This window comes from Narcine bancroftii, chromosome 9 (genome assembly GCF_036971445.1).
Source record: "Narcine bancroftii isolate sNarBan1 chromosome 9, sNarBan1.hap1, whole genome shotgun sequence".
NCBI classification, from domain to species: Eukaryota; Metazoa; Chordata; class Chondrichthyes; order Torpediniformes; family Narcinidae; genus Narcine; species Narcine bancroftii.
In genome coordinates, this window is record NC_091477.1 from 12,883,556 (window position 1) to 13,027,734 (window position 144,179).

The following is a 144,179-nucleotide window of genomic DNA, read 5'->3' on the forward strand; positions in this document are numbered from 1 at the left end:
TCATCTAACATTGGATATAAATTATTTTTGCAAAAACTTTCATTGAAGATTTACCCTGGATGGCGTTGCTTGACTGTAGGATATGTTGCAAATTTACTTGGCAATTACAAGCAAATGAATAACCTTTAACATTCAAGAAACAATCCCAACACTATGGAACTAAATTAAACATAAACTAACAGACTGCGTATTTATGTATGGTAATTGGTCAGAAGATGATCCCATCATAAATTGTAATAAAATTAGTGTTTTCCTATGTTATCTCATGTGCTGATCACAATTTGGATATTAATTTCCTCTAGAAACTTCTATTTTTTTCTGAGATAAAACCTTTTTTAGATTTTTGAAAATAGACTCATTTTTGAGACAAATAAAAATAACAAAAGCCTGTTAACCATACCCATTATATCAATAAACACTGAAGACAAAGGCACAAAACCACATTGGATGCAGATCTCAGGAGTGCATTACCTACAACAAAACCAATGATGTGGAAACTGGTGAAGAAACATCAGGAAGAGGGGCCCTCATTAAAGTGGCTTGAGCTTTGATTTTAATTGGGAGTTTCTTTTGCTCAGTGTATGCTTGTAGTATTTTTTGTTCTTTAAAAAATATTAAATAAAATATTTTAAATTAGGTAAAGATGTGTTTCTTACGGAGCTTCCTTTGACTTGAAAATATTGCTCAGTCATTGCCACTAGTGGGCCGTGGCACATTAGGCCGGAAGCCGATGAAGGTCGAGAACCACTGTCCTAAGCCGTCTGCTATCATGTTTTTAATGATAGCCGCTGATGTTTGATGCTATTTTTATCCATACAGTGAAAACTATAGATTCCTCTCGACTTTCACTTCCAGTGAAAACTCTCTTTTTCTCTTTCCTACTTCTGATGAAGCGTCTTCATGCTGAAACATTAATTCTGTTTCACTTTCCACAGACACGGTCTATCCCTGCTGAGTTTCTTGCATGTTTGTTTTTAAATTAAATTTTAAATTTAAATTTAGACATACAGCACAGAAACAGGCCATTTCAGCCCACAAGTCTGTGCCGCCAAATTTACACCCAATTAACCTATCCCTAGTGCATTTCGGTAAAATTCTAACTTTCTCTTTTCTGGTTGTATCTAAAATGATCTCTCGCTGCTCTATTCACATCATGAATCTCAGCCAGAATGGAGCTGATTAGATAGCTCCCTGTTCAATCATATCTGGTGTTGGTACGGCTGATAGTGACCAAGGCAAGTGATACACACATAATCCACTTGAAAATATCCTTCACTTGCCACAATTTATGAGGAGAGTGCTTCAGTTGTGTTCAAGGGATTCATGCTGTTTGTGGTGACTGTGTATTTATGTATGGTAATTGGTCAGAAGATGATCCCATCATAAATTGTAATAAAATTAGTGTTTTCCTACATTATCCTTCAATGAGGACAGTCTGCTTGCTGTAATCTGTATTTTCTGCAAGTCAATTACATCAATACTCTCTTTAATAAATTTGCCTACCAAAAATATGCAAAAGGTATGGACCTTTTGTGTAGCACATACAGAGAAATATTGAAAATAGGACCAAAACAAAGACATCAGCCCTTCGAGCCAGTCCTATCATTTACCAAAATTATGTCTGATCATATGTCTTCCTGCTTTCTTTCAATTCCTCTTGATCCTTTTAGCCAACTGGGTTACATCAAACTCCCTACCTCTGGCAGGGAGTTCCACAAATTCTCAACTCTCTGACATCTGGAACTTTCTTCCTTTATCTCACCTGTCTGGTCCTGTCAGAATTTTATATCTCTCTTAATGAGATCCCCGCTCATTCTTCTAAGTTCCAATGAGCATAACCCTCGTCTATCCAGTCACTTTGTGCATCAGTCCTGCCTTCTCAAGAATTAGTCTGAAGAATCTTCGTTGAATCCCTTTAATAGCAAATTAAATGTTAAAGACAGTGCAACAAATCATGCAATTCAAATTGCATGCCGGTGCTACTCATTGACAAGAAGAAGTGATTCTGTCACTTAATTGTGCAAATCGTCAAGATCAAGCACTCATCACCTTCTCAGAGGTAATTAAAAAATAGCAAGAAATGCTTCTGTTGTGAACATCACATGGCTGAATAAAATGAAGAAACCATCAATTGTTTTTATATCCTAATGGAAAATTGCAAGGTCAACTAAACATGATGACCCCTTGTAGCAAAACAAGAAAGTGTGCGGATACTGTGATTGAAGTAAAAACACAATGCTGGAGAAACTCAGCAGGTGAAACAGTGTACTTTAGGTAGCCAAGATGAAGATACAAAACCAATGGTTCGGGCTTGAGCCCTTCATCAAGGTATGAGAAAATGTAGGCAGGTGCCTGAACAAAATGGTGGGGGAGGGGGTGGGGGAGGGGAAGGGGAGGAGCATAAGGCCACAGTGGATAAGATAGGGAGCAGAGGGAGGAGGGAGAGGAGGGATGATTCTGTGAATGGAGAGGGAAGGGGGTGGAGACCTGAGAAAAGAAAACAAAGGGAATGGGGAGGGAGAATGAAGAGTAGGCCAGCAGAAACCGGAATAGAGGATGTTACAGCCGTCCAGTTGGAGAGTGGCCAGACCGAAAATTAGGTGTTGCTCCTCCAATTTACAGTTATCAGTCATGATGTAGCATTCATTATTAAAAAAAAAAATAGCTGTTATTCCAGTTTAAATTGTGCATTAAGGTGTTCATTGCCTGTTAACCTGAATCTGCAAATATGATATGTTTCCGATTTGGTGTGGAGTTATTGATGATGGTTTATTGTGAAGCATCAGCTGTAACTGTTGTGCTCAGAATCCCTGATGGTCCAAGCTGATCTGTAGAGACAGAAAATTGAGTCCTTGGGAATTGTGTAATGAACTAATTCTCAGTCATGGCAACAGAACAATTTAATACTAATGACAATTGAGATGAGATCTATTGAATGAATTATTTTGCTTACGTGTCCTCTCTGGATCTGTGCCAAGCAATTCTTCACGCTGTGGGTAGCTTTGCAATCAATTCTACACATATATATATATATATATATATATATATATATATGTAAAAAGACATTGAAGATGTGTGCGGTGCAACAGGAAATCAAAGCAAAAGCGTCTGACAGTAGACGGAAGGCACTAAGAATGATAATATTTAATAGATAGGAGAAAAGGGAGTGTGGCATGATTCAGAAGAGTGAAGACAGGATGTGATATTTCAGGAATCTAACAGAACAAAACAAAGGAATAGCTTAATGAGGGAGATGATGTGGAAAAGAGTACTGGTAGGAAGGGTGTGGGGCAGATAACTAGAGTTAAATACAGCTGGAAGAATAAAGGGAGAAGGGAATACTTTTAAGGGGTTTGACATTATTTTTGAACAGTAATAAGAGAAATACTCCAGCTGCTATTTAATTTCATGAACAGTGATGTGACTGCTACATGCAACAACAACAGTAGTCCAGCCCTCTGTAACATTGAACACCTACCATCTATCCTGGCCTTACCCCCCAACAATTCTAGATGGAATTTTGTGCCCCTATATCTAGACAAATTACAATCCATGTTAATAACAAGACATGTTTGTTGTGTGCTTGGCCGCATGAGATGACTGGTAAGGAACTTGATAATAATTGTAGGGAATGTGACAGGTTGGTAGGAGAAATAAAGGATGCATAAAGGATTAAAAAAAACAAGGATGATGTATACCTGTCTGCATGAAGCTTCCGGGAGCCCAATTATTTCATCAACCGTATTTTGTCTAACTACCTGTTAATTTTGAAGTAGTTCAATATTTTAAAGTCAGTTCTGTGAATAAAAACAGGAGTCTGTATTCTTGAACCAAATCACAATTTATTTCAGTTATCCACACCTACACATACATATAAGGTTTCTGTCTAAATTAATTTATTTTGTTAGGTACCCATTTCAGCCACTGATTAATAACTGAAATACTAAAGAGATGAGCAGAGCATTTCACGCTGTGCAGTGGAATGCTTTGGGAATTCAAGCAAGTGATCTCACCACACCTTCTGTTGCCTTGAGAGCCAATAAATATTTAACCTCAATCAGTGTTTCAGTTTAAATAGCTTCGGAGAGTTCTGTTCCAGCAACATAACCAGGCATGTCTTTATGTCCCGCTCATTGGTAGCCACTGAATAATTTAAACCAGTCGACCGGTGCCAGTTTAAACTAGATATTCAAGCTGACTGGGTCATATCAGGTTAAGAGGAAGCCAAAAAAGGCTGGGGGCAATCTTCAGGTTAGGCAGCATGAATGGAGAGAAATGAACAGCTAGCTGATGTTTCAATTTGGGACCTTTTTCAAGACAGAAGATTACCTAAGCTATGAAAGCAATGATGTTACACCTTAATCCATTTTAACATAGAAATAGAAAACCTACAGCACAATACAAGCTCTTCAGCCCACAAAGTTGTGCTGAAAAATGTCCCTACATTAGAAATGACTAGGTTTACCCATAGCCTTCTCATTTTCTAACCATGGACCTATCCAAAAGTTTCTTAAAAGACCCTATCGATCCAGTTCCATCACCGTTGCTGGCAGCCCATTCCACGTACTCACCACTCTGCGTAAAAAACTTACCCCTGACATCTCAGCACCTTAAACCTGTGTCCTCTTGTGGTGACCATTTCAGCCCTGGGTAAATACCTCTGACTATCAATGCCTTTCATCATCTTATACACCTCTAATCAGGTCATCTCTCATCCTCCATTGCTCCAAGGAGAAATGGCCAAGTTCACTCTGTGGTGCGCTATCGAACAGAAACAAACATAAAGTCTGTTCAACAGGCTTTATTCGACATAAACTTTCACAGAGCCAGCTGTGAAGAGTGCTGTTGTAAGTTCTGAGAGTGTCTTCAAAGGGCCGGCTTTGGCTTATATCCTGGAGGGTGATTGACAGCTGGCCAAGTGTTGTCTTGTTCCCGTGCTCTTCTGCAGGTACAGAGGTTGCCCCCTGCAGAAGGCCATTGGTGTACCACCACACACTCAACCTGTTTTCATAAGGCATGCTCCCTAATCCAGGCAATATCCTTGTAAATTGCCTCTGCACCTTTTCTATGGCTTCTACATCCTTCTGGCACAGTATTCCAAGTGGGGTCTGACCATGGTTCTATACAGCTGCAACATTACCTCTGAGGCTCCTAAATTCAATTCCACGATTAATGAAGGCCAATACACTATATGCCTTCTTAACCATGGAATCAACCTGCTTGGCTACTTTGAGCATCCTGTCGACTCGGACTCCAAGGTCCCTCTGATCTTCCACGCTGTCAAGAGTCTTACCATCAATACCATATTCTGCCATCATATTTGACCAACCAAATTGAACCACTTCGCACTTATCTGGGTTGAACTCCATCTGCACTTCTCAGCACAGTTTAAAAAAAAATTGTTCTTTTTTTTTAGAAAGATACAAAAGTAAAAATAAAAGAAAAAAAAGAAGAGAAAAAACATACTAATCTAACCCCTCCCACTAATGGTCACCAGCACATAAATTGTAAAAAATTGAGCATTGGACTCAGACATCAGATAGAAAACCCCCAAAGCACTCCTGCCTAAGTAATCAAATTATAATCATCGTCCATGAATGAGCCCCATATCTTGTCAAATTCAACCTTGATCTCTTTAGCATTAGATGTAATTTTCTCCAAACTAAAGCAAATCGTAACATCCTGTAACCATTGCAGATAAGTTGGTGCTCTGTAGTCGTTAATTCTTATTAAAAAAATGCTCATCTGGCTATCAATGAAATAAAAGCTACTGTTCTTTTTTGAGTTGAATTCAAGGAAAATCCTCTCTTCTAGGGAATAACCGAACAAAGCAAGAAATTGACACAGTTCTAATTTAATCCTAACAGCCTAGATTTGCATTTTATGAATTTCCCACTGTAACCTCTGACAGCCCTCCACACTGTCCACAAGACCCCCAACTTTTGTGACATCAACATACTTACTAACCCATCCATCCACTTCATCATCCAAGTCATTTTTAAAAATTATGATGAATAAGGGTCCCAGAACAGATCCTTGAGGCACACCACTGGCCACCAGTCTCCATGCAGAATATGACCCATCTACAACCACTCTTTGTCTTCTCTGGGCAAGCCAGTTCTGGATCCACAAAGCAATGTCCCCTTGGGTCCCATGTCTGCTTACTTTCTCAATAAGCCTTTCATGGAGTACCTTATCAAATGCCTTGCTGAAATCCAGATACACTACATCTACTGCTCTTCCTTCATCAATGTGTTTAGTCACATCCTCAAACAATTCAATCAGGCTCATAAGGCACGACCTGCCCGTGACAAACCCATGCTGACTATTCCTAATCATACCTCTCTGAACAGTTGATGTTTCAGTTTGGAACCATTTTTCAAGACAGAAGCTATGGAAGCAATCATCTTACAACACAATCCACTTTATGTCAGCTCGAGGTTGATGTTCAATGTAAACTCATGTTTATTGTTATCTGATTGTACAAGGATGACTCAACAAAACAGTGTTCTCTGCTCAGTACAAATGGAGAAACCTTTCATTGAAACTACACTTTTCAAAGTGGGACGAATGGTGATCTATGAAGCTGGGATGCTTCTGAGTTTGATTTACATCTCCAGCCCTGAGAGAATATATACTTTGATTTTTAGTGGGCAGGCCTCAATTAAATATGAAGGGTTGAATTTACATTTAGTTATTCATAAAAAAATAGATTTACGACATGGTAAGAGGCCCTTTCAGCCCACAAGCTTGTGTCGCCCAATTACACCCAATTGACCTATGGCCCAGGTATACTTTTGAACAATGGGAGGAAACCAGAGCACCTTTGAATAGTGGGAGGAAACTGGAGCACCTGGAAGAAACCCATGCAGACATGGGGAGAATGTAAAAACTCCTTACAGACTGTGCTGGATTCTCACCCTGGTTGCTAGCGTTGTAACAGCGTTGCACTAACTGCTACCCCTCCCTATGTCCTGGCTGTGGATATGGATTAAATCTCAAAATATAATGAGCTGGAGTAAAGTTGTCATTCTCCTTCTGCTGGCTCTCCTTGACAATAACCATGGTGCTCTACAAATGATTGCCTCTTCATTCTTGATTGCAATGCTGATTGCCAAAGGCAAAAACAGGACAGTGGATGTGAATGTCAGCTGATTGTCAGTTCAATATTCCTTTATTAGCCCCTCATTTGTTACTAGTGTGAATATAAGACTCGTAAAGTAATGTCTGCCCAAAATTGTATTGGCAAGACCTCAGTTTATGTCCTTTGTCCTTTTGTTAATTTCTTCACGCACATGAGTATAAATGGAACAGTAGCATAGAGATCCTGCCCCTTATCTCTGAGGGGTAAGGTCACTTAACTAGAAAATATGCAACAATTTCACACATCTTCTCCAACATCTTTAGACTATACGTTATGCTTTTTTCCCCTTAAAATCAAATTGCTGAAAGTAAATTAAGCAATCTAGTAGAATGTAGTGCAATAATAATGTAACTTGAAGTTCTTAATAACAAGAATGACCTTCTTAACACAGTAAATGGATGTGACATAACCATATCCTCTAATAAGTGTAGAAAATAGTGTGTAAAGTTATATTGCATGAGCCATGTTTCAACTTTATAGTTTAGTTGAAACATGAATTGAAAGGTGAAATAATACTGCAATAGAAAGCCCACGATGCCTGTACATGGACTGGTGTCTCATCATCTGGTCCTACTTCCTCTCATAAATTTAGCTCACAAAAATTGTGGCTTTAGGCTTTGCCATCATAAAACCGATAAAGTGTTTCTGCCCTGACAACCTATTGTCTTACATGGATGCTGCCTGACATGCGGAGTTTCTTCAGAATTTTGTGTGTCACTGCTTTTTCTGACCACGTTATTTTGCTTTTTTCTCCCCCATTTCTAGTGTGCGCACAGACCCTCTTTGTAAATTAGACATTTTTTTTTCTTCGGATGCAGGGCGAGGCAAAATGTAACACACCCTGAAGATCTCTTCCATGAAAATTATTTCTGGTATATTTATTCCTTCTTCCAGTGACAATTCAACAAATAGTATCACTGATTACAGATATGCCTACCAGGCACTAGATCTCATAAAATGTTGCTGAAGTCTTCAGTAGTGAAAAGGCTGACCAAAGTCAGAGACAATTCATGAGATTCTTTGGTCTTAAATCCATAGCATTGGGATTTTGCTACTTAGTTTTTTATAAGGCACCCAGCCTATTAGGAATTTGGAGGTTCCTCAGGCATGTGTAAAGGTGTTACAAATAAGCACACCCATGTTCTGACCCTGCGAGAGACCCATAGAACAAGAACACATCTCAATGCAGTAGATTTGAGAAGCTGTAAAAGCAGCTGGCCACATTTTTCCTTTAATGTACAAAGAAGGTCTTCTTATTAAAAAATTGCCATGTCAAAACATTTTTTCATCATTTCCCTAGCTTGCTCCCATTTCCTTGAATATGAGAAATTTGTAACACTTCAAATGTTTATTATCGTTAGATTGAAGAGTCTGAAATGCAATGCTGTCCTATTATTTCAACACTGCTTTTGATACGCTTTTTATCCTGTGAGATTTCTTCTGCTGAAATATGCATGTGTTTTATGCTAGCTTATTCACCAAAACTCTCGTAAATGCTACAATTTTCATTTTCATCTTATTTGTCTCAGTCCTCTCAAATTATCTATGCTATGCTGTCTAATCATTTCAGGTAGCTTATCCAAGTTGCAAATTGCTTTGAGATTTTAAAATCCTTCTGTGATTGCGCCCCAACTCATTCTGATGAATCTTAACAGTTACATAAATTACAATATTCTTGAAGGTAGTGAAAAATGTATGACAGATTTTGTGGCCAAACATTTTTCTAAAAGACTTTATGAAGATGGAGGGTTATGGGCATTGTGCAGGGAGGTGGGACTAGAGAGGGGTGTTTGGTTCGGTGCGGACTAGAAGGGCCTAATGGCCTGTTTCCGTGCTGTAATTGTTATGTTGTGTTATATTAGACTAAATTATGATGTGAAGTTCTTAAATAAATTATGATGAAATGTTGGCTTAGTTTAGTTGGGTCCACAATTTTATACTTACGTTAATTAATACTTGAGCCATCCATATATCAAGTCTAGATTTTGGAAGCATTTCATTCAACAATGAATATAGTTCCATGTGAACTTTAGTCATCATTAGAAATCAGTTGAGCACTGCCCATATACTGTGGAAATTTACACATCCTTTCACAAGGTGGCAGTTAAGCATAGGAGTTTCCAATCCCAGCCACAACCTAAAGATTTTTATTGTTGGAAGGCTTGGTCAAATGAAGAAAATTAAGACTTGCTTTTCAAATCTCAGCTCTCCCAAAGTGTCTTATAGTCAAGTCTCATTTGAAATATATGATCAGGAGGGAAATCCTGCAGGCCATGTTATGATTTCATGAATAGTGATAAGAAAATGGACTCAAAATGCCATGGGAATAGCAAGCTACTTGTAGACTTTGGGAAAAGAAAATCAGAGGTGTACGATCCAGTAATCACTGGGGGAGTGGGTGAGCAAATTTAAATTCCTAGGAATCACTATTTTAGAGGACCTTTCCTGGATCCCACATACTAAGAAAGCACATCAGCACCTCTACTCCAGGAGTTTGTGGAGGTTCGTTATGACATTGGAAACCTTGGCAAACGTCTACAGATGTGTCATGGAAAGTGTAGCATGAGGGACACCAGTACCTCTGAGCAGAATCCCCTGCAAAAGATAGTGGACATGGCCCAGTACATCACAGGAAAACTCTCCCCACCATTGAGGAAATCAACCTGTAATGCTGCTGTTGGAGAAAAGCAACAATCATCAAGGAGTTGCACCACCCAGCACACGCTCTGTTCTCTCTACTGCTATAAGGAAAGAGGTATCGGTGCCACAAGACTCACACCACCAGGTACAGGAACATTTGCAACCACTTCACCATCAGCCTGTCAATCAGGGACTCACTTAAGGACTCTTACTTTGCATCTTATTTATTACTTAATTTTTTTTCTCTGTATTTGCTCAGTCAATTTGTTTACATTTCTATTTGCTTTCATTTCTTTCTTTTGTATACATTTCTTTTTCTCGCGTACAGTTTACATGACCAATAAGTAGAAATTCTGCCTGGCCCATGGGAAAAAAAAGTCTCAGGCAAGTATGTAATGTCATGTATTAACTCCGACAATAAAATTTGAACTTTGAACTTGTACCCACCAGCTGGACTTGGACTTATCTTAGGTGACCATCCTTACCCTCAGGGATGTCGTAGAACAGAACATAAACCTGAAATGCAGAAAAATCTTTGACAATTTGTCCAGCCACATTACCAGAGTGAAACACGAATGTCTGCAGTTGCTGCGATTGTAGTAAAAAAGACTGTAGTAAAAAAAAGTGCCTAGTGGCCACCCATTTCTATCCCCATCCCATTCACTTGCTAACATTTCTCATTGACTGCCAGACTGACATCACCGGCAAATTGGAGCAATAAAACCTCATCTTTCATCCGGGCACCCTTTAATTGGATGGTATTAACAATGACATCTCTGTATTTCATTTGACAATCCCCTCACCCCATTTCTTCCCCTGTCGCCTTCCTCCAGCTCTGTCTCTCTCCCTTTTCCCCTCTGTCTCCTTTCACACAGACAAAATCAATTCTCACCTCTCCCCTCATCATATCTAATGAACACCGTTTTGTTGGTCTGGACTCCTCTCCCAGGCAGCGCTGTCTCAATCCTGAGATTTCGTGTTTTTTGCTTATTCTGCTTTTTCCTTGAAGAAGGGCTCAGGCCTGAAAGGTCAGCGACATATTTTTGTCTCCTCAACAAAATATCATAAGGAAAGCATTTTGTAATCAATGGCAACACAAATTGCCCGCGTTCTATGTGAAAATGCTAGTAATTCATTGCAGAAGTGTCAGGAAAGGTCGTTTTCTGCAAAACTTTCATGTCTCATGCATTTAGGACAGTGGTTCTCAAACTTTTTTTTTCTACTCACGTTTCACCTTAAGAAATCCCTTACTAACCACAGAGCACCTATGTCATTGCAGCTCTGTGGTTAGTAAGGGATTACTTAAGGTGGCATGTGAATGGGGGAAAAAAAGGTTGAGAAGCATTGATTTAGGACATGAATGCAAAAGTTCTAAATGTCATCACAAGTGTTCCCTTTTTAAATGTTGAGATTTCTTGCAGGCACTTTAAACCATGGAAACTGCAAACTTATTCATGGATTCCATCAGTCAAATCTGTGGTTTTGCACTTCTGTTGGATCTTAGATTCCATTACCTTCTTTGTGACTGCTGGCTAAGATGCAAAAATATGTTCCACCTTTTTAAATTACTTTTTTAGAGTTAAATATTTTTTAAACATTTACATTTTGCTAGAATTTTAGGGTGCTTAGATCCAATGCTACATTTCAATTTTTGGAAACAATTATTTTTAAAAAATGATTCATATTTAATTCATTTATTGCCTCTGAATATTTCAGCAACATGGTGAAGATTAAGAATTAAGAACTTAGTTGGAGAATAGAAAGGAAGAAACCAATATTCTACCTTGTTGAAACATTGATCCAGGATTCATGTAAAATTTACAATGCTACCTGAACCCCTTCCTCTGGGTCTCAGCCAAATGGTTCCCTTTGCTGAGAGACTCAAAGTAAGGAAAGGTGCAGATGCAGAAATATTGCAATATTCTAACATTCCAGCAGACGAGTTCTTATCAGAAGCAATTTTAGTGCTTTAGCAAGCAAGGAGACCCTCTTAGGGAACATCATTAAGAGGCTGAAGAAATAATGAAATTTATTGGTCGTGAATTCACTTTAATGGCTGAAACATAAAGCTTAATTGCTCAAATAAATGTGCCTGCACTAGCTGTTCTGCAGAATCTTCACATTCTTACAGTTCCTGCTCTCCTTCTCAATTTGTAGTCTTTCTCTTAATATTTTTACTCTGTACTCCTGGAATTCTGCATCCTTATGGATAGAAGAACAAATGAGCAGTGAAGGATCAGGGCATTTGCACCATTCACACACTTGTTTAAACACACTGAAAAACTAATCTGGACTGATGATTTAAAGATGTTTTGAGAAGGGTAAAATTCTATGAAAAAGATAAAATACTGGATGGGTGGATACATTTTCACACTGAGCAACGTGCAGTGATAAATCTGAACATCAGGAGGAGAAAAGCAGAAGTGTAGATTCCAGTGTTCATTTTGAGATCAGAGGTGGAGATCAGCAAATTTAAATTCCTTGGTGTCATTATCTCGGAGGACCTTTTTGGACCCAACACAGGAATGTGATCTTTTCTTTCTCAGGAGTTTGCGGAGGTTTGGTATGACCAAAAAAACTTCTATAGGTGTGTAATGGAAACTGTGATGACCAACTGCTTCATGGCCTGGTATGGGGACACCTATATCTTTGAGTGGAAAGCCCTGCAAATGGTAGTGGACACAGCCCAGTGCATCAGCGCAAGACTCTCTGTACCATCGAGAAAATCTGCATGGAACTTGGAGAGCAGCAGCAATCATCAAGGATCTACCCCACATGGACATGCATTTTTCTTGCTGCTGCCGATAGGAAAGAGGCATAGGTGCCACAACACTTGTATCTCCAGGTTCATTGGCAGTTGCTATCCCTCCACCATCAGACTCCGAAACAATAAACTCAATTAGAGACTCATTTAAAGACTCTTAATTGTATATTATTACTGAATGCTTAATTTCTGTATTGCACAGTTTATTTGCATTTTCTTCTTGTGTACTTTTCTCTCTTTTGTCAAGATATCTTTCCCTGGGTACAGTTTTTTTTTGCACTACCGCCAAGTAGAAATTCTGCCTGGCCTGCAAGAAAGAAAATCTCCTTATTGTATGTGATGTCATGTATGCACTCTGACAATAATTCTGAACTTTGAATTTTGAACTTTGAACACCCAGGTTTCCTCCTACCTTTCAATATAGTACAGGAATTGTAGGTTAATTGGGGTAATTGGGCAGCAAGGGGTTGTTGGTCGGAAAGGCCAGTTACTGTGCAGTAGGCCTAAATATTAAAAAAAAACAAGGATCTAGTTACAGAAGGACAAACAGTGTCTCTGAACCCAGAGCACAATTATTAGTTTTGCCGTTATGATAGTGGGAAACTCTGACCAATGAAGAACAACCAGATTCAGGTGTTCTTGTGGTCCAGGTAACCTAATCTGTATAAAGTATGCTGTTTGGCCTGCTGAGTTTCTCCAGCATTGTTTTTACACCATCAAGTACCCAGAGAATTGAGGTAGGTTCACATTTTTTCTGAGACAGGAGTGGTATGCTCCGTAACCAACCTTAAAAGCACTTCATCACAGCATTCATTGACACAAGTATGATGGGTGTCCTTTTGAAGCAGGTGGGGACTTTAACAGTTAAAGTGAAAGGTTGGTCTAACGGAACATGGCCAGGTGTACCATATGGGCTGGATGCTTTCTTGGATTCACCCTTCTGACAGTTCTTTTCATGTCAACCTCAGAGCACAAGAATCACCCGGGGCCGTGGGAGCTCGTAAAGGAACGTCATTGATTTTCATTTTGAATGAACAGAAAAGGCATTGAGCTCTCTTAGAAGACATATTTTTGCATTAAATGATACTATCTTGTTAGGCATTATAAGCTGTGATGGCGTGAAAGCTGTAACACACCTGCTGAACATATTTCTGAGGCTTCAGTTCAGTCTGCAATTGTCCTTTTGCATCATTAATGGACTTCTGGGGGTTGCACCTGGACCTCTGTATGCCCCTGAATTGCCTGATCTGAACACCACAGATCTGTCCTTCAACATATTGTACATCTCTTGATCCATCCATGGCTTCTGATTAGGCTACCCTCTGATAGTCTTAGTGGAAACACAACCATCCATGTATAAGTTGGTAATATACATTCAGGTCCATCTCTGGGTACTTGATGGTGTAAAAACAATGCTGGAGAAACTCAGCAGGCCAAACAGCATACTTTATACAGAAAAGGTAAAGACAGACAATCAAAGGTATGAAAAAAAATGTAGGCAGGCAACTGGACCAAATGGTGAAGGGAGGTTGGGAGGGACGGGATGAGCACGGTCTCACAGGCAGGAGTTAATAGGGGGATAAGGTAGGGAGGGCCCACAAGCATACAAGGGGAGGGGGAATGTTCTATGAATGAAGAGGGAAGGGGGTGGAGAGCTGGAAGAAAGAAGATTGAGGGAGAACAGGGAATAGGCCAGCAGAAACTGGAGAAGTTGATTTAATGCCATCCAGTTGGAGAAAGCGCAGACAGAAAATTAGGTGTTGCTCCTCCATTTTATGAATGGCCTTGGTTTGGCGATACTTGAAGCTGTGGACAGATGCATCAGCTTGGGAGTGGGTCGCAGAATTGAAATCACTGATGTGGACAGAGTGAAAGTGCTCAGCAAAGCCATCTTCCAGTCTGCGTACAGTCCCTCCGATGGAGAGAACTTCCAGTCTACTGACTCCAGATAGTCACATCACTGCTCCTTTGTCAGCTCTGACAAAGTCAGAGTCATTTCTGTATTTCCCACATCTCAAATTGAGTGCGTACCATCATTTGTCACTTAACGTTCACAATACATTCTGTGAAATAGGACATTATGCGATTTGGACATTGTACGAACACCATATTATAGTGACATAGGCATTTATTATTATTATCATAACATATGTACTGACCATTATATGCCTGGCAGCGCCATCACTTTATATACTAGAGACATGAGATGCATGTGTTGCCTGCGAGAAGCCGCTACGTCCTGTTCCCTGGTTGGGATTTCTGAACTCTATTTTACATTATGGGACCACGGATGTATGTGTAGTCGGACATTGCCTGAACGGGTATTATGTGGTGCATGACTGTAGTTAAATCTATGGATAGTGGATGGGAGCGTGGAGAGTATGAAATGGGTTTAGGTAACATTAGTGTAAAAATAGGTGATGATGGTTGGGGCCACTTCAGTAGAGTGAAGGTTAATTGGGGTAATTGGGCGGCAGGGGCTTGTGGGTCGGAAGGGCCAGTTACTGTGCAATAGGCCTAAATATTAAAAAAAAAACCAAGGATCCAGTTACAGAAGGACAAACAGTATCTATCCGATTATATGAATAACAAAATCTTTATCCAGTCAGGAATTCTAGCTCCATAATAGTCACCTGAACCCTTGAAATTAACAGGTTCGAAAAACTTGTTGATTCCTTGAATGGAATGAGTGTGTTCTTTATATTTAACTGGTTTGTATGAGAGCAGTAGGAGCTGTGTCACCAGGGTGTGATGATATTCACTCAGTTCAATAACAATTTGGTCTTCATTACAGGAAGTAATTTGCACTTCATTAACAGGAAAATTATACCATCGGCTTGCCTTATAATTGAACGAAATGAAACAATGCAAAGCCTTGTTATAACAGCAAAATCTACACACTCCTTTTGCGCTTCAAGCTCTTAACTTGCTTTATAGAGGGACTTTGGGAAGAAAATAAACCACTTAAATTAAATATATTTTGTTTATAGTTCAACCTCAAAGTGCAAATTTTCATGGAAAATGCTCCCATAAACAACAGCTGAGTTACAAGTAATTACAAGCAAATAGATGTTATTAAGATATTACGTTGCCTCATGGGAAGTTTCATGCAAATCGCAGCCCAGGAGTATAACTTAGTGATTGAACAAGTAAAGGCCTTACAATCCTGTCTTTTTGAACATTAGGGGGGTGTTGGGGGGGGGGGGGGGCGGTGGGGGGAGGTGGTGGAGGGGGAGGGGTGATGGAAACAAATGCTAAATTAATCCATATTAATTGACCCATGAGCTAGTCCTCCTTTTATGGATGCTCAGTATTCCTGGGTTGTTCTATTTTGTAAATTCATTCTTTAATAAATACTGTAGAACTTAAGTTATCAACAGTTATTAGCTGTTTAGGGTCACAGAGAGAAAATGTCTATCGGCAGAGAAAAGAAGAATCTCATAGTTCATGGAGTAAAGCTGTAAATAGTCCTAATTAGGGTCAGGTTTATGTTTTACTTCAGAAAACAATTACTTTTACAATTTTAAACTTTTATTTAAATATTTATTCATTTATCTTTCAATCTATTTATTTATTTCCTAATTTTGTTTTCACTGGTGCTTGAGGTTGCTGGTTGCTTCGATACCAGATAATGGGGATTTTATTGTATTTAGAACTCTCAATTGCATGCTATAAACAGAAAGGCTTCAATACTGAATTAAATCAATATTTTTCAAGACTGAAATTAATAATTTCTTTATTTGATAAAATGTAGGATATAGAACAAATGTTGGCCAATAGGTGTATTGAACTACAATTGAATCAAAGCATGAAATGGTTACAATGTGCAGAGAATTGAGGAAGAATGATCCTTTTTTTAACCTTTTTGATCCCTCGCTTATCTGTTTTCAATTATCACCTACTTTCTTATCAGATTTCATAATATGCAATCCTTTGTGAATAATAATGTTCTGCATAGAACTTACATTATTTTTCCATTCTGAAGTGTCTCCCTACCTTCCGGGAATGGCCCTTCACACAGGAAGGACCAAAACTCCAAATGTCCGTATCGCATCGTGAATTTAGACAGACTGCCTGGTGCAGTATTTAAGGAGGCTGGACGATCTATGCATTAGCCTGTGGTTCACGGATCGCCTGCAGTTTAGACCGCAGGTGATCCATGAAAATAACAGGGGTCGAGGAGGTAAAATGTGGGAATGGGAATGAGTCCTTATTCCTGCTCCGATCTTTTTACACAGACTGCTTTCTGGTAAATTGCGAATAAGTTCGTGGAACGCAGTGGATATGTAAAAAAAACCATAATTGTTTCACCTTCCATCCACTGTCATTATCTCCACACTTCCCTCCTCGAACTGACTCCATTTACCCATCAACTCCTCTTCTGCATTGACCTACTGGCTGCCAATTCCTGTCTACCCTTCCCCCTTCCCCCTCTCACTTCTTCATTCTGAATCACTCTCCTTTACACCCTCAGTTCTTTATACTAAGTTTTGACTGAAAATCTTACTATCTCTTAAATGCTACCTGATTCGTTACATTCCTCCAGCAGTTAAGTTTCTTCACACCAGAAACTGATTGACTTATGATAGTTACCAAAATATTCAGTGATTGGAGGGAGGGATTGGCTGTGACCTTCTGCCTAAACATACTGCTGTGAAATATGGAATTTTCTTTCTTATTGATTGCATCACATATGGGAACTAACAACCAATTCTTTTATGTAATCAACTGATATTCAAAAGTATTAAAAATAATCTATTGTTTAGGAATGCGATTTATCAGCTTCTCTGCTCTTCCTATTCTTTCCAGTCCTGAAATGACAAGTAATTTATCTGAACTCCTGATCATTTATCTATCTTCTATTCTGTGTTAGTAATTCTGCATGCCTTGCACAATTTCCAAGACCAAAGCAGTTCAGGAACAATTAAGGTTAACACAGAGTTCAATCATCTGTCTGAATTTGTTCTCATAATTTCAGTCCCCCTTCCCTCCCCCTTTTTAAAATTTTAACATTGAAAATAAGTTGCATTGTTCTAAGTGAAGTATCTGCCTTTCCTTTTGTAATATCGGATTACAGCTCTGTCAGTGCTCATTTCAAGTCCACTTGGTATTAAGTGAAAAGGGTTCAGGAAACAATGCCCGAAGAAATGCAAAAGGTCTGAGCACTAGATTAGGATCAGAATTTATTGTCATGAACATGCCACAAAATTATTTGTCTTGGAGCAGCATCACAGGGAAAACATTCATATAAACCGCCTCACAAAATAAATAGAAATTGTGCATGAAAAGGAAAAGGTCAAAGTAAGGCAGTGACTGTGGTTCATTGTTCACTCAGAAATCTGATGGCAGAGGGGAAGAAAACTGTCCCTGTGCTCGTCTTCAGGCTCCTGTATCTTTTTCCTGATGGTAGCAGAGTGAAGTGGGCATGGACTGGGTGGCGGAAGTCCTTGAGGATAGAGGATTGAGGAATGGTGTCCATGATGTCACGGGCCGAGTTAACAATCCTCTGGAGATTCTCTTTTCCTTCCTGAGCATTGGTCCCTCCGTACCAGGCAGTGATGCAACTGGGCAGAATGCTTTTCGAGAGTCTTCGGTGACATACCAAATCTCCTCAAACTCCTCATGAAGTTTAGCCATTGGTGAGCCTTCTTCATGATTGCATCGACCTGGAGGCCCCAGGTCAGGGGTCCTGGGGTCCAAGAACTATGATCTGTAATGCAAATAACACAATGAATAATATAGCGTGGCCCAGATTCTTAAACGGCACCTGGTTTATATGTAGTACTGGGATAAATAAACACATCTTGGACAAATGAGCATTAGCAAGTCCATTCTCCATCACTTTTCAAAATTAAGTCAATTTAAAATAAACTATCCTGAAGCAATTTAGATATGCATTGAGCCTAAGGGAATTCAGCCTACCACTTTGCAGTAGTTTAGTCTCTGAGATGTAAGTTTGCATAGAGTCAATGTAGCATGGAATTGAATTTCGTAGTTTAATACACTTTATATTGATTCTTACTTGCCGATACATTATGCAATTGGCAATTGATATTCTTTGAGAAGCCAAGTCATTTTCAGTGGTAATTAAAATGAGAAAATAAAATTTGTTAGTGCATTTACCTTAACTACACAAGGAATCGGTGTTAAGACCTACTCCACTTCTCTCTGTGTAAAATGTTTAAACATTTATAAAAAGTGTATGAATAACTAAAAGGTATAATTTCCATTTTTGTGGCTTTCCTGCACCTACAGATATCTGATTTATTTTCTTCTTCTTGAAAAAAATGTCAACTTGCCACAGAGTAAATTGCCTCATCATTCAGTATTCTGAACAAGGTACATGTTTTCTTCAATAAAACCATAAAGATTATTCTAAAAGCAAAATAATTCTGATCCTGGAAATTGGTAAACAAAATGCGAGAAACTCTCAGTAGGGTTAGGCAATGGCTGTAGAGAAGAATCAGGTTGAGAGTATTCCGTGAGCCTGGTGTTCATTAGGGCTTGTGATGCAAAAGATAAAATATTTGATCAGTCATTTAGACCTTATAGTAAGATGATAACGAGTTACCAAATTGGATCCAAGGATGAGGGATTTCAGGTACTATATCAGACTGAGAAGCCCCGGTTTTTCTGCTAACATCAATAGAAGGTTGAGAGTGGACTCAGACTGAGACGACAGAGTTGAGAAGTACAGGCAGTCCCAAGGTTACAGAAAGTTTCCTGAAAACTCTTCAGAAGTCCATTTTTTTTCATGTCAGAAGTGCATAATGACAGTATGCTGGAGGGGACCATAGAAAGAGCTATGATGGGATAGCATCCAGGAATGAGCAGAATGACTACCAGCTGGCCTCACGGATTCGGCTCAGCAATCCCATCAGCCTGAACCATCCCCCCCACTGTTGCAGTTTGTGTGGGTGGGGAGAAAGGCTCTGTTCCTGTGTGGCAGAGATATCTGCAGCCCCAAGGAAGATGACAAATCCATCCCCATCCTGACATTCAAAGCTCCGGCATAGCGATTCTCACCAAAAGTATCACCTCCTCCTTGGCAGCATACATCTACACAGTTGGGTTTCAAAAGCACAAACTCCAAATCACCAGAGACTCACCTATGGAGCTCTGGGACTAAGTTAGGCTTATGTCAATAAAATGTTCAAAAATTTATTGGAAGATATTGGTAAATGGGACATTTGTAAATCAGAACCTTTGTAATTCAAGGACTGCCTGCATACAACACTACAGCCTATTTAGATGGGGTCAATCTAGTTAAGCTGTTTATATTAGTGAATGATTTGAGGACCAGGGAAAGCAGATTCTAAGTGATGGGCTGATGACATAAGTAATGTGTGGAATAACATTTGTCGACAAGCAATTGACATGATCGATTGATTTGGTACATCAACAAAGACTCTCTCAAATGTCTACAGGTGTACCATGGAGAGCATTCCAACTGGTTGCATCACTGTCTAGTATGGAGGTGCCAATGCACAGGTCAGGAAAAAACTTGGCCAGAGAAATACCAGGCATCAGTCTTCACTCCATCAAGGACACATGCAAGAGGCTATGTTGTAAGAAAGAAGCCTCTATCTTCAAGGACCCTCATCACCCAGGCCATGCCTTCTTCACCCTGCTACCATCAGAAAGGAGGTACAGGAGCCTAAAGATAAGCATCCAATGGCACAAGGACAGCTACTTTCCCTCTGCCACCAGATTTCAGAATGGACAATGAACCACAGGCACAACCTGACTTTCTCCTTTTTTCTTTTGCACTATTTATTTATTTTGAAATATAATTATAGCAATGTTTGAACTGTAATGCTGTTACAACACATCAAATTCTGTGACATGTTCATGACCATAAATGCAGATTCTGAATCTGATGATTTGACTCATTGACTGTATGGGAACAGTTTTAATATTTGAAGCATAAAAAATGTGAGCAACACAGGGCACACACTTTTCTAATACTACATTTCAATTACAGTATTTTTTAATTAAAACAACTTGAAAGGTTTACAGACTGTTAAGCTGCAGTTGATGAGGAGTCTTTGCTGTCTTTCTGAGATTTTCAGATGAGTTTGGTGGGCAAGGCTGGCTCTGGAATGTCCATTTCATCGATCCCATAATGGATTGAGCCTTAACCCTCAGCAATTATCTATCCCTACAAGCCTGGCCATCTGTAGCCCAGGAACATGACTTCAAGGATCAGGAGGTGTCGAGTTGTACTTCTCTCAGGAGAATCCACCACAACTTTTCTCGCCATCCTTGTCTCTTGAAGGTCAGCAAAACCTCTCTGGTGGCTTTCCCAAGGACATTTTTAAAATTTTGTCAAGGCTGAAGTTAACTATGCTCCTCAACTTTTGCCTTTTATGCCATGGAATATCAATTTAATTTCCTTGGAATATTAATTAAAGTGTAGCTAATCCCCAATGCGAAAAGTAGCCTGAAACATCTATTCATCTTCAAGGTTTGGATTTGATTCCTCCTTTGGGAGTAGGTGTCCCATATTTTTCATTCTTTTACTTTTTGTTGTCATTTCATTGGTATGGACTTCATGAGGGCTTAGGCTTGTTATCATTGTCTTTCTTACCTTGCTTTAAGAACAAAGAAAATCTCCTTTCAACCACCATGCCTTGTTTTGCAGATTGTCAAGCATCAACAAAATTCCTTCCCATCAGGAAAAATCCTGAGATGGCTGCACAAATGCTTGCATCTTTTTTTCCCAAAATATATTTATTGAGCATCAAAACATCTTTGTTCACATTAAACTGATATACATTATGCCCTCCTTTTTTTTTCATGGAGAAACCAACACAATATGCATAGATATTCACATATACCCTTAGATACACACCCACTCATTGACCATCTTGGTGCCTTAGTTGGCAGTATCATATATATATCTATACATATAGATATATATATAGATATATATATATAGATATATATATATCTATATATTTACATGATTATCCTTATGCACACATGGTGGAGTAAAACAATCACAACATAACCATTCATAATTCAGAGATTTAACACTTGCATCTTTAAACCTTTTGTGAAAATTTTCAGTCGATTTATTTCTTTCTCTGACTTAACTTGGATCTAAAACTGTGATTAGTTTTGATGTTATTAGTTCAGGTGCAGAATTATTTGTGCTGTGTAATGAGTTGCAATCACGCTAAAGGACTTTTTACAGCTTTGCTCCAATGCACAGCCACATTCGTCATACCTCTTCCTTTCCAATATTTACTGATGAGATTTAAATAGATTACTGAAGTGGCAAAACTGTGGGAAATGGCTGCATAGGCACTCAAGTCGTCATGGACTTTCCACTTAGAAAATGTTGTGAAAAGAGAATTTGATGGATAGTGAAGAGAGAGAAATACTGAAGGTTAAAAATGATTGTACCTGACACAGGACAGAGAGATGGTGGATGGAGATTGTTGGGAGAAATGAACTCAGAAAGGCGTGGTGCTTTGTGTGGCAAATGCTATGTAAACAAGATCCATTAAAAGAATGGAAGGTACAACAAGTAATTAAGGAATCCAGTGATTTGCTGTTGTTTGTATGGGACAGACTGGTGCAAAAGAGGAAAGAAGTTACGGTTTGCATTAATAAAACCCTATTTGGAGCATGCCTGGAGTACCATGAGTAGACCATCGAAGTACAACATTGATTTAACAGAGTCGTAAATGATAAGAAGTAATTGTATGATCAGAGATGAGAAGCTTCAAAAGATTAAGGAGGTTTTGGTGATTTGATATTAAATAATTTTTCGAGATACATCATGGTGACAGGCCCTTCTGGCCTCCAAATAGACCAAGTAACCTACAATTTCCACATACATTTTTGAAAGGTGGGAGTAAACCAGAGTGCCTGGTGGAAATCCATGCAGATATGAGAGAAATCCTTGCAGACAGCACTGGATGTGAACCCAGGTCTTTGGTGCTGTCATAGCATTACACTAACTGTGGCATTAACTGTGCTGCCCCTACTAGTTGCAGGTGAAATAGAAAGGCAGGTAGGTTAGGAAGGAAGGGGAAAAAAATCCTTCCACTGCTGAGAATAAGAGCCATGCTTTTTAGGAATAAAGCAAGGAAACAAATCCACATTCAGAGGATAGTCATGATGTGGTACCCTTCTCCACAGCTAGAATTGATTTCAGCTATGGCTAGGAATGATTTATTTTTGTTTCCTAATGCATATGTGGAGCCTAGCACCATTGGATGGTGGAACAGACTCAATGGCTAAATAGTTTTCCCTTGTTCCCCACCAATAAGATTATCTACAGAGAACGCTGCAGTCGGAGAACAGCAGCAATCATCAAGGATCCAGACCACCTAGCGCATGCTCTGTTCTCACTGCTCCTATCAGGAAACAGGTGCCACAAGACTCACACCACCATGGTCAGGAACAGCTGCTACCCCTCCACCATCAGACTCCTCAATGTCAAACTCAATCAGGGACTTATACTTTTGCACTTTATTGATTTTTTTTCTCTATTTCTGTATTGCAGTCAGTTTGTTTACATTTTCTTATTTGTTAACATGTTCATTGAGTCAGTTTGTTTTTGCGTGACCAATAAGTGGTAATTCTACCTTGCCTGCAGGAAAAAAAATCTCAGGGTTGTATGTGATGTCATGTGTGTACCCTGATAATAAATCTGAAATCTATTCCATGAGCAAACACATGCATGAAGACCATGCCATAATTTGAATATATTAAATGATCTCAGGAAGCTCAGTGCTGTCCAGATCAACACAGCCTGCTTGATTGGCCCTACATGTTACTCTAAATATTCATTCCTTAGATAACCAGTGCAATATGTATGCCATCTAAAATATAGTTTTACTTATACAGGTCTACTTCAACATCATCTTTCATGTCCATGACCTCCATCCATTAAGGCAAGGGTATCAGGTGTATTAGAACATCAACTGCTACAAGGTGTCCTCAACTGACCCTGTGTTTGTGCCATCATTGTTGCTCAGTTTTTACCTGGGACTCCGTGCCCAGTTGCAGTGTTGGAGTTCTTTCACTAAATGGAATGCAGCAAATAGAGAAGGCATCTCATCATCATCTTTCACGGGTAGCGAGGATCAGGCAACGTAAGCTGGCTTGCCAACAACACCTATAGTCTTGGAGATATATTTTATACGATATGTTACCACTCTCACAGTCAAAGACGGCCCCATTGCTCATTTAGTAAATATTGCTTTGTTCATTAGTCTATCTGAATGCTGGGAGCACGATTTTCAAAGCTTCCTAACTAGGTTAGTTAGAAGAGTGGGTAGAAAGATGGAAGATAGAAGTTAAAAATACCAATGAGTGTGAGGTACTACATTTTGCTAGGACTAATCAGCAAATGTCATACATGTTAAATGGTAGACAATTGACAAGTACAGTAGAACAAAGTATTTTGGAATTCTGGTACAAAATTCCCTGAAAGTGGAGTCACATGTAGATAGGGTGGTGAAGAAAGCTTTTGGTATGTTGGCCTTCATAAATCAGAGTATTGAGCACAGGAGTTAGAAAGTTATATTGAAGTTATATAAGGCACTGGTATGTCCAAATTTGGTATATTGTTTGCAGTTTTGGTCGCCGAATTATAGGAAGGATATCAACAAAATAGAGAGAGTGCAGAAAATATTTACAAGAATATTGTCTGAGTTTCAGGGTTTGAGTTACAGGGAAAGGTTAAATAGGCTTGGACTTTATTTCCTGGAGCATAGAACATTGAGGGGTGATTTGATAGAGGTATATATAATTGAGTGGCCAGAGAGAGTAAATGTGGATAGGTTTCTTTCCATTGAGAGTGGGGGAGATTCAAACAAGAGGATGGATTGAGATTGAAGAGGAAAAAGTATAGGGGAAACATGAGGGGGAATTTTCTTCACTCAGAGGGTGGTGGGAGTGTGGAATGAGCTTTCAGCTAAAGTGGTAGATATGGGCTCAATTTTAATATTTAAGGGAAAAGTTGGACGAGAGAAGTTGGGAAGGTTATGGGCTGGGTGCAGGTCAATTGGACTAGGTGGGAGAAGGTGTTCAGCATGGACTAGAAGGGTTGAACTGGTCTGTTTCTGTGTTGTAATTGATATCTGGTTATAAGGGACTCCAGTATTTGGCGACACAGTCAGCATTGCGGTTTGCACATAGCTGTAACAGTGCCAGTGATTGCAACTGGGGTTCAAATCCAGCGCTGTCTCTAAGGAGTTTGTATGTTCTCCCCATGTTGGCATGGGTTTCCTCCCACCCTTCAAAATGTACCGGGGTCCTCGGACATTTGGGTGTAATTGGGCAGCACTGGCTTGAGGGCTGGAAAGGCCGGTTTCCACTGTATGTGTATGTCTACATTTAAATTAAAAATTTGGTAACTGTGGTATACTACTCATTATTAAGGATTCCTGGTGCTTTGATATGTTGCTTAAATATACCATTGAAATGTAAATACTGTACTAGAGGACCTGGAACGCTTTTAAAATAGCCCATGGGTGGTGGAATTTATTGCAAAGGATGAAGGAGCCTTGGAGATATTGCCAGGAAGACATGATAGGTTGCAATCGAGAAATACCTAGAGAGGGCTACTGCTTGTTTTATTTTAACAATGAATGATCAGTTTAATATTTAAAATATCAAATCTGTCAAATTAGTAATTATTAATAAAATAACTTTTTGCAAACTATTGTGTCTTTATAACTGTAACTCAAATATCAACATTATGTTTAATTTTAATGAAACAAGTTTCATGCAAGAGGTTGTTGGAAATGTTTTAGGTTATCAATCTGGCTTTTTTGCAAAAAAAAGAGCACTACTGCCATAGGTGAATAACTAAAAGATTCTGCTTCTGATTTACTGTTGTCACACTTTGAGCATTCACTTCAGTGTGCAAACTTACATCATAAAATTCTATTGTTTCATCATTTCCTTGGACGCAATTGTTGTGAATTTAGTGTTCAAAGATTCATTAGTTTTCCCAGCATAGAATTATTCCATCATTGTGAATGCCTCATCAGTGTCACTTCTGTCTTCATCTATCTTAAACTAAGATCCATCAAGTATGCTGAGTGCTGTTCTGCCAATAGGTACTGCAATTTTGATTTTGTTTGTATGCTTAATGAGACATGATTCAATCTCATTGCTCTTTTATATACTCAACTGAAGGTTTTCCAGGGGCTTTCTGGGTCATGTGCTGTTTTTGATGTCTGCAAAATCTGCATATTTTGAATGCTGGGCTCTGAGATGATGCAGTAAAATTAAGAATAAAATAGTTTTTTTTTTGGTTTTGGATAGTGCAATGCAAACACAAGAAGACAAAATGAAATTAGTGAAATGAAACGAATGATTTGGCTGAGGAATGCATCTAAATTTATAACAAAAATGTATTTTGCTCTCAAGAGTGTAAGTGCAGAGCCTGGTCTGCAGAGGTCAAGAGAGAGATGGGTGTTGGTCTTAGGTGTCGTAATATCAGAAAGATGTGGGCCTGATTGGTGTTTGGATAATATGACATCAATTATAAATGGAAGACATGGATTAGCTCAGTATAACTTCCTACACCAATTATATCTTACACCACAAAGGCTACATAGGTCAAAATCTGAAATTTTGGAGATGTGTTTTAGATGTGGGATTGAAACAGGAACATTTTTACATGCATGTGGTCGTGTATGAAGGTGAGACCTTTTTGGCAGGATATCGCTGAAACATTCACAAGGATAACAGGGGTTGTCTTCGCGGATGACTAAGAGCTTTATCTTTTGGGTTATTTTATTTAAATAAGTAATAAATTAACCAAATTCCAAATTTCTATTGTCAAATTAGCTTTAGCAGTGGCTAAGAAGTGTATTACAACTTCTTGGAAGTCCGACACTCCCTTACTCATCACACGTTGGACTGCAGAGACGAAGAGTTGCAGACCTGTGCTGAAAATTACATACAATCTAAGAAATAAGTATGATAAAAATTATAAGTAAGAAATAAATATGGCAGCCATATTTGGTCAATAGAGGGGCCCAATCATAATATTGAAAATAACAGATGCTGTTACAATATGAATAGATGTGACTTCCCCATATAGATCTTTTATAGATTTTTCATGGATAGCATAAGTGTGAGTTCTGAAGTGTGTGGTTTTATATTTTGTGGGGGGGGGGGGGGGGGCTTCTTTGTTATTTTTGTATGAAAAAAATTTATATATTGTGATAATGAAGATTTTACTATGTCCATTTATAAAAAAGATGAAAAATTAATTATTCAAAATGAAAAGACAAAAAAGGTTGAAGTTCAAAAGAATCAGAACTGATCACTATGGTGTATAACTTTTAATTGAATTAAAGCATCAACTGGCTTCAAACATAGATGTGATGCTCTGTGGGAAATCTGAAATAAAGTCAGAAAATACAAGAAACATTCAACTAGTTGTACAGTATCAAGGGAGGGAGAGGGGTTGCTATTTCAGGTTAATCTTTACAAAACATATTTAAATGATACAATAAATCCCTGGTATCTGACACCTGTGGGGATTGGTAGATGACAGTTAAGTGTATTTTCTGGTTGCTTGAGATTTACTCTTACAATGCCTAACTCATACACCCGCATTAAGAATAAACAGTAGAAAAGACAAAAGACTAAAATACTTCACTGTACAAACTTCACTTGCATGAATATATAAACCTTACAGCATTTTATTTTATTTTTAGTCACATTCTTTGAAAACATTTTACTGTCACTGCATCTTCAGGTTCCTTCCTGCCTGAAAGACGAACAATAACGTTATAGATAATTAACCTCTCCACCCCACCCCTCAAAGTTTGCAGATGAAGTCTCTGACCAAGGGTGATTCTTACTAAGAAGGGATAAGGCAACATTTTAAGAGAGTCACCCCCAACAGTGAGCAGCATCAGCCAGCTCTTCATACAACTTTAATCAAGCGGCTGCTACGAGCAAAGCACGACCAAGGCACTCTACTGGCTGAATATTTGCTCCCTTCTTCACCAAATGCTTACATGCTACTTTAGAGAACATTTACTTTTACAATTTTAAACTTCTGTATTTTTAGCCTATTATTTTATTCTTGCATTTTAAAAAAATAATTTTTTGCCAGTTGCTTGAATTCTGGATACCAGGGTTTTTATTGTATAAATAAATTAAAATTATTAAGCCAATGTTTCTTGACCTATGCTCATCAAGCATAAGCAATTTCTAAGAGGTCAACTGGTGAGGGCCATGAGTTATTCCTGGTTGTCAATTATTTGGTCCTTTAACTCTGGAAAGAATATCTTGTACATAATGTTTGAGGTTAGGAAGGCTCTACCTTACAATAATGAATTGATTATTTTTTTCATTATTTATCCCTAATATTTACAACAATTTTCCTGCTGCACAAACAGTTAAGAACGTCAAATTAATTCTGGGAATCATTCTCTATTACTCATGCTATCACTTTGTGAAATATCCAGTTTTTGTGTGATTAATTTCAACAATTATTTAACTACATTTAACAATGTGAACTAATTCATTGAGGTGGTAATGTCACACAGAAATAGCACCTTGTGGGCTCCAAAGCCCCTTGTTTGCTTATACCTAAATAGTAGGTCATTTTACAGAAAGAAAGTTAATGTTTCTTTATTCTTTTCAGACACAGTTAACAAGCTGGCATGGAAGAAAGCCTTATATATTTTCTATCCAAATGCCTGTTTAGTTGAGTGTGCAGTATGTTAATTGCATCTGGATTCATTCTAACTGCCTGTGACTGACAGGACACTGTTGTACTGAATAAATTAATCACTTAATGAGCCATTATCAGAATGAACAGATGGTCATTTGAACAGAAGAAAAGCAATGCTCATGCTGTAAGTGTTAGTTGAGTTTATAATGCGATGCACTGCAAAAAGACAAGCCTTGTGTATAATGCAAAGTGAGAGAGAGAGAATATTTTTTAAATTAATTTAAGTTTCTTTCAGAATATTTGGCTGGGTAGTTCCGGGGAATCATGAAGTTGTATTCCAATTGATGTATTTCTGACTGAGAATTATCATTAGAGTGAGAGATCTGATGCACAAGTCAACATCTCAACTTACAATGGTTCCCATTGTCCAAGTTTTTCTTTAAAAGTCTTCATATTGTTGGCTCGAGTCCTCTGAGGTTTATGTGCGGGTTTTCAGGCTGAGTCTAAGAAGACAACGGGAGGGGGGAGCTTCTACAAGGTGCCACACAATGCTGCTGTACAGAAAATTAATGCATCAATGTACATATATGGATGTGAAACAAAGGGTGGGAAAAGACTTTGAATGTTTTTCATTTTGTAAATAATTTATTGTGAATAAAGTCTATTTTTGGTTTTAATAAAATTAGTTACAGCGACAATGCTTCTGCAGTAACAAGCATCGAGGAAAACCTTAAAATGACATGCTGTGCCAAGTCAATGCACAAATTTGTGTATTGCACTTGATCCCAGCATCTGCAGATTTTTTTTTTGTTTAAGAAAGGCCGTCAAGAATTCTTCTGATATTTTCAGCAAGTCTCTTCTATGTTGGCACTCACACAGCACAGATCTGCCTCCACTGACATTTCACAGCCTGTCTGCTTCTGTGTGTCCTCTGTGATTGTCCTCTTTTTGTTTAACCACCTGACTTGAGGCCCTGTGGATAAATTGTGCCAATCATGGTCATCAATGGGAAATGTAAAATTAAGCAAATATTTCACTGACTGAAATTTCACTCAAGATGCAGAATAGTGAGAATTTCTTTGATACATAACAGAATTTTGAAATAATATGTCTTTATGAGTCCTGCTTAAATTTTCTTCTTTTGACTTCCAGTCTTGCCTTTCTGAGAAATAATGGCTAGGCAGAGAAAAATATCAAACATTTTTGAGTGACAGAATCTTTAAAGCAATGAGATTAAACAACAAAATTGATGAATGACAATAAATTAAGAAAATCCTTTGAATGTTGGTGTTAATATTGATGAAGGCCTTTCACCCTGGATGATTTAAAATTTCCAAGATATCTGCCTGCTATCTTCTCATTTCAGGTTTATCCTTCACTTGAATAAGCAATGTTTGATGTCTCATCCAAAGACTGATACTTCTAACAATGCAGGACTTCCTTAATACTTCATTGGACCTCAGCTCATATCACATATTGAAGTCTTTGTGCAAAGATGAAAAGTCCCTGCTAATTAAGCTTACTTTCTGATCTATGTTCCAGTAACCCCATCTGTCCACAGAACATTTTTAAATATAATTACCTCAAAAGCCAGTATAAATATTGCATCAGTGTATAAGTCACTCCTCGCTTATGAGGACTGCACTTTTAGGAAAATGCATTTCAAATTTCAGATTTATTGTCAGAGTATATACTTCTTTGGCTTGGCTTCACGGACGAAGATTTATGGAGGGGTAAATGTCCACGTCAGCTGCAGGCTCGTTTGTGGCTGACAAGTCCGATGCGGGACAGGCAGACACGGTTGCAGCGGTTGCAGGGGAAAATTTGTTGGTTGGGGTTGGGTGTTGGGTTTTTCCTCCTTTGTCTTTTGTCAGTGAGGTGGGCTCTGCGGTCTTCTTTTTCCCAGAATTTCCACATTAGTGGTGAAACGTACACATATAAACAAATAAAGAACTGTAAACAGATAATGAAATGTAAGTAAACTTAACTGTTGATGGAGGGGTAGCAGCTGTTCATAAACCTGGTCATGTGAATCTTGTGGCACCTATACCTTTTTCCTGATGCTGGCAGCAAGAACGGAGCATGTGCTGGATGGTGTGGATCCTTGATGATTGCTGCTGCTCTTTGATGTCAGCGTTCCCAATGGTGGAGAGGGTTTTGACTGTGATGTCCTGGCCTGTGTCCACTACCTTTAGTATTTCTTTACATTTTTTACATTGATAATGAGAATAAAATATTGTTTAGAAATTTCTCTGTAGTCTGACCACACCCCTCTTCAATCTTGTGATTCTGTCCTATTACCTTATAACTGTGGCATGGTTGGCATAGCGATTAGCACAACGCTGTTACAGCACCAGTGATCGGGACTGGGGTTCAAATCCCATGCTGTCTGTAAGTAGTTTGTCCATTCTCCTCATGTGTGAGTTTTCCTCGGGGGCTCCGGTTTCCTTCCATCATTTGAAATGTAATGGGGGTGTAGGTTAGTTGGGTGTAATTGGATGCACAGGCTTGTGGGCCGAACTGGCCTGTTACTGTGCTGTATGTCTAAATTTAAATTTACATTTAAAATTTAAACCCTCTATGATCTATTGTAATTTTTGCTTATTTTACTTACTCCAACGTTGGAAGATGTGCCTTTGGTTTCCAGGGTTGTAAGATTGAAATGCACTACTATATCCCATCTACCTCTCCATTTCTCTTGCCCTTTGAAAAAATATTGACCATTTGCTCTCAAATCTCCTTTTGCATCCCAGCGTCAAAGTTTTGTTTATTATCATGTTGTGAATTACCTTGCTGACTTGAAAGTGCTGTGATGAATACAATACAAACCTATAGAACAGAAAAAATGATAATATGAACCAAACAGAAATATTATGAGTTGTGTGAAAGGGCACATAAGGTACTTCCTTGGCAATTGAAGGCAGAACAGATTACAAGAACAATTAATGGAGTGGAAACAGAGACAAATTTTGTTAGTTATAATCCTCAAGAAATTAATGAAACTTTAATAGGATTTTATACCAAGTTATATCAATTAGAATCCCACAAAGATGTTAACAGATATGAAAACGTTTTGCCACATATAACATTACCAACATTAGATTTAACTGAACAAGCTGAGTTAAATGCTCTCCTTACCTTAAGAGAGGTGGAGGAAGCATTAAGTTCTTAACAAAGTAACAAATCTCCTGGAGAAGATATATTTCCACCTGCATTTTATGAAAAGTTTAAAGATTTACTGATACCTTTGTTTATGGATGTTTTAAATCAGGTGTTGCAATCCCATACTCTCCCTGAATTATTCTAAACAACAATAATTACAGTGATACCCAAAAAGGATAGAGGTCTATTAAAGCCATCATCCTATAGACCTATATCTTTATTACATTCAGATTATAAAGTCATTGTCAAAGTTCTCACAAATAGATTAACAAAATATCTACCTAAATTGATAAGTATGGATGTAATGGGCTTTGTGAAAAAGAGATAGTCAGCTGATTATAGAATTAGATTATTGAGTATAATTCATTTAGCTCAAAAAGGAACTGATTTAAGTGTAGCAGTATTACTAGATGCAGAAAATGTATTTGATAGATTAGAATGGGATTTTTTAATTTAAAGAATTGTAAAAATTTGGATTTGGACAAATTTTTATAAACTGGATAAAAGCTTTGTACAATGAACCCAAAACTAAACTGGTAATAAATGATCTAATTTCTGCCCCACTTAGATAAACAAGATCTATTAGACAAGCATGCCTATTATCATTGGCATTATTTATGTTAGCTATAGAGCCTTTAGCAGAAGCAATCCATAGGGATCTAGACATTAAGGGTTTTAGAATTAACCAAGAGGAACACAAGATTAGCTTATTTGTTGACGATGTGCTGATATATCTGACAGAGCCAGTAAATTTGTTACAACACTCAGTTTAAATGGCTGACAAATGGGATATTTAGAAGTTTGTTCAGATAATAAATTAAAATTTATATAAATTGAACTATTTTCCACTACTTAAAAACATTGAAAAAGATTGAAATAGATGGGCAATATTGCCTAAAACATTAGTAGGAAGAGTTAATTATATAAAAGTGTATACATTTCATATATTAATACCTCAAAAATTCTTTCAAGTATTAAGTAAATATATTAAAAATTACTTATGGAAAGGAAAGTCTCTATAGAAAAATTATTATGGAAATATGATCTCGGAGGATTACAGCTCCTTAATTTTAAATATTACTATAGAGCAGCTCAAATGAAATTTCTTACCTCTTTTTTTGAAGAGGGGGAAAATCTGCTTGGATAAAAATAGAATTAGGTAAAATAAGAGAGAGAAAAGCAGAAGATTTTATATATAAATGGGATGCAAATTTTATGACTGCTGAAAGAGATACTCTTTTATTGATGCATTTGATTCAAATTTGGCATAATGCGAATATAGAAATTAGAATAAAGAATAATTTATCTCTTAAAACTCCTTTGACACATAACAGATTTAGTTGTATATTAGATAACCAAATTTTTGAAATTTGGTCACATAAATGGATCAGATATACTGAACACTTTCATGAGCAAGGGCAATTGATGTCGTATGAACAACTTAAGAATAAATATGGTATTCTTAATAATACAATATTTTGTTATTTTCAAATTGGAACATACCTAATTGATAAATATCTATCAAAGTGTAGTGATATAGAGATTCTATTAAGAAAGGGAAATAAAAATAAATTTATTTTAGCAATTTATCATTTACTTCAAGTAGGGACCCTTAAACCAGGGATTCATAAATCTGGACAAAGATAGCAGACAGATTTAAATGTGAAATTGATGAGAAAAAAATGGGCTGATTTATGCCAAGATTATATGACTAACACAATAAATGTAAGATATAGATTGGTGCAATATAATATTTTACATCAGTTAAACCTCATGCCACAGTAATTAAATAAATTGAAATCAGATTTATCAGATCAGTGTTTTAGATGTGGCAAAAGAGGTGGGAACTTTTTTACATTCAGCATGGTCTTGTGATAAAGTAAAAACAGTTGGCTAGGATTAGGAAAATTTTTTAGAACACATTACAGGAGCCCAATTTCCACAATTTATTCAGAAACGTTATAGGAATAAGATCTAACTTGAAATTAACTAGATATTAGATAGCATTTGTTAAAATTGCATTAGCAGTGGCCAAAAAGTGTATTGCAGTTGCTTGGAAATCTGAATCTTACTAAGTTTGGAATGATAGAACTGGGAAATGTATAGTTGTATTCCTCCCGAGAAAATTACGTATAATTTAAGGAAAAAAAAATGATATATTTTAACAAATTTGGTGCACGTTTCTAAAGGTTCTTCTTCACCTCTAAGACCTGTGTGGAATCCCATTAATGATGAAATAGATATGAATTTTAGATTAGAACTTTCACCAGTCTATCCTTATTCTTGTTCTTACATTTTTCTTTCTCTTTTTTTTTTTCCTTTCTATTCTAACATCTTACTATGAATTCTCTTTTTTTCTTTGTTTCCCTTGGTATTGTAGGGGGAGGGGGTGTTGGGGTATTATCATCATGTATTTGATACTCAATATATTGTTATATTTTGAAATATATTTGAGTGCATGTATGGTTAAAATTTTTAAATAAAATATTCAAAATGCTGTGACGTAAATGGCTGTTGTTATTCATTACTTTTTATAATTAGCCAAATATAGGCTGTAGAGTTTCAAGTGAGTGCACATTGTTGCATTCACATCATCTTGCTCTCAAACACACAAACAAGACATTTAAGAAGTTACTTGCCAGTGTTCATTTGGAGTTAGAGTTCTACCATAAAGCATGGAACAGGCCCATTGGCCCAACTCATCTATGCTGACCATCTTGGCATTCAGGGCTAGTCCCATTTGCCTGCATTTGGCCTAAATAATTCAAGATTCAAGATCCCTTTATTGTCATGTAATAAAGACAGTGTATTGTTACACGGAATTTGTTTTCTTCTCCCATAAGGCAGTCAGATTTGCCATCACATCAACAGAAATTGCCTGAAGTGTTAGAAAGAGAAGCAAAAGAGAGTCCCCTCAGAGTCAATGATATTCCGTGGATTTGCCTCAAGTAGCCACACAGAGTCCAGTCCAAACCATCAGCAGCCTGAGCTTCGGATCCAAACCTCTGATATGAGCAGGAACACTTCAGTGTCCTTGGCACCCTCTCGCATCCCAGTTCCAATACCTGGTACTCCTTCAGCCAGTTTCCAGCAGTGCACAATTGCCAGTAGTCCACAGCCTAAATGGGTTCCTCACCTCGTTTCAATGCAGAAGCCCTCACTAGTCCGCCACCACGGTCACTGTCCTGTGGATTGTTTCCTCTGCGTCTCCTTCTCGAATGTGTGGTCATCCTGTGTTCTGGTGCCCTGCACCAGTCCTCTGCTTCCCTGGAAACTGTACTCCCTTGTGGCTGCTGTGGATCATTAACCCCACTCATTCATATTTTGGTCCAAATGTCTTCTGTATGTCAAAATCATATTTATCCCTATAGTTTCCTTTGGCAGCTCATTTCAGATAAAAACTACCTTTGCAGTGAAAAAGTTGTCCGTCAGGTCCCTTGTGAATCTTAGTCTCACCTTCTATTTCTAGAATGATCTTCTATGGGGAAGGAGGAAAACGTGAGACAATTCAGCTTATCCATGCCACTCATGATTTTATAAACCTTTATAAGCTTTACCCTCAGGCTCTATAAATTTGCTGATAACACCATAGTTGTCGGCAGAATCACATAAAGTGTGTAGGAGCGATATAGATCAACTGGTTGAGTGATGTCACAACAGCGCTCGCTGTCAGGAATGGATTGTAAAATTCAGGTAGGGGAAGCCAGGAAAACACAAACTAGTCCTCATCGAGGGGCCATCAGTGAAAAAGGTAAGAAACTTCAAATTCTTGATGTCAACATCTCTAAAGATCTATCCTAGGGCCTCTATGTTAATGCAATCATGAAGAAGGCTTGTCAGTGGCTTTATTTCTTGAGGAATTTGAGGAGATCTGGTATGTCATCAAAGCCTCTTGCAAATTTCTACAGGACAGCATTCTGACTGGTTGCATCACTGTCTGGTATGGAGGTGCTAATGCAGTGAATGGGAACAGGTTACAGAAGGTTGTAAACTCAGCCAGTGCAATCATGGGGATTAGTCTTCACTCCATTAAGGCAGAGATTGATAAGTTCTTGATTTGCCAGGTTATGGAGAGAAGGCCAGGCAGTGGGGATGAGTGGGAAAATGGATCAGCTCATGATTAAATGGCAGGGCAGACTCAATGGGCTGAATAGATTATTTCTGATCCTATGTTTTATGGTCTAATCTTTAAGAGGCAGGGTCTCAAGAAAGCAGCTTCTGTTGAGAATGTAAGTTTTAAAGTTGGAACCAAAAATAATATAGCAGAGAACATTCCATGGTATGTTTTGATAACATTGGACAAAAACATATTTTTCAAAATTCTGCTTCCTGAAAATAAATTGGTGATTATAATAGACAACTTCAAGCTAAATATAAAGATAATTTCAGATTGAAATTGGAGAAACATTAAATTATTTTTTTTTATTGAATTTATTATGTTTAATTGCATAATGATGCTGAAACATTGTGTTAGTTCCACTGATCTAAAAATATATTTTGATGATTTTTGTTGTACTGATGCCTCTCATGTCAATTTTTGACAATAGTCGGCCACCATTGATGGATTTCAGTTGACCTGATAGTGCTTTCACCATGTTTGTCACTGACTGCAGCAAGATTAGTAGGGAAAGAGTCCAAGTGCAAATGCAGAAAATGAATTTTCAATGACATGTTGATTTCATAGTTTTATATGCTTAAAGTAGATCAACCTCCTTTGAAGAAGACTGCAGAGCCCACCTCACTGACAAAAGACAAAGGAGGAAAAACCCAACACCCAACCCCAACCAACCAATTTTCCCCTGCAGCCGCTGCAACCGTGTCTGCCTGTCCCGCATCGGACTTGTCAGCCACAATCGAGCCTGCAGCTGACGTGGACTTTTACCCCCTCCATAAATCTTCGTCCGCGAAGCCAAGCCAAAGAAAGAAAGACTTAAAATATGTCAGGAAATCACATAAATGGTTCACATCTAAAAACAGTATGAGATAGGAAAATTTTAAATTGATTTTCATAATCAACAGGCCAAAATCTATAAAACACAACCAAAACTGTTCGGGGAGCTAAATCTTCATTATCCAGTGTGATTCAAGCTGATTATGAAGAACAACTCCATATTTGGATAAGACAGTAAAATACTATTAACTATTGGGAAAGGGACTTAACTAATCCCAAGAAACATCTTGAGAACTGTACTTGTATGGAAAAGTCCGAATGTTCTGGAAAACTGATTTTTATCTGTAGAATTATGAAACTTGTGAGCCACGAGGCAGACTCTCTTGGGGTGAGACGAGCTGGTCGTGGCTGTGCTTCTGGTTGTTATGGAGTTCTCAAGCTTTGCAAAGTGAATTTAAAAAGTTTTTGCAGTTGCATTTGTGTGTGTTTATCAAGCAACCGAAGGTCAACATCATCAAGGGCCTTCACCACCCAGGCCATGCCCTTTTCTTACTGCTACCATCAGGAAGGAGGCACATGAGCCTGAAGACACACACTCAATGTTTCAAAAATATCTTCTTCCCCACCACCTCAGACTTCAGAATGGACAATGAACCTATGGACATTACCTCACATTTTCTCTTTTTTGCACATTTTAAAAAAAATATAACTTATATTTACAGAATTATAATTTATCATAATTTTCCACCTTGTAATGTTCAATACTGCGGCTCCAAAACCACAAATTTCTTGAGATATGTTTATGACAATAACCTGATTCTGACTACGTTCCAGGGAATAAAGACACAGCTTCTTAACGTAAGGTCTCAAGTCTCAGTCATCTTCTGGAGAATCTCTTGTGCACCCTTTACAATTTACTGACATCTTTCTTGGAGTGGGTGATTTGGTCTACCTTTGAGGTAAAGGAGACAAGTACTTCTTTCAAAATCTGAAAAACTTGATGTAGGAGACAAGGTAAAACAAAATCTTGCAACTAAGTGGTAGGTACTTAAGAATCCCATTAATTAGAGCTGTTGAAATGAAGTGAGTTGGGGGAATTCCTTCCAACTGTGGAATGGACATTTAGTCATATGTGATGTCAAAGTTATCAGGTGAAACATTGATCCCCAGAAATGCAGTGTTTGCCTTCAGTCACCAACAGATGATGAATGAAATTGGAAATATAATGGAATATGTTGGAAACACAATCAATCAGGCAACAGCTGTGGAAAAAAAGGAACAGTTAATGTTTCAGGTTGAAAATGCTTCATCTGATCAAGAAAAGAGGAAGAAAATGTTTTTGATGGAACAGAATTTGTTTGAAATCTCTAAGAGGGTTTCTAGAAAAAAAATGTAGTTAGTCCAACCAAGGAATGGGCCTCACTCAACCTTCTATTGGGAAATGAGCCTTGCTAGACAATCGGAGTTTCCTTGGGAGAGCATTTTGGGAACAATGACAACTTATTAAGATAATTATGGATCATGGTAAGTTTGGGCCTTGGGGAAAGTGCAAAAAGTAGGAGAAAGTTAAATCACAATATTATTAGGCAATGGCAGGAGAGAGTAAATTTGAAACAGTTGTTATTAGGTAAACAATCGATATGTGGAATCATGATGTCTACATGGATTTTATTAAAGCAATAGACTGATCTAGAAGATAAGTATCAATGGAGTTGTGGATAGTGAAGAATATTGTCAAAGGAGACATAGAATATAGATCAGTTGGAGACAGGGGCAGAAAAATGGCAGATGGAATTTAATCTGGACAAGAGTAAGGTGATGTACTTTGCAAGAAAACAGGAACATGTGAAGGCAAAGACATGTAGGTCAGAGCTGCAAGAAATGCTCAGCACTCTGGCAGTGTCAGTGAAGTGTAGAAGTGAACCTGAGAATATATCATTGGTGAATAATTCAAAGCATACTGGTTCTGATGCACACAGAGAAAGCAGGTTACCTGAAACTGTTGAAATCAATACTGAGCCCTGAAGTCTGCAACAAACCCAAATGAATGGTTTTCCCTCATCTTGTATTGTGCCTTGTTTGGATCAATGCAAGAAGCTAGGGAGAGGTAGGTCAGAGTGGGACTGAAGTGGGAAATGAAGGGTCAGGCAACTGGAAGTTCAGGATTGCCGCTGCAGACTAATCAAAGCTGCTCTGCAAAGCTTTGTGTCCCTGGATAGTGAAAATAGATGAGGTAAAAAAAAGACATTGAACCTCCTGCTGTACTGAATTTATGATTTTCCATTTCTACACAGTCATTTCACTCAGCAAGCTGGAACCTTACTGATACAACAACAATTCATCTCAAAGGCTGTCTAAGCTCTAATGGTTCACTTTTGGAATTCTATGCATATTTAAAGCACCTGACAAATGGATGCTAACAATATCTAGTCATTGGCACTTTGCCTGCATTCTTTAGTGCTTTTGCACTTACGCACTCAGTTGCATTGAGCTCACACTGTCCTTGAACACTTCTTGTTTCTTACAAAATATAAACTAGACAAAGGAACTTTACAGTAGAGTATAGGCCCTCAACGCTGTGCCCATCGTTATAAATTTACTCATCGACAATGTAATTCTTCCCTATCTCAGAGCTCTCTATGCTTACATCCATGAGTCTGTTTGTCTTTTAAACGTCACTTTTGCAATTCTTTCCACTATTACATTCCAGACATCCACCATTCTATGAGTAAAAACTCTTACCCCTGACATCTTCCCAAAATTTCATCCACTCACCTTAAACAGATGTCTACTGATGATATTATTGCCCCAGAAAAGAAGGGCTCTCATAATCATATATATTTCTATTAAGTCACCTCTCAACTTTTGTTACTCCAAAGAAAAAAGCCCTTGTTCAGTCACCCTTGTTTCATAAGGCAGTTCTCCAACATATTGGTAAATCTCTGCATCCCCTCTAAAGCTTCTACATACTTCCTGTAATGAGGCAATCGGAACTGGACACAATACTCCAAGTATGGTCAAACCAGAGGATATAGAGTCAACCACTATCTCACAGTTTTTGAACTCATTCCCTCACTAATGAAGACCAGCACACTATATGCCTTCTTAACCATCCTATCAACTTCTGCAGAAACTTTGAAGGATTTATGGACTTGGAACTCAAGTTCCCTTTGTTGACAATTCTGCCTTTAACCATGTATTTCTTTAAGTTTGACCTTCCAAAGTGTATCATTTTATACATACCTCAACTGAAATCCATCTGTCACTTCCCCTCCCTACACTGCTTTATGCCTACATCCTCTTTTAACCTACAACAACATTCTACATTATGCATAACATCTCATGCCATCTGCAAACATACAGACCCATCCCACCACTTTTTTTATCCAAGTCAATCATTAAAAACACATAAAAAAGCAGGGATTCCAGGATAGATTCTTGCAGTATGTCGCTAGTCAATGACTTACAGGGAGATTACGTTCCATCTACTACCACCCTCTGCCTTCTGCAGGCAAGCCAATTGTGAATCCACACAGCCAAGTTTCTGTAATGGACACATCACAATTCCTTGTACTGATGCATGCTCTAAATTAGTGACTTTCAAACTGCTCCCCTCCACCTTAAGCCATCCCTATGCCATAAGTGCTTTGTGATTGGTAAGGGATGGCTTACAGTGGTAGATGAGTGGGAAGGGAAAGTTGAAAACCACTGCTCTAGACCCAATTGCTACTGAAATATTTTGCTTGAGAAAAATTGTAATTTCCTTTGAAGTTATGAAACCACACACATAATGAGTCAAATAATGACCTTAAGCAATCCCTCTTACTAGAGAGGCAGCATACCATCCAAGAATCACAATCTTTTCCATAGAATCTCCAATCTGTTTCCCTAACCAATAAATCTCCTATCACCATCATTCTACCCCTCCACATGTGCCCATTTCACATCAACTGAGTATATGTTAAGGCTTATGTATAAATATGCCTCCTGAAACCTCTCCATGTAGAAATAGCAGGCATTTCCACATTTTGCTTGAATATTCTGAACAAATTAAATAAAAATATGAGTGCTTTTTAACAATAAATGGAGGATCAGACGTTGCTGTTACAGAATTTTGTTCAGCTAATGCATCTGCGTCAGATTGCAATGTCGGCTGTAAATTTTTATTCAGGAAATACAGTTCCTTCAATTTCACACTCTTCTGTTTGCTTTACACAGGTGGAATACTAGAGAACATCATAAATTGTTCCCCATAATGCATTTCCTTCGGTGAGCTGAACATTGTGCTACATTTAAAGAACTCATTAATAGATTCTCTGTGGGTCTACCTGCTTCCAGTTCAGCTGGGACTGTGGAAATGTCATCTGTGGAAAAGCATCTGGTCAGGGTTGAGCAATGTAAATTGTGACATTCGATTGATATCCTTGGAGTTTTTGCTTGATTACCTTTGAGGGTCAAGGAGAAAATTTAGCTGTGGATATTCTACTCCCTGAGGAGATTAAGTAGCTCAGGGAGGACTGTGATAGCGCAAATTGTACATGGTCTGTCGCAAATTAGCTTTACTCGTTCCACAGATTTATTCTGCTTTCTGTGCTGTGGAAACTTTGCCATGGTGAATGGCACTGGACTTCACACAGACATGTTTCCAGCCACTTTCTTTGTCTAGTGAACCTCACCAAATTTAATTATGTTCCTTTTCGCTTTAAGCTAAGCTCACAGCATGTGAGTTAAATGGGATCACTGTTTAACATAGGTTGAACAGATTTAATGGAATTTTTACACAACGATTGTTTTAATGAATCTCATTAAATTAAAAAAAAATGTATTTCCCCACACTGGGATGAGAAATTTACTGTACAATGTGACAATATGGGCATTGTCCCTGACAACTGCTGTCAATTGACTTTATTACTGGCCTTATGTAAAGCTGAAGGAAAAAGGGGAGCCTTTTGCCTGGGACCTTGAATTTATGGATAGCTTTGAACTGTTTGATTTTGTACAAAGTCCACAGGAAATGACAATTCATAGTACTCCTTGACTAATTGCATAAATTTATCAAAAAGTTTTAGGTTTTAATCGGAAAGTTAACACTCCTTCAGAATTTGGGTTGAGCAAATAACAAGAAAATATTCCCTTCGGCAAGAAGATCGGTAATTGGTAAAAAAAATGAAGTGTGATATTTTGTTTTAATGAAGTGAGTTGTTATGACCTGAAATATACTGTCTGAAAGGATGATAAAAGCAAATTCACTCATAATTCTCCCGATATAATGCATGCGTATATGCCTGCATGAAAGAACAAAACTACAACATTATGGTATATGAGCAGGGTGTATAACACTCACCAGATTGCTATTTAAACAGCTTTCCGAGGCATCTTGGACTGCATAGCCTCTATTGGTACAGCATGTTTCGATGTGTTAAATTTGTTCCACAACAGAGAAGAGGTTCTGCATCAGTGATGTGGAACAGTTGATTACAGTTACAAACTCGTGTTAGCCAGAGATACAATAAAGAGTATCACTAAACCGATCCAGTTCCTGAAGTTGTGTGGTTCAGATTTTCAAGGCCATGCCAAGTTAGTATCTTGCTTTGTGCACTGAGGAAATGGCTACATTCTCTCATTATTCTTCCATTTCTTTCTCCAAATAAAAGCCGTTCATATTTTTAAATTCTATATCATGCATATCCAGAAATATGACACCTCCCCACTGGATACTGAATGCTACAAACGCATACAGAAACAAAAAAAAAAGTAAGAACGAAGTTTGAGGAATTGTCCTAAACATCTTGCTTCAGATCCTTCAAGTGGGCATCATAGACTTCATGTCAATAAACAGAGTACCCTCTCCATCCTTCACATTCATTTATTTTAGACATATCAATGTCTGATGGAAATACCGGCATAAACCACAGAGAAATTACATTCAAATTGAAATAAAATCATCAAGGATCTCTTGATTATAATTACCAATTCAAAGCATGAATGTAAAACTGGATGTAGCGTTAAATGAGGGTAAAACATATTTATCTTTGATCACTGATTAGGTAAAGCTGATTGAAATTTGTATTCTTTTACTTTTCCTAATGAAGTCACTAACGAGTGGTCCATTGCAGCAAGAATGAAAGTAAATTTAGGCATAAAGCACAGCAACAGGCCCTTCCAGCCCATGAGCTCATGCCACCCAAATAACCCAATTAATGTACAACCCCCGTATGCTTTGAAAGGTGGGAAGAAACTGGAGCATGCAGAAGAAACCCAAGCAAATGTGCAAACTCCTTACAGACAGCACTGGATTCAAACACGGGTCATTGGCGCTGTCATAGTGCTGCACTAACCATTAACGGTGCCACCTTTGTTTTAAGGAATAGCCAGTTTATCCCTAAGTATACAGATGAATGTTTCACCAATCTACTTTTTCATTGGTATTACTTGCAGGAGGAATGCACCGAAGAGGAAAGACACATGCCCATTTCGCTTTTGAATGGTGGCATTTCATCTTTTACCTCTTGAAGAGCATCCAGAGAGAATGCAAATACAATGCATTTTACAACAGTGTACAAATGGTCTTTACTCTCTTGGTTTGGAGTTAGAGGTCAAGAAGTCCTTTTGGTAAAGACTTTATAACCTTCTGCTTCCTGGCCATGTGTGCTACCATCTGAGTCAAGTTTGCATATGAAATGATAGAGGTGATAATTTCACAGAAGAAAATTGAAGGAATGCAGCATAAATTTAAATTTTCTATTTTCAAAATAATCTAGCCACCTGACAACTCCATGCAATATCATCTATCCCCTTTCAGGATGTTATCAAAGAATTAATTTGGTTTTGCATATTTATTTACTCCTTTGACTTATGTTGCGAACTGGCAATTATCATAAATTTATAAGAAATGTTTCTTGTTTATTTTTCGTCATCACCTAATGCAGAAAACACAATCACAGAAATTCTGATGTCACACTAAAAGGCAATTGGAAAGCAATAAAGCAAATGACACTAGCAGGTGTATGCTAGCTAGTACAGGGAGAATCTAAAACAATATTCACATAATCTGAGTTTTAACTCAAAGTTTCCCAGTTTGCGTTGATTATTCAAATGATGTCATATAATGCTAAATCGCCCTGATTGCCCCTAATTTTCCCAAAGCATTCCAGAGCACCAAAGATGGTCAATAGTCATAGAGATTCTAGTATGTATAAAAGAGATTCACCTGAGATCCTTTAATCTAGGCACTGGGTAACTATCATTGAATAACAACCTGAGTCTCAATGTGGACAAGATGAAGGAGAAGATCATGGACCTCAGGAGGACCGGAAACATCTACCCTCCACTATACATCAATAACTCGATAGTGGAGAAAGTAAGAAGCACCAAGTTTTTTAGAGTTCACTTAACAAATGACCTATCGTGGACACACAACATCTCCTTACTTCTCAGGAAAGGACAACAGTGAATGCACTTCTTGAGAAGACTGAAGCGGGGAAGGCTACCAGCCACCATCATGTCAACCTTCTACAAAAGCTCTATCTTTCAGCTACTCCCATCAGGAAAGAGATAGAAGAGTATGAGAGCCAGCACCACCAGACTGAGAGATAATTTCTTACCACGGGCAAGGAACTGCTCGCACTAAGCTTCTGAGACTCCATAATATTCTCTAAATAAAATTTATTATATATATACATATATGCATATTTTTCCTGTGTCCGCAAGTATCTTATATCTGGTTGTGGGCCTGCATGTTTTACATCGAGGACCAGAGAACGCTGTTTCATCGGGTTGCCCTTGTGAAATCGGATGACAATAAACTTCAACTTGAACTTGAACATGATAAGAGGAATAAAGCAATTATAGGTCTTGGAAAATTTAAATGAGATCAAGTGAAAAGGCATGGTATATGATGCAAGAACAATGAAAGCATAGTTTTAATGTAAGAGAGAGATTTGTGAGCTGGCTGAGGGGCAACCAGTTCACTCATAGGGTGGTAAGTATCCGGAACCAGCTGCCAGAAGCAGCTATAGAAGTGGGTACAACTACAAGGTTTGAAAGACATTTGGACTCGTATATGGATAGGAAGGATTCAACAGGATATGGGCCAAATGCAGCGATATGGGGCGAGCTCAGAATAACAGCTAAGTCCGAATGAACAAGTTGTGCTGAATCGCTCTGTATGGCACTGAGTCAATAAAAGTCAGCTGTTTTGATTTTAACAGCATTTAAACATCAATGTAATTTTCAGCTGGTGCAGATACCAACTCGTACAAGGGAATACTGCTGTAAACTGCAACACTGTGGCACTAGCTACCATAACCATATAACCATTTACGGAGCGGAAACAAGCCATGTTGGCCTTTCGAGTCCACACCGGTTCACTGATTTTGTGCGCCCTCTTCAGGCATTGGTGATTTTAAGTGTAGTGTATCTTTGAGAATTTTAACATCTCATATTAAAATATTCAAAAACATTGGCTTTGTGGGAGAAGCCAGTGAGTGGCCGTGGACAATAGCTTCTCAGACTGGAGGCCTGTGACTAGTGGTGTGCTGCAGGGATCGGTGCTGGGACCAGTGTAGCTTGTCATCTAGATCCACAATCTGGACAACAATGTGGTGATTGGATCAGCTTGTGGACCCTTGCATGGAATTCAACACAGCATGAATTCTCAATATTTAATGCATGGTTCATGCATTATGAAGCAATGTATTTAGTTAATCAAGCTGATGCTCTGAGAATAATAATAAAGTGTAAATAAAAGAAAAAAAATTACATTACTTTTGTAACATTAAAATTCTCCTGTTCTTGACCGTTCTTGCCTTCATCCAGCTAATACTTTTCTGGAATCCTCAGAAATCTGGCCTCTGACTTAAATTCAAAAGTTGGTGAAAATCTCAGACATGCACATTCATTATTACAACAAATCCCCTGGTATCTGACACCTAATGCTAGATGCCAGATAAGTGCACTTTCTGGTTGCTTAAGATTTACTCTTACAATGCCTAACTAATACACCTGCATTAAGAATAAACAGTTTAAAAGACAAAATATCAACTTTAATTCATTTTACTTGTTTTATCAGTCACATTCTTTGAAATGCCACTGCATCTGCAAGTTCCTCCCCTTCCTCAAAGCTGACTGAAAGATGAACAATAACATTATAAGTAATTAACCCTCCTCCCCCAAGTTTACAGATAAACCCTCTGACAGGAGTGACTCTTACTAAGCAGGGATAAGGATACCCTTTAAGAGAGTCACCCCAACGGAGTGCAGCATCAACCAGCTCTTTATCCTGGATGATGCCATTGCTGTTTCAAACATCTTTGTTCAAACAGCTGCTATGAGGAAAGCACGGCAATGCACTCCGCTGACTGAATATTTGCTCCCATCTTCACCAAAGGTTTTTGTGTTGATTCAGAGAGCATTTACTTTTACAATTCTAAACTTGCGTATTTTACCTATTATTTCATTCTTATTTATTTTAATTTTTAAAATTTATTTTACTCATTTTTTTACCAGTTGCTTGAATTCCAGATACCAGGCATTTTACCATATATTTAACTTATGACTTTATGTTGTACAGTATGTTTTTACCCAAACCCCGAACCCACTCCCATTAAAGCAGGAGCAATGCACATTAAAAGCCTTTTTATTACAAGATAATTTTAATTACCCTGCTGTCATCAGGATGGCATAGATATTTTATACAGGGAATTGTGGTCTTTGCCTTTGAAAAACGTATCCAAAGAAATGGAACAGTACCAGATTAACATTCCAAACTTCTGCTGCCAAACCAGGGGAGTGCAGCAAAGGGATATGTGATATGGATTCAGACCATACAGCCTGTATACAAACAGCATCTTAAGTGGCTACTAAATAAGAGTGAGCTTGAAATCACTGAAATCGGCAGAATCCACGGGCATCTGACCAATTACGGTGCAGCAGTTTTGGAAAGATGGTGCTTACTCCTGTTGCCAGTAGAGTAAACACTAACTCAATAATTATATTATCCTGATCTCCTGCTGAAGTGTGCAGGCTGATTTGTGGTACTCGCAAAGTATCTAATTTAGGTTCTCCTCTTCTCCCAGCTCTTGCCTTTGCTTTTCAGAGTATCTTGGATGGCTAAGGCTTTAATCTTGCACATTCTAAACAGAAAACGCTTGCTTGTAAACTCTGCAACCCTATTTTTAATTGGGAAGTTTTCGACCCTTTGTCTTTTAAAGCCTGCCATTTCTCCTGTTTGATTTTATTCCCTTTTAAATTCAGCAAGAAAGACATCCATCCTTTGTATTTATATTTTTATTGTGGACTGCATGTTGATGTAATAATTGTGCCACATTGCCTCAATTTGTATCACAAGTTTGCAAAGTTAATTTTGCTCGCTGTGTATCATCTATTTGAGAGATTTTTGATTTAAGTAGGACCCATCAAAGCCTATATCCTATCAATTTTCTAACAGGCTATGTATTTGAACATGGTTTCTCTAACAGTTTCAGGATGGTGCTAGGTTGTGTCTGCTAAACAGGACAACGAAGACTTTGCTTCCTGAAGACTGTTGGGTGTTTTTTTAATGTACGCTGATCACGAAAATCACCTTAAAAACTTACTATCACATACCATTTTTAAGATATAACCTACGTTTGAGATTTCCTATCATATTTTAAATCTACTTCAAGAATACAAAACCATAAAGTGCAACATGTGGTGCTGTCACTAGGACATTGCGACAATGGAAAACTGATATCAGGGCAACTGGAATCTATCAACACTGGCCGATTATTGTTGGACACTGACACGAGAGGCATCAGATGCTGAGTACAAATGAATATCAGTGGCAAAACATTTTTAGGTCAGTTGAACTAATGTAATGTGTCAGTATTATTATGCAATTAAACAGGCTAAATTCAATAAAAGTTAATTTAATGTTTCTCCAACTTTCTACATAATGGAGCCAATCTGAAATTATCTTTGTATTCAGCTTGAAGTTGTTCATCATGATCGCAAATATTCTTTTGGGAAGCAAAACCTTTGAAAAATATTGTTGTCCAGTGTTGATACTTTTGCCAACTTTGACTTCTAATTCTTATTCTTTGCAATGGTTTTTGGGCAGGAATAACATATTTTCTGATGAGTTTCAAAAGCAAAAAGCATCTCCATCTTGGTCAGAATGACTTACAGCACATTTGTATCAGCATATGTATTCTGCAGATTTCCTGAACAAATTCCCATGAAAAAAAATAAGGCATTTCCAAAATATGGTTATCGCACAATTGGAGTATTATAACTTCTTCACAGAACTCCAGGCTCCACCCTGTATTATTAAATAAGAACTACATTTCCCAGCATGCAATGCACACATTTGGGCAGAAACTGGAAGTGACATATGAGGGGAGTGGTCGCTGGAGGATGGTTGAAGCAGCTCAATGAAAATAAAGTTAGTTGAGTGTTGAACTCATTTTTCTTGTAAGAACAGGCATAACATGATGTCAGAAGTGTCTGAGTGAGTAAGAGAAGACAATAGTTTGTAAGCATGGATAAGTTAAGTCCTCCCACAATAATTGAAAATGCATCAAAGAGTGATTCAACATTTATTTAGAAGCTGGTGGAATGGGAGAGACCGATGGTGAATAGAAAGGATCTATGTTTCTGCACGCAATGGATGAAGATGATTTGAGCATCTATAGCATTTTTCAAATTGATGAGACAGCTTTTAATTCAGACACCTTGATGATAAAATTTGAGGAGTATTTTGATCCGAGTAAAAATGTCATGTTTGAGAAATTTAAGTTTTTCTTCTGTGACAAGGTATGAGCTTTGACCAATACTTAGCCGAGCTTCACACCCTGAGTAATCCTATGAATCTGGAGATTTGAAAAATTTACTCATTAAAGACAGCTTAGTTTGCAGAATCCCAGATAATGGACTTAGAGAAAGAATGATGCATGAAAAAGATTTGACTGGAGAAGGCTGTGAACATGTGTAGGGCAGCAAAGTCCACACGAGTACAAGCTAAAGAGTTGCACAGGACAGACACAAAAAAATGCATTTGATGAAAACAAATAAGCAGAGCACCAGGAGTTTCCCAAAGCAACAACAAAGAGGTAGGCTCAAACAGCAAATGCAGCAGGTGTGGAGGTAGATATATTCCAAAGATGTGTCTTGCCTATGGAAAGCCCTGCTGTAAATGTGGAAAGAAGAACCATTTTGCAAAATGCTGCAAAGCAATAGATACCAAGAGAAAGGTGTACACAGTAGACGAAGAAATGGAGGAATTCTACATGGATTCACTACAGTCGGCTGCTTGCAAAAAGAAATGGATTATTCTAGAGCCAGCAAATGAGACAGTCGTTCAATTTAAGCTTGACACCAGATCCCAGGTGCATCTATTATCTATGGACAATTCCAAAACCTTCACCAAAAAGAGCAAGATTTATCCTGTGAAGTTAGAAGTGACAGGCTACACTGGAGAGAAAATTCCAGTAAAAGGGGGATGTATAGTGACCTTCAAACACAAAGGGTGGCATCTAAAATCACAGCTACTGATTGTAGAAAGGAGAGTGCAACCAATATTAGGAATGCGATTATGCGAAGAGCTTGACATGGTGAAAAGAGTTTTCATACTGGCTTCACAGACTGAAGATAAGCACACAACACTCATGGAAGAAGAACAACTACATTGGAGAAGCAATAGCTGAATCAAACTCATTACATGATGTGAATGACAAACTGGAAAATGAGTTGGAAATTAAGGATGCTTTCTTATGCCACCTAGAAGACAAAAATAGACAGTTATAGGAAGGTCTGGAACTTGCCGAACAGAAACTCCAACAAACAATGAAGCGAGCAGAAATGCTACCAGAAGTAAGTGGTAAAATTGCCAGTGAAAGGCTGAAGAGTAGCATGGCAACATAGAAGAACATTGGAGACACTTAGAGACTCAGCTTGAAGAAAAGAATCAGGAATTGAATGATGGCTCCAGAAAGCATAAAGAAAATGGTATGAAGAAAACCTTCGGTTTGTGGCTGTTACGGGAGGGTGTGAAACTACATCCGGCAATAATTCCAGTTCAGATGAAAGCTCATCTTCTGAATCAGAGGAGGAGTTCGAAGATAAAGAGAATTCTAAAGACAAAGTCAAGGCTAATTGTGATGTGTGGCCAGATCGACCTAATGGGTTAAGATGGAAACTGCAAGCATATCAAATCAAGAGCTTGACAAGGTGAAGAGAAATGAAGAAGAAATTGGCAAAGTGGAAATAAGAGAGAGGTATAAAATAAGTGAAAAGGTGTTGTCAGCATGCAAAGTACCGAAAAAAACAGCTAAATGATCAAAGGCAATGGATAAGAAGTAAAGAAGTAAAGAAGTGAGACTCTGTGTCTCTGCCTTAAACAACATCCAGCATGAATGTTTCCGTGTGTCCAATCCGAAAATGGCAGTTCCCATCATGGCGAAGGATTACCTGAGTGGATTTAGAGAGATTTCACCAAAAGTCCTGCAACAAGTGGTCAACATGGCTGATGGAACTGGCAATACTGCCCTTCACTACAGCGTGTCGCACTCATATTTTGAAATTGTGAAGCTGCTGCGTGATACATATGTGCGCAATGTTAATCAGGAGAACAAAGCTGGCTACACTGTTGGCTGCTCTTGCTGCAGTGGAAAATGAGAAAGACATGAAAAGTATGGATGAATTATTTAGCCAAGGAGGTGTGAATGCTCAAGCCAGTCAGCTTGGTCAGAGAGTGCTGATACTTGCAGTGGGACATGGTCGGATGGACATGGTGAAAGCTTTTCTTCTCTGAGTTGCTGATGGCAAAATCCAGGATGATGAGGTGAATAAGCATGCTCAACAGGGAGAATCAGAGATACCAGATGCAAGTGTCATATCTTTCACAGCCGAATAGGGCCCTTTTGATGGAACTAGAAAATGCATGAAATCATATTTTACGTGAAGATTAAGTTAGTTCTGCTGACATAAGTAGTTCCTTGGGAGTGATCTCTCAACATCCGGTGACCCATCGTGATGTTGACGAACTGCAACAGCAAAATCAACAGCTACTGGTGACTGTTTGTGAACTTGCTGATAAACAGGAACCTCTTCACGGATCTTTGAACTTCAGCTGAATCTTGTGGGTGCCCTGAATGAACTCAAACAACTTTATGAAGCCCAAAGTCATCAGATGCAACTGGTGGAAAGATACTGGCCATGGAATGTAGATATTTTTGTTATGTAGATAATATTGTGTTTGTGTTTTTGTTTTTTTTATATAAAGGGGGAAGATATGTTACTATGTGTGTAAATAAGAACTAGATTTCTCAGCATGCAGTGCACATGGTTGGATGGAAACTGGAAGTGACATATGACGGGGGTGGTCGCTGGAAGTTGGTTGAGGCAGCTAGAGGAAAATAAAGTTGGTTAGGTATTAAACCCATGTAAAACTGTTCTTCTTGAAAGCCCCACAACCCCCACATATCATCGATTCATTGGCATGACTTTAAAATTGGAAATTTCATGAACTGACCACCACGCCAAATTCCCAAATTTGATCTAACTTCACATTTCCTTCTACTCAGTTTTCTCTGCAATAGATCCCATTTTTGTTTGTCTTTATAAGCCACAGAGTATTTGAGTTTTATATGGCATCATTTCTGTATATAGTGATGTGTTAATTTCCTTCCTGCCATCCCCTCCATGTAATAGAGTCACAATCATGGCCATCCTGGAAAGCTTCATTTCACGAGCAACAAAACTACAGTAAATCTCTGTTATCTGGAATTCAAGCATCACCAGCCTCAACCAACTGGCAAAAAAAATTGCGAAAAATATATAGTTTAAAGTGGGCTCCCCGCCCTCGCAATCAGTTCACAAATCAAGCAACAAGCAATCTCAAGCAACCATAAAATTCACTCATTCTGCATCTACCAATCCCCAATTGATGCCGAATATTGGTGGTTTTTACTCTATTTGCATTTCTTTATCCGGAAATCTATGCCATCTAATTTTCTGTCTTAGATTAAGTTCAGTATTTAAGTGGCACTCCAATCCAAGATATTACACGTGAATTGCAAGTTTTGTGTTATTTACTTGTTCTGTGGTTCCTCCAATTCCAAAGGCAATATTTTAAACTGGCATATGACACCTAATTTCGAGTAATTCTTGATTAACACTGTATTTGTATCAGATTTTACAACCCAAGCCCAACATTCTTCCCAAATATGTTGTGCTGGCATTAATTGTGACTTGTCATTTTTTTCCCTCTTTAACATTTCTATCCTTTTTACCCCTCATATGTTTGTTTCCCTTTAGAATAAGAATCAGAATTTATTGTCATGAACATGTCACATGTTGATTTGCAGCAGTAGTGCGAATATTCCTAGAAAACACCTTACAAAATAATTCAAAATGCAGTGTTGAAAAATTCAAAGTAAGGCAGTGCCTGTGATTAATTGTGCATACAGGAATCTGATGGAGTGGGGAAGAAGCAGTCCTTGTGCCGTTGAGTGCTCGTCTTCAGGCTCCTGTATCTTTTTCCCGATCGTAGCGGAGTGAAGATGGCATGGCCTGGGTGGTGGGGATTCTTGAGGATAGAGGCTGCTTTCTTAAGACACCACCTCATGTGCATGTCCTTGATGGAGTGAAGAACATCCCAGTGAAGTCACAGGCTGAGCTAACAACCCTCTGGAGATTTTCTTGTCCTGAATGTTGACACCTCCATACCAGAGAGTGATGCAACCAGCCAGAATGCATCACCACCTGTAGGAGTTTTTGAGTTATGTGATGATTTCCATTTCTCAAGTTTACATATTTCTCTTGCATTCACTTTATATCTTTCATTTATAACTATGGATTTCCTATTTATTAGATTCCAAACTGCCTGTAGTTTCTGAGATTTGGATAACTTGTACAGCAAATAAATTCTTGATCAGTTCAATGGACTCTAGTGCAAGTCCAATATTTAGTTGATTATGTCTGTCTTTCAAATCTAATTAGGCCCAATAGAATCTGGGGATTTATGGGATCAAGGTTTGATGCTTTGCTCATGGAATTCTCAATAAAACTCTTGGTTTATTCTGTGTACATGTAAGGTGGCAGATGCAAGTTTAGTAAATGAAACTTACTAATTTCATTCCATGTTTGGCGCTTTTAGAAATGGTCATTTGATGATGAAGCTCTTATGAATGTATACAGGTAGATGAATGAAACAGAGTGCTCTCTTGCAGGCATATGTTCTTCTGCAGTTGTCATGTAAACCCAACAGAATAATGAGTTCCAGTTGTGTTTGAATTCAGTGAAGACTTTTCACGTAAAGAGGCATGGGCCTACCTTCTATTAGAATTAGAATCAGAATTTATTGTCATGAACATGTCATGAAATTCGTAGTTTTTCAGCAGTGCACATGTAATGTTGAAAAATGGGGCAAAAATAAGAGAAAGCGAACTAGCTTTTGTGGTTCATTGTCTGTTAAGAAATCTAATGGCAGAGGGGATGAAGCTGACCTTGTGCCACTGGATGTCATCCTCGGGCTCCTGTTCTTCCTTCTCGACAGAAGCATTGTGAAGGGGGCACGAAGTGGGTGGTGAGGTTCTTTGAAGAGAGAGGCTGCCTTCTTAAGATACTACCTCTTGTGGATGTCCTCGATGGAGTGGAGTGTGGTGCCCGTGATGTCGCAGGCCGAGTTCACAGATTGATTTGAAGCAGATGTGAAGAAGTTTCTGCTGGGCCCCTGAACTTGTTCACACTCAATATGCGGTGAACAGTAAAACAGTAATCGCCATTTCCAATGACCAGGCCCGTCAAAAATAACCAAACTGCCCATGCAATAGTTTTCATCATATTCTTATTTAGGATAATCAATTTCCAAGCCAGATGATTCTTTTATCAAACTGGTTCATTTTCATTTACAGTTATCTTCAGGTTTTGGATGAGTAATTATTGGATGAGGTGAAATTATGGATATTATCAAATATTTTATAAATTAATCAAGGGTTATTTGGACCTGCCTCTATAATTGAAACTATATACTGAGACTGAGGTTTATAAAATTATGAGGGGCATAGGTAGGATAGCGAGAAGGACACCTATTCCCATAACAGAGGGATATGTTCAGGATTAAGGGGAAGATGTTTAGAGGGGATCTGAGGCATTGCCTTATACACCCAGAGGATGATTGAAGTCTGGAACATGTTCCCTGAATGTGGTGGAATTAGGTTTCCCAACAACAGTTATGGAGTTTCTTGCTAAGCATCTGAATGGTCAGTGCATGGAAGTCCTCGGTGGATGATTGGTGGACATGACGGGCTTGTGATTCTACGCCGCGCAAGTTGCAGCAGAAGCGCCAGTTCCCTTTAAACAAAGAAAGTATATTAGACCTCAGAGGGAGTATCGCGTTCTGCTTCAGGTATGACATTATCAACAATTGCCAGAGTCTCCCAAAGGGCACAGAAGAGATTTACAAGATTTTTTTTTTAACGAGATAGAGTAAAGATTTTAGTAAGTTTATCAGCAGAAAGGGTTAAGGGGAGATTTAATGGAGTTGCTTAAAATTTGTTAGGGGGCTTTGAGAGAAAATAGAAAATTTGTTTTCAGTGGTAGGAGAGACAGAAACCAGAAACAAGTTAATTGCCAAAAAAAAAAGGCCAAAGGAAGATGAGGTGTTTTTTTTTTACACTCTGTAAGTTGTTACGATGTGGATTCACTGCCCGAAAGGATGGCAAAAGCACAATCAATAGCAACTTTCAAAAGGAAATTGGATATCCACTTAAAAATGAAAAATCTACAGGGCTATGTACAAAGAGCAGAAAAGCAAGACTAATTGGATAGCTCTTTCAAAGACCAGCATGGGGCTGATGGGCCAAGGTGTTGTATGATTTTATGATAAACTTTTGAGATTAATTTTATCTGTTCAAATTAACAAATAAGTTTATTGTTGAAGTCACAGCATTTGTCTAGAATGTCCTTGGCAATAAAGCGCTCCCAGCATTTGATAAATCACCCGGCCATTTTGCAGAACTCACTGATTGCCTTGCAGACTTTTGACAAATGGAAGTTATGGCTTAATTATAGATCTTGGTCCAATTTGCAGCCAAGGTGTATAACATTGAATCATGTGTTGAAATTTCATGATTGATCTGGAAGTTCCGATAAGAAGTGTACACATACATTAATAAGGACAGCGACCTCTTTGTTAAAGCCTTGTTTCAAACAGAATTGGTCTCTTATTTAACTCTTTGGCTGTTTTTTGTAAACATGGAATAAAGTATAATCAAGAAAATGAATAGGGTGATCTAATCTCTTTATCCATACTCGGTTATCTTGAAGGTCTCATTATTTTCTTTTTCTTGACCCACCCCTCAAATTAGTCATGGCATTCACTAATTTGGTGCATGAGATGGCTATGTATTACTTAGAAGGTAAGAAATGTTAACATAAAATTTTTCTGAATTTGTATTTTACAATTTATTTTATTTTATCGGATTTTATAATTTTGTGTAGAGTCATAAGATCACAGAATTGTACAGAATGGAAACAGACCTTTTGGCCCAACTTGTTCATTTGGCCAAGTTGCTCATCTGAGCTGGTGCCATTTTTCTGTGTTTGGCTCATATCCCTCAAAACATTTTCTATCTGCCAAGGGAGGCTGCATTTTTGGGAAGAGAAGCAAAGTTAATGTTTCTGGTTGAAGGCACTTGAGAACAATGAATGTTGACCTTTCTGCCATGCCTAGATCCCCCAAAAAGTATAAAAATATAGTGTGTTCCACTCCCACTCCAGAGACATGACCCAAAAATCTAGGCTTATACTCCAATGCAGATCCATAGGATTGTTACAGAGCTGGAGGCATTGGCTTTCAGATATACTTTAATGACTGTTATGTCAGGAATGCACAAGTGATTGCACTTCTTCAAAGAAGACCAGTTCTCTGGTGATCTAGACAATTTATTCCTTCTTCAACAGAATGAAAGCTAATGATCTTGATGGAATGTCTTCAAAACATACAAGGGTGTTATATGTCATTTGGGTGTAATTGGGCGCCACAGGCTCATGGGCCAAAAGGGCCTGTTACCATGCTGTATGTCTAAATATAAACATTAAATTAAATTGTGGGTCATTCTTCCACTGCTTGAGAAGTTACATGAAGATCACGAGTTTAATTTATGAGGTTCTCAGTTGTTACATTTCTCTGTCAGTTTCCAAAAGTTGAACTGTTTAATAAACAGATGGCAGGACTATTGAAAGGAAGAGAGACAATGACGAGAATTTCAAAAAATCAGTGGGCACCTCTTTGGAAAGTACAAAATTCTGGATGTTGGCAGGGGTTTTTACCTGGCCACTCATCAGTTTTTACCTGGCCACTCATGCAGTGTTTGGAATCAGGAGTATCAGATCCAGGATAGGTGATAATACATTTAAATGCAGAGGAGGAGAAATTTCTTCCTTTAGAGAGCAACAAGCCTGTGGAGTTCTCCATCAGTAAAGGCAAGAAAGGTCAAATTGTTGAATATATATAAGATAGGATAAACATCAAAGGATTATTGGGAGAGAGTGGGAATAAGGTGTTGAGCTGACCTAAATGGCATTGTCAACTCAAGTCACCTTTATTTGTCATTCATACCAAGTGTTTCTCCAGGACCTTGGAGTACATTTACATAAATAGAGACATATACAATAAATGTCAACTGTACACTATCCGCATGTGTTCTGGGAATTCAGGAGCCTGATGGCTTGGGGAAAAAAATACTGTTGCCCAATCTAGACGTAAGGCCCAAGTGTTATGGTACCTCCTACCAGATGGTAAAATGGAGAAAAGATTAGATGAAGGGTGTGTGAAGTCCTTCACAATTTTTATTGCTTCCTGGATGCATCGTGTGTTGTAGATGTCCGTCATGGTAGGAAGAGAGTTCCCAATGATCTTTTCCACTGACTTCATTATCCTATGCGGTGTCTTATGGTCTGAGGTGGCACAGACTCCAAACCAGGCAGTGATGCAGTTGCTCAGGATGCTCTCAATACATCCTGTGTAAAATGTAGTGAGGATGGAAGGTGGGAGATGAACTTTCCTCAGCCTTCACAGGAAGTAGAGGCGCTGCTGGGCTTTCTTGACTTTGGAGGTGGTGCTAAAGGATGAGGTGAGATTCTCCACCAAGTTCACACCAAGGAACTTAGTACTCTTGATAATCTCAATGGTCAGCGAAGAGTGAATCCCCCGGTCCTTGCTGAAGTCGACAACAATCTCTTTCCAACCAGGATTCCACCTGAAAGGTGCTTGCAATTTCTTTTGTTGTTGTTCGTTCTGTGGAAGCAGCAGAGAATCAGACATCTACCTTTTTATGTTTTAATACTGTATTGCCAATCAAAGCTTAAGCAGGAATCAAGCATTAACAATGGGAGAAAAAGAATAGTCTGTGTTTGGCCTGAAGCTACTCATCACGACACATTCAGAATTAGAACCATTGAACACTAGTGGACTGAAGCATGCCCTTCAGTTCATCTGGTCAGTGCCAAATTATTCTGCCTAGTCCCATTGACTTGCACTTGGACTATAACCCTCCATACCCCTTCTATCCAGGTACCTATCCAAATTTTTCTTAAATATTTAAACTCTCCTTAGCCACCAGTGTGGTGCCAGTGGATTGGAGGGTAGCTCACATTGATTGTTGTTTAAAAAAAGGTTCCAAAATTAATCCTGGAAATTATAGATCAGTGAGCTTGATGTCAATCGTAGGTAAATTATTGGAAGGTGTACCAAGAGATTGGATATACAATTATTTGGATAGCCAGAAACTGATTAGGGATAGTCCACATGGCTTTGTGCACGGTAGATTGTGTTTAGCCAATCTTACAGAGTTTTTTGAGGTTAACCGGAAAGCTGATGAAGATAATGATGGAAAGGCTGCAGATGTTGTCTACATGGACCTTAGTAGGCCTTTGGCAAGGTCTCACATGGGAGGTTAGTCAGGAAGGATCAGACGCTAGGTGTTTGTGGCTAAGTTGTGTACTGGATTTGACAATGGCTGGACGGGAGAAGCTAGAGAGTAGTGTGGATGATTGCTTCTCAGACTGGAGGTCTGTGACTAGTGGTGTGCCTCAGGGATCCATGCTGGGAGCATTGTTATTTGTCATCTGTATTAATGATCTGGATGATAATGTGATAAACTGGATCAGGAATTTTTTAGATGACACTAAGATTGGAAGCTTTGTGAATAGCAAAGAAGGATTTCAAACTTGTAGAGGGATCTGGACCTGTTGGAAACATGGGCTGAAAAATGGCAGATGGAAGTTAATAGAGACAAGTGTGAAGAGTTGCATTTTGGAAGGATAAACCAAGAAAGGATGTACAAAGTGAATGGGAAGTCACTGAGGAGTGTAGTAGAACAGAGATACCTGGGAATACAGATATATAATTCCCTGAAAGTGGAGTCACAAGTGGATGGGTTTGTAAAGAGATCTTTTGGCATATTGGCATTCATAAATCAAAGCATTGTATAAGACATTGGTGAAGCCACTGTGTGCAGTTTTAGCCACCTAACTCTAGGAAAGATATCAATAAGGTAGAAAGAGTGCAGAGAAGATTTACTAGAATGTTGCCTGGACTTCAGGAACAGGGAAAGTTTAAACATTTAGGACTTTATTCCCTGGAGCTTAGAAGAATGAGGGAACATTTGATAGAGGTATTTAAAATATGAGGGGAATAGACAGAGTAAATGTAGATAGGCTTTTTCTACTGAGGGAAGGTGAGATAAAAACCAGAGGACATGGGTTAAGAGTGAAAGAGGAAAAGTTTAAGGGGAACATAAAGGGAAACTTCTTCACACAGAGAGTGGTGGGAGTGTGAAATGAGCTACCAGCTGAGGTGGTGAATTTGGGTTTTAATTTCACATTTAAGAAGAATTTGGAGAGGTAGATGCATGGGAGAGGTATGGAGGGCAATGAACTAGACTGGGTGCAGGTAAGTGGGGCTGGGTAAAAAGAATGGTTCAGCATAGACTAGAGGGGCTGAAGGGACCTCTTTCTGTGCTGTAGTGTTCTATGGTTTCATGCCCTTACTGAGTCTGCATTCACTACATAATTTGGCAGCTCATTCCACACTCTCACCACTCTCACCAATTGCCAGTGAAGTGTCTGTGACAACATGGGTACAGCCTGCACTTTAGAGAAGCTCTGGCCTGTTCTGGCTACTTCTGTGGATGGAAGGAAAAGCAGAGAAAGTAATTTCTTCTCGATTTTCAGTGATCTTGCTATTGGAGTAGAGCAGCAAGCTGTGAGATACGGCCGAGGTTAGGTGCAGCATTCTAAGACGAGGAAACTGAAGATGATTGTGACCTTGGCATCCGCAAGGAAAGCCATTAATGATCATATGTGGTTGTATTTGATATTATGGGAAGTGAGAGCTGTCAGTGTAGACAAAGGGTATTGTGTGAGTGATAGGCCTTAAAAAATGCATTTTCAATGAAAATGAAATTTATAAAACTATTAGTCAATGAGAAGAACTACAACAAGAGTAGGATTGAATTTTGTCATTTGGGGAAGTTTTATGTCAGGAAGGATGGCACGGTTAATGTAGCAGTTAGCTCAATGCTGTAACAGTGCCAACAACCCGGGTTCGAATCCGGTGCTGTCTGTAAGGAGTTTGTACGTTCTCCCCGTGTCTGTGTGGACTTCCTTCGGGTGCTCCGGTTTTCTCCCACCCTCCAAAAATGTACTGGACTTTTTGGTCAATTGGGCAGCACTGGCTCATAGGCCGACAGGGCCAGTTACCACGCTGTATATCTATATTAAAAAAAAATTTAAATGTGAAATATTACTGGGGAGAACAAAAATCCCACTGAAAATAAAGAGATGAATTTTCTGACATGTCCAAAGGAAGCCAGTAATGTGCTCAAAAGTAGTCCACTCTGGGTCGCTCCAAATGTGAAGTGGGCAGTAATTTTTTTTTTGGAACTGTGTGAAATTAATCTGAGACCAATAAGTGAACCCATATAATTGGGTGTAACGTCCTTTGGAAATTCTGAAAGCAAAGTGATTGGCAACTATATAAATGCAAGTATTATATCACTTCATCAGCATTTCAGTGAATCTCTAATGTTTATTCTCAACAAACCACTCCACCAAGTATTTTTGATTGCATATTTACATGCTAAGATGAACAATTGTTTTTATCAAAAGTACAGTAGTTACAATCATTTGATTTACTTCAGCTTTTATCCACATAAGAATGGAAGGGTGTTCAAACCATTAAGTTCCTTGGAAATACCATTAATGCGGTGGTTACTGAAGCCTCATTGACGGACCATTTCTATCCTGTGGGAAATTTTTCATGGTGAGATATTCTTTGCTGAGAACTCACAAGCCCCCAGAGACATTCATATTTCGCTAGGCTATTGCTTGCAGGTCAAGCCGAAGTGAAGAGTCTTCTGGAAGTGAGCATAATTGATTCTCTTTAACAAAGCTTATATTTGTTCTAATGCAGGGAACTCCTGGATTATTTCTCTCAGAAGAATGCCTAACATGTAAGCATGCCACTTTTTGATATTCATTCATATATTTCACAACACTTTCCAGCAACTTGAAGTCACTCCACAAAAAATCCACTGTGGCACCTGCGTACGTCTTATTTACTCACTGAAATTTATTTGACAGAAGTTTACATGCAATTGGAAATGTGTGGCCATATTAGGACAGTCAACATGGCTATATATGGGGCAAGTCAAGTCTTACAAACTTAATTGAGGTTATGAAGGTTGTTGATGAGGGGAGGGCAATGGATGCTGCCTACATGGACATTAGTAAGGCATTCGATGAGGTTCCTCGTGGTAGATTGATCCAGAATGTATGGGTGCATGGGATCCATGGTGAATTGATAGCTTGGATTGAGAAGTAAAACACAAAAGTTCAAAGACACCATGACTGAAGTAAAAACACAGTGCTGGAGAAACTCAGCCAGTCAAACAGTGCATTTTATATAGCAAAGGTAAAGGTACATCACCAATGTTACGGGCTTGAGCCCTTCTCAAAGTATGAGCAAAATGTAGGCAGGAGCTAAAAAAAAATGATAGGTGCAGAGGGATAGGGGGAGGAGCACAGTCCCACAGGTAGTATGTAATAGGTGAAGAAGGGTGGGAGGGCACGGCAAAGGGAGGGAATGGCTCTGTGAATGGAAATGGAAGGGGGGGGGGTAGTGATCTGGAGGAAAGGAGACAGAGGGATAGAGAAGAGAGAGCAAACGGGGATTGAACCTTCCCCCACTCGCCCACCTCCCCCTCCCAACAGTTTATATATCTTTGCTGTACACTGTTTGACCTGCTGAATTTCTCCAGCATGGTGCTTTTACCTTTGATTCAGAATTGGCTTGCCTTTAGAAGGAAAAGGGTAGAGATGGAAGGGTGTTATACTGGCTGGAGCTCGATTATCAGAGGTGTTCTGTAAGGTATCAGTACTGGGGTTCTAAGGATTTGAATCAATGATGGAGAAAGGATTCTTCAACAAATTTAGATTACAAATAATATTTATTAAAATGCTACTCAACCAGAGCAAAACTAAGAAAATAATGTTAATAAAATGATGTAGCAGTATAAGCAAACATATTAATACAGTTACAAATCAACTGATACAAGGAGCTTACATCCTTCACATCACCATTTGGGAATTCCATACAAACACCGGCTTGTCTTAGGAGCTTGAGACTGTGCTTGTCATCAATCATGATCTGTTCCAAGCAGAAATCTGATGGGCTGCCTTACAGCCCACACTTTCCTGGTTAAAATTGCAACCATGAGCTTGTGCTACCCACTGATAGACATCTATCAATCACATGCCAAAGCTGACTAACAAGGCAAATATTTATGCCTCACAATATTCACCAGTCTAGCTGTTCAGCTTCCAATTAAAGTCATTTGGTCTTCTACATGTGTCGAGGTCCTACGCCTCAAGATGAATTAGTTTTGTAAATATTTGTAAATATTTCTTTGGTCTTCCATGCCAGATCATTAGAGATGATCCCCTCTACCACCATCAATTTGGCCTTCTCCTGTATATCCTCCATTACCCGCACATCTGCCCTGATCCTCTCTGCCCCATGTGCGACAAGGACAGGATCTCCCTTGTCCTCACCTACCACCCCATCAGCCTCCACATCTAACATATCATCCTCTGCCATTTTCGCAATCTACGATATGATCCATCAATCAGACACATCTTCTCTTGTCCCCTTATGATGTTCCTCCAATTTGCATGATGCCTCAGTCTGGCAGTGCATGAGACTATGAACAGACATGTCAGTAAGGGAAAGTTGAGGAGAATTGAAATGGGTGGCCATTGTGGCAGACAAGGTGCTCTCCCAGTCTGCAACAAGTCTCTCTGCTGCAAAGGAAAACACAATGTGAGCACCGGATGCAATAGCTGGCCCCTGCAGATTCACATGAAGGGTTGCTTCTCTTGGAAGGACTGTTTGGACCCTGAATGGTGGTAAGGGACGATGTATGGGCACAAGTGGTGCACCTCCTGCGGTCACAGGGACGGGTGCCAAGGGACGATTAGTGGGAAGGGAGGAGGGACTCATGGAAGTAGTGGTTCCTGCGGAAGGGAGAGAAGGGAGGAGCAGGGAAGTATTACATCTACTCCTTGCCCTGTCCTACTTTTAATTAAGGTACAATAGTGCTTTTCATTCATTCCTTGAGAAAAGACTCAAGCCCAAAACATTGGTTTTATATCTTTACCTCCTGTGGACACTGCAAAACCTGCTGAGTTCCTCCAGCATTTCTGTGTTTTTACTGTATTTTTGGGTAAATTGTTTTTTTTTAGAATCAGAATCACAACTTATTGACATGAACATGTCACAAAATTTGTTGTTTTGCAGAAGCTTCTTCACAGGGCGAATATTGTTATAAAGTTACATTGAAAAATAAATAAACTACTGCAACAAATAAGAGAAATTGAGGTCATGTCTGTGGTTCATTGTCCATTCAGAAATCTGATGGCAGAGAGGAAGATGCTGTCTTCATGGTGCTAAGTGTTCGCCTTCAGGCTCCTGTATCTTCTGTCCAATGGTAGCAGTGTAAAGAGGGCATGGTGTGGGTGATGAGGATCCTTGAGGGTAGAGGCTGTTTTCAAAACATAGAATATAGAACCTAGAACAATACAGCACAGTACAGGCTCTTCAGTCCTCGATATTGTGCTGACCCATATATTCTGTAATGACAGTGATCATGGTTGCAATGCAACTAGCAATGCCTTAAGGATTATAACTCCTGTTCGATTATACCTGGTTGCCAGCAGGGGATGACACAGAGCAGGAGACACAGTATGCAAGATCTGTAATGGAGGCTTACAGCCTCATGGCATGCCTTGTGGTACTGTTTACAACAACTTCAAAGTAAAGAACCTTTTCCTTCATCCATGTGTTGTCTAAGAACTCACACATATGGATACATGATGAAACATACTTCTTCCTTAAATAAAGTACTTAACCCTCCCTATCCCATAACCTTCTATTTTTCTTTCATCTATGTGTCTGTCTTAGAGTCTCTTAAATGCTCCCCATGTTTCAGCCTCCACCACCATCCCCAACAAATCATTCCAGGCACCCACAACTTTCCTTATAAATAAAAAAACTTACCCCGATACCTCCCCTAAACATTCCTCACTTCACTTTGTACATATGTCCTCTGGCATTTGCTGATCTTACTCTGGGAAACAGGTGCTGGCTGTCCACCCTATCTATACCTCTCATAATCTTGTAGAACTCTATCAAGTCTCCTCTCATCCTTCTACACTCCAAAGAGAAAAGTCCCAGCTCTGCTAAACTTGTCGCATAAGATGTTTTCCAATCCAGGCAATATCCTGGTAAATCTCCTCTGCACCCTCTCCATAGCTTCCACATCCTTCCTATAATGAGGTGACCAGAACTGAACCAGAGATTTGTAGAGTTGCACATGACCTCTCTATTCCTGAACTCAATCTCACTATTAATGAATCCTAGCATTGCATAGGTCTTCTTAACTAACTATCAAGGTGACCTTGAGGGAAGTATGGATTTGAACCCCAAGGCCCCTCCGTTCATCCACACACTTAAGTAAGCAAGTCAGCCTTCTGGTTGTCCTTCCAAAATGCATCACTTCACACTTATCTAGATTGAAACCCATCTGCCACTTTTCTGCCCAACTCTGCATCCTGTCTATATCCTCGTAACATTCGACAACCTTCAGCTCCATCCACAACTCCTCCAACCTTCGTGTTATCCACAAACTTATTGACACATCTTTCTGCCTCTTCATCCAGGTACCTCTTGTAGTGGAAACTGATGCCCTTGATGCTGACCAAGCTTACAACTCTGTAGTCTTTTCCTGTCCTGTGCATTGGCACCTGGATACGAGACAGTGATGCAACCAGTCAGAATGCTCTCCGTGGTATATCTGTGGAAATTTGCAGGTGTTTGATGACATGCAAAATCTCCTCAAACCTTTCACAAAGTGTAGCTTCTGGTGAGCCTTCTTTGTGATTGCATTGATAATTAGCAGACTCGTTCTCAAGGCCTGAGTTCTGCAAGCTAGTAATTCCATTACAATTGCTTTTTACCCGACCAATACAGACCTGTTTTTATGAGATTAAAAAGTGGATGAAATAGTCACTGGGTGGTTTAGTAAGTTTGCAACTGTCACAAAGATTGCTGGAGATATGGACGGTGTAAAGGATTAACAAACGAGACTGTAGTTTACAGGGCAGTTACAGATTTGGGTAAAGAAGTGGCAATGGAGCTTCATCCAAGTGTGGGTGAGATGCTGTATTTTTGGAGGTGAAATGTAAGGGAAAATATTCATTTAATGGTGGGAATGTCACAGCAGTGATGTACAGAGCGATCTGAGGGTCCATTGTGGTCACACCAGTAGACAGGTTGGTAAAGAAGGTTCATAATGTATGTGCCTTCATTGGTTGGAGCAATGAATATAAGAGTAAGAATGTCACAAGGCATCCAAGTCAAACTTGGGTTAGGCCACATGGATAATATCTGATTTTGATCAAGCTATTGCATGAAAAATGCAGAGGCTTTGAAAAGGTTGTAGAAGAGATTAACCAGGATGCTCCTCCACCTGCACCACCATTTTGTTTGGATGTCTGTCTACATTTTGCTCATACCTTGATGAAGGGCTCAAGCCTGAAACATTGGTCATGCTACATAAATTACACTGTTTGACCTGCTGAGTTTCTCCAGCACTGTTTTAAACCAGGATGATTTCTAGATTGGAGGGCATGAGCTATGGGGAGACGTTGGATATGCTTGGTTTGCTTATCTGGAGCTCAGGGGTGACCTGACAGACATTTACAAAATTACAAGAGCCAGTGATAAGGTAGCTAGTAAGAATATTTTTCCTCATGTAATAATGTCAAATACTAGAGGGCATGCATTCAAGGTGGAGATTTGAAAGAAGATATGCAGGGAAAAGATTGAGTGATAGGTGCTGGGATGGTTTGCCAGAAGCAGTAGTAGAATCAGATATGATGGTAGATACACGAATGTGGAAGGAATTGAGGGATCTGGATCATATGCAGGCTGGAGATGTAGTTAGATTTGGCATCATGTTCGATGCAAACGTTGTCGATGGAAGGACCTGTTCCTGTGCTGTGTTGTTCTGTGCTCTATTTAATAAAAAGAAAACAGTTTATTTTCACATAAATTGAATCCTGAGTGGTGGGTAGGATCAGGACATATCAATCAGTGCAAACAATAAATATAAATGATGGTTGTTCTGCATGTAACTTTCCAACCATTGATTTTCCATCTATTCTATTTCCACTTATTTCTGACTCTTTTATGCAAAGGTATTAGCTATAGAAGCTTTCAATTATTTTTTCAATATCAAGCTGTGATACAACTCCAGTTCAGATTTCTAACCAGATTCTGATGTGGTAAAAGGTGACATTCTTACAGATCCAAAAGAACAAGGATTGAATGTAAATACCTTTTCCTTAATGGGTAGGCTATAACAAGCAGAGATAAATTAAAGCTTCAGTGCTTGTCATGAAAATCAAACTCAAATTGTATGCTTTTTGTCACACATAGCATCAGATAAGAATTGAATTTTAGTAAATGTGTACTTGGTTAATTCAGGCATGGCATTTTTTGAGATTTATTTGTTATTGACGCGCTATCAATAACTCTAGAGAATAGAAGTTACCTGACTGATAGGCTTTCATTACCATAAACAGAAGGCAGGTCTCATGTTGCTGACCTGAAACCCGAGCTTGTTCTGGAGGAGGGGTTTATTAGGGGAATCAAAGGGAAGGTGCCACAGGTGGGCCAGCCATATACATATAAACAATATTAACAGTAGTTCCCCCTCTTTTAAAAGAAGCCCAGTGGGGTAAAGTAGGTTCCATGTCCAAAACAAATTCAGTCTGTCTGGTGGTCATGTCTGCTGTTGTGACCATAATAGCACTGGCTGTGTCTCAGCTGTTGACTCCTGTACGATTTGGTTGTTGTCAGTGGGTTGGGTGACTGGTGACTGAACTGAGAGAGTTGGGGTAGGGTGACATGGTATGTCATGGGTCTCCCACGTGCACCAGGTCCTGGGTGGACACAGTGTCCTCATGCCCATCTGGGTTTGCCACATAGGCGAACTAGGGGTTGGCATGGAGGAGGTGGACCCTCTCAACCAGTTGGTCAGACTTATGGCTTCTTACATGTTTCTGAAGCAGGACTGGCCCTGGGGACATCAACCAGGATAGCAGTGTGGTCCCCGACGAGGACTTCCTGAGGTAGGGAAACAAACTTTTATGTCTATGTCCATCATTGACCTGGCGAGCTGATAAGAGCTGCTTTGGTTGAGTGAGATTGAAGTCAGAGTAGCATCGCTGTCTGATTTTCTGTACTGGTTCATGGTCTGGTAAAATTATGGCATCCAAGATGGCAGCCCCCATGGTGAACACATGGTTCTGTTGTTTTTTTGTCAGAAGTGTCGGTGGAAGCCCCATTGCCTGCACGCTCCGCTGCTTGGGTTAGAAGATTGCTTGGATATGCGTATATTCATGTAGTGTCCCATCTTTCCACAGGCGGAATAGACCACATCCTTCACTGGGCAACACTTCCTGGGGTGCTTCTGCTGGCCTCAGAAATAGCACTTCAAGTGCTCACCAGCAGCAGCGGATGTAGTCAGGTCGGGATAGGGGGAGGTCTGTGATCCCACTTCCCAAGATGATGGCGGTCACGTTTCTCAAGATGGGGCTGCCTGTGTAGCAGGCATCTCAGATCAGCTCTTCCATGTGCTCTTCTCCCTACATGGCCTTGCAGCTGCAGGCCTGTCTGAGGTATGGAAGGACTCAAAAGTAATTATCAATGGACTCCCCATGTTGTTACTTACATGTGGATAAGATGTGCCTGGCGTAGACTCCATTCACCTGGGCCAGTGCCTCCACAATGTTCATTGCTTCAGTGAATGTCTCGCAGTCTCTGACCATCGGGTAAACATGGTGCCCGACCTGTGAAAACAGTAAGTGCAGTTTATTTGCGATGGATTGGACAATCTCGGTGGAGGCCTGCAGACATGTTGAAGCAATGTTGCCAGAGTTTGAACTTGCCAGATGCTTCTGGTGATAGCTGGTTGATTTCCAGCCTCTCTGGTCTCAACTTGTCCATTCCAAAAAATTGATGGTAATAAAATTAATGCGCTATCAATATCTCCAAAGACTAGAAATTACCTGACTAATTGGCTTCTATTACCATAAGCAGATGGCACATCTTATATTGCTGACCCGAGACCCAAGCTTCTTCTGGGGGAGGGGAACATAGGAAGTAGGAACAGGGGTAGGCCAAAAATGGCCCATCGAGCCTGCTCCGCCATTCAATACGATCATGGCTGATCTAATTTATGACCTAACTCCACCTACCTGCCTTCTCCCCATATCCCCTAATTCCTCTATCATGTAATTCTCCTAACAGGGGTTAGGAGAATCAAGGGGGAGGAGCCACAGGTACAATCTGCAAGGGACGGGCCAGTCATACACATATAAACAACATTAATAACAATTACTATTAACAGTGGTTTCACCACAGTTATCTGATGTTATTACCATTTCATTCCCTCTAAAAAATATCCTTAAAAAGGCTTTAGATATGGAAGCAACCTGTACATGTTAAATAATTGTATGTGCTTCCCAGTAGTTATCAAAGTGTTTATTCAATACTACCTGGATAAATCTCCTCATTATAATATTTATTTTAATCATGGGGGTTTGAATGAAAACAACACAGTAGCAATGATTGAGGTCTCTTTGGACAGTCGATACTGCACAACAATTAATACTGGTTTACTTACAATGTAAAGTTAGTTGCCACTGGAATGCTGGAGTATCAGTAGCCATTCTTGTCTATGGCTGCCTTAGGACTTTGCTCAAAGTTTATGGGCCCCCTTCCATGTGAAGCAGTCCGGTTTAAATGGTTTCTTCTGTATTTCTCTCCCATTGACTATATAAGAAACAGCATTTTTAAAATTATTTCAGTCTGTGGTCCCCCTTAAATTTACTGTGGCCCTCATGGGGTCTGCATGGCCCCTGTTGAGATTGACTGGGCTAAGCTATGCTTTCCTTTTGCAACAAAACAGTTTCAGTAAAGACTCAAAACTTTGACTGGCCCTTTGTCTCTGCTCAATCTCCTGAGTTCTTGCATGTTACAGCATTTGCAGTCTCTTGTCTCTGTACATTCCTTCTGCTGAATTTCACCTGACATTGATGCAAGGGATGGGAAAAGTTTTTGTCCAAGACACCTTCCATGGAATTCAAGGCTTTATGTTATTTTTTTAATTGCTTTGGAGTTTCTGTTGATGTCTGAGGATACAAGGACTTATGCCAGTACAGTGATATTCCATTTACAAAGGAATTCTAGATTATAATGCATTTAACTGGAAACATTAAAACATAATTACTCAAAAATAGTGAATTGGCTCTGTGATAAAAGACATATTATGGCCATAAACATATTTTCAGCTGTATTAATCAAAGTTCGTATTACCATGTTAATGAAGCTCAAAATATTGTTAATTTTGAAGGAAAATTGTGTTTCAAAATGGAGTCCTATATATAATTATATTCATATTTATATATTAGATATTTATATGTATTATTTATCATACTGTATTATATTTTTCTGTATTGGCAATCAGTTTGTTTACACTTTTTCAATATTTACATTTCTCTCTTTTGTATACGTATCCTTTCTGAGTACTCTTTTTTGCATTACTGGTAAGTAGAAATTTTGCCTGGCCCACAGGGGAAAGGATCTCAGCATATGTACTCTGACAATAAATCTTTGGCACATAGCAGATCTTGCACCTCATAATATGAGAGTAGCTTTGAGCAGCAACTTGGTGGGGCAGTCATGCAATCCTTCTCAGAACCATACAATGTTTCAGTCTATTATTCAATACACAAACGTGCTGGAGAAACAGCATGATCCACTAGATGGGCAATCAATGTTTCACGTCTGGGGCCTTCGTCAGGTATAAGAAAAAGTGGGCAGAGGGTGAAGATGGGAGGGGGAAGGAGAGGGAGCAGGAAGGAAGGGGCAGAGGAGGAGCCCAGGCTAAAAGGTAAGAGTTGATAGGTGGATACAGATGGAAGGGTAGAAGAGAAAAAGGCTGACAAGCTTCCAATAGATGCTATCTGACTTGCTGAACTTCTCCAGCACATCTGTGTATTGCACTTAATGTCAGCATCTGTACATTTTCTTGTTTAACTTAAATCCATTATTTTACTGGAATCACCTATTCCTGTTGCATTATGTAACTTTATCCCTGGATGGATGTTCAGATGAGCATTCCCTCCCCTTCACACATTTGAACACACATTTCTTTTTGTTAATTGTTTGTTCACAGAAATCAAGATCTCTGGCTACACCTGAACTTATTGCCCACCCCACAGCTTCATTGAACAGAATGGGTTGCTAAACCTGTTACGAACTAATAAAATCTTATTAGTACCAATAAAGGAACAGCGATGGAAAATTCATCTGACAATGGTAAATTCAAAGTTATTGTTTTTATTAAATGATTAATAACATTGTAATTCTTACTTACATCTAAACTTAACTTTATCTTAAAGCAAGTGAGTTTGTGTGTGTGTGTGTGTGTGTGTGTGTGTGTGTGTGTGTGTGTGTGTGTGTGCGTGCATGTGTGTGAGTGTGTGTATGTGTGTGTGATTAAATCCCAAACTATTACAGTTTAAGCTTGATTCTGAAAAAGTCAATTTTAAAGTCTAGTTTCAAACATCTCATTGAACTTGAGGATCTTTTTAAATTGTGGTTCAGAAGAAATTATGAAGCAAAATTGAAGTATCAGATTTCTTTACATTGTTGCTGAAAAGCAATAATTAAGTATATTGAAACATCTAATCATCAAACTTCTTTAAAACTCACAAATTCCTTTTTGTAAAGTCATTTTCAAAACAATGTTCCTTCAAACGAACAAAATTCTTCAATCCTCGATATGAGTGATTTTTCACAAACATCCTCCCATTTTCCTTTGGAGTTACAGAGTCTGTATCTTTCACGATGATTTCAAACTTCTTAATCAAAAGTGACCATTCCTCTGGACGCAAACGAGCCTGCATCTATTTTCATAAATGAGTAGTCGTAGTGGCTATTTTATTTTAAAATTCCATTGGGTGTTCCTTCTTTTAATAAGAAGAACACAGATCCTTTTCAAAGGCTTTTGAAACTGTACTTCTTCTCTTGACAGAGAAAGCAATCCTGAATTCACAGGAGGTAGGATTTCTTCCTACTGACCCAAAATGTCTGATTTATATCCTTTCTTAAAATCATATGATATAACATCACTGCTGTTTCAATTTCATTTTTACAAAAGCATGCACCTTTTCAAATTATCACATCACATCCATAAAAAACCTGACCTCATCTCTGCCCAAGAGGTTTAAGTGGTTATTGTCTCCAGGAAGTCTGATGACCACAAACAAAAAAACTGTTTTTGTTTAAACAAATGGCTTCCTTCAGCAGTTCTTCTTGAGTACTTGAATTCTTTTTTAATAAAGCAAACACTCCATTGTTCTTGAATCATTGAAGACCCACTTCATTTCCATTAAGGTCAGGTTCTTCCAGACACGGCGACTCCGAAATGAACTCTCTCTCTGAGTCTCTGTAAATGTAATATGACCTGTGTGTGACCCTGTATCATTACTAAGAAATATATATTTTATAACTAAAGATTAACATAAATCCATTACAAACCACTTCAGAGGTTAGTCGAGAATCAAACATATTATAGTTGATCTGGACCAAGTAGCCTGATCAGGTAAGCATGGCATATTTCTTTCCACAAAGGAAGAAAAATAATAAACTTTATGGACTAGTTATTCTAGAATTTTATGGGCAATAAGAATAATTTGGTAATTTCTTAGTCACCATTACTGATAATAATATTTAATTTTAGTATTACTTAATCATGTGAATTTAACATCTCCCAGCTACTACTGTGGAATTATGGACGGGAAGGGATTGGAGGGTTATGGGCAAGGTGCAGGTAGGTGGGATTAGAGGAGAATACTTAGTTTGATAAGGACTAGAAGGGCCAAAATGGCCTGTTTCCGTGCTATAATTGTTATATATTGTGAATGATTATATAAAGTCAACTCCCCAGATCTACAGTAAAGGTATCAGGATGCAAATTCATTGCATTTCAGATTATGCAGTGGTTTCCACGTTAATGTCTTATGGTTTACATTCTGTAACTGTAGCAATGTAATAGTTAGTTCACTGATGGATTAGGTAAGTGTTGAAATAAGAACTCTAGCACTTAGTATTCTTAGCATTACCTGAAGACAATCAAATGAAAGTGAGTGCTTCTGTTTATTGAATAGAAATGGTCTCTGAAAGTGCCCAGTGAATATTTTTTTGTGTTAACAATTACAGACAGGTTTTAATGTTCTTCATATTTTGCAATCATATTGACAGAAACAAATGAATTGTCTCTTTAATTCAGAAGGTAACTGCTTTATGGTGAGATTGGTCTCAAAGCGGATTCTTAAAAAAAGACAGCAGATGCTATAAATCTGAACAAAGAATAAAAAATTCTGGAAACATGAGCAGGGTAGCATGGTCTGGGAAAGGAAAACAAAGTTAATATTTAAAGTTCAAAGGCCCTTTCATCAGAAGTGATGATATGAACCAAGTAGCAGATAAGATTGGGGAGGGATGGAAGAAAAAAATGGGAAAACTTCTGATTGGGTGAGACAAGGGTTGCAAATTGGATAAGAAGTCATCCAGTTAATGGGAGCAATTAGGAAGAAAGGAGAAAGAACAAAACTACAGGACTAGAGAGTTACAGAGTGAAGTATACAGGCAAAAGGATATGAAGGTGTGAATGCAGGCTCTAAGATATGCCCAATATATTCATATGTGTTAATGGATAGAGGAATAATAATTGAACCTAATGTCAAAAATCTATAATACACAACAGAAATGGTTAGTTTTGATGCAGACAGAGAACAGGACCTACCTATTTCAAGATTTTAGAATTCAATATTAAATACGAAAACCTGCAACATTCCCAGGCAGAAGATGTGTTGTTTCTTCGGCTTAACCCGGGCCTCATTATAAATAGACAGATAAATCAAGCTGAAAATTTGATAGAGAATTAAACTGGCAGCCTACTGGAAGCACTGAAACATCCGTGAAGACTGAATTCAGGTATTCTGCAGAATGGTAACTCAAATCTGTGTTTAGTTTTACTAATGTCGAAAAAACCATGCTGCAAATACTGAATGTAGTGAATAATATTAGAGGAGGTGTGGGTGGATCACCTCTTCACTTGGGAGAACTTAGGAATTCCTGGATGGTGAGAAAGGAACTGGTGACACATCCAGTGTGGGATCTCCTGCAGTTCCACTTAACATGCAAAATGAATGGGTGTGGTTGGTATGGATAAAAGGCCAAAACCAGGGAGTCATAGAGGGAATACCTTCAAAATGATGAAAGGGCAACATGTGTCCATTCCAGAAACTGGGAGAAATTGTGAAGGCTGACCTATTGATTGCAAATGCTGGAAATTAAGAGTAGGGTATCAGGAAAGAGGTATAGGTGCACAAGACTCAGGAACTCACACCACCAGGTTCAGGAACAGCTTCTACCCCTCCACCATCAGACTCCTTAACAATAAACTCAATGAGAGACTCATTTAAGGACTCTTACTTTTGTATTTTATTGATTTTTTTTATCTCTGTATTGCTCAGTCAGTTTATTTATAATTCTTTATTTGTTTACCCATGTACATATCTTCTAGAACATAGATTTTTGCAAAAGCAATAACTGGTAATTCTGCCACACCTGCAGGGAAAAAAAAAGAACCTTAGGGTTGTATGTGATGTCTGATATAAATCTGAACTTTGAACTTTAAAAGTGCAGCAAACGCATGGAAGCAGTCAGCACTCTTGTCAATTAGGGTGGAATGAAAGTTATGATTAAGTCTGAAGGAAGGCATTTCAGAGGAACCTCGATGGAAAATCGTATGATAAGAGCGAACATGACAGAGAGAGAGAGAGAGATAGAGGAACTGGGGGGAATTGAATTGCTTCTTTATGGAAGGCAAAGCTGGAGGAAGAATTGTCAAGATTGCTGTGGGAATCTGGGTTGTAATGGATGTTTGTCTTTTGTCCTGTTTCCTAAAGTACAAGGACACTATCTATTAAGCAGGCAGACGATCAAGTGGGGAAAATCTATTTGAATGAATAATTGGCTGGCATTGGATGAGTTGAAATTCTTGTCTTAGAAGGGAAAAAAAAACATCTTTTAGTAATCACATAGTCAACATGTTTTGTTTGCCAATCCTTTTAAACTTCGGCTATTAAAATTATTGATATTGTCATTTCCACTAAAAGCATCATTCACAGAAAGCTGTTAGCAGACATTTGAACATGCATAATTAAACAATGAAATGTATGCATAATTAAGAAAATTCATTTCTAAATAAATTGGTGCAAATTACATGCTGTGCACTCAAATGTACTTCCAGCACAACCTCATCCCACCAACCTCTGCCATATCTATACCTATTAAGGATGAAAGCTGTTCCATCCATATCAATTGATAATCATAAGGATGAATCTTGCTGAAACCCACTTAGCCTCTTACCCTTCTGAGGTCCTTGAAATTAGCATCAGCGTAAATGAAATTTGCCCCCTATAGGACTGTAAATTAAGTCATACTAAATAAATGTGATTAACAGGAAGCTCAATGCTTAACATCACTGAAATGACTTGCTTTAAAGCAGGAGTTGAGCATGGTGTCCATCCTCTCAGGGCCTAGAAAATAGATACGCTCACTTGTGAAAGTGTTAGTGAGTTGGTCCTAGTACAGGGCACTTGAATACATTATCAGAGGAGTTTGCCCAATGCTATTCTTGCTTTGCTGCTAAAGGATTTATCCGCCGAGTTAGAATTAGAAATTTATTCCAAAATTCAATTGAGTATGTCTGAGAAACTTATATTGTCAGTAAAAATTATCATTACTTACATAAGTAGTTCATTAGCTTAGTCTCAATGTTTTTTTCCAATTCAGCTCACTATTCACTGTAACACATTTACATCACTAAATAATTCTGGAAGATAGTTACTGAAATATTAAAAAATATAGTGTAAACATATTTTTGTTTTCTCTAATGCGGTATATGTTTCTTGCTACGCTGTCTAACTGGGGAATCGTTCTTCCCCTCAAATATAATCAGGTCAGATGAGATGTTAAAATATTAAAAATATCAAACCAAAGCCCAAATTACTTTCAAGCTGATCCTAGCCAGTCTTACAGGAGATGGGGATGTGAGGGGGTCAGGATGGTGGAGCTAAACCATTTCCAAAAACATATTATCTGTATCCTTTCCACATTACAGTATTCCATAAAAATTATTAGAATTTCCTTGGGAGATTGACATTTAGCCAGGCCTAATGCAGCTAAGCTTAAATAAATGATAGATCTGGAATGAATGATAGATCAAGAGGCAACACACCGAACTTGTGGAAGGAAATGAATGTTGAAATGGGGAAAAAAAACTGTAGAAAGTGATTGAAATGTGGGATCTCCAAAAATCTATTCTATAGATGTGATTTTCAGCTTTATATTCTTTATGATTGATATTGTATACTTGAAATGAACAAATACATATTTACATATGCAATTAAATATGGAAAGGCATTGGAGATGGATCTTCTCATGATCAACAGAAAAAAATGATAGGGTAGGAGGAGTTTACCATTGTCAGTGTCACTAGTTCCGTGAGATCTCAACTGGACTATTTCACTGTGTTGGCAGGAATAAAAATGATTGATTCTTCCAACGTGTTAAATACTGCTTCTTGTGACACCAGCTACTTCTTTGGATGAAAGGACCTGACCGTTCATATCTGCCTCTTCCTTACCAGGATTAATTTCTGATGAGCTATTTTGCTTGATGCCCCCTTGCAGCAATTTTTTTAAAAAAGTGCATTCACTTGATGAGAAAGTGCTGCAACTGATGTGATGCCCCTTTATTAAACTGAGTAGAAAACCTGGACGCTACTTATTTATTATGTTGGAGATGTGGGTGTTTCTGCCTAGGACCAGATTAATTGCTCCTAATGAAGGTGGTGGTGAACTGTCTATTTGAAAGTGAGGTGCTTCTGAATGCCTGGTGGCAATGAAGTTCCAGTATTTAGAAAGAGGGTCAATGACTGAGTGGTAATATGCTTCCAAGTCAGATAGTGTGAGCCTTGGTGGGAAACCAGCAGATGGTGGTGTTCCAATGCTCTCTGTTCTTGTTGTGAGGTAATAATTCATGGGTTTGTGACGCATTGTCAGAGGAGTCTGTTGTGAGTGAGAAAACAGATTCAATGGGTCGCAAAACCAAAGACTCTGAATACAGTTTGGTAGTAAATGATTTTATTTCCAAAAGACAAATGTGGGAAAATAATAAAGGGAATAACACATAAATGTTCACAGTTTATATTGAGTGTGGCAAAGTGGTAACGGGAATAAAACACACACAATTTATTGACAAGCGTGGGAAAGTCACACCAGGAATAAAATTCACACACACACACATATAACAATTAAGGAAAAATCAACGCAATACCCACCACCTCTTGACTCAGTGCAGGCATGGCTCTACGCTACTAGGGACACTAACTAAAATGCTCCCAATCCTTTACCAGTACTTATCTTACTAATAATTTCTTCAGCGCTGTTCCACAGTTCTAGGGCTGGAGTGAAGCAGGGTGCTCCCAAGATGGCAAAGAGGGTAAATCAAGCACACAAGGCACCCTTTATAGTGTGGAGGGCTGGGGGTCTAGCTGAGGTCAGTTACAGCAAGCCAATGGCTTTGTGCCAGCAAGGTTATGTTGATTACAACAGTCAATGGTCCAAGGCCAAGTACAGGTGGGTTGGAGAGTCCAGCCCAGATAATTTACAGGCTCAGTGGCTCAATGCCAGCAAAGTTAAACCAATTACAAAGGCCAATGGGCCAAGCCAAGTGCAAAGGAATTTAAATTGAACATTGGCAAGGTATGCACTCATGAGTGGAGCAGGGCCAAACCATGATTGGCAGGTAGTTTGTCACATGACAGCCACAACCTTTCACAATATAGTGTGGATTGTAGATAGCACATTGCTGCCACTGTGCACTGATGGTTCAGGGAATTATCATTTAAAGTAATGGGTGGATTGTCATTCAAGAGAAGTGTTTTGTTTTAAGTGGTGGGGAGGTTCTTTATTGTTGCTAAAGATTATGGTCATTCAGAAAATCCATCATACCTCAAACTTGAATCTTACGGAATTCAGGAGATGGGCCAGGAATCCTGTGGCCTGGTCTAGTAGCCACGGTACTTATGTTAAAAGTAAAAACACAGAAATGCTGGAGGAACTCAGCAGGTCTCACAGCATCCATAGGAGTTAAAGATACTTTACTGATTTTTCAGACACGAGGCCTTCTTTGAGGTACAGCACATATGTTGGGAAGCCTGTTTCGTTTCCAGTCAACGAATGATAATTAGATGGCAGAAGACTGACGATAATCCGATTGAATGTCAAGGATACGTGGATGGACTCACTTGTTGCAGATGGTTGGTCCCTGGATTTTTTTGTGATGCAAATATTATTTGCCAATTATCAGCAATTTCCACAATGTTGTCTAGCCCTTTCATTTGATGAGTTGTAAATGAAATTGAACATGATGCAGTCAACAGCAAGTAATCCTCCTTCTAACTTTATGATGGAAGGTAGGTCATTAATGAAGCAGCTAAAAATCAACATGATCGACAATAGGGAAACTTGCATATCTAATATGGAAATGAAGGATGACACTTGGAGATCAGGCAGCACTGTTAAGGAGCATCCAAACACCCTAATTAATTAAATTATGGTAATATTCCATAAATGGGTCCCACATCTTGTAAAAATTCACCTTTACATCTTCAACATTGTATCTGATTTTTTTTCTAAACTTCAGAATGACATAACCTCCTGTAACCATTGAGTATGAGTTGGTGGAGTGCTTTCTTTACATTTCATCAGAAGGTACATTTCCAATGTGAGAAGAAACTGGAGGAAAACCCACACAGACTCTGGGAGAACATACCAACACCTTACAGACAGCGTGGGATTCGAACCCCGGTCCCAATCACTGGTGCTTTAATGATATTATGCTAACTGCTATGCTAAACGTGCTTGCCCACTGGATGCTAATATTACATAGGCGTTTTCTGAGACAGTGGGAATCTCAAGAGGAAGCCAAGACTGATCATTGACTCAACACTCCTGCTGAACATGATTATGAGTTCTTTAACATTGAGTCAAACCAAGGACTTTGGAGCTGTGGGGTAGCAGTTCTAACTGCTGCACCATTGTGCTGGCCTATAGATACATTCCTTGCGCTGGTACACTTACATCCTTCCACAAATGCAGTATGACAGGTCTGTCGTTCACCATTCAACCAGCTCAGTCAGTGGCTAATCTATCAAACCACCTCTTCAGGGGCGGACATTGAAGGACGCCACCCAGAGCACATTCTGTGCCCTCCTTTAGCAATATGCAAAATGTTGCGGGTCAGACAGTATCCATGGAAGGCAATAGATAGTCAATATTTCAGGCCAATTTTTAAGGAATAGCAAAAAAAAAATAGGCAGTCATTTGAATGAAAAGGTAGGAGGGGAGGAGCACTGGTTGGAAAGTGGAAAACTGGTGGGGGGGGGGAAGAAATGGAATTCTGTATCACCTGCCAACCTGCGCTCTTTCCCTTTCATCCCCACCACCCTCCACACACTTTTATTTGGGTCCAAGGATATATCAGATTTTCCTTCTTAATGTTATTGGTGTTAAAAACTCATCTGATACAGTGGTTTCATGTTTACTAAAGCTAGCGTTGCTTTATTTTTTTTTGTGTGTGCCTTTATCAAGAAACAAAAGTTAACATATTTTGTGTACTTGTGTCCATGACAATAGAGGAACCTTGAATTTTGGATTTGCCTTAATTTATTGAATTTTTGAAACTCCTGCTGCAAGAAATTCATATCAATCTTAAGTAATTGTTCATGCTTCTGGATAGGTCTAGAAACAGCTTTTAAGTTACCATGAAGTATTAGGTCATGTGGAACACTGTTGTTGAGCTCAGAGGTGTTCAGGATGGTCTCATCTGTAGTTGTATTCTTGTCAGCACAAGTAAGATTTCATTAATCATCATATTTCTTCAAGACTACAATGAGGATTTAATGATATTGAACTAAAATTTCTGATGATGGGGGGAAAAGATCAGTTTAAATTAAATTTAATTTTAATTTAGAAATACAGAATGGCAACAGGCCTTTCCAGTCCATGAACCTGCATCTCACAATTTAACCAATGTGACTTGTACGACTTGGGAACGTGGGAGCACCCAGAAGCTGTTCTATCAAACTTTCTAATTTCTTAAGTTTGGAGATTGATAACTTACTTCTTCATCCATTGTATCTTTTCCAATATGTCCCAATAATTTTTTGGAAAAAGAAATTAACAGTGTGACAGAATATATAGAGGTGTTTGGGAGATAAATTGCAGATCACACACAGAATTTAAAACACAGAATTTTTGCAGGAGCTTTTGCAAGAGTGCTCAGACTCATGATGGACTGTTATTTGTAAAAGGCAACAAATATAACAACAGGCAGTAGCAGCTTTGTCTGGAAAACAGAACTTATTGTCTGGAAGGTCATATGTTCTTTGGAGGCAGAGAGCAAAAAAAAAGAGGCTTTGATCTCAGAGTTAGAAGGAGTGAGAGAGAGGGGGGAGAGACACAGACATCAGCTCCAGAGGGACAGGCTGGCAAGCTTTGGAAGACAACCTGGTCAAAGGAGAGCACTGGCTGTCTGATGTTTCTCTTGGAATAGGGGAAACAGAAAGGAACTCTGTGGTGACCTGAAAGAAAGGCGTTATCATCTGGAGAACCCTGAAGGGGCCAAGTTGTGGATGTCTTTGAACAAGAAAAACTCTCTCTCTGAGAACCAACAAGAACCCTTCTGAGTGGTAACCATTTACTTGTTAAGCACCAAAGCCTGGTGAACTTTATTAATGTTAACTTCTGTGCACAGTACAAGAATTACCTGCAACCACTGAGATTGAACTGTGAACCAAAGAACTTTGCTGAATTTACACACATCTTACACACACATGCGCTTAGAATTAGAAGGGATTAACTAGGTTAAGTAAGTCAATAGAGATAAAATTTGTTCAAGTAACCTTTGTTGTGGGGCGTATTGATTGTTGCTGAGTTTTGGGGTCCTCTGGACTCGTAAAAAACAGTGAAAAAAAAATCAAGAGACAGCAAGGGGAAAGTACACTGGAGAATTCTTGTTCATTCTGTCAAGATAATCTAAACTGGTCTGAGACAACACAAAACACTTAAAGAAAGCAGAAATCCAGATTGCTTCTTTGCTTCCTATCACTGTGGATGGAACACCCATTGTGGGTTAATTAAACAGTGAAAGACTTTTACCCAGACACCAGATGGCACGCATGAATACATGCAGATTGAAATTGCTGAACCTGGAGCTCTCTATCTTTCGTTTACCTTGTCTCAAAGTAATTTTTACTCAATATGGCAGTGTTGTTTGGATTTTTATTATCTTCAAAAGAATGAAGAACAATTGCCAACACTTTACTACAGCTGCTCGATTCTATTTCACATACATTTACAAAATTCATCCTAATTTGTTGGTCTCAATGGAGTATTTTTCAATAAAGATCGGATAATGCATTTGGTATTACATGAGCAATTGCAGTCACTGGTATTTACTTCGATGATTCAATGTTGTGATCCCCAAAAATCAAAACCTGACAATTATTTTTCTCTTGTCAGATGTTGACAGTCAGTTATATATTTCCAATATGTGTTTATTTCATCAGATTTTTCAGCGTTTCACTTTTGCTTTACTTTTCCTGATCTCTATTTTTCATTACCACATGGATCAATATTTTTGGTCACTCATCAATTTATTTTCAGTTTTTATTATTTTGCATTTCTTTGGTGTGCACAGACTCTCCTCCCATGAATCTATGTATCTAATCTCCACAATCAATGATGCCAAAACTGTCAATCATGGGGAAATGTCAGCACTGACAAGTCTGAGGAATGTGAATGACATAGACTGCAAACCTCGTTTCAACATACAAAGCTGTTTTTCAAAGTGAATTACATTATTTTTCATAAAAAAATTGAGAGGGAATATCACAGTTCATGAGCTTTTGGTGGCAAATTAATAGGTTTTATTCCCCAGATTGTTGAAATCAAGAATTGCTATGAAATTATCAATTTCAGCTCATTTGGTTTCCAAGAACTCTTTGTTAATTTCAGTCCACTAATCAATGTGATTATAAGCCTAATGCTAAGCTTGAACCAGTGATGATTTTTGCCTCAACCACCTAGTTAAAATTGTAGATCACTCGATGAAATCAGTCAAGGTACGTGGTCATGGAAGCTAATGTGATTATATTTTAATCTTTTCTTCTGAAACAGATTAGAAAGACAATCCTCCTGCTAGTGTCTTCTGTGGCATGTAATGTTAGGTGCAGATGACATCAGCAGAACCAGACTCCAATTATTACAAAAACACACAGGAAATGGTACCCAAAGGATGATAGACAGAGGTAACTTCATATAAACCTCACAATGCAACATTATTTCTTGCACAGTTCTGCTATTAGTGATAAGATCCCATCTTGGTAAGTCAAAAGACATTGTCTTCCTGCTGAGAAGTCTTCCTGATTGGGAATATTAGAGCAGGACCAATGGGGAATCCACCTGCACTTAAGTGAAGGCTAAAGGGTTACCTGGTTGATTCTGAAAGTGAGGAAATTATTTTATGAGGAGAGATTGATTAATCTTTTCGATATTTATTGAAGTTTGGAAAGATGAGGGGGAGGGAACCTTACAGAGGCACAAAACTATGAAAGGAATATGTAAGCTAGAAGCAGGGAGGTTGTTTTCCACTGTCAGGAGAAACTGGAACTAGAGAACATAGCATGAATATTCAAAAAGAGAAGATTTAAGATGGAGATGTGGGGGAATGGCTTCTTCTCTGCCCAAGGAAGCAACAGTGGCTGCCTCAAAGAAGGTATTTAAGACGAGAATAGATGGATAAGTGGATATACGTCCTCACCCAGATCGAGAAAGGTAGAGCAGGCTTAATGAGCCAAATGAACCATACCCTGTGCCTATTTCTAATAATCTAATGGAGATCAAATACCTCAGCATTGCTCAGCAAATGATGTAGACATTTGCACAAAGTATCATCTAGGTAGCATTCGGACATGGCTTGATACCAGATAAGAAATACTTGTGCTTCAAAGGTTCTGGACAACGATGAGTTGCAAGAAGACAGAGCCTATCCACCTTCCCTTGGCATCCAAAAACATTGCCATCAGAGAATCATCCACCATCAATAAGCCAGACATTGCCATTGACCAGATACCTAATTGGCAAAAGCAGACCAGAGACTGGGTATCCTGGACCAAGTAACTCACTGTCTTTCCACCTTCTACAATAAATTTTGTTAGACAAATGCATCTTTAACATATCTGAAGTACCTCAAAGCCATCTAAGATGTAGCAACCCATATCATTGATATCCCAACTACCCCAAACATTGAATCCCTCTAGCAGCAGTGTACAGTGTCCGCAATATGTTCATCTACCAAATCCCCTGTCCTTACTCACCCAGACTTCTCTGACAGCATCTTCCAAACCAGCAAGGTGGACAAGGGTAACAGGTGCATGGAAAAACCACTGCCCACAGGTTCCCTCTAATTGGCATAACGTCCTGACTTAGAATATATGGTATCAATAGCCTTTTAAGGACATTGGGTCCAGATCCTGGGAACTCCCATCCCAACAATACCATGGGGTAAATTCAGTAGCAGGATTGTAGTCGTTCAAGTAAACCACTCACCAGCATATTTGCAGGGCCAATAAGGGATGGGCAATAAATGATGGCCATGCCAGCAATCTCCAGATCCAGAAATAAATACAAACTATCCAGAGTTCTTTTCAGTTCCAATTTATGGCATGTAATGGACAAAATCAACAGTAAGATGATTAAAATTGGACTGATTTAGATTGCCAGATTTAACTTTGAGAGAATAATATGACCTTTAATAACTCATTCCCAAAAAAAAGGTTAAAATTCCGAAGGGGAAAGAAATAAAACTTTACATTAGGTTAAAATCATACAGTAATGGATAAAATAATCTATGGATTCAAATATCAGTGAGGTGTTCTCAGGCAATTTCAGTGCTCAGGCAGTGAAAAATCTAATGTGGGTTGAATAAATTATCACATTATAATTATTTATTACTTTTATGAATCATTACATTATAATTTATTACATGTTAACAATTTATTGCATTATAGTAATTCATTGCATTAACTTAATAATTTATTGCCTGATGATTTATTTGCTACTTATCCTGGCTGTTTAAACAGTCACATTGGCTATTCAACTTCCATGAAAATTAATGGTTATCTTGCCTTTTATTCAATGGCTAAATGACCATAAGTGACTTCAGTGCTTCTATACCAAGGTACTGTAGCTGGAGATTTGCATGATGCTTTAACTATACTACCATATATAGTCGAATAGTGTGGACCAATTTTAGGGTAAAATTTGCATGCTAATTTTGACCACAATAAGTACCTGCGCCATTCAAGGCATCAGGAGCTTGGATAGGCAGTATTTTTACCTATGTATTTTCTGTGATTTTGCCGGTTGAATGCTTGAATGCCAGATAACAGGGGTTTTACTGTATCAAGTGCAAATGAAAACATTGCACTCCCCAGCTGGTTAGCAATATTGTGTCATTCATGCCATATTTTCCAATAATGCTTTGAGTTAGTGAGACAAGGGCTGGAGTGGTGCCTTTTCTCAATTAAATTTCAGAATCAGAATCAGGATTTATAGTCAAGAACAAGCCCATGAAATTTGGTGTTTTACGGCAGTAACAGTACAAACATTCATATTATAAACCATCGTATGACATTACTATAAAAATAAAATAATAATAATATCAATAATTAGTGCACGAAAAGTCAGCCAGTATCTTTGGTTTATTGATTATTCAGGAATCTGATGGCAGCGGGGAAGAAGCTGTCCTTGTGCCACTGAGTGCTCGTCTTTTGGCTTCTGTACCTTTTCCCCAATGGTAGCAGAGTGAAGAGGTCATGGCCTGGGTGGTGGGTATCTTTAAGGATAGAGGCTGCTTTTTAAGGCACCGCCTCATGAAGATGTCCTCGATGGAGTGAAGTCTGGTGCCTGTGATGTTGCAGGCTAAGTTAACAACTCTTTGGAGTTTATTCTTGTCCTAAACATTAGCATCTCCATACCAGGCAGTGATGCAACCATCCAGAATGCTCTCCACTGTAAACCTGTAGAAATTTACAAGAGTCTTCGGTGACATACCGAACCTCCTCAGACACCTCACAAAGTATAGCTGTTGGCAAGCTTTCTTTGTGATTGCAGCAACATCGAAGCTCCAAGGCAGACCTTCTGAGGTGTTGACACCCAGGAATTTGTTGTTCCTCTCCACTACTGAGCCCTCGATAAGGATTGGGTCGTGTTCCCCTGACTTTCTGAATTTGCAGGGAATTGATCAAATGCATTCAGGCTGTGGGGGGAATTTGTGAAGTGAAAACCACAGAAATATTGGAGGAACTAAGCAGATTTTGCAGCATCCATTGGAGTTAAAGACATATTACTGACATTTTGGGCCTGAGCCCTTTCTCAAAGAGTGAGGAAAAAGCAGGCAAGGGGACTATATTAAAAAGGCTGCTGAAGAATGAGAGGGTTAGGAATACAGAACAACAGACCAAAGTGAGATAGTACAGATTCTATCACCAATGTGTGCATATGTACAGATGGAAGTGTAGAATGATTGTGATTGGCTGAAAGTGTAGCCACACCGACTGCCAGGTCTTAAAGGATTGCTCTGAGCCAGACCAGGTCATTCTGGACTGTTCAACCTCCTTGTGATATGCTCCAGTCTTTTAGTTAATGAAAGCTTTGGTTTGGATCAACAAGTCTTTGGTTCTTTTGATGCGCACAACACAAAGGTGTTATTTGGATATAATAAGAGGATAGAAGAGAGGAAGGTGAAAATTGATAGGGGGAGGGGGATATTTACGTATTAGCTCAAGACAGAGGGAAAATTGTCATTTGCGAAGTAACGAGCATTAATTCAGTGAAACCTGCTCAATTATGTTTTAGGCATTTGCAGCAAAAGCCCACCTTCAAATTACCTGAAACTAATTATAATCCTGACAGTCTTCCACTGTAAGACAAAAGCTATGAAAACACTTCATATGCAAAGGTGTGAGTAAAACCTGTGATGATTATACTTGGGCCTTACACTCACGGCTGCTGGTTGCAGCCTTCAGTCAGCCATGAATAATCATAACTGATTAGTCATTTACTGTTCAGTAATTCACTTTTATGCTGCAATTGAATGTTTGGGGTACAATTATCCACATTAGTGCGCACAATATTCTTTCTCTCATCTCCACATTCCATAGCTTTTGCAATGATTATTTTGCCGTATGCATCCAAGAAAAGTCTTATTTTTTATCATATTCTGTTTTTATTTTCAGTTTATCCTCTTTTATATCTTTTTATTTTTTTTTAATTTAGATACAGCACAGTAACAGGCCATGAGGCAGCACTACCTAAATGCAACCATGTGACTAAATAACCCTGGTACGTTTTGAAGGGTGGGATGAAACCAGAGCATCTGGAGGAAACCCACACAAACACAGGGTTTGGATACAATCTCCTCACAGATAGTGGCAGACTTGGATCCACGTCGTTGGAGCTGTAATGTCGTCATTGCCTGGGTCTCTCTTTTTCACTGTATCTCCATCATTCTCTGCCATCATTTTCCATCATGTCTTTCTTCTGAGTGTCACAGTTCATTTTTCATTCTTCGTTTCCCATCTCCCTCCCTCTCTCCTTTTCAGTTTTTTTCCCCACTGCCTCTTTCCTCAGTTCATTTCCCTGGTTTTTGAAAAAAAATTTGCAGTACTTTTAATCAAGCTCTTTAATCAATTCATTTTCTATGATTTGATACAATAGATTCCCTGATGTTCAGCACCTATGGAGACTGGTAGATGCTAGATAAGTGAATTTTCCAGTTGCTTGAGACTTATAATGTATCCCAAGTACACTTGCATAAAGAATAAACTATTTCAAAGACAAAAATACCATATATTCTCCTTACATTGAACAAACTTAACTTGCATGAATATGTAAATCATAAAAGATTTTACTTTATTTTCAGGCACATTCTTTGAAAAGATTTAACCATTCACTGCATCTCCAGGTTCCTCCCCTCCATGGAGCCACCCAAAAGATGAACAATAACATTATGGATAATTAACCTCTCCCCCTCTCCCAAGTTTATTGATAAAGCCTCTGAGTGGGGCAACTCTTACTAAGACTTTAAAGCCCTTTTCTCACTGGCACCCTGTCCCAGGAATTAACTGGGAATTTACTGGGACAGGGACCAGTGGAAAAGGATCATTATCCAAATGCCAGCATCAAATGACATAATTTCACTTCAGAGATGAACCATCTTTTCTCCTATTCACATCCCTAACATTTTCTGACTCCGGCATGGTGATAAAACCAGTGGAAAAGGGGCAGCATAAAGTCACCCATTTCCAGTTGAAGGTAGAACACTCCAATCCCCGGGGACGAGTGTGTTCAATGGAAAAGCAATTAGTATCCCAGATAAGGGTGGCTCAGTGGAAATGCCACAAAGTTCTTCCTATCCCAGGTCACTGCACAGCCAATTAACTGGGACGCTAGTGGAAAATGGGCTTGAGAGTCAACCCAATGGAGAATGGCATCACCCAGCTCTTCATCCTGGTTGATGCCATTGCTGTTTCACACAACTTTATTCATGACCAGGGCACTCCGCTGCCTAAATATCTGCTCCCATCTTCACCAAAATTTTATGTGTTACGTCAGAGAACACTTACTTTTGCAATTTTAAACTTGCGTGTTTTTACCTTTTATTTTATTCTTATTTATTTTCCTCTATTTTCTTTGCTAGTTGATTAAGGGAACCAGTTACTTGAATTCTGGATACCAGGGATTTTACTGCATTTGACCAATTACCAGATAAATGGTATGTTGGGAGTGTTCATTATTAGTATATTTTTGAAACACTGTATTTTTGAAACACTATATTACAATCAACTTTGAAAGTACTTGCTTAATTGGGATGATCTAATAAATAATCAATGATATAATGTCCCACAAAAGGGTTCCATGTGCTCCAAACCATTGTTTTGACAAACTTTGATCATTTCTTCTCTCCAGCTGGTTAACTCTTGTTATTTATGCAAAAATCTGTAGGATGCATTTTGAATGCAGAGAAAAAAATAGAGATGCTATTGGAGCTACTTTTAGCCAAGATATGATGGGACAGGTTTTCAATATCTCACCAAATATAATACAGGCCTTGTAGACTGACCATATTTCCAGAAATTGCCCGAGTTTCATCAATGAATGTCAGTCCACTTCTATTATAGGCAGCAGATCCACATTGTGATTTTACGCTTGGCTGGCAAGATCAGAACTGCTGTGATCCAAACAATCAATATCAAGAAAATATGGTTACAGCGAAGGTGTGAGAGAATCGTATGACTTCAATGCAAACTGGTCATTTTGGCCATGTGATGAGGGGAATATCTTACTTTATCTTATGCTATTTCAATTAGTCTTTTTTTTTGGGGGGGGGGGGGCAATTACCTGAATTATCTATGATTAAAGTATTTGTGGTTCTGAAGCATTATGGTTAGTTTTTTTTTAACTCTTTCTACCCACAGTGAATTGGCCATTCCCTATGGTCATGGCTGATCTGTCTCAGATAACAATTCCTCATTTTTTGGGGGGGGGGGCAATTACCTGAATTATCTATGATTAAAGTATTTGTAGTTCTGAAGCATTATAGTTAGTTTTTTTTTTAACTCTTTCTACCCACAGTGAATCGACCATTCACTATGGTCATGGCTGATCTGTCTCAGATAACAATTCCTCATTTTTTTTTGGGGGGGGGCAATTACCTGAATTATCTATGATTAACGTATTTGTGGTTCTGAAGCATTATGGTTAGTTTTTTTTTAACTCTTTCTACCCACAGTGAATTGGCCATTCCCTATGGTCATGGCTGATCTGTCTCAGATAACAATTCCTCATCTATAGTTAAACATGAAAGTGTGCATATATATCTGTGATGTTCCCCATATTTCAGATTTCAGATTTAATGTCAGAGTAAATACCTGACATCACATTCAACCCTGAGATTATTTTTTTTGCGGTCAAGGCAGAATTACCACTTATTGGTCATGCAGAAAAAGAAACTGTACGCAGAATATACATGTAAACAAATAATGAATTGCAAGCAAATGACAAATATAAGCAAACTGACTGCACAATATAGATAGAATTTAAAAAAATCAATAAAGTGCACAAGTAAGAGTCCGATTGAGTTTGTTGTTGAGAAGTCTGATGTGGAGGGGTAGCAGCTGTTCTTGAACCTGGTGGTGCGTGTTTTGTGACATCTATACCTCTTTCCTGATGACAGCAGCGAGAACAGAGCATGTGCTGGGTAGTGTGGATCCTTGATGATTGCTGCTGCTCTCTGACGGCAGCATTCCCTGTAGATGTTCTCAATAGAAGGGAATATTTTGCCTATAATATCCATGCGATCCTTCAAAATTTATCTCCCTTCCCTTTATATACTTTAAAGATCTAGTATAGAATTTCAGAGATTCACCACACCTTATCTTTTTTATTTGTTCATCAAGAATGCCAACATGAATTTGACGAGTTTCTTTTTAACTGTAAGCATGTCAGATTTCAAAGGATATAATCGAGTTAGACCGTAGGACCATGACATGGAGCAGGAATGGTCTATTCAGACCATCGAGTCTGCCCCGCCATTTAATCATGAGCTGACGCATTTTCCCACTGAGCCCCTCTGCCCGCCCTTCTTCTCATAACCTTTCAGATGCCCTGTCTAGTCAAGAACCATCAATCTCTGTCTTAAATGCACCCATGCCTCCACATCCACATGTGGCAGCAAATTCTACAGATTTAGAGCACCCATTGGCTGAAAAGATTCCTATCCATTTCTGTTCTAAGTGGACTTCAATCGTGAAGTTGTGCTCCCTTGTTCTGGACTCTCCTGCCATTGGAAACAACCTTTCTACATCTACTCTGTTCCTTCCTTTCAACATTCAAAATGTTTCATTGAGATCCCCCGACTTATTCTCCTAAATTCCAATGAATACAGCCCAAGAGCTGTCAAACGCTCCACATGTGATAACCCTTTCATTCCCCTGATCATCCTTGTGAACCCTCTCCAATGTCAGCACATCTTTCTTCAATTCAGAACCCAAATCTGCTCACAGTGCTCAAGGTGAGTTCTCACTGGTGCCTTATATTCAGCATCATATTCCTGCTCCTATTTTCTATTCCTCTTGAAATGAACACCAGCATTGCATTTGCCTTCTTCATCACCGTGCCAACATACAAGTTTCAGCCTATTCTGCTGTACTCTTTGCATCTAGGTATTTTCAATTTTATCCCCATTTAAAAAACAGTCTGCCCATTTATTTTTTTCGACCAAAGTGCATGAATGTACATGAGTTTTTCCTCCAGTTTTTACCAGGCCTTAAAATAAAATGTTTGCAACAAGCCCAATGGCTTCAGAACAATACTTGGACAAAAAGATCAGATTTTAACCCTGACACAGTGCCACAAGAGGGAGGAGATGACAGATGAGAGCCTTTGGGGAAACCTTAGGACTTGGCTGCCTCAGTTGCATACCCACAATAATTATGGAGCCATCATGGGATGGCCCAGTCATCTAATTATATTGTCAGCAGGAGATGCTTAGTCCACAACTTCTTTTCAACTTCCCATTCTGATGTGGGTTTTATGAATTATAATAACCTATACTTACTTCACTGAAGCTTTAATCTATTTGAAACTTGCTACATTCTTTGTTTGTCAAAATGCGGTGCACAATTCAATGATCATTAAGACCTTTATTTCTTTCTGGAGATACCGAAAATTACTTTTCCCTTATTTGGGAGCATTAAAATAGAGCAGAATGAGATGATGTTCACTTTTCTAAAATGCTTGTATGTTCATCAGTGTCTAACGCTGCCCTTTTGAGATGGTGGTGCTGGTGAACTACTGACTTGAACCACTGCAGTAATATTATTGAGGTTACAACTGAATTGCTCAGCTTAGTTGTAATGGCTTAGCAAGTGCTACTGTGAGTAAACCAGGCAGGTCATGTTTCGGCTGGTTAAACTGAAAATTACAAACACTCTGTGGGTGAATTTCATACAGGGCTGATGTTTCCAGCGCTGATGAATGTCTGGCCAAAAGTTAGGGACAATCTTTCTCCACAGATGCAGAGGCCTGGAGATGGGTATAATTGTACTCCACTTTGCATTAAACCTGTCTTTAGCTGCGTTGGTTACCCTTCACCCCCTATGGATGCTGCGTGACCTGTTGAGTTTCTCGAGCACCAGCACATTTGTGTATTGCACTCAACCCCAGCATCTGGAGATTTTCTGTTTAACTTCACTTTGCTACTCGAAAATTGTTTTCAATGATGGTGAGGTGAAGTTCCAGGCTGTGATCTCCTAGGCCTCCATATTATCAATGATCAGTTGCAGCAAAAGAAAGGATGTGCCTGTTAATTTTGGTGATAAGAGATGGAGGACTATGTCTGTGGAAGTGGTTTGTTATGCTCTTGGGTTGTATGCAAGTCCATCAGACCCCTGAAACACCCATGCATATGAGTTCAATGTATTTGTTCAATTTGTTTACTGGTGAGACACCCACAAGAACCTTTATCCTTTGACAAAGGTCAGAGCCCTCTAACTACTCTATAATGAAGCCATCCCACAAGTTGAAAGATTAAATGGGCACGAAAATTCACTCAAGGCAAGAATTTAAGGTGAACAAAGTAAAAATTCAAAAATTCAAAAATGCTGGATGAATTCAGGAATAGTTTATTTTAATTTAGGGCAAAAACTTTTCTGGGGGCTTTGCTCAAAAGTTGCTATCATTCCTTGTTTTCCTACCACTCTGCCCACTGGTGTCACTGGGGGGAGGCTGGTGGTGCAGGGGGTGTGGACCACACCGGATGACACCAAAATTACTGTTTATAAAATTTTTGTCCAGTGTTTCAGCTGAAATTTATGATTTTTTAAATAAAATATCCCTGTAGTTAGTTATAACAACAAAAAGATTTTTCATAAGCCCGGCTTACATGTATCAATATACCTACAAGGCTAAAACTCTATGCTAATTTACTTTTTGAACCTTCTAATGTGCTCCAGTTAGAGCTGCTGCAACCACTCCCTCCCCCATTTCAATGCAGCATACAAATAACACATACCTCTATCTTCTCCGCTCCATTCACCCATATAACCATAACCATATAACCATTTACGGAGTGGAAACAGGCCATGTTGGCCTTTCGAGTCCGCACTGATTTTGTGCGCCCTCTTCAGGCATTGGTCCCGGTAGATCTTCATTCAACAACGATGGGCGAATTCAATGCAGGTGGAATCAGATAACCCGTTCGCTCTCAACTTATTAAAAGGCCGAAGCCAAATACAACATGGCAGCCACCAGGACCAGCTCTCAGGAGAGGTTCACCACCCCATGCCTGAGGCGCTATTTTCCGAAAATACAATCTGAAGGATGACACCATGAGTTACTGCTCTAGGGTGGCACCAATCCTAGTGATGCCACTGAATCTGCTCCTGCCCCCTGCCCTCCTCCCCACCTATGCACCTATTATTTAGCCCACTTAGAAAATTTAGGGTCAACCCTAATTTTTCTACAGAGAGTTGTGGGTGCCTGGTCGAGGCTAAAACATTAGGGGGCATTTAAGAGACTCTTAGACAGGCACATGGATAAAAAAAAATGGAGGGATACAAGGTTGGAAGGGTTTAGCTTTTTTTGGTAGGCATAACATCGAGGGCTAAAGGACTGGTGCTTTGCATTAATGTTCTATGTTCTACTGTATGTTCAAACCAGCAAAGTTATTATTTTATAGTAGAAGGGTGAAAAGAAACTTTACCAAAATTGGGAACAGCATCAAAACATTCCCATTTCAAGCAAGGTGCAATTTTCTGCACATTCAAGTTCAAGTTTATTGTCATATAAACCAAGATGCAGGGATAGAATTTGTTCTGTGAGCAGTGCAATTCGACATCCCATACATAATTCAGAATGAAGAGATACGAGAGATCAGGTGATACAGAATTAAACAATGTCATTCCTCTATTTTGAAATTTGTTCAGGGGCATGAAAAGCGCTGGAAAAAAACTTCCTCATAATCTGCTGGGTGCATGATCTCTTCCTCACGAATCTTCTTCCAGACAACAGGGGATAAAGAGAGTGTGGCTAGGATGGGATGAGTCTTTTCATAAGTAGGCAGGAAGAGTAAAAAATATTTCTTCAATTTTATCTTCAATTGTCTGGAGCAACATAGACCCATACTCCAAAATAACAAAACTAGGTCTGACTTGAAAGGCATTTGTACTATAAAATATCAACAGAAATAGAATACAGTATAATTTCACAGTGGCAAAGTTTTGGTTTATTTCAAAAGTGAGGGATTTGAGGTTATATAGTTTCCATGGTAACATTTGGAAAAAATGTCAATGCAATTTACATTTCAAACACGAACAGCAATTAGTAATCGATCACAAGTCGCAATTAATTACTTTTCCAAAGAAAGAGGTCATGGAGCAGTTCTTGGTGCAGGTGTTAAGAGTAAATATTAATATTTGGTTATGTTTGTAATTGCTTCACAAAGTGTTTGCAGGTATTTTAATTAGATTTATGTGATATCCAGGCAGTTTATAAATTATAACTCTGAATATAAATTATTTGTAACCATGTGAATTATTCCTGAGCCCTTTTGAGGTTAGTCACGTAAGTAGAGCTGGAGCTGCAACCAGAGGAGAATGTCCATTGAGTCAGAGCCTCTTGCTAACACCTTCAGGAATAATTCCCATATTCACCTGTGGCCAAAATTAACCTGGGTGAACATGCACCTCCAAACAACGGAGAGGAACTATTGGTAACCATTGTTTAAACTTACCAGAACTTGACTGGCAAGCTATTTATTTTCAGAATAGTAAACCCCCCCCCTGGTATCCAGCACCTGTGGGGATTGGTAGATGCCAGATAAGTGTATTTTACGATTACTTGAGGCTTCCTCTTACAAAGCCTAACTAATGAAAAAACGCACAAATTCTGGAGAAACTCAGCAGGTCAAACAGTGCCTTTATGTAGCAAAGATGAAGATACATCACCCACATTTCGGGCTGGAGCCCTTCATCAAGGGGTGGGGGAATATGAGAGATGTCTGAACAAAAGGGGGGTGGTGAGGGTGGATGATAAAAGGTGGAGAGGGGAGGGGACACCACAGGAGTGGGGGGGGAGGAGTCTAGGCTGGGTGGAAAGAGAAAAGTAGTAGGAACTGGAAAAACTAGTTGGGGGGGTGGAAGGCAAGCTGATAAGTGGAATTAGCTTGAGATTGTAGGCCCTTTCAAGTGGACCCTTCTCCTTGAGGGCCACAGCAGGAGCGGATCTTAACTTGTGGACTCACCTTTCAGGTGGCAGCCCTAAAAGGCTGCTGCAGCATTGCCTGGTCCACCTGAAAGGGCCTATTTATATCAAGAGGCACCTCATAGCACCACCGGATCTAATGGAGGCGGGATGACTTGTGCCGCAGCGCCACCCGTCATAAATATGCAGCATTGCAATGGCCATCTTCCCTAGCCATAATCCCCATGCAGTGTTTTTCACAATAGTTCCAGCTGCGTGGGGGATTATGGGTAGGGAAGACGGCCATTGCTATGCCACATTTCCAGCCTCATTCTCATGCCCTCTCCCCAAGTGCTGGTGTACAGTATAGTACATAAGAACACAATGATAATTAACAGTATGTAATGTTAAAAGATGCATTGTAAAATATTGATTGCACTCCAAACTGTACTTCACATTAATTTGCAAATGTAATACTTTTGCTTATTTTTTTTTGATACACAGCACAGTAACAGGCCCTTTCAGACCATGACTCCGTGAAGACCAGTTGATCTACAACCCCGTGACCTTTTGAATGGTGGGAGGAAACTGGAGGACCCAGAGGAAGCCTACGCAGGCAGGGGAGAACGTACAAACTCCTTAAAGTCAGCTCTGGGTTTTAACCAGTGATGCTGGTACTGTAATAGCGTGGCGCTAACTGTGCTACCCTAAATTACTGATTCATAATCCTGGAACTCACCATTTAATTATGGAAACATTAGATATAAACAAAGAACACAAGGAATAAAAGCGGATTTAGGCTATTTTGTCCCTTGCTCCTATTCAGCCATGTAATGGGATCCTGCCTGATTGTCTTACCTCTGTGCCACTTTCCTATGTTAAACTAGTATCCTTGCTTCTCCTATTAGCTAAAACATACCAAACTCCATCTTGAGTGGAATACAAAAGTCTGCAGATGCTGTGATTGTTCTCCATTATGGGGATGACAATGTGTAGTAATACTTGTCAACTGCACAGCCCTCTTGGGTGTTGGATTCCAAAAATTCCAACCCTCCTCAGATCTGTCCTGAATGATTGATCCTTTATTTTGAGATGGTGACCACTAATTCAAGGGATCAACATTAACTTCCATCAACCCTGCCAAGCACCTCATGTTTTTTTTTTGTGTTCCATCCCTTGAATCAGTCTGGTGAACTTTCGGTGCACTCCCTATCTTACAAATGTCATGACTGATCTTATCACATGGGATGAAAGTGGTGAAAGGCCATAAGACAATAGGAACAGAAATGGGCTATTTATCCCATCGTGTCTGCTGGCCATTCAATCATGAGCTGATCCATTTAACCATTCAGACCCACTGCCCGGCCTTCTCCCCATAATCTTTGATGCCCTGGCTAATCAAGAACCTCTCTGTCTTAAATACACCCAATGAAATGGCCTCCACAACTACATGTGAGCACAAATTCCACAGATTTACCACCTTTTGGCTGAAGAAACACCTACATTTCTGATCTAAGAATATGCCCTTGAATCTTGAAGATGTGCCTTCTTGTCCTTGACTCTCCCACCTTTCTTCATCTACTCTGTCCATGCCTTTCAACATTCAAAATGTTTTAATGAGATTCCACTCATTCTCCTAAATTCCAATGAATACAGGCCAAGAGCTGTCAAATGCTCCTCATACGCTGACCCTTTCATTCCCAGAATTATCCTAGCGAAACTCCTTTGAACCCTCTCAAATGTTACCACATCTTTTCTTTAAATGAGGAGCCCAAAACTACTCACAAGATGCCAAGGTCAGCTGGGACTGGGTGGCAAGGTTGTCGAAGCAGTTAGTGCAACACCTTTACAATGCCATCAATCGGGACTGGGATTTGAATCCTGTGCTCTCTGTAAGGAGTTGGCATGTTCTAACTGTGTCTGTGTGCATTTTCCCTGGGGACTCCAATTTCCTCCCACCATTCAAGACATACCCAGGGGTTGTAGATTAATTGGATGTAGATTGGGCAGCATGGACTTATGGGCCAAAATGGCCTGTTACCGTGCTGCATGTTTACATTTTAAAATGTTTAAATTTAAGTGAGGTCAAAGCAGTGCTTTATAAAATCTCAACATCACATCCCTGCTCTTACATTGTTTTGAAGTGAATGCCAGCATTGCATTTGCCTTCTTCACAGTCTCAACATGCAAGTTTACATTTAGGACTCCCATGTTCATTTGCAGCTGGGTATTTTCAATTTTCACCCCATTTAAGAAATAGTCTGCACGTTTACTTTTTCTACCAAAGTGCAGGTGAAGGGATTGGCGTAATAGGTGCGTAGTCAGTGAGTGGGTAAACAGAGGGAAGCTAAGATACAGTGACAAATAGTTTTTATTTCTGGTTGTCCCTCCCATAGGTTGATGATGGTCCCTTTCAGTCAGTCTGTGGGGTTTGATATGAGGATGCCCCACTCCTCAGAGAGGAACAGTGTGTGTATGAATGGGTTTAGGTGAGTAGGGATTGCACAGGTCCTCACCCACCCTCTCAACATCCCCTCCCGGATCCAGTGGCATGTTGAGGTCCAAGACAGCTGGGGGAAGATCTGTTGCAGTGAATGGCCAGACCAAGCCTCGATGCAAGGGATGCCCTTTCCGCACTTCACGGCATGTGTTTGCCAGATGGCCATTGACCCACAAGAGGGTTCATCTGCCCTTTGACAGGTCTTGCTTTTCATCCTAAAAGGTGTCTAGCCACCCTCTGCACCAGGCAAGCCTGGTGGGGGGACCAGTTTAGTCGCCGACCACCTGACCATACGACAGGTAGCACTGGGTTAAATGGTACCAGTAGCACTCAGACAAGTGACCCCTCACTTCATGAGTAGATGAAGGTCCATGAACTGGTGAGATTATTTAATTTTATATGGAGCTTACAATCCATTTAAGATAAGCTTGTTGCTGCTTCTGTTAAAAATCTCATGGGTACATAATTCCTGATGGAATTAATACTGGTAAATATTCAATTACCTGTCAGGCTTTATTCATAAATTTTAATTGTATAATTTTGGATGAGGATTAATAGGTGCGTAGGCGGGGAGGAGGGGCAGGAGCAGAGTCAGTGGCATCACTAGGATTGGTGCCACCCTAGCGCGGAAACTCATGGTGTCATCCTACAGAGCGTATTTTCGGAAAATAGCGCCTCAGGCATGGGTGGTGAACCTCTCCTGAGAGCTTGTCCTGGTGGGTGCTTGTATTTGGCTTCGGCCTTTTAATAAGTTGAGAGCAGATGGGTGGATGGAGCGGAGAAGATAGAGGTATGTGTTATTTGTATGTCGGAGGGCTTTGCAGCGGCATTGAAATGGGGGAGGGAGTGGTTGCAGCAGCTCTGACTGGAGCACATTAGAAGGTTCAAAAAGTAAATTAGCATAGAATTTTAGCCTTGTAGATATTGACACATGTAAGCTGGGCTTACGAAAAATGTTTTTGTTTTTATAACTAACTACAGGGATATTTTATTTTAAAAAATCATAAATTTCAGGTGAAACACTGGACAAAAATTTTATAGACAGTAATTTTGGTGTCACCCAGTGTGGTCCACACCCGCTGCACCACCAGCCTTCCCCCAGTGACACCAGTGGGCAGAGTGGTAGGAAAACAAGGAATGATAGCAACTCTTGAGAAAAGCCCCAAGAAAGGTTTTTGCCCTAAATTATGAAAAAGTATTCCTGAATTCATCCAGCATATTTGAATTTTTACTTTGTTCACCTAAATTCTTGCCTTGAGTGGATTTTCATGCCCATTTAATCCTTCAACTTGTGGGACGGCTTCATTGTAGAGTAGTTAGAGGGCTCTGACCTTTGTCAAAGGATAAAGGTTCTTGTGGGTGTCTCACCAGTAAACAAATTATCCTATTTCTTCAGTTTGCGACATGATCCATTGTCTTATTCATGAATTCACTTTCTTCTGCAAATGAGGTGAAATTCATTGAATGGGTCATTGGCATTTATTGACCAATCTTAGGTGCTGGTATGAGTGGACTATTGACTACTTCTTAAGGCAATTAAGTGTTACCCATATTGTAGTGAGACTAAGGTCGCACAGCAGCCAAATCATATGCAGAATTGTGAAATAAGCTTTGTTCAACCGTCCAATAATTTTGTGTTCACGTTTGATGAGTTCAGCAATTTATTTTCCAAAACATTTATTTATTGAATTCAGGTTCTTAATCAGCACTGATAAAATGTATATGAAATCTCTCATTTATTAGTCCAAATATTTGGACTAATGCCAATAAAAGGGTTATTTATAAAATATAGAAGTGTATAACACAGGAACAAGACCCACAGTCCTCAATATCTGCACAAAACACTTTCGTGACATGTTCATGACAATAAATTCTGATTCTTGAAAGAAAACAAATCCTTTCTGTCTACATATGAATCCATATCCCACAATTCCCTGGCTATTCATGTGTCTATTGGAAGCCTCTTAAGTGTCTACTTCCACCACCAATCCTGACAGTCTGTTCCAAGCACCAGTGTAAAAAACTTGCCCACACATCTTTAAAATTTCCAACCCTCAAAATAGTCACCAAATCTACGTTTTTTTTCCATTTCATGTAAGAGAATATCTTAAACTGCCATCAATATACTTGATGTGATGGAAAAGAATGGGAAAGGTAACTTTATTGCAGGACCTCTGACAGAGTGGTTAAAGGGCTGTGAGGTGATGTATTTGCTGAGAAGGTTTGGAAAGCAATACGGTGGATCATTGTCAATATTGATCCCAAAGTCTAGTACATCACTCTACTCAGTGCTCCACAGATTGGTCCCAGGAATGCACACTGACACAGACATCAATTGTTATTGAAGGACTATCAACTAGCAGAGAGATGATGTGCGCTGGTCTGCCTGAGGTTTACTAAATGCAAAGAGTTGTCCACGGCTGAATGTGGCAAACTATGAAAACTGGCATTAAAGATGTACATGTGTTTGACATTCACAAACAATCAAAAGCATCCAGGAAATATTTAAAAAAAAACAATTTAGAAGAAATTGGATAAATATTTAAAAGAGCCATAAAAAGACATGAAGACTTAATATAATTAAAATATTGAATTTTCTTCTGAGTGATTCTGCCTTGCATACAATAAAAAAAAATCTTGGAGTTGTAGATGATGTACTCTGACAATAAATCTGAAATTTGAAATCTTATATCAAACATAAAGATCCAAAGTACAAACAATGCTGGAGAAACTCAACAGGTCAGGCAGTGTGTTTTACATAGCAAAGAAAAAGATAAATACCAACTTTTCAGACTTCAGCCCTTCATCAAGGTAATATAAAGGTCCATTTGTTGAGACCCTTGCAGTTGTTTCTTCCCTTCCTCTCATTGCTCAGTTGACAGATTGCTCAGACTGCATCTGGGAGATGTGAGAAAATCTTCACTGTCCTGTTAAATTCGACAAGGAGTGCACTTAGACAGGTGTCCCAGGAACAACGTTAAACAGAGCAATAAACCTGTTCATGCTGAACTGCCTCAAAGCTGCAGTATGAAGTGGCCTCTGATACATGGAATTGGTCTGGATTGTGTCGGCGACTTCCGAACGATACAGGGATTCAAAACCAGGGGCAAGGTGACTTGACCTGGATATACGGCTGTAGCAACAGGCCATACGATGATGGGGATTATGGGGTCTATGGAGGCAGTGACATCAGAGGAGGTGGTGATAATCATAGCCACTCAATGTCTCCAAAGGGACTTCCTTTGGTTTCTCTTTCTTGTTACAATAAAGATGCAGGATGACTTGGCACCTCCTCCTTTGCATTGGCAGCGCAAACAAAAGAATTAATTTCCTGTATCTTGTGTACATGGCAACAAATTTAATCTTGAATCTTGAATGCCTGCACTCGCTGCTTGGAGATCCCTTCGCCACACTACTGTCTGGTTCAGATCGCATAGGTTGGCTGAGGGCATCATGAACATAATCATTATATCCCTACATTGCACAACATATTCAGGTCATGAGGACAAACTAGAAAATAAACTTCAACATGGCAGAGCCATAACCCCAGCTTTGCCATCTGTCAAAGCTATGAAACTTTGAACTGCTTCTGAATATTCTTCACAGTAAAAACATTTACACTCTTAGCAGAGAAATATATTAAAAAATATTTAAAATCAACAAAAAATATTTTTAAAAATGTTAAATTTTTAAAGCTTACTGCAAACATACTGCAAAGAAAATTAATTATTCCTTGTCTCTCTTCCTCACAACGATATGATTTAGTACATTTTGGCATTACAGTCACCATCATTGAGCTAGGTTTAAATCTGGTGCTTTCTCTAAGGAGTTTGTATGTTCTTCCTTGATGTGCTCCGGTTTCATCAGATGCCCCTGATATTACCATCAATAATTCACAAAAGCCTGAGTGTTGGTGGTTCACCACTGGCCGACTGCAGGGGGCAACATCTGTACCTGCAGAAGAGCATTGTGACAAGACAACACCTGGCCGGCTGTCAATCACCCGACCTGAATGGACCAAGCCCCATCTGGTCGGGTGTCAATCACCCTCCGGGATATAAGCCTGAGCCGGCCCTTCGAAGTCACTCTCAGACCTCACAGCAGCGCACTCTCACAGCTGGCTCTGTGGAGTTTTACGTTGAATAAAGCCTGTTTGCTTTTGTGTGTTTGCTTCTGAACGACAGCACACCACACTGAGTAGTGAAACAATCAGGCTGTTAATAGCTAAAGACTGCAACACTAACAAACCACCTCCTTGACTGATTGGAGCAAAAGGCAACGGGTAGCCTGCAAGGGGCTGTGGGTAGAATTGGTCTTGGGAGGCGTGTCTAGTCGATAGCACAGTGTAACAGTGGGTTACCACAGTCCTAAAAACCTACAAAGTTAAATAGATTAATGGATCACATGGGTGTATTTGGGCAGGGCAGGGCTATGGGCTAGAAGGGCATATTACTCTTCAGTAAACTCTAACTTAAAATACTCTATCAGAGTCCATCAATTCTCCACATAACTGATAGCATTTTATCAGGTGGATTTACTACACCATCTCAGAGTGGGCCAGAATATTACTTGCTGCAACCTGAGATCCAAAATATCTGCCTCAGTTATGAACACCTGCAATGATTTCCTGAGTGGGAAATCAGATTCTGAAGTTAAGAGGAAACTCTGATCCTTCCCAGTCACTGACATCGGGGATTTAAGATTCTGATTAAGCCAGGAATTATACATCTCTGAGGAAGAGACAGAACTGCCTTAAGTCTGCTGTGTTTACATGCCACAAATTGAGCAGCAAATAATTCCATGGAGACCAAGTGGAAGTCACAAACACCAGGCCTTCTCATGACAATTGCAAATAAATTTTCCATTGATTATTACAAAAGATTATGGATTACAAAATGTTGTTTCCAGTCCAATGTCATAAATCAAAAAAATATTAAATCCTCATTACACTGCATCACTAATTGTCTCATATATATAATCCTGTCTCCTTCTGAGCCTTAATTATAAATGAGGTGTCCATTAACTGAAAGTAATCCAAGTCAAAGTGCTTGTTTCTAATGGGATGTAAGGGGGGAGCACCAGACCATCTCAAACCAGTTTACATTGTAAAGGTTCTGATTTGTAAAGATATAATTTAAATAAAACATATTTTTTCATCACTGGTAATGCCAGCACACATTGTCCATCGATAATTTCCTCTGATCATTGGTGGATCTGGACTTGGTAAGATTGGCAGATTCCATTCCTAGATTGGCATTATTGAACCAAAATAGCTATGGAGAGAAGGCAAAAACATCAGCCATGATACAAATGTCAGAAAAGACCCAATGGACCAGGTGACCTAATTCTGCTACTTATAGTATGGTCTCTTATGGTCTTAGATTTTAAATATTTCATCATGTCTCTAATTAGTAGTGGTACTCAAACTCTTATCTCCAGGGATCAATGGTGCAAAATTCTGGTGGTTATTTCAGCTATTTAGCTACTCCACTGCTATCACCTGGACAACTTAAATCTGAACATCTATAGTTCTATATTGTTGATATTCATAGAACCATATAACATTACAGGATAGAAAACAGATACTTCAGCCCTTCTATTCTGTGCTGAACTTTTATTTTGCCTAGTTCTTCTGACCTGCACCCAGTCCATATCCCTCAATACTCCTGCCATCCACATATCCGTCCAAATATTGTTTAAATGATAAAATTGAACCTGCGTTCACCCATTTAGCTGGCAGCTTGTTCTACACTCACACTACTCTCTGTGTGAAGAAATTTCTCCGAATGTTCTCCCTAAACCTCTCCCCTTATCCTTAACCCATATCCTCTGGTTTGTATCTCAACTAACCCTCATGGAAAAAGCCTACTCTCTCTATTCTATACCCCTCATAATTTTAAATAATGCCAGCAAATCTCCCCTCATCCTTCAATGCTCCAAGGAATAAAGTTCTAATCTGTTTAATCTATCCTTGTAATTCAGTTCCTCAAGTCCTGGCAACATCCTAGTAAATCCTAGTACATTTTGAAGGTCTCCAATGTTATTCATAAAGGACAGAGTTTCTCTCTATCTGTGAGATTGTGTAGGATGGCCGAGTAATTTTGCTCCAGGAATATATCAAAATAATGATAAATTAAATATTGCAAGAGCTCAGTCCATTTAACTTAGAATTGCAAGGATCAGCCTTTGGAGCAATTCCTCTGCCAAAACAGATAAAGGCAGAAATACTTTGTTGGTCTCTGCTGCATACGTAATCATTCAAGGATGAGTTCCAAGAGCGTACAAGTTCGGCCTGGTCACTCTGCAGATGAAGGATGTGAGCATGAAGTTTTCCAATTTCAGGTAATGGGACCTCTCTCTCTTCTTCTGAGCTACTTCTATTCTTCCCCACTTTCCCCTTCCCTTTCTCTGCATTTTTTGTTATCTTAAGGAATCAGGCAGAGGGATCTGGGTTCCAGGTCCACAACTCCTTGAAAATGGCCTTACAAGGCAGTCAGAATGGCAAAGAAGCTATATTGGATTTTTTCCTTCATTGGTCAGGCTATTGAGCATGAGTCACAACATCATGTCACAGTGATATAAAACTTTAATTAGGCACCACTTATGAAATATTGTGTACAATTCTGGTTGCTCTGTTACGTACCCAACAGCAGCAATAGAAATTAACATGAGAGTGTTATATTTAAAATAATATTTTTAATTATTAATTAACAAAAATAATATAACACCTTATCTCATTTAGCTAAACTTATCTACTTAACTCCCAACTATGCCTGAATATATTTATGTATGTCTGTGGAATACCCCAGCTCAGACACTATTCTCAAAAGGCAGTTCAAAGTTCAGCATTGACACACTGGCTTGAAATTGATGCAAAGAAGTTCATGAAGTAGGTGGGAGAGACTAGGGTGACAGACTGTTTATAAACTCATGAAATCCTTGTTGAGCTGTTTCCAGAGAAATGTCTGTCGAAATGTCAATCGAAACTCCCCTTCTCTTTGCGTCGGGAACACAGAGTGAGTGATTGTCACAAAGCTTTCAAAACCCTTTCATGGGTCAGCCATTCACAGTGACCTTCTGTTTTGGTATATTCATTCTCCAATAACAAGGAGAATTCAGACAAATTGCCTATTACTACATGAGGCCCTTCAGCACATATCCCTTCAAAGGATCCTTCTCCAAGTGTTGTCTTTTTAAAAATGGCCCCATTCCCCTGTAACACGGAGAAATCAAATTGTCTATCATCACCCGAGATCACTTTAGCACAGTGTTACTTCCAAGAGCTGTTGCACCTAGGCTGTCCCCTTCAAATGGCCCCTGAACATGCTGGGCATATGGTCTCTGTGTCTGTGTTCTGGGGATACTGCCTTTCTTCTCTTCAAAACTATTGAATTTTAGTACATGCCTTCAGTCTGCCAGCTCACAGTCACTCAACCCTATCTTGCAGGGCTGGCCACTTGATTTGCTCTCTTAAAGTGACATTCCCACTCAAATGAAAATGTACTGATAATGGGAGCATGTAATAGCCCAAAGACAGGAAGGATGTAGAGGCTTTGGGAAAGGTATAGGAGATTTCCCAGGATGCTGCCTGGATAAGAGGGTAAAAGATATGGGGACAAGCAGATTGTTTTGGAAGAAAACTGGAATTTGGATTTAAGTGGTTAAATAATGATTAAGTGAGTTTATCATCATATAAGTTGTAAAATGTACATATGTAACATAATACTGCAGCTGAACAATTATTTTAGAAAAATGAAACAAATACTATAGAATGCATTAAATTAAACAGCGATAATAAATACTCAAAAAAAAAATACAGTAAAACCCCCTGGTATCTGGCACTTATGGGAATAGGTAGATGCAGAATAAATGTATTTTCCGGTTGCTTGAGTCTTACTCTTACAATGGCTAACTAATACACCTGAATTAAGAATAAACAGTTTAAAAGAAAAAAAAATGCTATACTGAACAAACTTCACTTGCATGAATATACAAACCTTAAAGCATATTACTTAATTTTCAGTCAAATTCTTTGAAAATGTTTAAACGATGGTGTATCTGCAGGTTCCTCCACCTCAACAGACCCACCCGAAAGATGATCAATATTGTAATATTATCGGTAATTAACTCCCCTCTCAGTTTACGGACAAAACCTTTGGCTGGGGTAACTCTTACTAACCAGAGATAAAGAGACACTTTAAGAGAGTCACCCCAACAGCGAGCAGCATCAACCAGCACTTCATCTTGGGCGATGCTATTGGTGTCTCACACAACTTTATTCAAACAGCTGCTACGAGCAAAGCACGACCAAGACCCTCCGCTGGCTGAATACTTGCTTCCATCTTCACTGAAGATTTATGCGTTACTTCAGAGAACATTTATTTTTATGACATGTATTTTTTGCCTTTTTAAAAAAATTCTTATTTATTTTTTTAATGTATTTTCCTCAATTATTTTGCCATTGCTTGAATTTCGGAAACCAGAGGTTTTACTGTAATAAGTTCTCACATTTAATATGACAACCGTAGGTTGGGGTAGATGGTAAGAATCTTTTTACCTCGGGTATAAATGTCACTTACAAGAAGACAAGTTTAAAGTAGGGGGTTTGGGGGTGGGGGGGAATATGCGAGGCATGTTTTCTACACAGAAGAAGGTGCCTTGAACGGGTTGGCTAGGAAACAAATATAACAATTGTATTTAAGGAAATTCTTGATAGACACATGAATATGCAAGGAATAATGGAATATATCTCATGTGGAAGAGTTTTAATTTCATTTGGGCATTGTGTTTGGTGTACACATTTTTCGCTGAAGGACCTGTTCCCATGCGGTATTGACCTCTGTATGCTGAACCTTCAAGCTCTCACAGTGGAATGAATATTTCCGACTGCCTGTTGCAGTTGTATTCCTGCTGCAAAGTCATCCCACCACATGACTCTTCCATCCAATCGGACCACAATGTGAATGCAAGCACAGCATGAACAGGGATTAAAATGTCCTGGCTTAAAAATACACAGAAATTCCTAGATTTAGTTACTTTAATGATAATAAAACCGCTATCCCTTCTCTCCCAGAACATTGGGTTCTCAACCACTAATGAGGATTACCACTACTGCTTGTCCATGCTTAGCTTGTCTTGTCTGATCATGAGCCACAGTTTAGGCTGGGTGAGGCAAGATCATTAGCGATACAGGAGAACAAGCTGCTGAGCCAGAAGGTGCTGTAGTTCTGGATTGAGGCCCAAGGAAACTTTGGCTTTATCTTTTTTCAGTTTATTGTTAATGTCTTCCATTTTACTCTTTTTAATGAAGTATCTGCTCTGTGTGGCATAAAGTAAGAATTTTGGTACATATATACATTGTACACTATCACAATAGACTAATTATTATTATTTTTTTGCTTTCAGCATTATTCTTGACATTACATCTGAGCTGCTTACAATGCATGCATGCACACACGCATGCAATACACGCAAGCAATTCCTACATACTTGCATGCATGTATGTTATGTACGCAACAGCCGAGAGTTTTCAAGAAATCAGGATTCTCGGGTGGCCCATATTTTTGGTATTTGGATTTTTGGATCTTTACTGTATGTTGAATAAGATAAGAGATTTAAGAGGTCATGATTTCCTAGTTTAAAATTTAAAAAAGGCTACATATTCATATTCAAATCTACTTCTTATGAATGAATAATCAAAATAAGCCATCCTGACTGCTATTTGGCCCTCCATGATCTTTAATCTGGACCAGATGTTCTATGTACGCTCAAAGGCTCAGTACATTGTACCAGACACATGGAAAATGTAATTAGTCTGAAAAGAACAAACAATCTATTGGTCTTGTCTTGCTGTCTTGTTCAAAACTCAATAGAGTCAGACATCTGTGCCAATGTGAACTGGGAAGGTGTGTATGCCAATTAGAGGGGATAGGATTGAGAGAGGCCAGGAAGTAACAGTCCATCTACAACTGGAATATTGATCATTGCCAAGGAAAACAAATTATAAACCCTCAGAGATTTTTGAGGAAAATGGATGTAAAATCATGTCAATGAACTGCTTTAAAATGTTAATAGCTTACTCAGGGAAAATTCAAATACAGTTAAAAAAAAACCTCTGGTATCTGCAATTCAAATAACTGGCAAATATAAATGAGGAAATTAAAAAATAAAATAAATTAAAAAAAATAAAGGTTTAAAATCGTAAAAGTTCTCTGAAGTAGCGCATAAACGTCATGCTTTGATCATTGCAGCTGATGTAATAAAATGGCGTCGCCCAGAATGAGGAGCTGGTTGATGCTGCTTACCGTTGGGGTGACTCTCTTAAAGGGTCTCCTTATCCCTGCTTAGTAAGAGTCTTTATCTTAATTAATATATAATTAAGTATATTAGTCAGGCTTTATCTGTAAACTTGGGGAGGGGGGTTAATTTTGATGGCAGGACAGTTAGTATTTTGGTCAGCACAATGTGGATACAGTGCCAGTGACCAGGGTTCGAATTTAAACAAATATTGGAAGCTATGGGAATTACTGGATTAAAGTGAACTTTACATAAGTAAGGACTACAATACTGATTTATTTCAAATTACTTTAAATTTGGCACTGTCTTTTGTCTTTGAAACTGTTTATTCTCAATGCTGGTGTACTAATTAATCATTGTAAAAGTGAATCTCAAGCAACCAAAAAACTTGCATATCCAACATCTCCCATAGGGGCTGGATACAAGGTTTTTACTGTACCACCTTCATCACTTTTGATATTCTCTCCACAAGGCAGTACTTAATTCATAACTTATAACCTCACTACCATCACTTTTTCATATTTTCTTTCAGATTCCAAAATTTGATTGCTTTAAATCAGTGGTTTTCAAACCATCCCCTAAACTCACATTCCACTTTAGTCAATCCCTATGCCATACGTGCTCTGTGGTTAGTAAGCGATTACTTAAGGTGATGTGAGTGGGAAAAAAAAAGGTTGAGACCCACTGCTCCAGACCCAATTGTTACTGAAATTTGCTTGAGAAAAAATGTCATTGGCCCATTTCCTTTGGAGTTATGAAACTGTGCACATAACGAGTCAATTAGATACAATTAAAACAGTGGTGTTCAAGCCTTTTATTTCCACTCACATACCACCTTAAGCAATTCCCTGCTAATCACAGAGCACTTATGGCATAGGGATTGCTTAAGGTGGAATGTGAGTTAAGGGGTGGGGCAGTTTGAAAACCACTACTTTAAACCAATACACTGCCCGCTTACAGTCTAACCCCCAACAGTGGAAGCTATCCTTGGGCTTTAAATTGTCCATGCTGTAAATTGCATTGGATGGGACAGTGGATGAGCCTGACGTCAGTATAGGTAAATTATTGGAAGGTATTCTATGAGATGGGATATATAATTATTTGGATGCCAGAAATTGATTAGAGATAGTTAACATGGCTTTGTGTGTGGTAGGACGTGTTAAGTCAATGTTATTGAGTTTTTCGAGGAGGTTACTAGGAAAGTTCATGAAGGCTGTGGATGTTGTCTGCATGGATTTCAGTAAGGCCTTTGACATGGGATGTTAGTCAGGGATGTTCACACCCTAGGTAGTCATGGTGAGGTACTGGACAGGAGAAGCCAGAGAATAGTGGTGGATGATTGCTTTTCAGACTGGAGGCCTGTGACTAGTGGTGTGCTTCAGGGATGAGTGCTGGGACCATTGTTGTTTGCCATCTATATCAATAATCTGGATGATAATGTGGTAAATTGGATCAGCAAGTTTGCAGATGACACTAAGATTGGAGGTGTTGTGGACAGCAAAGAAGGATTTCAAAGCTTGCAGAAAGATCTGGACCAGCTAAAAAAAAAGGGCTGAAAGATGTCAGATAGAATTTAATGCAGACAAGGGTGAGGTGCTGCATTTTGATGAGTAGAATTGTATAAGACATTGGTGAGGCCAAATTTGGAGTATTTTGTGTCACCTAATTACAAGATTAAGAGTGAAAGGGGAAAAGTTAAGTGGGAACAAAGAGTGGTGGGATTATGGAATATGCTGCCAGCTGAAGTGGTGAACACAGGCTCAATTTTAACATTTCGGGCAGGAATATGGATGGGAGAGGTGTGGAGCAGTATGGATTGGGTGCAAATCAGTGGGACTGGGCCATAAAAAAAATGGTTTAGCACAAACTAGAAGGGCCAAAGGGGCCTGTTTCTGTGCTGTAATATTCTATGGTTCTAATTTTGCATTGGCTTACTCAATTGCTTGCTGTAGTTGCATATTAGTTTTCTGTGAGTCAAGATTTCACTTTCTGATTTTGGCTAACTACATAACATTTTCCATGTGCCCTGCCTTTAATAATAGCTTTTAACATTTTCTCTATGACAGATATTACGCTGCTTTCTGTCTTCTCCCTTTTTGAATATAGGAGCTATGTTTTCCAAGCAAATAAAACCTTCCTTGCTCCCAGTTCTAACAATTTGTTCAATATCCTTGCCAGGGTGATTGTAACTTTCACAAGTTCCTCTCTCCTTCCAATTCTCAGTTTAGTGCTCCTTCTGCGATGTTACTCATGTATCATATCTGTTCAATCATCTTCCATCTCTTTGTTTACTATTATTGATTCCCCAGACTCACTTTCTATAGAATCAACAGTCACTTTATTAATGTGTTTCTTCTTTCTACAGAAATTCTTACAGTCTGTTTTCATATTTCTGGCTGGCTTCATCTTGGAGTTTAAATTTTCCCTTTCTTATTAAACTCTTTATGGTTTGATGTTTGCTTTTATACAATCTAACCTTTTGATTTGCTAAATTATTTTGCACAATTATATGTTTTTTAAAATTAAGTTTAATACTAACTTTATTTTCTTTTGGTTTACCATGGAAGATGAATCGTCCCTTGGAATTATTTATTTTCTTTTTGAAATGTAAATACTCTGAAGTATTCTCTTAAATATATTTCTCCCTAATGACTAAGTTGTCCCTTAACATAATTTGCTGGTACATTTTATCTGGTTCTGCTTTCAAGTCTTTTTGTAAGTTGAAAACAATAGTCTTTTATCTAGTTTTCTCTCTGAGAACTCTTCATCGAGGCTACCTTTGCCCAAGGACAGCAGAGTTAGTATAGAGGTTCCACTATCACTGGAATCCAGTGCTGTCTGTAAGGAGTTTGTATGTTTCTCTCTGTGTCTGCAGGGGACTCCAGTTTCCTCCCACTCACCAAAATGGTACCGTTTCGGAGGTTAATTTGGGTGTAGTTGGCCAGAATCGGCTTCGACCTTATTGTAAAAATTTTAAATTAAAATTTAAAATGAGAATATTTTTAAATTAAACTCCCTCATGATTATTATCATTCTCTTCTGATAAGCTCACCATTATTTATACGCCATCTGAGCGTGTGGTATCTGTCGGGGAGTTGAATACCACTCATAATACTTCTTGCCTTTATGACAAATCATCTCCAGCCAAACCACACCCAGGTTTCCCAAATTAAAGTCATCTCTTTCCATTGCACTGCCCAACATTAATTATCAGTCAGTCTTTCACTTTTCACTAACTTCCTATCCTTCCCAAACCACATACAGTAATACACCTGGTATCTGGCACCTATGGGAATTGGTTGGTGTCGGATAAGTGAATTTTTCAGTGGTTTGAAATTGGATGTTGAGTGATTGGTGAACTAATAGCTAGGGTCACTTGAGGCTGCCGGTTGCTTGAATTCTGGATAACGGGGATTTTATTGTATATCTTTCAATATTCAGGCCACAATCTACCTCATTCAGTAGCCATATATTTGCAATATCTTTCAGATTTGAGCTCAGTTCACCTGCTTTGTTTAACATGCTCTGTGTATTGAGAATGTTAGTTTTGACTCTTCATTTATTATTTTCATCTCAAACATTACCTGGTCTTTGATTTGATCCTATGATGGAGGCTGCATACAATTACATCAATTCTTACCTTCATCTCACTCTTTGTCTCTGCTCTTGGATGTAGCAATTTTTGCAAATTTAATCACTTGCCCCATGCTGTTTAGTTTAGATTCCTGTCTACAACCTTAGTTTCTGGCTTGGTAGTTCACTGCCCTGGCATCGGTAAATGTAAACTCTCCCAACAGTGAAGCTCTAGCGATCCATAATCCACCTTCAATATGCCAAGTCTGAAAGCTGGGAATTAATTTCTCTAACCTTGTATGTCCAATGCCACTCTGTTCATGTTTCAAGTGTCAAACCATGGACAACCACTTGTGAAGTCTTGTTCTTTTTTAAAATTATTGCTTAGATGCCATTTCGCTGGCTGTACACGATGGCCTGGAACATCTGGACAGCAAAGATGCATGAATCAGAATGTTCTTTAGCGACTATAGATAGGCATTCTACACCATTGTCCTCTCAAAGTTGATCACCAAACTCCAAAACCTGGAACTCAACACCCCACTGTGCAATTGGATTCTGGATTTCCTAGCCTCCAGAAGACAATCATTGAAGATTAGAAAGAACATGTCATCCACAATCTTCATCAGTAGCAGATTACCACAGGGCTGCATTCTTAGCCCCCTGCTCTACTTGCTCTATACCTTTACCATGTGGCATGGAATGACAACAACACAATGCACAAATTCATTGATGATACCATAGTAATGGGGGTTGTATAAAAAGGACCAATGAGACAGTATACAGGAGGGAGATTGAATGAATGGTGCACCAACAGCAACCTTGCTACCAAAACCAAGGAGCTGATTGCTGACTTCAGTAAGAGAAACCAGAGGTGTTCAATCCAGTGATCATTCGAGGAATAGAAGTGGAGAGGATGTGTAAATTTAAGTTCTTGGGACCTGGACCAAACACACCAATGGCATAATGAAGAAAGCACATCAGCACCTCTACTTCCTCAGGAGTTAGTGGAGGTTTGGTATGACACCAGAAACCCTGACAAATTTCTACAGATGGAGTGGAAAGTGTGTTAACTGCCTGGATCATGATTTGGTATGGGAACTCCAATACCTCTGAGCATAAATCCCTGCAAAAGGTAGTGGACACAGCAAACCCTCCCCAGCATCAAGAACATCTACATAGTATGCTGTCATTGGAGATCCCCAGCATCAAGAACATCTGTTATTGGAGAGTAGCAGCAATTATCAAGGATTAACATCACCTAACACACATCACTGCTGCCATCAGGTAAGAGGTATAGGCGCCACAAGACTCGCACCACCAGGTTCAGGAACAGTTGCTACCCCTCCACCGTTAGACTCCTCAACAACAAACTCAATCAGGGGCTCATTTAAGGACTTCTACTTTTTCTCATTATTGATTATAGGTAGTCCTCAAATTATGACCTACATGAGTTATGTCCACCCACACATATAGCTGAATTTAAAAAAAATACTTTACATCTGCTGAAATTCTTCATTGAAGATTCATTTGTTGAATTTTTCTTTGAAAATTTGCTTTAATATCACGTTAAGCTACACAAATCCGACTTACGACCAATCCAAGTTATGCCCAAACCTTCGATCCCAATTATCGTTGTAAGTTGAGGACTGCCTGTATTTTCTCTCTGTGTTGCACAGTCAGTTTGCTTACATTTCTTTATTTGAGTATAGATTTTTGCACCACCAAAAGGTGGTAATTCTACATTTCCTGCAGGAAAAATAATCTCAGGGTTGTATGTGATGCCATGTATGCACTCTGATAATAATTCTGAACTTTGAGATCCCCATACTGACTGCATAAAGCCTCTTCTTTGATTGGCTTATAACATCAGTATGAACATATACAATTACAGCAGAATTCTCCCATTTCTCTGTAAATTCCTCTCCAGCAGATACCCGAATCCTTGCATTGGTCAGACAAGACAGTCTCTTGACACTTAGTCTTTGCTGTCGAGAACAGTGTCAACCGCCGAGACTCCAGCATGACCACTACCCTCAGGTTAGCTTTCCAACTTGAATGGCCAGTATGCCACAGTGTCAGCATTTGCTAGTTCATCCACCTTCTAATTTTCACTCTCATCCAAACAAAGTGAAAGAACCCCACACCCACTGGAAAATTGCAAAGCCTCGTGCTTTGAATTCATGCCCTTTTGCTCTCTTTACTCGACTCATTTGCAGTTACAATTCCCTGTCCCTGATCACTGACAAATCAACTGAGGGACTTAACCATTTCAGTCCTGTTTCCCATGTTTCCGACTCCCAGTATTGTTTCGCTCTTTTTTACAGTTGCTTCAGGTTCCAATGGTTATACTCCGCATCAAATATGGCCTCTGACCAAGGTACCTGCAATTTTCTTCTCATTCCCTCTCTCCATCTCTCATGGTGCCCTACACCCAGCCTTGGTTCTGGTCACCATGTTACCCTTTCTGCATGTCAGATCATGAAGAAAAGGCACAATGATGTTTCAATAGATAATGGGATTTATGCACTTGTAAAACGTTCTGCCGTAGATATGTGATGGAAATGGAAACTAATGAATACACTGTGCAAGCACTATATTGTGTTTCTTTACACCATACAATATTTTCTCAGCTCTATTCTTTCAATTTATATAGAAGAAGCTAAAAGATTTCTTTAAAACTCATGAGAAGTACATGCTCTGATATCCCAGCTGAGATGGGAAATCTGAGGTCCCTGATGGTAATCCTCATTTACACCTGTCTTGGACATCTCTAGTTCTGTATTTAGGCTATAGGATTTTTTTTTGGAATGTTTTTATGGGAATTTCTAAGCAGTTGTTCAGCAACTGTTCAAACGAGGTTAAATTTTCAAAGTTTTTGATATGTGGCACATTTTAAAGATTGGAGTGTTGGGTTAATAGCCTTGAGGTTTGCTACATTTTAATTGATAGAAAATATTATTCCAATGTTTCAACCAATTTTAAAGTCATGAATTACTAAGATGCAGGTATTTACAAATTTATATTTTACCTATTTGTTTTGTGAGGTTCAGTGGTATTTTAAAATAAATTGATTGAAACTTTTTGCCTGACAAGTTTTATGAGTTTGCCTCTGGGATCTGGATTGGAATAGAATCCAATTGTCCAGACAGAAAGTAGCAGCTCACTGACAGCTATTAATAGTGCTAAGTGAAGTGTGTTTGGACATTCTCAATTTAAATCTTCTGGCCTTTTGACAAGATATCACTGCCAATAGTAATACATTGGGTCTATTTGTCAGTGAGTGAAATACCAAACACCCAAAAGTGATAAGAATCAAAAGCATGAAATTCAGCTTGCTTACCCAGTACCATCTCCAAAATCTCAGAGGTTTAAAAGCTGCTCCCTGCTCAAGCATAAGAAACTTGCCACAAATCAAAGCAAGGTGCCTTGTGCTGGAGCCTCATTAGTCAAGCTTCTAGAACCACGCAGGGATGAAAAACTTGCAGCATCGGACCTCACACTTATGGTCTGTGGGCTAACACCACTTAATGCATTATGCTCCACCACCATTTATTTTGTAGTATTCATATTAATCTTTATTTATCAATACTTTTAATATAAATCAGTTTTTAAAAAAATGGTTCCTGTTTGAGTTCGGCACTTGGTACTTTCATTCTGAATCTAAATATTGCAGTTTCAAGTCCCACTCCAGAGATTTGAGTTAATAAGCTTGACTGCCACCTAGATGTGGCATTGAGGGAGAGTTATGGTGTTTGAGGTTCACCTATTGGGACAATAAACCAAGACCCCACCTGCCCTTTCAGTTGAAAGACCAAGAACCTGATCAGAAGCAGTAAGGGCAATATATTTCCCTCAATATTCCTAGTTCTGCTTGGAGATTCTGCCATCTGTTAATTCTCTGTTATGTTTCCCTTGTAATATATGGCAATTAAAGGATTCCCATTCCATTGCCAATGAACAAGTTTCATTCACTCTTACTCTTGGCCTTGGGGTTTTTCATTGACGGTGGTCCCGTAAACTTTAAATTCAACATTTATAGAGAAATGGACTCTATTACATGTAATCAATACCAAGTTTATAAAGGCTTGCATTATCTAAAATATATCCAACAATAGCCAACCCTCTGGGGTTGTTTTCACTTATTTTACTGGTAGCAGCAGAAATCCTCAGACTTATCTCATATTGGGCAATCGAGTTCAATAGTTGAAGGATAATTGAGGTCAGATGGCCCAAACATCGCCATAAGCATGAAGGACTTTGTGGTAGAGCACTCATTGTCAGAGTGTGCTGAGTGAAAGTGGAAAGGCTTTTGCTCAAGAGGCTTCACTGAGGTTGTGGTACAGGAGTTGAAGTAAGAAAGGGCCACCCTATACGAGGAACAAAAATGATTTAGCAAGTAGGCACAGGCAAGGGCAGGATTTAGATATCATATATTTTTCATCTAGTCATAAACAGAGGGAATGGCAGCCAATGCTTCTCTTGCAGAATATGGGTAATCCGTGAAGCCAACAGTATCCCTGATAACTTCATCTAACTCAGTTCCAGACAAGCTGAGCGAAGGAATTGGAGCTGGAGTTGGATGAATTCTGGATCATTTGGGAGGCAGAGGGGTTGATAGACAGGAGTTGCAGGAAAACTATTACACATAGGAAGCAGGAGATGGAAAGATGGGTGACAGTCAGTAAAGGGAAAGGGAAAAGGCAAGAAATGTAGGGCACCTCTGTGGCTGTTGCCATCAATAATGACTATTCCATTTTGGTTACTGTTGGGGGCACAACCTATCAGGGACACACCACAGTGATCAGGTCTCTGGCATGCAGTCTGGTCCTGTGGCAAAGGAGGCAAGGGAGGAGAGAAAGCAAGCTGTAGTGATTAGTTAGGGGGACAAATAAGAGGTTCTATGGAAGTGATCGAGTATCCTGGATGGTATTTTGCCTCCCTTTTGCCAGAGTCTGAAACACCTCAGATTGAGTTCATGGCATTCTCAAGAGGGAGGGTGAGCAGCCAGATGTCATGGTCCATGTAGAAACCAATGACAAGGGTAGGAAGGGTGAGGCGGTCCTGCAAGAAGGGTCCAGGGTGTTAGGCACTAGGTTGAAGGACAGGACCTCCAGAGTTGCGATCTCAGAATCGCTACCCATACCACATGCAAGTGAGGTTAGAAATAGGAGGATAATGCAGCTTAACACATGGCTTAAGATATAGTGCAGAAGGGAAGGCTTCAGGCTTCTGAATCATTGCACTCTCTTCCACGGAAGGTGGGATATGTTCCGACGGGACTGTTTGCAGCTGAACTGGAAGGCATCTAATACCCTTGCTGGAAGGTTTGCTAGTGCTGTTCCAATGAGTTTAAACTAGATTTGAAGGGGGATGGGAACCAGAGTGCCAGAACAGATAGAGGAGGGGAGGAGGGAAAAGATGATGTGAAAATTGCATGCACCATTAGAAGTCAATGGGTTGAATGTAGTGGAAACATTTTCAGGTGTATTTATTTCAATGCAAGGATTATTGTAGGAAAGGCACAGATGAGCTTAGAGCATGGAATTATGATGTTAGAGAAACCTTCTTGCAGGAGGGGCAGGATTGGCAGCTCAGTGTTCCAGCCTTCCATTGGTTTAGACACAATAGAACAGAGGGCATGAAAGGAGGAGGAGTGGCAGGGTAAATATCACAGATTTACTCAGGCAGGACAGACCCGATGGCTCATCTACTAAGGCTATATGGGTGGAGCTGAGGAACAGGAAATGTATGACCACACTCATGGTGTTACATTACAGACTGCGCAATAGTCAACGAAAATTGGAGGAGCATATTGGCATAGAGATAACCATATAACATATAACCATATAACAGTTTACAGCACGGAAACAGGCCATGTCGGCCCTTTAAGTCCGTACCGGTTCACTTGAACAACTCCACTAGCTCCTCCGCAAACTCCTGAGGAAGCAGAGGCTCTCTTCATGATGCGACCGGTGCGCTGGTTGTCGTTATCTCAAAAATTTTACTAAGATGTATCTTGATTTTTGATATGCCTGTGGTTTTGGAGCAAAGTAGTCTTTGGTGGTTGAGCCTGCAGTATACATCCTTTGAGAACAATATAGCAGACAGCTGCAGGAAACTTAAGGTTTGTGATAGTAGATTTTAATTTTCCACATATTGACTGGGACTCCCATTCTGTAAAAGGGCTGGGTGGCTTGGAGTTTGCGAAATGTGTTCAGGAAAGTTTTCTAAATCAATATATAGAGGTACCAACTAGAGCTTGCAATACTGGATCTACTATTAGGGAATGCAGGAGACAGCAGTATGTATAGGGTAACATTTTGTATTTGACATTTCACTAAATACAACAACCCAAATCTCCTGCATCTTTTATGATGATCGCTAGTTGTTGGCTGAAGGGCCAGGAATACCATCTGTTTCAAGCCAAGGGCTTTGACAAGGGAAACATGGTAATCCTTGTGGTTCCAATTGTATGGGGGAAAAGAAAAACACAGGAGCAGAGTTGGCAAGTTGAGAGCTTTGATAACCCTTGAAGTGAGGGAAAAATTGGCAGAACAATGGAAAGGTCAGTAATTATCTGAGAGGTTTTCCACTGATGAAAGTCTGCTTTTAGATTTTAATGATACAGCACAATAACAAACCCTTTCAGCTTGTGCTGCCCCGAATACACCAATTAACCTGCAAACGCCATATGTTTTTGGAGTGTTAGGGGAAACAGGAGCATCTGGTGGAAACCCATGTGATCACAGGGAGGACATACAAACTCCTTACAGGCAGGGCCGCTGACACCATTGTCCTAATCGTTACGCTAACTGTGCCATGGTTGAGTGAAAACCAACTAGAGCCACCACGTTGATTAGTTGCAAGCCATGAAGTGGGCTGTGAGCTGTAAAGTGGACCTTAATTTAAATTATTTGTAATTTTGGTGCAGTTTTAATTTGTCCCAGCATGATCCATAGCCTTAGAATCTGACGCAAAATCTGGAATGAAAATAATGTAAAGAGTGCCCTGAGGTGCCCTGTTCCAAAACAGAAGTTGCACTATTCACTATCGCGGGAATGTTGTTGATCTGTCACCCATAATTGGGTCTTTTGTTTCACTTAGCGAAGCTGAAAGCCTCCTCCGAATCTAATAATTGCAAAGGATCCGAGTTAGAATTAATCTTACAAAGTCTCAGTTCAATGGGTGCATCCATGACACAAACCCATAAATTACAATAGTATGGTGTAAAACTAGCGTCCGGATTTAAAGAGGCCGTGAGGAAGAGCTGCTCTGTAGACTTCATCTTATGATAACAAGATATGGTAAGTGGCATTCAGAACTTAAGATGTCCTACTGCAAAAATGTGTAGTAAATCTAAATCGAAACATTGTGTTTACTCTGCCAGATCAGCGAAATCATTTGAGAAAGAGAAAAATTAAGGGGGAAATGTTTCATTCTTAAGTATAATTCACCTTGATTTGAGCGAAGGTGCATAAAAAAATAAATGAAGTCTAGAAAAATATTTATTTAACTGAAAATAAACCATTTTATTTTCCTGTGCAAACACAGCTAAAATTCAAAATTGGTACTGTTGGAAAATAAATAGCTTTGTCTTGAATGACTTGAGTTCTAAATTAATGCTCCTTTCTCTTACACATTCAAGTGATTTTTTTTTTTACAACCCTCTTACAAATCCATAGCAAGAGGATTATTTGATAAAAATTTCAAATGGGTTTCTCACCATTCATGGGTCCTTTAGAGCTGCGAATTGAACAGTTAAATTGACCTGGCAGCTTTTAATCACATCATCTGATGATACTGAACTTTGATATGACAGACTGCAAATGGTTTTTAATAGTGAGAAATTGATGGACTGTGTCAGAATGACTTTTTAACTCAAATTCTGTTTCAATTAAGCTCCTCCACCCCTCCACAATCCTGTTGTACATTTCAGCCTTGTGGTCTGCAATGAGACATGGTTTGCCCACTCCAGACAGAGGAGAGGAAGCAATTGCTTCTGGTTGACTGGTAAAGTGTAAAGGGAGGAAAGCAGTTTGGATAACCTCATCTATTTGAATGATTTAAATTTATTTTGCTCCCCTTGAGTAACTCTTCTTTTCCTTTCCCCCAATGAAAAATGAGTTGTAGAAAAAAATGTTATATTTATGCAAGTTTCGTCAAGCCCCACTGACCCAGCCGTCAGTGTTGGCAGAGATTGGAGGAGGTTAGGACAGATACAAATGTAGCAACAGCAAAAACGAATATTTCTTGATTTCCTTACGTGATTAATGTTGATATTATACAATGATTATTGCTTGCAGAGCGTGAACTGCATTTTTCCCCTCCCACAGAACAAATTTCAATTAATGTTAGCTGCAGATATATATTTTCCTTTGCTGTTATCTCTCTGAAGGTGCATGTGCAGTTTAGAATGGAGGGACAAATCATTTAAATAGCTATGCTGGCACACATAGTGGCATTGATTGGGTGATTAATAGAGTGCAATGGAAACAATCAAATAAAGTGAAAACTATACTTTTGTCGTCCATTGTTTAAAAGATATGTACCTTAAACTTTCGAATATACTTATTCATTACCAAACCGCCCTTGTGGCACGGTTGTTGCACAGGTTCAGAAATGATCAGCAATCTCATGGAGTTGACCCTGAAATAGGTTCAGAAACTAAGGAACCATGAAGAAAGATAAAGCCATTCAGGTCCAGGAAACTGATTCCCTATTGAATGAAGAAAATTGCTGCAGTTCTTTTCTCTTCTTATCACACGTATATATACAGAACCATAGAAAATTAGAGTACAGCCCATCCGATCCACACCCTAAACTATTATTCTGTTTACCTGCACTCGGACTATAGCCCTCTATACCCTTCCCACCCATGTATCTATCCAATCTCTAAAATGTTGAAATTGAATACACACTCTCACCACGTTCTCAGTGAAGAAGTTCCCCCTAATGTTCCTCTTAAATATTTCATCCCCAACTCATTGGAAAAAGCCTGCTTACACTCATGCAATCTATACCCCTCGTAATTTGGTACCTCTATCAATTTTTCCTCATTCTCCGGCACTCCAGAGAATGAGACTGTATTTCCCTATAACTCAGTTCTTAATTTTTGCAAATTTTCTCTTCCATCTTTCCATCTTATTGATATCATTCCTGTAGGTGGGTGAACAAAACACCGCCAATACTCCAAATTTGGCTTCACTAATATCTTGTACAACTGCAACATATTATACAAACTCCTGTACTTAAGAAGGTCGATATGACAAAAACTCACTTTTTGACCTTATCTACCTGTGATGCCACTTTCAAGGAAATATATATTTGCATATCCAGAGTCTGCATACTATAGTTCTTTACCATTTATCATGTAAGTCATACCCTTGTTTGTCTCCAAGTCCAACACCTCACAATAGACTGCATTAAATTCGATCTTCCATTTTACAGCCCATTTTTCCAACTTATCCAGATCCTGCTGCAGGTGTTAAAAGCCTTCCTCAGTCTTCACTTCACCCCCAATCTTAGACATCTGCAAATTTGCTAATCCAATTTACCACATTATCGTCCAGATGACAAACAATCAAGCAATAATGAACCTAGCAACAATCTCTGAGGCACACCACTAGGCAATCATCTACTACCACTCTCTGACTTTTCCCGCAAATCCAATTCAATTACAGCCTCCCATGCCTTTCTTAAACAAGATTACCTCTCTTCCAAACCTCTGGCGACATGGTTAAGGACATTTTAAATTCCTCTGCTCGGGCCTCTGCAATTTCTGCACTTGCTTCTCTCATGGTCTGAGGAAATATCTTGTCAGGCCCTCGGAATTTACCAATCCTAATCTGCAAGATCTTCCACATCTGTGCCAGGTCTATCACCTTATTACTCTTTTGCCTCACTTCTATGAACATAGTGTAATAAAAATGGCAGTGCTGCCTCTGGTACAGACGCAGGGTGAGTGGGTAGAGGAAACACAGCATTCTTCCCCAGGATCCAACCACCCAGTCCCAAAACTGGTGGCTCCATACAAGCTTTAAACCACCTATTAAAGGAGCTGACAGTGTTTTTACTTAAAATCATGCAACCGTGGCGTCTGTGCCCAAGATGGTGGCGACTCTGCTGGCAGCAGCCTCGATGGGTGCCAGACTCCAGAGGAGAAGCAAACCACCAGGAACGGGGAGGAGCACCCTCATTGAGAAGGAGACGACCTGACAGGATGGTCACCACAGCAGCAGACCAGTGAGGGGTTCAGCGACAGAAGGACCCACACACTGCAGACTGTTGGTGATTTGCTGTCGCAGGACCTGCAAAGGCTACGGGCTGCGGGAGACTGGCTCATTGGAACCAAATACGGATCAAGATTCAAGGGGGTGCTGACGGGAAGAAGATGTCCCAAAAGCCTCTGGCGCTAAAGGCTTCTCGATCATATTGGAGGTTTAGATCTGGAGCTTGGGTTGCCAGTGGAGAGAGCAGGGGACTGTAGGGCTGCAGAGGCCATGAGAGCCCTGGAGGAACTTCCTATAGTCTGCCATAAGACAGATTGCACAAATTGCCGGGTGCCTCTTAAAGTCAGAGAGAGAGAAAAACAAAGGAGAGTTGCCTCAGAGCTACCAAGTCCATGGATTTGCCTCTAGCACTCCTGCAGCCTCCGCAGCCATACAGAGAGTCCAAAGCATCGGCAACCCGAACTCCAGATCTAAACCTCCGACATAGTCATGAAGTCCCGGTTCTGATACCTTGTACCCCCTTCAGGCAATCAAAACAGTTTCCAACAGTCCAATAGAGTCATTTGACTGCAGTAGGCAGTAGCCCACAGCCCGCATGGGTTCCTTTCCTCAGTTCACCAACAGCCTGCCATCTGTGTGTTCTTCAGCTGCAGAACCCCTCACTGATCTGGTGCCATTGTCATTGTCTCATAAGGTCATCTCTTCAGCTTCTCCTTCTCCCAATTTTCTATTTCCCTGCACTGGTCCTCTGCATCCCTAGAGTCTTTAACCCCTTGAGGCTGCTTCTGTCCACAGGTACCACCATCTTGGACACAGACCCCAAGGTCGCAGGATTTTAAAATAAACTAGTGTCAGCTCCTTTAACACATCATTTAAAGCCTGTATGGAGCCATCTTTAGTTAGATTGGAGAGTAGAATTCTGTGATGATGTACCGTGTCTCTGTTCCCCAAATCTCCACGAGTCTCCACCAACAGCAGCATGAAAGAATTGATAACAAATATTCAGTTGCAGATAGTCTGTTAAAAATGTGAAATTTCAGTCATGTAAGCAGATCTCTTGGTGGTCCTGGACTAGTTTATGATTCAAGCTAGGGCAGCAGGGGAAGGTTCAAGAGTCCGATAATAATTGGATAAAACGTGTTCTTGAACCTAGAGATGCTGGACTTCAGAATCTGTATCTTCTATCTGAAGGTTCAAGAGTCCGATAATAATTGGATAAAACGTGTTCTTGAACCTAGAGATGCTGGACTTCAGAATCTGTATCTTCTATCTGAAGGTTCAAGAGTCCAATAATAATTGGATAAAACGTGTTCTTGAACCTAGAGATGCTGGACTTCAGAATCTGTATCTTCTACCTGAAGTAGCAGCAAAAAGAGATGATAACTATATTGATGGGGGTCTATTATGATGTTGGCTGCCTTCATAAGGCAGAGTCTCACATAGATGGGAGGTCAGTGCGTGTGATGGACCTGGCTAGGCTTGCCACTTCCACGATGGTGTGGAAAGACAGGGACCAATCAGATGCAACAAACATGGTTTTGTCAAGGGTGGATGCTGTCTGACTAATTACAGTTAAAGACCCCAGTATCTGGCACCTCTGGGGACTGGTAAATGCCAGATAAGTCAATTTATCAGTTGCTTGAAATTGCATGTTGCATAATCAGCAAATTGACCGCTAGGGGGCGCCAATTTTAAACTTTCTTTTTTTTTACCCTTTCTGTGATTTTTTTTGGCCGGTCACTTAAGGCTGCCGGTTGCCTGAATTCCAGATTTTTACTACATACTGAATTCCTAGAAGAGGAAACAAAGTTCATTGATGAGATTAAGACAGTAGATGAGATTCACATGGGTGTGATTAAAGTCTTTTAACAAGGTCCTACAGGACAACCTAGTCCATAGGATTCAGGAAAAGTTGACAAGATGGATTCAAATTTGGCCTGATTGATGTTTGATTTTGCACTTGGATGCCTGTGACTAATAATGCACCACAATGATTGGTGTCAAAGCCCTTAGAGTTTGTTTTCAAAATAAATGACTGTAATAATGATGAGTAAATTTGCAGACAGCAAGAAGGTTGGTGGAGTTTTTAATCATGCGGCAATATGTTTGTGAAATGAGCTGGAAAGTAAGATGTGGAATTCAATCCAGAATAATGTGAGGTAATGTATTTTGGAAGAACTAATGGGGCTAGGACATAGAGCATGAATGGTTGGGTCTCATGGAATATAAAGGAACAGAGGGATCTTTGAGAATAAATCCATAAATTTTTGAAAGTGGCCACTCAGGTAGCTAATATGTGAGGAAAGCATGGAAGATATTGACCTTCATTAGTTGGGCATTGAGTATGGAAATAAGGGATTGTGCTTTTTTCATCATACTTCAGCTGGAGTACTGTGTGTAGTTCTGATCATTAAGGTACGGGAAGGGTGTGATACTGCTGCTGTTAAAGTGGACCTTTGGTTGCTTGAAAACAAGCACGAATACAGCTGCACAAACAAATGTTTAATCACTTTGCAAACCGTGGGAACTCTCTGACAACAAGAACCACACGAGAAGCCTGCCTCGAGGCTTATATCATATATGTATATAGTCAGAACCTCTAGCTTTCCAGAACATTTGTACAGACTGTAAATGTTCCTCAGAATTATCTTGGAATTTGTTGATCAGGGCCATGTCCCTTACCCAATGGTTAGTAGCCTTTACCTACCTTGCCAAATAAGAAGATCCTTATCAGCCTGAGCCTTATTGGATTGAAAACATAAGAAAGGAATGCTGACTTTCTCTCCCAGTCAACATTTTAAAACTTACATTCTCACTGGAAGGGTGAAGAGGAGGTTTACCAGGATATTGCCTGGGATGGAACTGTTTAGTGATGAGCCTAGATTGCTGCAAACATATTAAGATCTGTAATGAGAAAAGTTGAATGTTTACTGTTTGAGGATAAAGCATTCTTTCAGCATTGCTAAAAAATAATAAATGATTGGAATTTCCTGCATATGAAGGGAAAGTAAATTTTAGTTCTCTGTTGTCTGTCCTTTTACTTTGAGGCTGGAAATTCAGAACCAGCAAAATAGCTGGTGTGTTAATTGACTCGTTCTTGATGGTTGGTGAGATGGGCTTGAAGATTCATACACTCCATTTCACAATCAATTGTTTAATACTTTTTATGTGAGCTTGTCTTAATGTCATCTTGAAATAGTGGCTTTAAAACGAAAGCTGCAGTGGCGATGATTGATACTGTTGTTAGTATAAAAATTCATCCTTGGTTGCATGCACTAAATGGGTGGTGGAGTACTACATGCATGTTGCATTCAATTTTGGAAGCTCAGCTCTACTGAAGTCAATTGAACAAATTTCAGAAGTGCAGTGTGACACATATGCACTCCATAATTGTGCATTTAGCATGAGTGAGTGGGTATGAATTTCTATCCTGCTTTGCCCTTCTGAACCACCAGATGAAGCCACAAGATTCATATCTCTCCTGGGAAACTATATGTGTTACCGTAATAGGAAAATTAAATTGCCCTTATCATTAAAATTATTCTTTAAAAAAGTGCTTAAGGAAATTAGTAATGGTGAATAATTCCTTGTGTAAAAATGAGCAATAGCTCAGAAACCAATAATGCATATGGCTCATTACATGTTTTTGTGTGCTCCTGGCCTTTCCTACACATATTGCAACATCCTTTTACACAGGAGGACCAAGGAGTGGTGTGCGAATGAATCGCCTTGGAAAATTATTGACTACAAAGATCTTTTTTCAGGTAGCCATTATATATGGGGTGGAGTAGGTGTGAAGAATTATATTTTTGGGAGGATATGAGAAAGGGAACAGAGTGATGTTCACTGCAGAGGGAAAGTCAGATCTCTAATCAATGGAGAGATCAAGATTTCAAAGGTATATTGGGGATAACGGAGGCATTGGAGATGTCAGATGCTGTTGCAAGGAGGAGGGAAGCAGAACTAAATTGACACAGTGGTAGATGGTCCATAGTAATGTATGGTCTATTTGAAGCACTTAGATTATATGAGACGAGACACAACCAGGCAGATCCATTTTGCCAAAATGAAGCTAGCTCTGCATTTGTTGTGAAAATATGCTTTGGCTTCCAATGTTTATGGGCTTTTAATGTATTGGCTAATATTGTCAATTTGGGATAAATATGTAACTTTTCTCTTGGATATCACTGTGTGTCCAAACAATTTTATGCAAAAGTATCCCAAACCCACAGAAAATCCTGAAGAAATTTGTCCTCTTTTTGAAAGAGTGAAGTAGTTGTCCAATAACTGGCCAGTTTACAATGAAATCCTCTCTCCTAATGGACATAAATACTGCACTTCATGATGGAATTTCATTGCAAAGGCACAACATAAGGCCCATTACAAATTATGTTAAATCTCTTTGAGCAAAGTAGGCCATTTGGCACATCAAGTCTGCTCTACCATTTCAAATGATCCATTCTCCCACTCAGCCCCACTCCCTGCCTTCTCCCCATAACCTTTGATCCACTGACCATTCAGATAATTATCAATCTGTCTTGAATAAATCCAACAACCTGGACTTAACAGCTACCTGTTGTAGAAAGCTCCAGAGGTTTATCACTCTCTGGCCAAAGAAATTCTTCCACATCTCTGTTTTTAATGGATACCCTTCAATCCTGAAGTTGTGCCCTCTTATTTTAGACTCCCTACTAGGGGAAACAACTTTGCTATATTGACTCTGTCCAAGCATGTCAACATTCAAAATGCTTCTACAAGAACCCCCCCCCCCCACCTTGTACACTAATTGCCTCATTTCTGGAGTCATTCTTGGAAATCTTCTCTGAATCGTCTTCAATGCCAGCAAATCCTTCCTTAAATAAAGAGCCCAAACTGTACCCTGAATTCCAGGTAGGCCTTATAAAGCTTCAATATCATATCCTTACATTCTGCTCTCTAGATGTTAATGCCAACATGGCGCTCACCTTCTTCACCTGAATGTTGAATTTTAGGCTATTCTGCACGAGGACTCCCAAGTCCCTTCACACCTCCCAGACTTTGAATTTTTTCCTCATCCAAATAATAATCTTCCCCTTTATCCCTTCTACCAAAATGCATAACTATACACTTTCCAACACTTGCCACTTCTTTGCTTTCTCCTAATCTATCTCAGCCTCTCTGCTGCCTCTCTGTTTCCTCGTCACCACCTGGATCTCCACCTATTTTTATATCATCTGCAGGAGGAACAGCAGCACAGTTCCATGTAATTGGTGACACCAGGCAGACAGGGTAGTGAAGAAGATATTTGGCATGTTTATCTCCATTGGTCAGGGCAATGAGCACAGGATGAGATGTTCCAACTGCACAAAGGTTTAATGAAATCACACAGATGATTGTCCTGCAGATCTGGACACCCAGCTATAGGAAAGATATCATAGGGTACCAAAAAAAATTGCAAGATGCTGGAGGCGCATGGGTGACTACAGATGCTGGAATCTAGAGCAAAAACCAATCTCCTCGAGGAACTCAGCAGTCGAGCAGTCTTGATGGGGTCCTGAACAGAAATGTCAACTATACTTTTCCTCCCACTGATGCTGGCCAACCTGCTGAGTTTCTCCAGCTGACTGTTTTCTATTCCACAATATTGTTACTGGGACTGGGAAGCTTCAATTTTAAGGAGTGGCTGCATAGACATTAGTTACATGAACACAGCAGCACAGCACAGGCACTTCAGCCCTCGATGTTGTGCTAACCTACCAAAATAAAACTAAACCCTTCTTACCCCATAACCCTCTATATTTCTTTAATTTATGGGTCTGTCTAAGAGTCTCTACCTCTACCCCTGTCAAATTAGGCCAGGATCCAACAATTCTGTGTGGAAAAAAAACTTACCCCTGATCTCTCGCTGAAACTTTCCTCCCTTCAGTTTGACAATTTGTTCTCTTGGTTAAAGGTGCTGGCTGTCCACCTTATCTGTGCCTCCTGGAATTTAATTAAATCACCTCTTACCCTTTTTCAGTCCAGGGTGAAAACTTTGCCTCATGAGACTTATTTTTCAATTCAGGAAACATCCTGGTAAATTTCCTCTGCACCCTCTCCATAGTGTCCACATGATGAGGTGACCAGAACTGAACACAATATTACAATGCATTTTTCTCACTGGAGGGTAGGAGGTTTATATGATCATGAGGGGCACAGATAAGATAAATAGTCATGGTTGCTTTTCCGAGGGTAGGGGAATCTAAAACCGGAAAGGCATAGATTTAAGGTGAGAGAGGAAATATTTAAAAGGAACAGAGGGGGGCACAGAACAAGTGGTAGAATCATGTACAACTGTAAAATTTAAAAAGACATTTGGATGGGTACATGCACAGGAAAGATTTTGAGGGACAGTAGTTGAATGCAGGCAAATAGAATCAGTATGGGTAGAGAAGTTGGTCCAACTGGCCTATTTATGACGAGTTTTTTTTTTCTCACGAGTTCATTTAGTGGGTTCACCATCACTTTAAGGATAAATTTTAAATGCTGGAATCGTCAATTATGCAAACATTCCATAAACAAATACCTGTAAGCGTAATGGCCATTGTTAATGCCAGTTCTGTTTCAAGCATCTGACAAAGTAAGGATGGGATCCAATATATAATCATGAGTTCTATCTTCTCGCATAATCTCAGCCAGCCAAGTAGATTAGGTTATGTTATAATTTCAGCACATTTCAGATCATCTTGGGCTTCAAATATGTACATCTCATTCAATTTAGTAGCATTTCATTTTTCAGAATTTATTTTGTGTTTCATTCTACTGAAATACAAAATGGCTTCAAATTTTTCAGACATATTGATGAAACCACACTTACGTTATTAGTTCTTTACATTTTCATAATGAGATAAAGATTGTGGACAGGTTAATTTATTATAGTCATTAGATTTATTGTGTGCGAAATGCCTTGATTTCAGTTATAGAACACAGGTCATTCTCCCAATGCTGACAGTCTTTGGATTATTACTTCAAATCAGCCTTCAAATCCATGGATATACATTTCTGCTCACTCTACATTTCCTTTACTATAACTCATCAACATACCAACACTTGTGAGGTTTAGCTTACCCCAAATCTTCCATTTAAAGCGATTAAACCATTGAAATAATTCTTCAAACGGATAATCCAACAAGCAGTTTAAATTGTTTTACTCTCTCCTCACAGTTTATGGAAAAGACATATTTGTGCACAGAAATCCGCTTAGAAGCTTGGTATTGAGAAGTGCTCAGTCATGCAAGACCATGATGAACTGAGATTAGTTGAGAGTTTACAGGATTTGAAGGCTTAAAGGGGCACTTGCTTCATGTCAAAGTGTTTGATGCTCCTTTTCTATGTTGCAGGAAGAAATGCCTCCCGCTCACTTTTAATACTGTTTCACCTCCAACTGATGCAAGGAAGAAATGTTACATTTTTATGGTATTTACCTCCTTAAATGAAAATGCCTTGAATTTGTAATCATCATCGTTCTGAGCTGGTAGCACAACAGGCATGACAAAATGACCCAACAATTAAGATGCCCTTAAATAAGGTCCTTTCTCAGGAAGAACATTTGATAGATACATTCATCATGTCAGTTAACAAACACATCTACATACATTTCTGGCATATTTATGGTACCATACATTGATCCACCGAGTCAAGTCAACCCCAGAAGAGCAATGTCATAGTCACATTCTCCTCATCTGGTCTATTTCCTTAGGAGTTTGCAGAGGTTTGGTTTGACATCAGAATCCCTGAGAAATTTCTACAGATATGTAGTGGAAAGTGTGCTGACCGGCTGTAGCATGGTGTGGTACAGGTGCACCAATACCTCTGAGTGGCAAGCCCTGCAAAAGATAGTGGACACAACCCAGCACTGTTATATACAGTGGACACTTGGGACCGTTTTATGCTGGAGCAGGAACACTGCAAGAGCCGGATCACACTTGATTGGTGAGCATGCTCAGTGAGACACATTGTAAGAGCAACATCACATTGAGTGGTGAGCATGCTCAGTGCAACAGTGTATTCATACATGACCGGCAGCCTGAGATGTGAGTAAAGTTTGTGCTGTAAACTTACAAGCTTCTCTGAGTGTTTATTAAAACCTCCGATGGTATAACCGAGGACATAACATGGTGGCAGCGGTGGGATTGACAGAAACCCACATCACGTAAGGGAAAAATCCCTATAAACTAAAATAAACACGAAGAGAAGGAACAAAGGTATAAAGCAGCATTACCTGATGACCAGAGCTGGAGAAGAAGATGGCCACAGCAGCAGCGTCATTTCACCCAGTCACGGACAGGGAAGCCGACGACGTCATAGAGGCTTTTTAAAATTCAAGCAGAATTTAAAAGTTTCTTCAAGTGAATCACACCAGAGGAAAAGGTTAGTTACATCCTTTGGATGGGGGAAGCGAGGACTAGACCTGTTTAATAGCTGGGAGCTGGCTGAAGGGGAAGAAAATAACCCAGAAAGGATATTATAAAAATTTTCTTCACAGCTGGAACCGAAATCCAACCATAGAATAAAAGGAGACGAGTTCCAGGGATTAACACAAGAGCCTGATGAGTCAGTAGATAATTTCCTCACAAGGCTAAAGAACATTGGAGCAAAATGCAAGTTCAAAGAAATAGAGGAGAGAAGAGTTGACCAACTAATCTGGGGAAGTTCTCATCCTGAAGGGCAGAAAGCTCTCATAGGAAAAGACAGCTTGAAACTAACAGATGCCATAGACGCAGCTAGGGCCTTTGTGGCCACTAGGAGGCAAATGCAATCCCTCTCCGTGCAGGCCAACATGCAGCACAGAGATAGAAGGGTCGATGCCATAAAGCGCATGCAGAGAAAGTCGTAGACATCCGAGAACTGCAGGAGGTGCGGCAGAAAACACCCCTTCAATGACCGCAAGAAATGCTCGTGTATGGTTCAAAGTGCAGGTCCTGTGGGCAGGTCAATCATTGGGAAAAGCTGTGTAGGTATGACATGAAAAGAGAAAGAAACCAAGATTACAGAAGGAAAGTACACCACGTCAAGGGAAGTGACAGCAATGACTCTGACTCACTGACGCTCGGCATCGAAACAATACTCTTTCATGAATTGTCCAAGAAAGGGAAGGGAGAAAAGATGAATTGCACACCATGATCCAAGTTAAAAGAAAGATCAGAGACAAACCAACAGCATTCAACTTGAAAATAAAGTTGGATACTGGATCACAAAGCCACATCCTCCCACTTAGACTATACCACCAAATGTTCCCCAAGTACATAAAGAATGGGTACCCAGAGGAAGGCACACAAGAAGCTGCAACTATCACACTCACTTTGTGGTTGACACTGACCGTCCAGCAATCCTAGGCCTGAATAGTTGTCAAAAATTACAGCTAATCTCTGTAAACAATGAGATCATGGAGAAAAAAATGTCCAAAAGGATCAATAGCGACACCCCACTTGAGCAATAGGCTCCGATCACAAATAAAGCCAAGCTCATGGACATGTACCCTGAATGCTTTGATGACACAGTCGAGTGCTTTGGGAACTTTGAATACCACATTACTATAGACCCAAAATACAAACCAATAATCCATGCTCCATGGAAGGTGCCAATAGAGCTGAAACAAAAGCTAAAGCAGGAGCTGGAAGAAATGGAAGAAAAACGAGTAATTGCAAAAGTAGTGGAGCCAACTGACGGGGTAAATTCTATAGTAGTAAAAGAAAAACCAAATGGCCACCTAAGAATATGTCTGGACCCCAAAGACCTAAACCAAGCAATCAAATGAGGGCACTATCCAATACCAATGCTGGAGGACATCACTTCTGAACTAGCGGGGTCCAAAATCTTCAGTAAGCTAGATGCCAAGAATGGGTATTGGAATGGGAAGCTGGATGAAGAATCAACACTGCTAACAACTTTCAATGCTCCATTTGGCCGGTACAAATTCCTGTGCCTACCTTTTGGCCTAAAGGTGAGCCAAGACATCTTCCAGGAAAAGATAGACGAGACCTACATGGGATGCAAGGGTGCTGTCGGCCTCGAAGATGACATCCATATTTTTGGCAGAGACGAGAAAACCCATGATCTCCACCTACATGAGACCATGAAGAGAACAAGAGGGGCTGACATCAAACTCAATTCAGACAAATGCATCATGAAGATGGAGGGGTGCCAGTTCTTCGGAATGGTGTACACACCTGAAGGGGTCAGGCCAAGCCCAGAGAAGATAACAACCATCGCTGAAATGGTACACCCAAAGGACATAAAGGAACTAAGAAGCTTCCTCGGCCTGGTCCAATATATGAGTTCCTTCATCCCACACATGTCAGACCCCACAGCCAACCTCAGAGAGTTGCTGAAAGAGGATGTGGAGTTTCAGTGGTCACCATCACATCATGGAGATTTCGACAAGCTAAAGGAAGTGGTCTGCAGAGAAGTAGAACTGAGCTACTATGACAGAAAAAAAATTGTCACATTACAAGTAGATGCTTCCACCAGAGGCCTCGGGGCAGCATTGATGCAGGAAGGAAAACTGATATCCTTTGCTTCAAAAGCCCTGACAACAGCAGAGACCCAATATGCCAATATTGAAAGGGAGCTGTTGGCAGTCGTATATGGATGTGAAAAGTTCCACAAATTCCTCTATGGGAGACAGTTTGTGATAAAGAGTGATCATCTCCCACTGGAACACCTCCAGAAAAAATACCTAAGCAAGGCACCAGCCAGATTACAAAGGCTACTCCTCTGGCTCCAATGTTACGACTTTACCTTGAAGTAGAGGCCAGGGAAGGATATGGTGCTTGCCGATCATTTGTCACATCTTTCCCCAAATGAAAAATACGAAATGAAAGACATAGAAATCAAGATACATCCCCTCGTCAGGGTAACTAATAACAAACTAAACCAGATTAAAGAAGAAACAGTAAAGGAAGAAGAGCGACAGCTGCTCTCCCAACAGGTGATACAGGGATGGCCAGAAAGGATAAAACAGGTACAGCCTACAATATGCCAGTATTGGTCTATCAGGGACACATATCCTTGGAGAATGGTGTACTGCTGGCAGGGTCTCGGCTGATAATACCAGAGACAATGAAAAAAGAAATTCTCCAGAAAATACACCAAGGCCACATGGGAATGGAAAAATGCAAACTTAGAGCCAAGTCAGCAATTTACTGGACCCACGTGTACAAGGACATCGAAAACGTGGTGGCTACATGTCCAGCATGCCAGAAATACAGAAATACACCACAAAAAGAAGAGATGCACTCTCACAAAGTGTCGAGAGACAAAGGAAAATCCCAACCTCGCCCTCCTGTCACTGCGAGCCATGCCTTTGAGGGCCGACATGAAATTCCCAGCAGAGCTTCTGAATGGCAGAAAGTACAAGACACCCCTGCCAAGCAAAATCCATCCACCAGATGACCAAGAGGAAACAAGAAGAAAGCTGACTAACATACAAGAGGAAAGTCGTCAACATTACAATAAACATGCACAAACATGGCCAGAACTCTTCAGAGGGCAGCATGTGAATGTTCAAGAGCCAGAGACAAAAACCTGGAGCCCAGCAAAGATTGTTGGAGAAGCTGAGATGCCAAGGCCATACATCATTGAGACAGAAACTGGCAGGCAGCTGAGACAAAACTGGACCCACATTCGCCCAACCCTAGATCTGACACGGAAAGCACCAGAAGCACCAGCAGCTTCTAATAATACAGAAACTTGTGAAGGAATGCAAGTAGAAACCTCAACCAACAACACCACCAAAGCAAACAGACACAACAAGGTCTATGAGGTGGAGAAGCAACATCCTACCACTAGTGCGATACCGCTGAGAAGAATATAGACCTGCAATTGTATAATTAGAATATTTAATTCTTAATGGCAAGTGCAGGTAAAGAAGGAGTAAATTTATTTTTAAGAAATTTAAATCTTAATAAATCTTTTAATTTTTTGATTTTTTTTAAAGAAGGGGGGATGTTATATATAGATTGTACCATCGGAGGTTTTAATAAACACTCGGAGAAGCTTATAAGTTTACAGCACAAACTTTTACTCACAGCAGTGTGATGTGGCTCTTGCAGTCTTGCAGTGCTCCTGCTCCAGTATAAACTAGTCCTAAGTTTCCACTGTATTTAACAAGGACATCACAGACAAAATCCTCCCCGCCCTCGAGAACATCTACAGGGAACATTGCTATTGGACAGCAGCAGTGATCATCAAGAATCCACACCACACAGTACATGCTTTGTTCTCACTGCTACCATCAAGAAAGAGGTTAAGGTGCCACAAGATTTGCACCATCAGATTCAGGAACAGCTTCTACCCCTCCATCATCATACTCTTCAACAACAAACTCAATCAGGGACTCATTTAAGGACTTCAACTTTTGCACTTTATTGTTTTTTCTCTCTCTGCATTGCACAGTCAGTTAGTTGACATTTTAAATTTATTTACATGCGTACATTGAGTGCAGTATTTTTTGCACTACCAATGGGTGGCAATTCTGCCTCAACTGCAGGAAAAAAAGAATCTCCAGATTGTATGTGATGTCATATATGTACTCCAACAATAAATCTGAAATCTGAAAAAATAAATCTGATTCCTCTGCAGTCCTACAACTGAATCATGGATTCAAACGCTAGTACCATTTACTTATTCATGTTCACGTGCCCATCAGCTTCCCCTTTTGACTCTTGCTCCTTACCTACATTAAGGACTGCTTGCTGAAACCAATGAACCCAACAGTACCTTTCCCAATATAGCCAGATAAGGGAACAATAGCACACCTCCAAACTGACTGATGAAGCAGTCCCGAACACTGTCATGCTCTGGGCCTTTGTCCTCTGCATTTATCACTCTTAAGTGACCCAGAGAGCAAAGGAAGGTTAAAGACAAACTGGAGTTTCTGTCATTCTCTTTTCTCTCAGATGATGCAGGCTACTGCTTCAATGTGAGCAGAGCTCAGATCTCACATTCCCCTCAGGCAGTTTGACCACTTAACATAATTCATTCTTGTCACTGTGTGAACGAAAATGGTAAGCTAGTCTCCAGAGTACACTGTGGAATATCTTTCCCAGCAGTGAGGTTCACTAATGTGGTGACACAGTGCCGTGGTTAATGCAGTAATAATTGATTCATTTAATGGGGAACTCTGCTATACTGAAAGAGGTTTAAATGTCAAATCTTTATTTCTGCTTGTGTGTCACAATACAGTGGGGTTAAATATGACGCCTTCTGGCTGAATAATAATTGAAGGATTCACCTGTAGAGCAGTGGGGTCTAAGCTTTCAGAATGTCATCTGCATTATTTAATGATATTTCTTTCTCTTGTATCAGTCAGTAATATAACAATAAATATAGCCAAAAAATGCTGCATTAAAAGCTTGCACATCTTCTAACCATCCGAGACTCTCGTATTCATGAAACAATATTTATTTATGTGTGTGTGTGTGTGTGTGTGTGTGTACAAATACTTGTCCTGCATATGTATTGTTTGTCTGCATGTATGTTATGTCTGGTTGTGTGTCTCCATGTTTTTCACCATGGACCGGAGAACGCATTTTCATCAGGTTGTACTTGTTCAATCAGATGACAATAAATTTGACTTGATTTCATGGATCAGATCAAATTCTAAGGCCCTTTTGGGTAGAGCTATGCCAAGCCCTAGAGAAAATCATAGGTAAAGAATTTCTACAGGACTCAGAGTTATTCCTGATGGGAAACATCATGGACATAAGGCTTACAATGAAGCTGTCGAAATTACAAATCCAATTTTTGTTGATTGCTCTGGCGGTGGCCAGGAAATGCATAGTGGTTTACCTGGAAGTCAGAGTCTCATCTGGGCATTGTGCATTTGAATATGGAAATGCAGAGCTGTGTTTCCTTGGAGAAAGTTACTTATAATCTAAAGAAACAATATGAAATTTTTCCTAAAATCTGGCAAACGTACCTGCATTACAAAGGTGCAAGGATATAGTGTGGTCCCCTGTGCTTTGCATCCTGCATTCTCCCATCCTTCCTCTCCTGGGGGTGGATGAGAGGGGGGGGGGGGGAGTCCATTCCAATCAGGATGTTGAGTTGAATATAAGAGACCAAGAGGATGGGCATTGAGCTCTTACAGACCCTGTGGTTAATGTGTTTTTCTTATTTTTCTTTTTTAATATGTTTTACTTGTCCTCAGTCAGTGGAATCTTGTTTTTTTTTACGTTACATAAGTAGTTTTGCCTTTTAATGGAAGTTAAGATTCTTTATTTAAATGGTTAATGCATTTTTAAAATATTTTGTGTTGTGCGGGGAGGGGAGATAAAACCAGACTCAGTAGAAGAAATGTAAATATACTGGATGTACGTGATTGTTTTACTGTGAAATATTGGAATTGTCTGAGTTTGGAAAAATCATAAACAAAATATTTTTTAAAATACTGCCATAAAGTTCAACTGGAAATTCAGTATGTTTCAGATAGCTATCTGGGAGAAAATTCAGGGATAGATCTGGGAAGGAATGCTTCAGGTAACCACAAAGTGATTTAAAGAGGCCAATGTCCAGGTGTACAATAATGAGTGGGTAGAATCCAACCTTTATTGGCAGGTGGTACAACCTCTGACTAGGTTGAAGACAGAGAGGTCACGTGACCATCCACAATCCCCATTACAGCATTTGCACAAGCTTTATTGTTCCTGTTGTGGATGAAGATTTGTGTTGCAGACTCGCTGTTCTGTACACTGATATTCAATGAGACTTCAGAAGTGAAGCACATTAAGCTCTCAAGTTGTTTTTCTGGCCTTCAGTTCAGTTGTAACTCATTTGTGCATCAATTCAATATATTGTCCTCAGATCCATAGCCTTGGTAATCGTCCCAACAAACTCTACCCATCTCAGTCTTTAAATCTCCAAGAGGACACAAGAGACTGGAGATGCTGGAACCATTTGAAAACCCATGAAGAACTCAGCAGGTCAAGCTGTATCAGCGGGAAGAAAAAGAACTGATGATGTCTCGGGCTGTAACACTGCATCAAGACTGAGAAAGAGTATTGTATTTGCTGCCATTGACAGTTACCTGTATTTTGATGAATGGTCAACAATATGAAAGATTAATTCTGTCTCTTTATCTGCAGGTGCTTCCTAACCTGCTGAGGTTTTTTGGAATTTTCAATTTTTTAATCAGACTTCTCATATTTGTAGTACTTTGTATTTGAGCCATAATATCTCCAATATTGTTAACCTTCACACCCTTTTGGACAGAGAATTCCAATAAAAAGGTATCTTCTGCATTCCCTCTATGCTATCATTTTCCTTCGATTTTACCTACGAAAGCCTATTAGCTTATCAAAGGCCTCAGTCAAATTGCATCATAATATTTTATGCTGAAGAGAGTCCAATCAACCTTATGCAATTTATCTGAGTAATTTAACTCTCCAAATATTATTTTGATAATTGTGTTTGCTCCACTTCTCATGCTGACACAGTGTTGAGGCAATAGTGTTGCAATATCTTATTCTTTGTATGTGTTCAGAAGAGAAGAGTGGCCAATCAGACCCTCAAACTTGCTGCACCATTCAAAATGATGATGTTTTTTCTGGATTTAATCAAAGACACGCAGGAGACTGTGGATGTTGGGATAGAAATAGAATACAGATATCCACAGCACAGAACAAATCCAGGGTAAAGTTATCGCAGGGATGTATGTGATGCCATGTATGTACTCTGCCAATAAAGCTGAATTTTGAACTTGAACTTTTCATGAATTAATTGAAGTTACATCAGTGGACTATTTGCCCAAGTTGACCAAGTTGGAATTCTGAGAGTTGCCCCACTTTCCTGTACTTGGTCCATATCCTTCTTAGCCCTTTCTGTCAAAGTGTTTATTGAAATGTATTTTGAATGTTGTAATTGTACCCAATTCAACTCAGTCCAGCTATAGACTACCCTCTGAGTGAAAAAACTCTCCCCAAAGTTCATCGTAAGTCTTTCACCCCACACCTTAAGCCTATGCCTTCTTGTTCTACAATCATCTTTCTTTTTAAAATATATTTTTATTGATGTTAACAAAGAACGTACACAAACAAAAAGGGTACAATTCAATAAGATAGTATGGACAGGTACATAAATAATATATTCTGTATATCACTAACATACAGTACATACATTGAAATCATATCCATAATTCATATTCTAAATAGTATATACTTTTTTGGAAAAAAGAATCTCCAATAAAATAAAAAAAGGGGAAAGAAGAAAATAGTATAGGAAGAAAAACTCAAACCCATTGCCAGTTGCGAAATATGACTAGTATTAAAAGAAAAACGAAGGTTAAAAAAAAATCTACTGAGGTAAAAGACTGTGAGCATTCACTTCATTAATGCCTCTATAGGATCACCCTTTTGCTTCCCACACTCCAAGGAATAAAGGACCAGCCTATTCAGCCTCTTCTGAAATCTCAAGCCCTCCAGTCCCGGAAACATCCTTGTGATTCACTTCTGTACCCTTTCCAACTTACTGATATCCTTCCTAGAGTGGAGCGGCCAATACAGTGCTCAATACTTTGACGACAAGGTTACCTGCCTAGTGAGTGAATAGTAACTGGCAGTAGCAAGAGCATGGATGAAGGAACATAGACAAAAGAATGTGGGAACAGCGAAATCTTAATAATCCCTCTTATTGCAATCTGAAGCTCCTCTATTTCCTCAAATAATTTCCAAGGTCTCCTGTATACTTAAAGCAAAGGTTTGTTAGTGTCCTTAAATCTTCTCTGCTCTGTCTTGATTTTGCACTGATACAGAATTTAAACAAGACAAATTGTGTGGTGTGTGCATTTGAAAACAAGGGGAAAATCTGAATTTATGTGGCTCTCCAGATCAGAAATAGCAGAACCTGCTAACAAATATGCAAATAACAGCCTACAGGGTGTTTGAGCTTGAAATTAATGTTTCTGCATCTCTCTCAAGTTCCTGACATTGCATGGTCATTATTCAAAATAGGTCAAGTAATTTCAGGGAGATAAAATGGTGTTTCTGATTGATTACACTGTGATTTAAAGAAAGAAATCAAAACTTTATTTTGTTAAAATTTATGAAATTGCACTGCTAGAAAAGACTGCGCCAAAGAATTAATGGGTAGAGCTGGCGGACTTGACCATTACCAATGTGTAATTTGTTTAGCTGCAAGTGGAAATTCAACTGTGAACATAACACAGCTGTGTGATATTGTTCTTCCACTATCAGGTTCACAGCAATTGCTGTAAATATGCACAGAAATTTAAATATAACTAATTTTGAATAGTACAAGAGTCCTAATTCTAATGTATTTCTAGAACTGAACATTATTTCTTTTTACAAGTTTGAAGCACCATTCCAGAATTTAATTATCATTTCAGAAACAGTATTATGAACAAAACTGTTTTTTTAACCATCTTTCTTGTCCAATTCGATTATCTCTCCTAATCTACTATTCTTTTTATTTTGCTTTCAGTTCCTGATTTGAGATCAATTAAATATTTGTGTTTACTCTTTCTTGGTCAGGTTTTTACTTTCTCAATCACAATTCTTCATTCAGCTAGTCTGGATTGACGCAAGGTTGGTTGTCTGCACCACAGAATCTCTGTTCAGGGTAAATACCCCCCCCCCCCCCCCCCCCCTTAGGATTCTGCTGAAAGTTTATGGTGCCCCCTTCCCTGTGAAGCTGTCAAGTTTAGTTGGTTTCTTCTCTACTTTCCTCCTACTGACTAGACAAGTCAAGTCAAGTTTATTGTCACCTGAATACAAGTCAGATGACAACAAGCGTGTGATTACAACCCAACAAAACAGTGTTCTCTGGTCCTTGGTGCAAAATCTTCAGACACACATCCTAACAACATGCAGCATATATACAGGACAAACCCACACACACACATAAATAAATGTTGCTTCTTAAATATGAGAGTCTCCGATGGCTAGTGTGAGCAGTTCCTTTGTGAGCATTTTCACTGCCTGTGGGAAGTAGCTGTTCATCAGCCGGCTAGTGCTTGCTCCGATACTCCTGTATCTCTTTCCTGGTGGGGGCAGCTGAATGATGCTGTGCGGAGGGTGGAAGGAGTCCTTAATCATTTTGCGTACCCTCTTTAGCCAATGGAAAAAAAGTCAAAAGGAGTAAGGATAATAGGTAAATTATACAAATAAGATGTACACCCGTTTATCACGGAGAAATAGTGGATTGTTGTGGTTTAATGGAGTTTCCATTCATTCTTAATGATCTGCTGAGATTTTTGTTAAGTAAGTTGTGCATTTTTGATCTTTAAGAAGTTATTAGGCTGGGGATTACCAGACAAAACCTTGCCTCATACTTTGTGGCATTCCAATGTGTTTCTACAGCCAGTAATATGTTTATTTTAAATGGTCCAGCACCTTCAAGGTAACAGTTTATGCATCCAAAGATGTCTTTGAATATCCGTAATACAAACCTTTGGAGATTAATGCTTACCATGTATATCCTTAAATGTTTGTGTAATTGATTATAACACTGATTAACTTGCTCTTTGTTAAATTGTCTTTCAAGTTTATCACAGGTGCCTGTGACGGAGTTTCTCAGCAAATCAACAGAGAACTGGTGAACATCTCTATATAGAATGAAATAAGATGCATCCTATATTAGATGGTCAAGAGCCCAATGTCAGAACTCAAACTAATCCTGCATACTTCTTGTCACCATTATTGCCATTCCTGTCAAAGGTTTGCAAACTAATTTGAATATTTCAGATGATCCAAATATTATCAAAAATAAGATTGTCAAACATAACAAGAAAATAAACGAGTATACTTAGAATTTTTTTAAGAAGCAAAAATGAATAATCAGGTCCAGAATTGTAGCATTAAAAATAAAGACAATACCTTATATTTGCCTTTCTTTCAGCCAAGGATGTGATATCATTCAAATAATTTGGGATATGCTGTATATGGCAGCCACAGGTGAAATAAAGCTACGGGTCTCAATGTGATCCACCAGTGGAGTCAAGTGGCAAGAACAAGCTGCATTAAGCTAATGGTTATCTCTGGGACCTTTGGCTGAGAATCAGTTTGTTCCGGCACAATGATGCAAGAATGCTCTGATGTTACTTCCCCAAGCAGTCTTCCTCTTCTGCATCAGCAAACTAACTAATAATATGTGGAAGAGCACAGGGACCTTGGGGTCCAAATCCATACGTCTCTCTTGCAGTTAAGAAGACCTTCATTAGTCAGGGGATTGAGTTCAAGGGTCAAAATGTCATGTTGCAGCTCTGCAAATCTCTGGTGAGACCACACTGAGAATATTGTGCTCAGTTCTGATCACCTCATTGCAGGAAGGATATGGAGATGATAGAGAGGGTTCAGAGGATGTTGCCTGGATTGCAAAATATATCTTATGAGGCAAGGTTGACAGAGCTAGAGCTTTTCTCCTTGGAGCGAAGGAGGATGAGAGGTGACTTGATAGAGGTCAACAAAATTACGAGAGGCATCGATAAGGTAGAAAGCCAGCACCTTTTTCCCCCCAAGGTGTGAGAGGCAAACATCAAAGTGAAGGGAGGAAAGTTTAGGGGAGACATCAGGGATAAGATTTTTTACACAGTATGGTGTGTGCTTGGAATGCATTGCTAGGCATGTGGTAGAGGCTGGAACAACAGAGACACTTAAGAAACTCCTAGACAGGAAAATAGTTGAAAAAAGTTGAGCTTTATGAGATAGGGAGGATCCACAAAAGTTTTTTGTAAGTATATATAATCGGCACAGCATCATGGACCGAAGGGCCTATACTATGCTGTTGTGTTCTATGTGTGATTCCATGTCAAATGGAGTTTTGTGACTTGAAAGAGATATGGAAAGGCAATAAACTGAAAAAAAGTTTTTTTTCTTTTATGATTCTGTCTGTAATGCTGATCTTCAGATTTTGATATCAGCATAAAGCATTCAATGAAATGAACCAAAAAACAGACTAACAGCTAATAAACCAACATGAGATGCAAAATTGGAAGATGTTTTTTTTTCTTTTTGAAGGTTAATTCTTCTCCATCTATAAAGTTAATTCCAAATGTACTGATATTAAGATCTAAAATCTTAATAACTAATGAATGAATGTCCAATAAATAAAACCCAGCCTTTCTGAATACATACAAATGATCAGTGGTATGCAAATGCTTTCTTCTTAATAGATTTCAAACAAAAAAAATCACAAAAAACTTATGATTCAGGGTATTCCCACCTTTCTTCTATGTAACTGAAGTGTACAGCTGAAATTTTAGTTGGACATAAATTATTAGATCCATTTCAAAATGTTACTGAAGGCATATTAATTTAAACTGCAAACTTAGCTGTGGAATCAAAATGCTGAGGAACATCAGTCATCCAGATCTGCCAAGTGGCTTAATGTTTAATCGCTAGGAAAAACCTGAACTCAAGCTAATTAAAGCCTTTAAAGTCCCACAAAAACAGACTGTAAACTTTATGGAGAATCTTTTATGGATCTAGGAAATTAATTCAGCAGAATTTTTGGTGAGGTTTCAAACCTGACTGAAGCATCAAATGTACTGAATAAAAATCAATGTTTAAGGTTAGAGTCCCAGAGTCATGGGGTTATACAGCCCAATTAATCAATGGTGACCAAGCTACCTACCTGATTCACTTCCGTGTGCTTGCATTTGGCTCATAAACCCCCAAACCTTTCATATCCATGTACCTGTCTCAATGTCTTTTGAATGTTGTAGCCACCTTTACCACATCCTCTGGCAGCACATTTCAAATACCCACCCCTCCTCGCCCCCTTTGTGAACACATTCACCCTCAGGTCTTCCTTAGGTCTGTCCCCTTTCTCCTTAAATCCATACTTTCTGTTGTCAGACTCAACTCCCCTGGCAAAAAGGGGAGGGGGGTGGCTACTTACCTTATCTATGTCCCCTCATGATTTTATAAACCTCAAGGCAGCCTCTCCAGCTCCATTGCTCTCGGGCAGTGGTTCTCTACATTTTTCATTCCATTCACATACCACGTTATGGAATCCCTCATCGGGTGCCATAGGTGCTCTGTGGTTAGTAAGGGATTACTTATGCGGGTAAAAAAAAGTTTGAGAACATCTGCTCTAGGGTAAAAGTTGTCTCAGCCAAGAGAGAGAGTTTCTCCTTAAAATACAGTTCCAAAATTGTTTTAAAAAAACACATTGTAAATCATTAATTGTGCAGAGGACATATGCGCATATGCACAGAGGACATGAAAGAAAAGAGCTGCAGGGGTTGCTTTCCATCTTTGAGGAGTACAAAAGACAATTGGGGAGCAGAAACTCAGGTGCAGATTCATACAGTTGGATGCAGCTTTTATTTTCTCTATTCCACTTTATTTCCTACATTTATTGTCCTTAGGAAGGACCTAGTAATGCATCCCCGGGCCCAATTGTCTGACCAAGTCTTGCCTAATACCTTCCATCTTTGTGAACCCACATAATTAGTCTGTTTTGATCATGGGGATTTTCAATGCAAAGCCTGATTTGGACATTTAATTTAGTTGTATGATGTGACTCACGTAGCCCTGAATGCAGAAGCCTGTGAGGAAATTCAATCCGGGCGTTTGTTATTGTGAATGATTTCCACGGTGTTGATAAAATGTTTCCATGAGCTTGGGAACAGACAGCTTGGGGACAAAATGATCAGAGGAAAGAAAGGAAAAAATGGAAGTGTAGTTGAAAAGGAAGTCTTTTCAGAATGAGGGAAAGGAGGAATGAAATAATTGGTCCAAATATAGTCACGGCAAGTTCAGTGACCTCTCCTCCTGAGACTGCCTCATGCCCAGAAACAAATACTCCAGTTGTGCTCACTGGATGATTAGGAGGGTAATTCTTTTGCACCGTGTCTGCTATTCAGGACATCATCTGAACCCTCAGAGACTACAAGCACAAGTTGAGAGTTTCTAATCTCAAGATTAATATGTGGCTCTTTTCAATTCTCACTCCTTCATTGAATTTTTTGGTGTTGGATGCTTATTCATTTTCACACACTCAACACCACCACTCAAGACCTACAGTGAGTTAAGAAGCATCAGATCATAATGAAGGCCTCATGTACCTACAGGCAACTCAGCATGAAAAAGAATGTTGGGACAGTTTGAGAGAGTCAAAAACTCCATTGACATCATGAAAAATGATCTTACTGATTCATTTTTAGAATTGTAATGCTGAAAGATTTGGAATATTAGCGCACACTTTAGTTGTGGTTAAGAAGTTGTTTCCAGTTTAACATTGACAAGCTTTTTTTATGTTAAAGACATACTGATGAAATATTAATGCTATTTGTAGATCTTGAATCTTTCCAACGTTCCTGTAATTATTTTAAAGAATACAGCGTTGATCATGAAAACACCTATAGAAAGTATTTTGCAAAGATGTATCATCATCTATGGAAGAAAATGCTATGTTTCTGATTGAAACAAATTATTGAAGTCACATTAGACCACACATCATTGATTCACAAGTAGGAGGGGCATGGAGCTTGTGTAATTATAAGTTGGAACAGTGAAACAGTTCCTAAATCCCTTCTTAAGTTCCTTCCTAGCCAACCTTTTAATACTGAGGTTTGGATCTGGAGCTTGAGTGATCAATGTTTCAAACAGGTCGATGTGGCTTCAGAGGCTGCAGGAATGCTGGAGACAAATCCACGAGCACCCAGTGACTCTAAAGGATCACTTTTTCTCTCGTTCTGTAAGGAACACTGGGAAACACTGATGGTGATGCTTTCCCTTTAGCAGGGAAAAGTTAAACTCTATCATTTATGTTACATTTTTAATACATTATTATGTGACAGTAAAATAAACCTTGAACCTTGTTAATCAGCTAAAAAAAACGTTCATTTCAGTGCACAGTTGGCAACCAAGATTAACGTGCTTCCAGATCATTCTAAATATTATAAAATTCATGGTCTGATTAATTGTGCATGAGAAAATACTTAATTTGGACTGAAATAATCAGATGAATCTTTGGTGCCAGCTGTTGACACATCACTATGGAAGTAGACGTGGGAATTTTGACACTTTGCTGAGGGCTTGATGATATTGACCTTTTCCCTTTAGTTCTCATCTGGTAAAATTTTCTTTCCCATCCAATAACCTAGATAAGAAGTGCCTGCAGAACAAATAGATTGTTAATAATATCTGACAGGATTTCACGGGGTAATGATGCCCATATGCACCGAGGACATGAGAGAAAAGAGCTGCAGGGGTTGCTTTCCATCTTTGAGAAGTACAAAAGACAATTGGGGAGCAGAAACTCAGGTGCAGATTCATACAGTTGGATACATGCCACCTTTATGCAGAGTGCAGTTTTATCACCCAATATAAAATTAAACCAAATTTAATGACATTCACCTCTACTCCCTGCACCTGGTGCCAGGGTATTGGAGCGACATTTCCTTGACATGACCTGAACCCATCTGTGTACCTGGGTTTGGGCCATTAAAGTGAATCAAATAATTCTTGGCACTGCCAACCTCTCTCAAATGTTAGATGATTATGAGCAGCAAACAATTCTTCAAAATGGCTGTCAGAAACCTTTTAGCAACAAATACAACATTTCTTCGCCAGAAGGAAAGAACAGTTGCTATTTTTTTTTACATTTATCCAGTTTCTTTATGTCTGGCTCTAGTCAGAATCTGAATAGAGCTAATCCTTGACCTTAAGGTCCAGTAGTCCATGGAGATATTTTAAGTGGGTACCTGCTGACGTTTTCAGAGCAGAGAGACATTTAGGCTGTTTACTTACAAAGCTGCGAAAACCTCTGGTCATTCAAAAACAGGTATAATTCTCTATTATTCCCTGTGCTATGCATTTGATCACTAATTCACCTCCAGGAGAAAGGACAGTGGAAATTTATAAGGGAGGTACAATTTCCTGGTGCTTTTGTAATTGGTTCCTTTGGATGTGTGTGATTAGTAGGAACATTATAGGGAATTTTTTTAGTCCCTAAAAGATGTGCTTTGTTGGAATAGTTGTTGAATTGTGTCCCAGATATAAGGCAGATTTTCAAATGCCCTGTAGCTTGCATTGCAAGGCATTCATGTGAAACTCCACCAGCACCATGTTGCCTCATGACACCGTCATTCCCCCCCCCCGCAGTTTACCACAGGACCAATGTTAAATTTCTTGATGATAGAGGGAGATGTCAATAAGTGAAGAAGCCAGAGTTATGGAGGAAGAAAGGAGTTTTGGAAAAGTCTTAAGGCTAGGAACCAGGGATATGATTCAATTTGTTTTTCAGCAAGAAGAGAGGAATGTGTGACCAGCGTGGAGTCCTGATCTGCATCATAGTCACCAAGATTCTTCATGTACCAACAAATTCCATCAACTTTCCTTCAACATTATAGTGGGATAGCATTACTGTGATGGAGAGGACACAAAATCAATAGGCTCATCGTTCACTGTCATGCACGTACAGCAAAATCATCAATGATCATGTAACCAGGACTCATATTGGGGGTAGGGCAAAGTTTTTCCAATGCCACTTCCAGGGCATTGATCTGGTTATGAAATTGACTGCTCAATTTTCATCTTCAGTTACAAAGCCACAGGATTTCAAAAGAAATTCAATGCACTCTGTGCGATGTGGGGTTACTTGCACACGAGGTATTGCAGGAAGAAAAATCAGAGCCAAGGGCTCGCTTTTTTTAAACTTCAGCGTGGTGTAATCTTAGATTGTATTTTCTTGTTTTTCCTACATGCTCTCACACTTAAAGAACACTGAAGGTTGTGACTTTCAATTGAACTTTCAGCTTCCACTCTTAAGCCAGTTTCCTGTTAAGCCTATCTTGTCATACTGCAGGTCACCTTTTTGAGAAAGTTAAAATCTTAATTAAAGAAGCAGTAAAATGAATGTGTCTCAACATGCATTATTCAGCTGCATGGCATTACTATGGTTTTACTTGTAAAATTACAATTGCAATTTAAGTGTGTGCCCTCCTGGAGAATAAGCCTGGAAAGTAAACAATGGCATTGGTGGAAAAAATTAGGTGTATCTTACACCTAAGTTAGCAACAAAAGATAGCTGTCAACTTCCATAATCATTGATTTGCTCTATAACAGTGAACAGCTGAGTCATGTAGAGTGCAAACTAGTCAAAATATATTAGTTTTATACATGTTCAGTTAATGCAATGACGTGGATTTGAATTCAGTGCTATCAGTAAGGATTTGGTACATTGTCCCCATGCCTGCGTAAGTTTCCTCCAA

At 39.3% G+C, this 144,179-nt stretch overlaps 1 long non-coding RNA gene across 1 annotated transcript; it reads left to right on the forward strand.

The window, feature by feature from the left end:
• Positions 1-25,538: 25,538 nt before the first annotated feature.
• On the forward strand, positions 25,539-76,274 carry LOC138742827 (uncharacterized). The gene is made up of 4 exons (XR_011344436.1): positions 25,539-25,633; positions 59,724-59,763; positions 69,115-69,257; positions 76,192-76,274. It is a non-coding gene; the product is annotated as an uncharacterized lncRNA (long non-coding RNA).
• Positions 76,275-144,179: the final 67,905 nt, after the last annotated feature.